General features: G+C 42.3%; 1 protein-coding gene and 1 long non-coding RNA gene across 2 annotated transcripts; one reads left to right on the forward strand and one right to left on the reverse strand.

Annotated features, from left to right (window-relative positions):
• Positions 1-17,754: 17,754 nt before the first annotated feature.
• Positions 17,755-63,672, forward strand: NDFIP1 (Nedd4 family interacting protein 1). Its single transcript, XM_032477017.1, has 8 exons — positions 17,755-18,045; positions 44,910-44,997; positions 47,354-47,484; positions 50,695-50,782; positions 51,725-51,849; positions 53,707-53,773; positions 56,635-56,740; positions 62,639-63,672. Exons 1-7 carry the CDS (start codon positions 17,983-17,985, stop codon positions 56,736-56,738), a joined length of 666 nt encoding a protein of 221 aa, XP_032332908.1. The 5' UTR covers positions 17,755-17,982; the 3' UTR covers positions 56,739-56,740; positions 62,639-63,672.
• A 283-nt stretch (positions 63,673-63,955) lies between these two features.
• LOC116662745 lies at positions 63,956-81,832 on the reverse strand. The gene is made up of 4 exons (XR_004318759.1): positions 81,798-81,832; positions 77,990-78,122; positions 72,262-72,399; positions 63,956-66,919 (listed from the first exon to the last, which is right to left on the reverse strand). It is a non-coding gene; the product is annotated as an uncharacterized LOC116662745 (long non-coding RNA).
• Positions 81,833-144,179: the final 62,347 nt, after the last annotated feature.

The raw sequence follows: 144,179 nt of genomic DNA on the forward strand, positions 1-144,179 counted from the left end.
CTGTCAAAGTGGCATGGAGCCAATCTGACCTATATACATCTGTGTTGGCTACAACTTGAGGAGAAGTATGTATGTATTGAAAAAGGAGTATACCTTATGGTACCCAGACGCAGCAGATTGAGGAGAAAGCAGACACACTTTGGAGAGATGCATTTATTACCATTAGGAGGCTGAACTGACGTACAGCTGAGCAACCGGTATCCTGACATTTATCTGTATTCCTGATGCTTTAAGGGCTCTATCTGAAACCAGTCTAATGACCTTCCTACCAAGGCTGAACAATTTGCTGATAGGGCTGCAGGGTGCTGTGGGCCTTTGTGTATGTGTGTGTGTGTGTGTGGCTTTCATTTCATTTCTGGAATAAAGGAAGTGCAAAAACATTAACTCTGAATCCATCAAAGAAAGAACTCTGTAATTGCAGTCTGGCAGCAAATGCGCTTGTGCTGTGTGCACTCTGAAAGCCACCGATGATTAATCCCGCACATTTACCCTGAGCCCAAGAGCAGACATGCAGTCATGACAACCGCACCAGGCGAGAGAAGGTTGTGTTTGAGCACTACAGCTTTGGGCCTGCTGTGATGTACACGGGTAGCAGCATCCACCAGCTCTCAGCCCAGAAATCCCGACCTGCACATCCACTGTGACAGCCACCAGCCACCAATGGCTATCGAGCACTTGCAACATGGCTAGTTTGAATTGAGGTGTGCTGACAGTGTAAAACGGGCACTGGGTTTTGGAGACTTGATATGTAAAAAAGAATGTAAAACATTTTTGTATTGTGTATGTTAAAGTAATCACATTTGGGACATGTTGGGTTAAATAAAATATATTATCGAAATTAATCTCATCTTTTTTTTTTTCTTACTTCTTGAATGGATCTGCTAGAAAACTGGAAATGGCATATGTGGTTTACATTTGTGTCCTCCTTTATATTTTTATTGATCAAAGCTGCTGTGCAGGTGACGCAGATGCCTCCTGGGTTTGCCCCCTGGCTCACAGTGATTCTTCTTTTTCGGGTGACTGCCTTTGTCTTGATCTCAGGGTTGAGCGGCCTCCCAGTAGCCATGGTACTCTTCTTTGACCTGAGGATGGATGCTTGACTCTAGGCTGTCAGAGAGCATCCCTGGGAAGTTGGATTAGGAACAGGTAGTTACGTGGTTACCATGTAACGTGGGTGGCCGTGGTTTTCTGCTCCCTGGTCAGAAAAGCAGTTGGAGCTCATCTTCCAAAAGAAGATAAGAATGAAGAGCATGTGTAGGTTTAGAGAGGTGGGGGAGGCCCAGGAGTCCTGCTGGTGTTTGAGTCTGGTTACGATGCAGATTTGGCCCAGTGAGATTCTCATCCATGGGTTCTGTCATCCTGCATCCTTATCATAAATATCAGATTTTTTTTCTGACTACCAAAGGAGTCTGAATAAGTCATCCTTCAAATCTACTTTTATTGCCTCAGGTCTAAACAGAAATAAATTTTCCATAAAGTTCATGGAAGTAAGCTTAGGGCCACTCACTTGCAAAGTCCCCTTCCAAAGCCCTATTTTATGTTTTTACTTTTGTATTTTTTTTCTTAAACAGGGACCCCCAAATTGTCTGCTGCAGACAGTATAAAATGTGGATTTGCCCTGCGTGTGCATTCCTCTCTGTGGTTGCAAATGCAAACCTGGGGTGATTCTGGGAAGACTCTTCCTCCGTAACACCAGACTCACAACTACCTTAGAGCTTTGACAAGCCTCCCTCTACCTGTTTTTCCCCCAGACCTTGACAGAGTGGGCTCCTTCTTACGAATCATGTTTTACTTTCAATGTTGCCACCTGCAAGAGGCCTTCCCTGTATACCCTCCCCGAGGAGCACTTGTATCTCTATCACACCAGCCTGTTTTATTTTCATGACAGTTTCTTGTTTGTTTATTTGCTTAGTGTTCCTCTCCTCCTACTCCTTCTGAAATGAAAGTACCATAAGGGCAGGAATACTGTCTGTCTTCTTCACTCCTGAATTCCCAAGCATCTAGAACAGTGCCTGGCACATTGTAGGCATGCAGTAGACATTTGTTAGGATTGTATTTATTTACTAAATATTTATAAATTGCGTCTTGTGTGCAGGGGTCATTCTAAGAACTTTACAAATGAATGAATAAATAAAGTTCCTATTAGGAACTATTAGGAAATCATGTTCTATGACAGATACTCAATCCTTAATCCCCTCTTACTGGGAAGAAAATTGGAACTCATCAACAAATATTTATTAAGTGATGCCAGTGTTTCAGACCCCTGGGCTAAGTACTTGACAAACATTATCTTATTGGACTCTTCTCAGGAACCCTATAAGGTGTGAGCTCGCTTGGGACTACAGTTGGTTGCATGTAACTGAATCCTGACAACTGTGGCTTAACCCACTAAAGGTTTATTTTTCTCATGTTAGCATGAAATCTAGAGTATGTAGTCCAGGATTTGGACAGCATCTCCATGAAGTCATCAGGGACCTGGTTTCTTCTGCTCTGTCATTCTTAGTGTGTGGCTCTTTTATAGTGGCAAAGATGGCTACTGCTCCTCTAAATGTCATGTTCTTGCTTCAGGCGGGAATAGGGGGAAGAGTTAAGGGCAAAGAATATATACCAGCTGCGTCTCTCCCTTTTGGTCAGGTATACGCCAATTTTCTTGGAAGCCCCTTGTGATGTCTAAGAAATAGATCAGAGTACTGCTTATATCTCATTGGTCAAACTGGGTCACATGGCTATCCCTAACTGCATGGAAGTCTGGGAGGTGAGTATTTTCAATTGGGCACATTGCTGCCCTGTATAAAATCCAAGTTCTGTTGGTAAAGAGAAAGAAAGTAGAGATGGCATAGGGAATTAGCTATGTTTACATGACTAGGATCTATTATTGTGTCCAGGGCCCTAAAGAGTGACAAACAAAGTCACAGGTACCCTCAGGATTCTGTGTGTTCCGGGTAACTGGAAACACCGAATGCACTGACGGTTGTGCAGGGTTTTAGATGATTGGATAGGGAAGAAGCTTTTTATTTTATAGATGGAGGAAACAAGGCTGTAAGTGATGAAGTGTTTTGCTCAAGATATAGTGTCTAGAAAAGACTGAGAGGGGGAAGAATTTATAGAACTGAGATTTAAACCCAGGACTATCTGATTCCAATGCCCGGTATCTTAAAAATTGGCCTTCCTGGGACTTAAATATAGTTAAATTGTGATTTTTCTGGAATCAAAAAAGCCATCTTTTCCAGTTAGCTTTTCACAGTAATAACATATACTACTGATTAAGCATTTACTGTATGTGATTTTTATATGCATTATCTCATTTTGAAAATGGCTTTACGCTTTTCATATACATCATGCCTAATCATTATTTTTTTTTTTTAATGTTAAATCCCATAGACAAAGAAGCCCTAGCAGTATGGAAAAAAATGAAGGGGAAAAAAAATCTCCCCGAAATCCCACCCCCCAGGGAAAACCAAGGTTAATAAACTAGTAAACATCTTCCCAAACATCTCTCTTTGCAGATTCACACAGTGGAGACATGTTTACATATCTAAGTGGGAGCAGATACACATACAAGAACCGTATGTTCTTCTGTAGACATAAATTGTCCCAGCTGATCATTCCAACAGCTCTGTGGGGTAGCTATTACTATTTCCATTTCATAGGCTTAGAATGATTCTGTGACGTGCCCCAGGACACATAGTTAACAAGTGATAAAGTGAAGCTAGTTTCAATTTTACCTGAACCTGTCACCTCAAATCCCCAGCAGAATTAGAACTGACAAAGCAAGTGTCTCTTTCCCTGAAGAATTAAAAAGATAGTCAGACAGACAGACAGACAGTCCTACTATCAAGGCATTTTGGAGATAAGAAGGCACGGCTGGCTCAGTGGACTGAGCAGCAGTAGTGAATAACCCATTGTGAATGAAATAAAGCATTTTCAGCGCCATAAGGCTTCTGAGACATTGTTAATCTGAAGTCTATGTGAAGCAGGGCTGCACTGATGTCACCCAGAGCAAGACAACCTGGCCTTGTCCCATGACTGAATTTTCTAAGACTGTCAACGTTACCGCTTGTGATGTGTGCAAGTGATATTCACTCTGGTGCATTACAAATGGCTTTTTTTCATGCCACTCCCCAGCCCCCAGCTCTGCGGATGCTTTGCTTTGTAGTTGCATTTGCCAAATGTTGTGGACCAAGCTGAATAATCTTTAGAGCTATAGGAGTTTGAGTGAATTAATGAGCTAGGGGTCCCTCCTCTCTTATTGACGAATAGCATATCAGCTACCAAGGAGCCCACTGAAGTCTTTAAAAGATGTTTTGGCATTAATAGGGTACAGATTATATGACAGAATATCCGTATGTTGGAAAACCATGTGCTGGTAAAATGAATGAGGTGAATCAGGAAAGAATGCCATGATGTATTATTTAGTAAGAAGGAAAAAAGCAAGGTACAGAATATAATGTAGAGCATGATCTCTCTCCCTTTTTCGGCAAATTTTAAAAGATGTGTGTGTGTGTGTGTGTGTGTGTTTGTGTGTGTGTGTGTGTGTGTGTCCACATAGGCCTCTTCTTGAAGGACTCATAAAAAATGATTAACAAATAGTAGTTGTTACCATTAGGAAGGGCAGGAACAGAAGTTATCACTTATTTTATACTTTATTTTATAGTTTTATACTTTTATATTATTTTATACTGTAAGGTTTGAAATTTCAAACCTTATGCGTGTATTACTATTCTAACGTTATAATAATTATCTGATATCAACAGGAGTGATCTGGGCAATGAAAACAGGGGCCGTTATATGTTTTCCTCTCTGTACTTCTCCATATTTAAAACATATTCAAGTTTGTTTTTGTTTTTTTTTTTTTTGAGGCGGGGGCAGTTAATTAGGTTTATTTATTTATGTGTTTAATGGAGGTACTGGGGTTTGAACCCAGGACCTTGTGCGTGCTATACCCACCCCTTTCTCAAACTTATTTTTAAAAGATGTTTTCAGAGAGATTTCCTTCCTCCTTAAAAAGAACAAGGGACCCTCTCACCTTATAGACTTTTGGTGATGGGAAAATTTGTGAAACAGCACAAGGGAACACGATCTGGGCAGCAGTGTAACTGAATTCAGTTTGGAGGACAGATTTATTTTTTCTTTTCCAATTTTATTGTAATAACAAGCAGGACTGCCAAACAGTGTCCATTAAGTTCAGTGGTTGTGGCTGCCTGGGGTGCTGTGGAGAAGAACCCAGAGGCCACTTGCGGGCTTGGCTGTGACGGGTGAGCCATGGCTGCCCTGGGGGTGAGGGTGGGGGTATGGCGGGCAAGCTTCATGTGGGTGGGTGTCGCCAAGGCACACGTTCTCCCCCAAGTTAGTTTCAGCTTCTTCCTAACTCCCAACATGCCAGCCAATCACAGTGTGCTCCCCACAAGGTGCCAACATCCCAGAGGGGGAAACCGGGTTTAATGGAAACACGAGAGAACACGAAAACTGATGATGCAAGAAATTAGCAGTGAACACTGGGAGACATAAGTCACAGCTCTCTTTGTTCTGGGACAAGGGGGAAATCACCATTATTTCATCCGAATAGGCACTAAAGCCAGAGCAAAACTGAGTAACAACTAATCAAAAGGGCCACCACCTTTTCAGAAGCTGGCCCTGCCACCCCTCACCCTTAGTGAGCTTCTGTGGCCAAGAAAGAGACAGAACTAGGGCTCTGTGCAGGCTGAAACCAACAACGATTTCATCTCTAGGGTCTCCAGGTCTTTGTGAGGCACCAGGGTAGCCCCCTCTGAGGAGGTGACACCTGAACTGATTGCCAGGTAATACAAAGAAGCCAGCCACTGGCACGTACCTCCTGCTGCTTCGAGCCTGGGCACCATGGGATTTTTCAGGCACTTCCAGATAGATGTCACCTCTGGCCTGGGGCATCTGCCAGGGTGTAACCAACAAGGGTCAAAGAGGCTTTTTCCCAAAAGGGGCTTTCTGGGCTTCCCCGCAGCTTGTCTTCAGCGTGTCTGGCCGAGTACATGGCTTCTGGTCCACAAAGGTGCTTCTTGCACATTGTCTGCTGCCAGCATTGACTAATCGGACTTGGTGCTGCTTAAAATAGCAGCATTGAACAGTCTGTTTATTCTGTTTCTCCCAGAGCTGCAAGTAGCCGACACCGAGGGGTCAGGGAGCTGTGGGAGGAGGGCTGGGGGCTTACAATGCTAGGTCTGTTCCCCTCCATGGCCACCTTTGGGATTTGGTCAAGTCGATTTGATTCAGTATTTCAATCCTTTTTCCTTTGCTTTTGTTTTTATTTTTGTTTCTCAGTACAAACTGCCAAGTATAAAGAAATGGCTCTCCTTTCAAAGTTGGCAGGTGAAGGATATGATCAAACAGGAACATTTGGTTTTCTGCTGTGGATGCCCTCTCTCCTCCCTAAAATGCTGAAGACAGTCTTCTGACTACTCTACCTTAGATAAACCATGATTTGTCCCTTAGAATTGGGTGAAACTGGGGTCTTATAAACAACAGAGTGGGGGTAGGTGAGTGGGGTCAGAGGCTAGAAATCTGATTCTAGACACACTTGCCCGCATTCTATTATTTAACAAATGCAGTATACTTATGGTGCTCCTACCACAAAGATGCCGGTCTCGTTTTGAAGACCTTCGAGTCTCCTAGGGGAGTTGGGTCTGTTAAAACACTATCTGCCTTTGTTTGGCTTCTTTGATTTCTTTTATTGAACCTTGACTGTGGCAATCGTGTTAAGGGCAGGATTAATGGGCAAAACCTATTAAGGGTTTAAGCTAGTTTAAAATTTGAACCTCTGGGACATAAATGAATGAGTGAAGTTACCTGCATCCTATTCTTGCAAAGAAAAAAGCTTAAAAAGTTAGCATTGGTGAGTTTGTACACTGTGCTTCAGGACCACCCTCATTTTTATCACTGGCTTCTTTTTTTTTTTTTTTTTTTGATGGTTTATAAATATTTGTTAGATTTGAAAGTTGTTTGCTCATCTATCCTATGAGCATCCATTCAGCTGCCTCTCAACTGGGAAGCTGCATGACTGCTGATCCTGTCATAAATGCCCTGGAAATCTTAGGGTTACAGAAGGTCTGCCTTTGCTTAAAACTCCTTTTTGCATGCCTCGTAGCAACCCATCTCTTCCCACCTTTATACAAAAGGTCTCCAAAATCTGCACCCCAAGCAAGCCATCCATAGATAAAAACATATACCTGGTAGTAAAAATGTTGGTCTGGACACGTCAAAAACTCAAGTCCACCCCTTCAGCTTCCAGCTAATTCTGCTTAGGGCCTGTCTGCCGTGAATCCTCACTGGGTTCCTTTGAGCACCCACCTAGCCATGTCCTTCACCAGGCTGCAGGTTTCTTAAGTAATTAATTTCCTAATTTACTCTACTTAGCGGTGGTTCAAATTAGCATAGACTGAGAGGATTAGCCTAAGGCCTCCACAAATGAAATTACATTTTCCTTTAAAGAAACAAGGCTAGGGGGAGGGTACAGCTCGGTGGTAGAGCATGTGCTTAGCATGCACGAGGTCCTGGGTTCAACCTCCGGTACCTCTGTTAAAATAAATATAGTAAATAAATAAAAGAAGCAAGGCTGTGAACAAATAAACTTTTTAATCCTTGGAAAAGATGGCTCACAGGATTGGTATTGCAGAGAAGTACATGACTTTATACAAAAGATAATGTTCCTTTTATCTTTTGGTGAGAAGGGATAAATTGGGAATTCAAATTTTGCACCAGTTGGGGATGATGGAAATGTTAGCTTTCTTGATTGTGGTGGTGATTTCCCTGGAGTATACATCCACCAAAATTCATCAGATTGTACATCTGAAATATGTGTAGTTTACAGGAATCATATCACAATAAAGATGTTAAAAAAATAATGCTCTATTTAAAGGAAATGTATTGTTCACACAAAAATATATACATGGTTGTTCATGGCAACATTATTCGTAATAGCCAAAAAGTGGAAATGACCAAAATGTCCATAACTGATGAATGGATAAACCAAGTGTGGTAGAGCCGTACCATGGAATATTCAGCAACAAGAAATGAAATGTGGGTACACACGCTATAATATGGATGAACTTTGAAAACATTATGCTAAGTGAAAGGAGCTTGACACATATTGTATGATTCCATTTATAATGAAATATCCAGAATAGACAAATCCATAGAGACAGAAAATAGATAATGGTTACATAGGACTGGAGATTTGGGGGGAATGGGGAGTAACTGCTAATGGATACAGGCTTTCTTTTTGGGGTGATGAAAATGTTCTAAAATTGTTCCACACTGCAAGTATCCTGAAGGCCACTGAATTGTGCATATTAAATTGATGAATTATATGAGAGTTGTATGCCAATAAAGGTGTTCTATAAAAAAAAAGACATGCATACATTTAAGCTTTTGAAAAATTGAGTCATTTCAGGGATGGTTGGGGCAGCTTGCTATCTGTCTCTTGAAGAATCCTATCTCCTTAGTTTATCTGATTTGTATGCTGAGGATTTTGTGAATTAAATTTTCTACAATGCAGGACTCACGATAAATGAACAGATAAGTGAAAAAGAATCAGGGATCCGGAAATAAGCACATGTATTTAAGGTGATATTGTGTATAAAGGAGACTCTTTAAATGATTATTCAGCAAATGGTATGAGATGAAGCTAGTTATTAAAAAAAAACTCCCAAAAACCTGAATTCCTACCATACTCTTTGTCCCCAAGTAAATTGAACTGGATCAAATATGTCTTTTTTGTAAAAAAAAGAAAGCCATAAAACTACTTGAAGAAAATATAGGCGAGTGTTTTAATGATCTGCAGGGTGAGAAAGATCTTCCTAAATTAAAGCAAGAAGTTAAAAAAAAAAAAAAAGACACAGCCATATATTTGACTAAATTTTTTTAATGCAAAAAACTTCAATACAGTAAATATCCTTCCTCTCTCCTCTTCTCTACTCATTCTACTCAAATTTGATCATTTTTTCAGGGTGGAGCTAAAATTGCCCTCCCCTGTGGCATCTTTCCCAACCACTCCAACACATATGACCATTTCTTCCTTTCTTGAACTTCTGCTGGACTTAGTCAAAAATACAGGGATGGAAAGAGGAGGTGGATGGATTGCATTTTACCCACCAATCCCAGACAACTGGCAGTGGTGACTCAGAGCACTGTGTTGAGAAGGATGCTGAGCTGCGTTGACCTCAGTGGGAGGGTTGTGATGGATTACTGCTGTCTGTCCGAGGCCTGGGGGAGGTAGCACGAGTTATATGCATTTCCTCTGCCTTTGGGCATCCCTTTATAAGTACCTAAAGCCCAGGAACCACTCTTGCACTTCTTGTTCTTAATGATATGTTTGTGTTGCTACTGTCGTTACTGCTTTTATATTCCCCCAGAATCTCTCGTGGAGCTATGTACAAGAGTGCCCAATAAATACTGAAATGGTTCTATAAAAAATACTCTAAAAACAGAACGATGGCATTCTGAAACTAGTGCTTTCCAGGAGCAGAATGGTTCCCAAACACAGAAAATAGCCCCGAAGTGACCTCTAGTTTACGGTGTGGGGCCAGGTGGGTGGCAGGGACTGGGTGCCCTGGAAACAGGCACATCTTTACTTTTCTTATTTAAACAAAACCTGTTTACCTTCAAACTATACTCACTGTGTGTGGGCTTTGTTCGTGGGTAGAAAATGGAGGGGTTTGTTGAAACAGAGAAAGCTGGCCACGGAGTTAGAATTAACAATCTATTTACTGAATGAATGAACACAGGAATAAAATAAAAGAACTGAAAACAGCTCTAACAAGATGAGGTGTTCCATGGAGCTCAAGCATCACATGCCCCTGGCAAGAAGCTAGCAGTCGTGTCTTTATATTAAAACCAGCTCCAGGTTAACACAGCGGCTGAGACTCAGTTTGGAGGTCCACTCACAGCTGAACAAGGCTCTCTCCCAGTCTCCTCAATTCTGTCTGCAAGTTGAAACTCATGCCTACTCATTCCAGCACACTGCACCCCAGCCTGTGGACTCCTTTCAGCAGTGGTGCTCATTTCATCTCAGCTCACCCACGGAAAGCCCAGGCCAGGAAAACTCCCTGGGTCTCTGTGGTTGGAAGATCTGTGTCTGCAGAGGTATCGCTGGAGAAGTCATCCCTCGCACTTGCTGCAGTTTTGAAATGCGGGGAACACGTGCACAGAGGTGTGTGATAGTTCCTGGTATTTGCAGTTTACAAAGTCCTTTTACATACCCGGTCCCATTTAGTTGATCTTCAGGAAATAAAAGACTAAGCCAGATACCACATCTTTTTCCTTGAAATCTATCTGCTTTGGAAGAGCAATTTTTGCCAAAATTCATACGAAAGGTTTTTTTGTTTGTTTGTTTTTGTTTTTGTTTTTTTTTCCTGCTGGCAAGAGACACTTTTCTCCCTACCCTGATAAGGGAGTCTAGACTCCAGGTGGGAGGAAGGCTTATCTTTAGGCTGCTGGCTAGGTTAGTAAGGAAGGACTACACCCCAGGCAGTGATGTCTGTGTTTTGGAAGGGAGAAGGGAGTGATGTTTTTAGGCTGCAAGCCTCTTCTGGGAGAGTTGAGGACAGATCTATTTTTGGAAGCGTTCTCTGCCACCCACGAAGAGCTCAAAAGGTAACTAAGCACCTGGCGGGTTTCCTGTGGGGAAAGTTGTTAAGGGCTGGAGGGCTTCTGCGTGTTCTGAGTCATGAAGTTTGACTTCGTCATCACTGATGCAGAGAGGACACAATATGCCCCCACCCCCACCCCCACCCCGCCCCCGGCCTTGTTTTGAATCATATTTGGTTGTGTGATGACAGTACACTAGGGGACGGCATGAATTCTCAAGTCATAAAAGACTGGGCCACAGATTCACAGAGAACAGGAGGCCAGGGTGATGTGTTAACCCAAAATTGCAGATGGCGTACTTCAAGGATGGAAGGAAACTTGTGTTAGGTATCAGCTCTGCCACTTCCTGGCTGTGAGATCATGGGCTTGGGACTTAACCTCTCTGAGCTCACTTACCTCATCTGTAAAGCGAAGGATCAAATCAAATTATTTCTAAAGTCCTTTTAGCCCCAATTTTCTATGACACATACACACAGACGAGATACTTAACTTTCATGTCACTTGTTCCCTCATCCATAGAACAGAGATAGAAATAGACTCTGTCTCATGTATCTACTGTGAGTGGTAAAAAAAAAAAAAAGATAATAAATGTAAATTACTTGGCACAGCCCCCAGCATAAAGTAAGTGCTCAGTGTGTGTGAGTTATTAAAGCACTGTTCTTGGGGCCAGTGCCATCAGAGGCACCTTTGTTGGGGCAGTGGACAATGAAAGGTGTGCCTTCAAACTTTTTATGGTGACAAACATCAGTGGGATTTTAAGCTGGTATTCTGGATGATGTGTAGATGAGGATACTGACCATCCTTGCTTACAGAGTGACAAAGGCTTAACAGGTAAAGGGAAAACAAGGCAAGAGGATGTTCAGTGTTTCAACAACGCAGCTTCCATTCAGCCCACCACCACGTGAGTACCCAGTTACACAATTTAAAATCAAAATCTGGGGTTTTGCATCCTATTTTGTCACAACCAACTCTGGAAAGGCCAGTGTTCCCAGGATGCTTTCTCACCTAGTATCGCCGCCCTGTTACAGCACTGCTGACTCAAGGGAAGGAACTGGCACCCGGGAGGGGGAGGGGCTTGTCTTTGCTCCATCTATGGGCTTTAGTTACTGAAGATGTGGTGATGAGGGTGAGACCTGTGAGAGAGGAGTTCCTGAATGATTTGGCCAGGATGTCAGCACTGCTTAAAAACTAAGATATTATTTCCAGGTATGGAATCTCATTGAGAACTAGAGATTCTTTCTTATACTTTGCCTGAGGCCTGCTCTGAGTCATCTGGGAACGGTTCCCTGAAGACCTATAGGAGCCAGCATGCATGCCCACAAGCTGCTGCTGAGTTTAAGCCAACATCAGCGTCTTCCACTGGGGGGGCCCCTGAGGGTCGCTTCTCTTTTGTGTCATAATTAGCACAAATTGTTTCTCCCCTGACACACCACGGCAGTGCAAGCTCCGAGCTTTACTATTTCCCACATGTAATTGTGTTCCTTATGATTCTCCCTAAACACAGTAAGAAAACTACCCACCTGGGAAATGTGAGAAACCCTTTTCTTACCCTTCTAATCAGCCTGAGGGTTGGAGATGTAAGCATTTTTCCCTAATCACCTTGTTCTTTTTTTCAGGGAACTAGTTAATGCAGTTGGCTGGTACATAGTGTCCAATGATGAGGGTCAGTCATTCGATTTCCTTGTGGACGCTTTGCTGTTCTTTGCCGCCCACAATGCCCCTAAATAAATTATGAGCCATTTTTTTAAGGGAGCAATCACTCAAAGGTATTACGGGGTCACCTCCTATGGTCACACAGATCATATATTGCCCAGATGCGGGGGGGGGGTGTCATGTGTCATGGCTGTTCCTGGAGTGGGGCAATGTGTAATTTGCACAATCAAATATGGCAGTAAATGGACCAGCTGTAGCATCACTCCTGACAACAAGGATTCCCAAAACTTAAAGCATATATTCTGTTTAGGAGAGAGGGGTCAATTTAGCATCTTTATAATTAAATATTGCCGAAGACTCTTGGAAGAAATTTCTCCATTGGTTTTGGTATCTTCTCTTGTTTTACTTAGCTCAGGTTCACTATCAGTTGTATAACCAAACAGGTCTTTACTTTAATTGGATGCCAAATTTATGATGCACTTGAAATATGTGTAACTTCATTTTTGTGTTAACCTCATTCCTAATGTTATTTCAATCCTACAAGGGCCTGCTATGTGTCAGGCTCTGTTCGCACAGAGACGATAGTGAACAAGAAGACAAAGTCTATTTCATGTTCGTTGCTACTCTTGTTTTGCTTTTTCTTTCTCATCTACTTTAAGCTGTGATTTCTTGCTATACTGTAACCACTTTAATCCTTTTTGGATGAAGACAGTGTATAGGATAAGTAAATACTGTAAACATATGCATCTAAAAGTAAAGCACTATAATACATGAAGCAAAACTGACATAACTGAAGAGAGAAATAGACAGTTCAACAATAATAATTGGAGACTTCAACAATACACTTTCAATAATGGCTAGAACAACTAGGCAGAAGATCAACAAGGAAACAGAAGATCTGAGTCACACCATAAGCCAACTAGACCTAATAGACACCTACAGAACACTCCACCGAACAACAGCAGAATATACATTCTTTTCAAGTAGACATGGAGCATTCTCCAGGATAGACCATATGCTGGACCATAAAGCAAACTCAATAAATTTAAAAGGATTGCAATAATACAGAGTATGTTCTCCAACTACAATGGAATGAAATTAGCAATCAATTGAAAGAAATTGGGAATATGAATGCATATGAGGAAGTTAAACCACACCCTGCTCAGTAACCAATGGGTCCAAAAACTCATATAGGAAATTAGAAAATCCTTAGAGATTTATGAAAATAAAGCCATAACACAAAACCTTTAGATATGTTAACTAAAACAAGTAAGTAACCACCCTTAGCATTTCTCAATTTCATTTTGGGGAATAAGTGAGAAATTATTCTTTCATAGTTTCAGCTTCTAGGCAGAAAGCCACAATGTAGCACATATTTGATTGTGCTAAATTAATATGTGCTGAATTGAAGAATCAGCTGTATTCTGGTGGCGAGAAGGCAAACCAAGGAGTCAAGAACCTCATGCTGGATTCCTACTTGACTAATCCTTTTCCTCTGACATACTTTTTCACACAAGCCATTTATATTTTAAGAGCTTTTATAAATTCCCATCCTCTTCACTCTTTTCCTTCCCTCCCCATTAGGCAGGCCTTCTTCGTTATTCTGTGGTTTAAACTTCCTACTCAGGCTCTTAGCATATAAACTTTTTTTGTTCCTCTGTGAAACTAGGGATTGGCAAACTACTGCCTGGGGGCCAAATCCAGCCCACCACCTGTTTTTGTACGATCTGCGTTAAGAATCGTTTTAAATTTTTTAAAGAGATGAAAAACATTAAAAGAATATTATTTCATAATGTGAAAATGACAAGAAATTCAAATTTTAGTGTCCATAAATAATTGGAACACAGCTGTGCCAGTTTGTCTGGTATTGTCCATGGCTGTGTTCATGATACAGTGACAAAGTGGAGTATCTATGACAGAAAGCTTGTGGCCCACAAAGCCGCAAATATTTGCTGTCTATCCCCTTATATAAGAGTTTGTGGACCCCTCTTCTAAGCTTTGATACAAGCATATTCATGACTTGCTATATGCCTTCCTCTCTTCCCATCGTGACAGAGCTTTTTTCTCATTCAAAACCCTTCCTCCTCTATCCTCACCTGATTATCACACCTGGCCACAGAATTCTCTTCACCACCTCTTGGTATTATTTAATATAACCCAACGCAATTATAATTAACTTACAATTTTTATATTTAAAAGTATGTCCGGAATCTGTGTTTATTATCTTCTTCATTTCAGTGTGAAGTCTCCATATTTCTTCTGTGTCCTCTATTTCCCTCCACACAAAGTTGTCAGACGGATCTAAGTTTGCATGTTGGTTCCACCACTCACTAGCGGAGCAAGTGATATACATTTCCTGAATCTCTTCATCTGCAGAATGGTTTTGTTATGAAGATTAAGGAGATGATGTATGAGAGTCCAAGACCTGGGAGGTGCTCTAAAAACAGTAGTAATTATCAGTGGATAATTTCTTTATTTGCCATAGGAAGACATAACCTTTGCCCTTAATGAAAGTCCCAGTAATGTAAGGGGAATTTAAGAAATAGTAAGTCAGTAGAAACGGAAATGCGTGGTTCAGCTGGAGCCCTGTAAAGGTTAGCTAGAGACATTCAAGGCCTGAAATGAGATATCAGACCAATGAGGCTTTGTTTAAAATTTAACCAACCCTTCTTGGTTACTTATTGAGCTCAGTACTGCCTAGGACAGGCCTTGGGTGATGTGAAAGACAGAAGACCACACCTATCCTGGAGGAGACTTTTGTCTAAATTGGGGGAAGGGATGGGGAAGCAGATATGAGCTATGCTCTTACTTGTCCATAATCTTTCTCTTCTCAGGATGGATGATTCAGAGTCAGCAATTCTCATAAAAAGTATTGCACATGGAAAGTATTACTGCTGTTCTGTGGGGAAATAAGCTTCTAAGTGTAGCAATCTGAAATTAATAACTTTCTCTGTGGAAACTCTCTTGACAACATCTCAAGATGAAGCCAAAGAGTGCAATTTTTATAGGCTTGGATTATCTTCTCTGTCTGCTTGGCTTGCAGCAGGCATGGATCTGTGAGCCAGAAATTCAGAGGTTTCCCCTTCACTGTACAATTTGCTTGCCATCCGGACACCTTTTGCCACAGTGACTCAGTTTCTCACTTCCCCAGTTTACCCAGCCATTGAATCAACACAAACTATTTCGATTTACTTACTTAAGGCTTTGGGAGAACTCAAAGGGAAAAAAAAAAAAGAACAAATCTTTACTATTAACACAAAACATTCTTATTCAGGACATCAGAAAAGGAATAGGAAAGGGAGATTAGAAGCTGGAGATTAACTTTTTTTTTTCTTTTGAGAGAAAATATTCCTATGAGAAAGCCCTGTATTTATATTATGATTAATATGTACGTCCACATGCAGGGAGTAGCTATTGAGGGAGAAAGCAATTTAGGAAAGAAGTAGATGGGAAGGACAGCAGCTTCTTTTCCACAAAAGCCACAAAAGTGCTGCAGACACGCATGAAGGCAGCAGCTGTTGCTCCAAGAACCGTATGTTTCAGCACAGACGTCTTCTTTTTTTATGCTTTCTTACCCGTAAATTTAGATAATCTGGGCAAAGAAGTCTGGATTTCTACTTTCCATTGAAGAGATTTTCTTAACATTTGAAATTAGACTTTTTTTCCCCTTTATATAAGACCACACGGGAGGATAATATGTTTGGAGTGACTCACTGTACCTTATTACATGTAAAGGTTGTTTTTTTGGATTATAAAGAACAACTGCAGGACCGACTAAGGAGCAGACCACTTAGAAACGCTCAGATGGACACGTGGCTGGATTTGTTCACTCTCCTACAGGGGAAATACATGAGGCCAGTGCTTGGCAATAGGGAAAGACATGTTGGAGTTTGGATACTGGTAGAGAACTCGAAGTGAGGAAGAGAAACATACAGAATTCTTGTTGATTACAATTGGCTCCTATATACAGAAACCTCAGGGTAAGTTCAAAACACAGCTAAGCTTTAAAAGATATAGTGAACTAAACTTGAAATTTAGAAGATAAAACAATCATCGTATTAATGCCAACTCTAGACTACCAACTTGGAATGGCAATCAAGAAATGGGAACGGCGACAAGCTTCAGAGATCAAGGTTTTTGGGGTTTTTTTGTTTTTTTTTTCTCTGTGTTGGACATGTGGGTAAAAGCAATTTCAGATGGCAGGGTATGACAGAAAGAAACAGCAGACCTCAAAAGCCTGATACAGTGCAGATAGCTAGACTGTGCTAGATGCAATGGGAGATATCAAAATATTTAAAAGACAATTACTCTCATCTTCACAAAGTGGATAATTTAGTTGCATGATAATGGTTAAGAAAGCCAGCTTGATGAGTTTACATTCCAGCTTTCCCCCTTAAAGCTCTGTGTTCTCGGGTAAGATATTTCATCTCTTCAGGCATAACTCCCTCTTCTGTGAAACATCAATAATTGTATCTCCTATATGGCTCTTAATGCTGCCTCTCTTTCCTTCTTCCACAAGGCAAGCTCTCACTTCCCTCACCCTCTTTGCATACATGTTCCTGTCACCTGGAAAGCTCTTAGCATGGCTATGTCTTTGAAATTTCGCCTTTCATGTCACCTCCTCAGAGAGCTTTGGTTCATAAAATACCGTGTCTGTATCCACGGATGAGGTTGTTAAAACTATAAAAGGACTGCATGAAAATGACGGTTCTAGTATTATCAGCCACTCTAAATAGGCGTTGAGTTCAAGGGGTTCACTAGGAATATAAGGTCAGCAAACTTTTTCTCTAAAGGGTCAGAGAACAAGTAATTCAGGGTTTGCACACCATACTAAACAAATAGGAGCTGCTATGTTCCAATAAAACTTAAGTTTTGGACACAGAAATTTTAATATCACATACTTTCTATGGTCACTGGCCCAGCTTTGGCCTCTGCCATGTAGTGGACAGACCCTTGATGTAGGAGGATGGCAGACATGAAGGGCATGGATAAGAACCAAGATTCTGCAGCCAGATACCAGGGATCCGATGGCTGCTGTGTAAGACTGTCAACCTCCCTGGGCGCCAACGACCGCTAAGATGGGGCTGCGGCCCCTGTGTCAGGGGTGTGTGATGTGGCTTAGAAGAGAACAGGCAGGGGAAGGTCGGGGTTCGGAACCAGGCGCCCTTCACAAGCATCGCCAGCTCCGCGGTGGCCTGAGAGCCATCAGCTTTGGGAAGAATCAATCCTGGAGGCGAGGAGGCGAGGAGGCGAGGAGGCGAGGAGGCGAGGAGGCGAGGAGGCGAGGAGGCGAGGAGGCGAGGCGGGGAGGCGGGGAGGCGGGGAGGCGGGGAGGCGGGGAGGCGGGGAGGCGGGGAGGCGGGGAGGCGGGGAGGCGGGGAGAAGGGGCGGACCCCACCCCGGGCGGCGGCACCGCGGGGCCAGGCGGGGCGGGCCGGGCGGCGCGAGTCGGGGGCGGGGCGGCGGCGCAGCGTCGTCGTCGTCGTCGTCGTCCCCGCCTCCTCCCTAGGGGCCGCGTCGGAGGCTCGGCAGCGGCTGCGCTCACAGCCCGAGGAGAGCGGCTGGCCCGGCGGCGGCGGCGGCGGCGGCGGCGGCCACTGAGACCCACCCGAGGCGCGTCCCCGCCAGCCTCCCGGCGCCCCCAGGCCTCAGCGCCCGCGCCCCTTCAGCTCGCTCGCTCACTCGCCCTTCTTCTCTGCGACCGGCTGCGCCATGGCGTTGGCGTTGGCTGCGCTGGCGGCGGTCGAGCCGGCCTCCGGCAGCCGGTACCAGCAGGTGAGCAGCGCCTGGTGTCTCCCCGGACCCTGGAACCGGTCCCTGCCGTCCCCTCCCGCCGCTTCAGGCCTCCTCTGCGGCCCCGCCTGTGGCCAACTCGGCGCCGCGGCTTGGCAGGCCGCGCTGGGCCTGGGCGGGCCGGCCGGGCCCCGGGCTCGGATTCGAGGCGGCCGCGACCCGGGGCGGGTCTGGCGCGGTGGAAAAACCTCCGCCCCGGAGCGTTTCGCACTTCCCACGGCGGGCGGGTCCCGGGGTCAGAACCCACGACCCTCCCGAGGCGTCGACCTGGGGGCCTTCAGGTTTTCTTTTACCACCGTGGGTTTGATGTCACTGGAAAGAAAAAAAAAAAAAGGATGAAATGGAAAAGGAAACTATGTGGAGAGGAAAGATTAAAATCGCTGCGACTGCTGCCGACAGCTCTCCGCAGCGAGATGCGATTACTCAGGGTTTCAGAGCCTAGTCTGCTTGTCGAAACCCATCCCCCTCGCCTCCGTTTTAAGACAAAAGTCAAAATGCGACAAGGGACAAGCCCGCAGTTTGCAGTAGATTTTTAAAAGGCGGCATTTAACTGGTGATGCCACTAAAATGTCGAGCTACGTTGAAGACTGCAGGGCGTGTGCCTGAGTGTGTGTTTTTAAATCTTGGAAATGACGTTTAAAGATACTGAATATTGTAGCTGCGGAGGCAGTGTGTGGGGATCATTGGATTATTATCTCCGGTATGATTTTTAAATTGAGGTCCTAGGAAGAAGAGCTGCTTGTTTTACTCGCCTCTGTCTGTAGCCGGGTTTCCCTCGGAAATTAAGAAAAACATTCTGCAGGATTTTTAGAGGTATTTCATCTTACACATCATAATTGTGGGAATTGAGCCAGTTGATTGGAACCGCAAATAACGGCTTGCGTTTTTGTTTCAAATGCTTTCAGTATAATTTGCGTACGAATGGCAATCGTGCTTTTATGAAATTAAATGGCCTATCATAGATGATCCACAGTTTCATATTTTAGACGTAAGGACAATCAATACGATTAAAGCATCTAGATTAACCCTGGTGGGGCCAGTTACTAGGTTGTTTTGCCGTCGTCAGCCCTGTGTTGTAATTTCCGCCCTCCTACAGCCCGACTCCCGATATGACTGGTTAAGAATTTAGCTTACTGGTTTCATAAGCACGCCCAAATTGTGGCAATGCAGTCTAGTCCTTAGATCTTTCACAGCCTGGGGTCTGGCACGTTCTTTTTTGTATGACCTTGGCTAAGGCTCATGATTCCTGCCTGCTTTAGTAAAATACAAGTGACAGGTATCAATTATCTGTCATCAAGGTGTTCGCAAATCACATGTACCCCATAGTGTAATTTAATTCATTCTTTTCATCCTGCCTTGGATAAGGCAAACAAGCAGAACGCTATGGCTTTTCTTTGTGCTGCCATCTTCTTGAGCTCTTAGGTAATGCTGATACACTGCTAGAATACAAAAAAATTTGTGGAGTATCACGATTGCGTATTTCTCAGTGTCGTGTTTAATAGCTTTAAATATGCAGAATTGAGGTATGTTAGGGACAGACCATCTTTTTTTTTAAATCATTATTTTGAAGAAACCTTCAAAAGAATGAAAAAAAGAACTGATCTTACTAGAAAAATTGCAAAATATGAAAGCCAAACCCCACAACAAAAACCTATCACGGATAGATAGCCTAAGTTAATATTTTGGTGTGTATCCTTGTGGACTTATAGCTATGTAAATACACAGAAGTATAGGTCAGTATACATGTGTACAGATAAAGAAAGCTAATATTGATTGAGCATTTACTATGTGCCAGTCATGGTACTAAGTGCTTTATATCCATTATTTCACTTAATCCTCACAAAACCCCTTTGAGGCAGGATTGGTACTGTATAGATGACCGAAGTCAAGACTGCCAAGAGGCTCAGTAACTTGCTCAAGGTCACAGCTTCTAAGTAGTGATTACAAGGATAAAATACACATGTACCTCCTTAAAAACACAGGCTTATGGTCCAAATATAGGCATATACATTAGCAGATATATCCATGTGCATATGTATTCTCTTATGCATCCATGCATACATACACAGGTACATCTTCGTACACATGCCCCTGATTATACCTGCACACACTTTGTGCATAAATGCACAGGTATGTTTATATACTCACATGTTCTCAAACACATGTGCATCCACTAATTTGCATTATGTGTATTGTGCACATATATGTACAAAGGCACACACTATAACTACATAATAAGATGGGTTCGTATTTTAATGTCTGCATAGTGGGCATTTGTATGGCTGAACCAGAATTTAATCAGTTGCCTATTGTTGGTCTCTAAGGGTGTTTATAATTTTTTTCAGTCACTGAAGTTTCTTTTACATACATCTTCAACTATTTCTTTAGTATAAAGTTCGAGGTGTGGAAATGCTTGGTGAGAGGATATACATATTTAAAAGGCTTTTGAATTATGGAATGTTGGTGAATTGTCCAGGCAACTTGATCGGAGCATGATACTCTCGTTGTCACAAAGGGCCCTTTTGACTTCTATTTGATCTGGTTAATCAAACTGAGCTGGTCATCTAACAAGGTAAGTGTAATGGAAAACTGTATGATTCATTCATAAATGCAAACAATGCTTTTGCCTTTATGGTCTTTTGATTGATAGAGCAATATGTGCAATACAACTTGAATTTTTAGCGTCATGACAGACTACACAGGTAGGCTGGGCTCATAGGTTCCCTGTGGCTTTATTTATTTTTTCTCTTTTTGCATTTTGAAGCTGAGATTGTGTGTCCAAACATTCTGAAGCACTGTTTAGAAAGGTCTAGGTAGATCCAATCTTGAGAAACCTGTTGTGTGTTGCTTTCTTTGAGGAACATTTATTCCTGTTCATCCATTCTAAGCCCTCTTTGCCTCACTACGGTAGATCTTTGGCTATATCATTAATTTTGCCAAATACTTCTTGAAATGTTTTGAGATATTTGGATTTAAATCCAGTGAAAGTAGGCAACTATAATATTTGCCATAGAGGCTTAAAAACAGACTGCAGAATGTTTTGCTTTAGATTTGACTCATTGTCTGCTAAAGAAGTTGCCTGTTTGTGGACATCACTAATAAGTTCATACTGTAGTCTGATGACGTTGTAGAGCAACTTTGGGAAAAGGAGGTTTTGATAGATGAGGGAAAGAGTTTCATCTCAAGCAGGCCAAACCATTTTCATGTTAGATGACGTCGCAATCCTGGAAGAAGGAGCAAATGGTGCCTGTGTGTTTTATTTTTTTAGTTTCAAAAGACATTTTAATTATATCATGGAATGCCCCTTAGAATGTTATATCAAGATTTAAAGGTTTTGCTGTATTTGTGGCCTATATGGCCAATGATCAAAGAAAATTTTTATAATACTGAGAAAATGGGTAGAATGATTTCTTAGAAAAAATTTTTAGTTGTGGTAAAATATACATGAAGTTCACCTTTAGTAATTTTTTTGTGTGTATGTGGAAATACTGGGGATAGAACCCAGGACCTTGTGCATGCTAAACATGCACTCTCCCACTGAGCTATACCCTAACCCCAATTTTAACTATTTTTAAGTGTAAAGTTAGTTCAGTGGTGTTAAGTACAGTCACACTGTTGGGCAGCTTTCACCACCACTCATTTCTAGAAACTCCATACTCATTAAACAGTAATCTCTATTTCCCCTTTCCCAAGCCCCTGACAGCGATCATTCTACTTTCTGTGAATCTGATTACTGTAAGTGCCTCGTATAAGTACATTCATATAGTATTTGTTCTTTCTGACTGGCTTATTTCACTTAGCATGATGTCCTTAAGGTTCATCCATGTTGTGGCATGTGTCAGAATTTCCTTCCATTTAAGGCTGAATAATATTCCGTTGTATGTGTATACCACATTTTGTATATCCACTTTTAGCCATTGTGAATAATCCTGCTATGAACATGGATGAACAAGTATCAAATAAGTCCCAGCTTTCAGTTCTTTTGGATATATACCCAGAAGTGGAATTGTTGGTTCATATGGTAATGCTATTTTAATTTTTTTGAGGAACTGCCATACTGTTTTCCATAGTGATGCACCATTTTACATTCCTACCAGCAGGGCACAAGGATTCCAATTTTTTCACATGCTCATCAACACTTGTTATTTTCTGTTTGTGTATGTGTGTGTTTTTGATAAAGCCATCTTAATGGGTGTGAAGTGGCATCTCACTATGGTTTTGGTTTGCATTTCGCTAGTGATCAGTGATATTAGCATCTTTTTGTGTGTTTGTTGAACAACTATATACCATTGGAGAAATGTTTATTTAAGTCCTTTGCCAATTTTTTGAGTTGGGTTGTTTGCTTTTTTTTGTTAAATTGTAGGAGTAGTTTCTTTTTCTTTTAAATTGAAGTATAGTATAGTTGATTTACAATATTGTGTTAGTTTCAGGTGTACAGCATAGTGTTTCAGTATTTTTGCAAATTAGACTCCATTATAGGATATTACAAGATAATGAGTATAATTTCCTGTATGTGTATACCCTTGTTGCCTTTTATATATAGTAGTTTGTATCTGCTAATCCTGTACCCCTAGTTTGTCCCTCCCTCCTTTGCTCTCCACTTTGGTAACTACAAGTTTGTTTTTTCTATTTGTGAGTCTGTTTTGTATATGTCTTCATTTATATTATTTTAGATTCTACATATAAGTGATATCATACTGTATCTTTGACTTGTTTTACTAAGCATAATATTCTCTAGGTCCATCCAGTTTGCTATAAATGGCAATATTTCATTCTTTATGGCCAAGTAATACTCCATCACATATATGTATACTGCTTTGATCAGTAATCCAGTCATCTGTTGATGGGACTTGGGTTGCTTCTAGGAGTAATATCTTAATATTTATTTACATTTTCAACTTTTTCTATGAAAATTTCAAACGTATACAAAAGTATACTGTAATAAACCTTATGCACGCATCACTCAGCTTCAACAATTATCAACAAATGGCTAATCTTTTTCATTTGTACTCCCTACCATTATTTTGGAGTAAACCCTAGAAATTATATCATTTCATCCATAAATATTTTTGTGTATAATTCTAAAAGATATAATAGTATGATATTTTAAGCAGATACTATCCCATGAGGAATATATAATGAGAGCACATTTGTAATTTGTTATGAACCAGGATTTGTGAGTGTCAAAAGGGGCAAATCTGCAACTGTCCATTGTATTTGACTTACTCTTGGTGAGGTGCTCTAGGAAATCCTGGCGTTATCCAAACTGATGCCACCCACTTTTTTGCCTGCACATAAATTCAAATTACTTTATCTTTGACACCAATTATATTACTCTATATTAAACTAGATTATAAAATAAATCCTACCATGAGAGTGATTTTGTACTTTTGTTAATAAAAGAAAGGAAGACTTGAAGAACTTATTTATTTGTTCTTAGGGCTTTAAAATAATTACTTTGATTTCTTAATGACTTATTCTTACATATCTTTGAACAAGTACCACTGTTTAGTGGAACCATATTCTTGTAGTAGTGGATGATGCCCCTTTAGATAAAGCACCTTTTAACTCTTTAATTAGAGGTTAATGCTGAGAAGCAGCTTGATGATCTTCTCTTTATTCTCACGTCATTTTGCCAACATGCCAGGCGATTGGTAATACCATGTATTGAATCTGTTGAACTTTACACACTCCAGTTGTAATTGCTTCTTGAGGCAGTTTAGATAGAAGTACAGTGTGTGTTGTTGCCTTCACCAAGTGTAGTAATAAAGCGAGTGTTAACCAGACATCACTTAGCACATCCTGCTGTTACAATTAAGCTGACTCATTTTTTCTGAATAACAGAATTTTATTGTAATTCTAAATACTAGATCTAAATACTGATCAATCTCAAGATGTTTCTAGTGAAATAATTTTCTTACTGATTAAAGCAGTTTCTTTCACATGTATTACATATTTATTCCCTACTGGCAATTTAGTATAATCTTTGACAGTGTTTCTTTTAAATTCATATATTGCAATAATGTCAGTAGTTAATCAGAGGCTTGAATGTGATTTGATGGCCTTTTCTGGAGATTGGATAGTTTATGAATAGAAATACAAAGTTTAGGAAATGGTTTCTGTTTAATAACATTTTTATTTTACTTGTCATTCAGTGCTTAAATGTGGCATTTAAATATTAAGCGTTTTGTGTTATAAAATAGTACACATATACATTCTTCATACATTGGAGACAGACAGTAACTTTGTAAAGGAAAACTTGATTTCCCTTCCCTTCCAGTCTCTCCTCAAAGATATAACTGCTTCTTAAATTTGGTGTGCATTCTTCGGGCTTCTTTCTTTTCCTTAAAAAAAAAAAAGAATGTTAAAAATTTAAAAAGTAAACTTAACTTTCTGTAGCATTTTTAGATTTTCAGGAACATTGATGATAGTAGTTTCTGTATACCCCAGACACAGTTTCCCTTTTAACATCTTACATTAGTATGGTACATTTGTGACTATTAATGAACTAATATTAATATGTTGTTATTAACTAAAGTCTATACTTTATTTAGATTTTCAGTTTTTATCTGTGTCCTTTTTCTGTTCCACCATCCTGTACAGGTTACCACATTACACTTGGTCATCACGTCTCCTTAGACTCCTCTGGGCTGTGACAGTTTCTCAGGTTTTCTTTGTTTTTGATGACCTCGTCAGTATGAGGAATATTGGTCAGGTATTTGTAGAATGTTTCTTAATTGGGATTTGTCAGATGCTTTTCCCATGATTAGACTGGGGTGGTGGGGTTTGGGGAGGAAGACCACAGAGGTAAGGTGCTGTTTTTGTCACATCATACCACGAACGCATACTATCAGCACGGCTTATCACTGTTGATATTGACCTTGATCATCTGGCTGAAGTAGTGTTTGTCAGACCTCTCTATTGTAAAATGACTCTTCCCACCCCTCCACCCCCCTTTCTGTACTGTGCTCTTCGAAAGGAAGTCACTGTGGTCACTAAGCACAATCCATACTTAAGGATTGGAGAGTTAAGCTCCACCACTACATTGAGAGCAGAGTATCTATGTAAATTATTTGGAATTTTTCTGCATGGGACATTTGTCTCTTCTCCATTAATTTATTTATTCAGTGATACTAGTGTGGACTCATTTATTTTGTTTTTTGGGTTATAAGCTAATACTGCTTTATTTTGTTGCTCAAATTGTTCAGCTTTGGTTGTTGGGATCTCTTTCAATTGGCACTTATATCCCTTTGACAGAACTCCATCTTTGTGGTTTTTTAAAGCCCTTTGGCACCAGTCTCACCATGTGTATTTTTTGTGCCATCCTAGAATCAGCTGTTTCTCCAAGGAGCCCTGGTTCCTTTTATTGGAGAATGATATTAGAAACCAAGATCTGTGCTTGTTGCTGTTAGTGTGTTAGGGCTTCTGGGCCTTCCAGGCTGACAGAGTAAAGCGATGTATATGTGTATGCATGTCCATAAGCATTTCTGTATGTAACCATCTGTATCTATATTAAACTAACTGACTCTGCATGGATCACTCCAGCCTCCTGCTCTCTCTTATCTTTAAACTTCTACTCCAACAGTGAGAAACCTGGCTTCTCCCACCTGCCGTCCATTTACTTAATTTAACTTCAGTTTTAATATACATGTCTAGCTGTATCAGAATCGTTAACTCACACCCTTGTGGGAAACAGTTTTACCAACTAGACGACAGGGCATACGTACAGTTTCTTTTACCTTGGTCCTGCAGACTTGACTCATTCCCAGGGTTACTTAGGTTAGCACCTTTTCTTCTCACCTTCTTCAGTGAGGTTGTTTGATAAATTTATAATACAGTTAGATTGTTTCATCACATTCTGCATACCATCCTGAGAACCACTAACCACCTAAGTGTTTTTTTTTTAATTTCACATGCATTAAAGTTCACTCTGTGCTATAAAGTTCCTTAGGTCTTGACAAATGCCTTTTTCTGTTTTTGTTTTTTAAACAGTACTTTTAAAGAAAAGTGGTAAGAGTTATTTCTCTTATTTTCCAAATTTTCTACTAATGATCATGTTTTGCTTTTTTTTTGAAAAAAAATTCCTTAAAATTTTTTTTGTTTGTGAATAATTTCAAACTTACAGAAAGTTGCAAGAATAGCATAAAATAATGCCCATGTCTTATCCATTGCCCTGATGCATCCTAAACAGAAAGGTTTGATTAACAGTGAATATAATCCTATAAAAATTGAAAGCACTACAGATAAAACCCAAGTCCCCTGAACCACCACAATTCTTTCTCAGTTGAATTCAGTGCTTATTTTGCTGTTTACTTTGTTACTAGATTTTAAAAATTTGTTTTGTCCTTGTTAAATTTAGGTGAAAATTCTGCAGACTGGGTAATCAGTGATACAGTGTTCTTAGTATTTTGAAGTTTTCATTTTAGGAGCTTTATGGTATTGTATCCAGATTTTTCACGTATCTGTGTTAAAAAGCAGTTTTTGAAGCTTGTGACATACACTGCAGTATTGGGAAGGCTCACCTTGGGCCCTGTCTAAGTAGAGACTTATTCAGGAGAGCAAAAAAGGACTGTATCAACACATCTAATCAGTAATATACTGTGTAGCTTCTGCCATGAAGTAAGTAGGTGTCGTATGACTGTGGGCAAGAACTTTAATTTCCTTCTAGCCTTATTTTCTTTTGTATAATGAAGTAGTTTAGTAGTTAGATTATTTTGACTCCTTCACGCTTATGATTGATTGTTTTTGTGCTCAGAAGCTGGTGGCTTTGACCCAAAGGGATAGCATTTTATTGATGATTTAGCAAATATCTTTCATGATGAATAATTATTTTTTAAAGTGGTGTCAGTAAATAAAGATGGATGATTTTATGTCCAGTAGATTTTTTTTAAATTATGCATGGTTTAAAAATATAGAGAAATCTTAATAGTATGTTTTAAAAGAATGAGTCACTGATGAGTAGAGTATTGTTCCATAATTTTGCAGTAGTTAAAACATTCTGTTTGTAAATCTTTTCCTTCTGGTCAACTTCAAACAACCATTGTATATCATGACAAAAAATTAATGATGCTATTAGAAAGCAGGAAACTTAATTGATAGTTAAAATTTTTCTCAAATAAACTTTTAAAAAGCAATTTTAGGTTCACAATAAAATTAAGTCTTTTAAAAGCAAGAAAATATTTTAAAGTTTTCATAGCTTTTTTAAAGAAACTGACTCGATTTCTGGTATTATTACTCACTTTTAGTAGTTTCACTTTCAGAATTCTGGAAAATCTGCTTGTGTTATCATAGAAACAGCATAAGAAGTATGGCTTGAGGGCTGTCTGCAGCCTTCAAGGTCTTATACATGATTACTGTTTGATAGGAGATTCTTTTCAACACTTTTGTCCTTGTGAAGTTGAATTGCATTTTCAGATACAGTATTTTAGAGGGTACCTACTTAAAATCACTTCTCAGTCATGCAGGTGAGGGTGGACAGCATTAATGCTCTTAAAACACATTGGTCCAGTTTCATCTTAGGTGAGAGAGTTAATGGAGGTGATCACAGTTAAGTGATGTTATGATCTTTACAGCCATCTTGTCACCATTCAGCTGTGGCCAAAATGACTAGCTGAGTCAAGGGGGAGAAAAGGCAATTTATGCTGGGGGTGAAAGGTAATCAATCATGGGTTTATTACATTAGCATCTGCCATTGTTTGGGAGGTTAGAACATTTTTTATTTTTTGTGGATCATGTTTAATGTAGTCCAAGTGCCATTTTAAGTTTAAGACTTCACATTTTATTGAAAGTATTTAAGGGAGAATCTTAATTGTGTTTGAAAGGATCTTGTACCTAGTTAATGCTGTAGTTAATTCTGAGAAGTGAACTTTTTTCCTCTGTGAAAAATACAGACGGACTTTCAAATGCTACAGTGATATTATGAAAGAATATTTAATGTTGAAGGAAGAGTCTACCATGGAGTGAGTGCAAAAAGTTGTAAGATTATTTGTATTCCCCCAGAAGGCTAGAAGGACATCTGGAAGATGATATTGTGGTTTTATTTTCTTCTTTATATTTCTGCCAGATTTTCTCCTTGTGAACTTAGGAATTTTGTAATCAAGAAAAAAAGTATTTTTTTAGAAGTCCCATTGTGCTGTTTATTATTATAAAAATGTTACTTTTATGCTTGTCTTAGAGTATGTATAGAGTTAAAAGTGTCAAGCTACCATTCATCAAAGACTTCATCCTATGAGCCATTTGTAATTTAATTAATAAGGCATTTCTGAAGTTCCGACCTGCATGTTTAAACATTAAGGAATGAAAACGAATGTACCACAGGCCTTCCTAATTAAAAGTTTACTGAGCGCCTGTAGATTGCTGCTTTGTCTGTTCTCTCTCCTTCCTATCTTCCCTTCCTTTTTTTCTTCTTTCCCTTACATTTAATACCCAGCACAATTTAACACATACAGTAAGTATTCACTAAATACCTGTTTAGTGACTTCAGTCCTTTTAGAATGTATTATGATATAATGTTAATTAGATTAAGTCAGAGAACAAGATAGTGGATAAAAGGCATCATTTTGAGATGGACGAGATCACCCGGTTGCAGAGACTTCTAGGAAGCTACTGAGAAGATACTAGAGCCTGGCCTTGAAGGAAGGGTAAGATACAGATGCGAGAGGCCAGGACTTGGGAGTGGGTGGAGGTCGACTCTAATGATTTGTTGTTTGCCATGGCAAGCTTGTTTCAGTTCCTAGAATATGTCACTCTCTCTGGCCAGGAGGCCTCCTCTCACCCTGTTGCCTCTACCCGGAATGCTCTCTTCTTTCTAGCCTCCACCTCAGTTTAGGTAGTCTGTCCTAAGGGGAATTTGAGTACCTCCCCTCTCCCGCAGTTAGGTTAGTTTCCCCTGAACATGAGAGTCCCCTTTTGTGACACGTTTTGTAATCACATTTTAATCTTTGTTTCTTTTTATTTAGTTTTTATATCTTACATATATAGGTTAGGGTCAAATCTTACAGGCTTATTACCAAAAACAGGAGTCTCCTGCTTACTTGCCTGCTCCTTAGCTCTTTAAGCTGTTTCTTTCTACTGTTTTGCTGTTATCCTTATAGGTTAAAAAAAACACATTTATCATGTGCGACTTCTTGATTTTTCAGTTTTCAGTATTTAAAAAATTGACTCACCACTGTGGGATATAAGGATTTAGCTTTCTTTTAGCATCCTCCTACAACTGCATATACTCCACTTCCTGACCCTCCATTTTTCTAATATAGTTATATCTATAATGTAGTTAGATCACTGTTTAGTGTTTACAATAATTGAGAATAATAAAGGCTGTTCACAGCTGATGTATGTTGTTTGCTGTGGTTACTTTTCCTTGCCTGGTAGTACCTAATTTTTTCTAAAGTTAACAGATTTTTTTGTTTGTTTGTTTGGCTTATTTTCTATATACATATTGTAAGTTGCTTATAGTATAAATCCATCCTCAGACTCTAACCTATTAATCTTAATAGTTTTTTGATACATTCAAACACACATCAGGTATTTTATTGATTTCATTGTTGAGTTAGGAAGTGGGTACGTGCATCTTTCCTTCCTGGCTTTTGACCTGCTCTAGAAGGCTGCTCTCAAGGCCTCCTGTTTAGTTGTCATCCTGGGGAATTTCCTTTTTAATTGAAGACCCTTCCCTTGAGTCACATCTTTTTTTTTTTCTTTCTTGGATTATTGTCTCACTTCCATGGAGTACACCCTCCAGTATCTTTCTGAGAAAGAATGCACAGGGGTTAAACTTTTTTTTTTTTGAGGCTTTGAACATCTAAGACCTTTTTTTTTTCAAATCTTCACTCTTACTTAGACAGTTCTGGGTTGGAAACATTTCCCTTCAGAATTTTGAATTCTTATGCTCCATTGCCTCCTGGGTTCCACTACTAGGAAGACTGAAGTCAGTTGTGACGTCTAATTCTTTAGATGTTGTCTACTTTCTCTGTCTCTCTGGAGGCCTTTAGGAGCTGCTTTTTGTCCCCAGTGTTGTTAAATTTCACTATGTTACACCTTGGTGTGGATCTATTTCCATTCTTTGTGCCAGGCACTCAGTGGGCCCTTTCAGTCTAGAAGCTGAAGTCCATCAGTTCTGGGAAATTTTAAAAAGTATTTGTTTGATTTTTGTTTTTCTGTGCTTTAATTTTTTTTTTCCTTCTCCTTTTGGATCTTGGATCTTTTGTACTGATTCTTAAAAATTTTTTAACCTCCTCTTATATTTTTCATCTCTTTTTCCTCTACTTTCCATGAGATTTTCTCAATTTTATATTCCAACTCTGATGAAATTTTAATATCTGTTATTTTTAGTTTTCAAAAGCTCTTCAGTTGTCCCCTCCTTTTTACAAAAATAGCACACTGTCCTTGTTTTGTGGTTCTAATTTTTTTCTCTTGTTTCTCTGAGAATATTGAAAGTTTTTTCTTTTCTTTTTAAAGTTTATGCCTTCCTGCATAGTTGTTTTCTCCATGTTGCGTTTTTTCTCTTTGCTTTGCTCTTTTATGACCTTTAAGTCAGAAGCTAGAAGCTTTCGTTAGCTATGTGGCGATCTTTATCTGCTTGGTTGAGAGTACGTGATCAGTATGCAAGCTCAGTATGCTTGATGGAGCTTCCTGCCAAGGCTTCTTGCCTCGTAAACCGACTAGGCTGTTTCTCCAAGTGACAGTGTCTTTAGGTCTTTCTTCTTGGACTGGTCAGTTTCCCCAGAGACTAGGCCTGGCAGCTAGAATTCTGGGAGCTGATTGGCAGAGGAAGACTGGGCAATCTCAAGGGTTAGTACGTACATCTCTCATTTAATCAGTCTTTTCTAATATGCTGCTCTTTCTCCTAAACTCTGGTGTCTCCAGCCCAGACCTCTCTGCTTCACTCTCTCCAGAGAGTAAACCTCCAGGCTCCTAATGGGGATCCTGGGAGCTGTGTGTGTTTACCTGGGTCTCCAACCTCTCTTTCTGCTTTTAAATCTTACTTTCACTCCTACTTCCACTGGTAACCTGCAACCACAAATTCTTGAGCGTTTGGAGGGTGTAGTGCAAGACAAGTTGCTTTTCTGTGTTCTGCTTTAGCATTCTGTCTTCTTGGGTCTGCTGTGTAAGTTGTCACCTGTCATCCTGCTTCTAGCTTTCAGGATTTTCTTGCTGCTTCCTCTCTTGTTACTTGCTTTTTGATCTGGGTTCGATTTTTTTTTTTTTTGCCTCAAAATTAACAAAACTTTAATTAAGGAAATTAGTAATTTGGCATTAACAGATACACACTAATTAGTAAACAAGGACCTACTGTATAGCGCAGGGAACTATATTCAGTTATCTTGTGATAACTTATTAGAGAAGAATCTGAAAAAGAATATATATATGTATAACTAAACCCCTTTGCTGTACACCTGAAACATTGTAAATCAACTATACTTTAGTTAAAGAAAATACTTACAAACAAAAAAATTAACAAAACTTTACTAGTATTTACATTTAGAAGGGTTTTGGAAGGGATAAGAAGCAAGTGTGTGTGTTTAATCTTTAGCTGGAACATTGTAATTGTAATTACTTCTTTTAATTATCTTTTCTTTGCTGAGCTTTAGACTTTCAGAGAGGTCAAAAACACCAGTCACATTCAGACCCCACACCAGTCATGGCCTGACATGTTCTTTGAATAGTGTTAAGTAAATATAGCAATTGCACACTTACATAATGGTACATTCTGTGATGAGGTGAAGGGGAAGATATGAAGTGCTTAATGCTTCTCCCCTTGGCTCTGGTTCTTACAGAAGGGGACCTCATGACCAGGCCTAAGTTAAGGCAGACTCTTGAATATATTACTGTTTCCCATCCATAATCTCTGCCTTAGTATACTCTACCCCAGGCATCATCATCATCATCGTCGTCATCTAATAATTATAAGCAAGCATAGCCGAGAGAGCTCTGGTAGCTCATGGGACTAGCAGAGCCAAGCAGGCTGCAGTCAGCATGAGTCTGGATTCTTGGCATGTCTATATATTTGACTTTGCTGTCTTTTTAATGTAGAATATCCCCCCCCCCCCTTTTTTGGGTATGCCGTTTGGTTGTTTTTAGAAGGGAAAAACTTTTTAGGAATTACAGTGTGATTAAATGCCAGTTTTCCAGGGGGAGGGTGTATCTCAGTGGTAGGGTATGTGCTTAGTGTGCACAAGGTCCCGGGTTCAATCCCCAGTACTTCCAAACACACAAAAAAAACCCTAATTATCTCTCCCCCCAAAAAATTGTCCTTCACAGGTACCACAAACATTTATTGAATACCTGTTTGTACCCAATACACTGTGCTATGTTATATGTTAAATACTAAATGTTAAACGTTTATTTGTAAAGAGATGAAAGTTGGAGAGGTCTGTTTCTCCTTTGTGTTTCTTACACTTTTGTTACATTTCTTTTTAAAATTGGCAACTGTGGAACCATAGTGTTGATAGGTGTATTGCATAGGTACCTTATGAAGCATGAAGATAAATCAAACACCTGTGAGTATACAACCTGTATCATAGCAGTCTTTTCTGAATCCTTTTCCCCACCATACCCCTTTGCTTTTTAGACCAGTCAGTAAGAGAGAGCTGCTTTTTCCTTCGTCGTTTTGTAAAGCGCTGTTTCTCCTCGGTTCTCCACATGTTGTATGTGCTTCTTGTGCTAAGTACTGATGGGGAGGCCACCTGCTGTTGGTCACTCATGCAGCCGTCATTACTGTCTCTTCTACAGATAGAGCAGTCATCTACCTGTGGCTCCATGCCTTGAGTTACGTTTATTTGGTGATTTGTAAAGTAACACAAATACTTTAAGTAAATATAAACTAGTGAGTTAAGATGGCATTAAGGCTAGCTGCCATTTCTTCAGGTAGGTTTCTGTTAAATCTACACCTCCAGGTCTGCTTTAGTCAACATGTGCTAATGAGGTATCCATAATGTGCCACTCACTGTTAAAGTGTTGGGGTGACTATAGCAGTAAACCATGCAAAGGTCCCAGTCTACAGAGGGCTCATAGTCTGCATTGTTAACCAAGCCAGGGCTCGTGTGCCTGTGGTGCAGAAAGCCAAACTCTTGACAGCAGGTGTTTGCAGCACAGTAAGGGTTTATTTGCAGGGTGCCAAGCAAGGAGAACGGGCAGCTTATGCTCAAAAGACCCAAACTTCCCATGGCTTTCAGGTGAGGGTTTTTAAAGACAAGTTTAAGGGGAGAGGGTCAAAGGATACGTGATTAGCTCCTGGACCTCCTTCTGATTGATTGGTGGTAAGGTAACAGTGATGTTTCAGGGATCTCAGCCTTCTGGTTCCAACCAGTCTGGGGTCTATGTGCTTGCAGTCAGCATGTGGTCACCATCCTCTACTGGGTGGGGGTGTTAGTTTATGCAGAACAACTCAAAGATATACATTAGATTATCTGTATTCTTTCAGGAGGAACTAGGAGTCCTGTGTCCTCTGTTGTCCTAATCATTAACTGCTTGAGCCGGCTCTTTGGGAATACCTAGGAGACTAAAGCCTTTTTTTACCCCTGCAAACAAGAAACAAGGCGGGGAGGAGGGTATAGCTCAAGTGGTAGAGTGCATGCTTAGCATGTACAAGGTCCTGGGTTCAATCCCCAGTACCTCCTCCAAAAATAAATAAATAAGTAAACCTAACTGTCTCCCTCTTCAAAAAATAAAAGTCAAATGTATTTAAAAAAAAAAAACCAGTGGAGATGGAGGGGCAGCCCCATAGGGTCCTGACTGGTTTAATTCCCCCATTTTCTTTGATACCCCTTAATCCTGAGGGAAATTGGGGCAGGACAGGAAACGGATAAAGTTTTGGATAGAGTGGTTAATCATAAACTCAACAGGGAAACTCAGTTTTAGGGGGACTCGGTTTCACAGATTCTGTGCCAGTCTCCTTTTCTCCCCTTGTGAAATTGTTAATGTAATAGTGGTTTACATACAGAAACATGCACAAGTCATAAATGCGTACATAGCTCTGTGAATTTTCACAAGATGAACATGCACATTAACTAGTATGCTGATCAAGAAGCAGCATTACCAGCACTCCAAAAGCTCACTTTAAGTGCCCTTCCAGCTGTGCCCCTGCCCAGGGTAACCACTCAACTGGCAGGTTAGATTTGCCTGATTTTGGTCTCTATATAAGTACAGTCGTACAATAAATGCTCTTGTGCCTGGTTTCTTTTGCTCAAGCATTATGAGACTGACACATGCTGTTGTGCAGTTGTTACAGTTTATTCATTCACATGGCTGTATAGTATTCCACTGTGTGAAGTTACCATAATTTAGTTACCCATTTTGCTGTTGATAGGCATTTGGGTAGTTTCCAATTTTATGAATACTGTTGCTTTGAACATCTTGGTATGTCTTTTGGTGAATATATGTGTTTCTGTTGGGTTATATAACTAGAGTAGAGTTGGGACATAGAGTTTGTATAAATTCATCTTTATTGGATATTGCTAAACAGTTTTCTAAAGTGGTTCTACAAATTTACATTCCCAGATTGAGAGTTCTGGTTGTTGTATACCTTCAGCAACATTTGCTATTTTCTGCTGTTTATTTTAACCATTATCTGTGGTTTTAATTTGCATTTCTGTGATGATTAACAAAATAGAGTGCCTTTTTATAAGTTTATCAGCCATTTAGATACCTTCTTTTGTGAATTGTCTTTTCAAGACTTTTGCCCATTTTTCAGTTTGATAGCTTCTTTCTCCTTACTGAGTTTTAGAAGTTCTTTATATATTCTGGATATGAGCCCTTTGTTCAAAAAATACTATCTTCTCCTGTTCTGGATTGTCTTTTCATTTTCTCAATAGTGTCTTTTGAATGAATAAAAGTTCTTAATTTGGGAAGTGAATATGGGTGAACATCTCCATGTCCTTGTGCACAAAAAAGGTAATGATAAAGGAGGAAATTGATGGTTCACTTTTGATGACCAGTAAGACAAATATGTACTACTTCTGCAGGAAACTGCTGATAAAAATATGCCATCCCTTGTGATAACCCAAACACTAAGCTGGCCAGAGGGTGGAAAATATTAACATGAAAAACAAGCTGAGCCCAGAAGAAACCAGTTACTGTATCTAAGAAAGAACTTCCTTTGGTATTTTATTATAATGGTACTTGGAATAGTGCTTCTATCAATAGATTTAATGGAAGAGTTATTTTGTCCACGTTGACAAATGTTGATCTTAACTTTCATCAAATTAACTTTTTAATATTCCAAATTATCAGCCTGAATACTATTATTATGGCTTAAATAACAGCCAGTCTTTCTAGTAAATTAATGAAAAAATGAAAGTGCTCTTTTAGGAACATTAAGGAAAAAATAGTCAAAAATTGGTGTGATCCTGGTATATGATAGTGTCTGGTAAAATTTAACTGAATGAACTAATTCACACTTCCGATTATCCACGTGGAAGGCTCTTGTGGGTTATGGTGGAAGAAAAGGCAAAGAGAATAGAAGTATGACTCACAGCATATTTACATCTAACTCTACATCTGTAGATTATAAATTTACATTAATGGCATTTACATTTTAAGTACTCTTTCTGCAGTACAGTTGTTTTTCGGGAAAGTTGCACAAATCAAGCTAATTTAAATATTTGCTAGATAGGCATGTGGTTTAATGATAACTTTGCATTGGACTGACTTGAAAGAGTTGACTGCTTTTGTAATTATAATATGACATTATATAATTGTTTTACCAGTTAGGATTTTAGGAGGGACATATATATGTATGTATGCTATATCTGTATCATAAATATGTATATCTAAATATAAATATATATCTATATATATGCACAAACATGTCTATATGTGTGTATTAATGTGTGTATATGTATATAAACATCTTAATGGAGGCTAGAGGTATTCTGTATGCCAAGTCCAGAATCCTTTAAGTTCTATTGTAAAGACTATACATAGGTACAAGTAATTTTTAAGAATTGTTTTTGAAATCTAAAAGAATCCTTGAATAGATGCTAGTTGTAGTCTGTGTTCTGTTGGGATGTATAATATTTTTTTTCTTAAACATTGCTTAATATGTCATTTAAAATGGTGAATAGTTAGGAGTTAATTTTTGCTTCCGTGATGATATTTTAGAGCATTAACATATCTTAGAACACAACCCATAGGGTTTTAAAAACACAAACAGTATTTACCATTCATAGGGATTAGATTTTATGTAATTATTTTAAAATGAATCTGGTCTTGCTACTATTTTCAATTTGTTTATTTACTCTGTATACAATAGGTGAACTACCCTGTCAAAAGCAAGGGGAATAAGCCAGGTGCTTAGTCTCCAATTCAGCCTGTCTTTGCAAGACTTTTAATTCCTTCCCAAGTAGGTTCTGGATCACTGAACTAAGACTTGAGTTTTCTTATGGAACCAAGAAGTGAAGAAGAGGTAAGACTCAGGACATGGACTGGTTAGTAAATAGTTGGATGCTACTTCTTAAAAGATACTATGTTCAAGGGTAGAGAGACTTACTCTTATCTATTTGATAACATTGTGTAATTGTCCCTTGTTTCCCCAGTCTTTAGTAAAATCATGAAGCATGGCAAGGGATGGGAGGCTCCTGCCATTAACCTGGAAGGCTCTTGGCTATAGATTTTGCTGAAGTTGGTGCCAGGAAACACTGGGCACCATTTATTTGACATTGTGTTGGTGAAACCATCAGATGTGAAAATACTTGTATGTAAGATGTGGATCCCAGGACTTGGCAGGTTGATGACAGTTTTCTGGTGCTACCCCAAAATCTCACAATGCCACTGTCATAGCCATAGTTGGCAAGTTCAGTGGCTCCATGGATAAGGAGTGATTTTTCCCAGTGCCTTGGCTTCTTAGGAAAGTTGAGGTTGGAGATGAGTGGCTACTATCTTGCCTTCCTCTTTTCTCTCTGAATGGTATAACTTCACTTGTTTCTTGGAGCTCAGGTGAAGAAAACAAGAAAAGCCGTCAAATTGGTGATCATAGTTTGAAGCATTTGCTCTCATTTCTGAGGGCTGACATAAATATGGAGTTAAAATATTTTCTCTCTTTGCAAACCAAATTGTATTCATTGGTTGTATGTATGTATGTTAACAGTGATAACCACAAAAATCTTTAAATAGAAAGCTTTATAAACTGATGGCCTTTCTAAGAGGATTTACTGCAATATTCTTTTCCTGTTATTGCCATTGTCTTTTTAAAGCATTATTCTAATTACTTTGCTTTTCCTTTGCTTTGGTGAATTTTGATTTTTAAATTGTGTTTTCATTTTGTTACTAAGAGGATTTGCATTTGTCTTCTCCCTCTGCCAATGAGAGGTGTTGTTAGGGATAGTCTAAATCTGGTGATTTGTTTTTAAAGTTATCTTTTGGTAAACTCTTGAAGTAGAAAAAAATAATACTGTTTATTCTCAGCTTTTAAAATAGGTTGTTAGTCAAACTACTTTCTCATTTCTTTTTTCTTTTTAATGGAGGTCCTGGAGGTGGAACCCAGGACCTCATGCATGTTAAACATGTGCTCTACCACTGAGCTATTACCCCCCACCCCAATCTTTTCATTTCTTTATTGTAATATTTATCTGTTTAGGAAAGGAGAATATTAAGGAATTTTTTTTGAACAATGATTAGTTTGCAATTCAGTGTGTTATTTTTCTTTATTGTTTCTATCCATTCACAGATTTGTGTTCCATGTTAAGCTCTGGAGATGTTGGTGGGATAAGACCCATCACCTCCCATTAAGGGGCACAGACATTGATAGCAAGAAAATAATGATTTGGAGTAGTCAGTTTTCAGTGTTGTTTTAAGTGAAATGCGTATTATATAGGTTTGCAGTTTGAAAATTAGAAAATACTCTTACTTTTTTTTGAGATGTAATCCACATACCATAAAATTCATCCTTTAAAAGTATACAATTAAGTGATTTTTACTATGTTCACAAGGTTTTGCAGCCATTACCACTGTCTATTCCAGAATATTTGAATCACCCAAAAAAGAAACATTGACACATTAGCAATCAGTCGCTCTGCCCTTCTTCCCTTTTCCAGCACCTGGCAGCCACCAGTCTACTTGCTGTCTCTATAGGACTTGCCTTTTCTGGAGATTTTATATATATGGAATCATACAATATGTGGTGTTTTGTGACTGGCTTCTTTTGCTTAGTGTAATGTTTTCAAGTTTCACCTATGTTGTAACATGTATCAGTATGTCATCTTTTTTTTTTTTTGATAGCATGGTTTATTTCTAACCATCCTTTTGTATGGATATAGCATTATTTTGTTTATCCATTCATCAGTTGATAAAGAATTTGACTGTTACAAATAATGCTGTGAGCATTCATATACAAGTCTTTTTTTTTTTTTTTTAAGTTTATTTGCTCTTTAAACTGCATGGATTTAAATACACTCTATTTGATGTTGGTACAGAGTGGAAACTTCCTCTTACCACCCCCTTCCCCGCCCCCTTAAAATAAGATGCTTAGTGTCTGGGAAGGGGTTAAGAAGTCAGGTTGAGAATGCAGAGGAGGGAATGAAACAACCTTTGAAGACATCCCTGTCAAGGGAAAGTTGACTTCTCCCTAATCCTGAAAATACAGCCACGCAGCCACAGGAAAATCCAGTGGCATGCTATCTGCCATTCTCGGCACTTGGCTGGTCTTCGCCTGTCCCTAAGCAATTAGAGCTGAGCATACACATTTTCCCTTTCTCCATGACCCACAGCTAAGGTTAGAGCACGCTAGCAGGCTGCAGACACCTACTCAGGTGACTGTCTGGTATCTAGAGACCTATGTACAAGTCTTTCTGTGAAAATATGTTTTTAGTTCTCTTGGGATTATATCTCGGATTGGAATTGCTGGATCCTTTTATAACTCTGTGTTTAACTTTTTTTGAGTAACAGCCAAGCTGTTTTCCACAATGGCTACACCACTTTACATTACCACCCAGCCATGTATGAGGGTTCTAATTTCTTCACAATATTATTCAGCAATATTTGATTCTCCCACCTTTTTTTTCTTTTTTCTTTTTCTTTCTTTTTTTTTTTTTTGCCATGTTCGTGGGTGTGATGTGGTATCTTGTGGTTTTGATTTGCATTTCTTAATGACTAATGGTATTGAACGTCCCATGTGTACTGGCCATTTGTATAGCTTTTTTGGAGAAATGTCTGTTAAAATTAGATCTTTTTTTTTTTATTGTTGAATTTCTCTTTGTCAATTATTTACCTTATTCAGTTGTCATCCCCTAATTAATAGCAATTTAATAGAGAACTGTTCTTGAATGTAAAGAATTTGGTGGTATTGGAATAATACAATTTACAGTCAGTATACTGTATACAGTTAAAAATCTACAGTCTGTACTCATAGATACAAAAACAAACTGGTTTTTGCCAGAGGGGAGGGGAATTGGGGTGTAGGTGAAGTAGGTGAAGGGGATTAAGGAGTACAAAGTTCCATTTATAAAATAAGTAAGTCACGGGGATGTGATATACAGCATAGGGAATACAGTCAGTACCATTGTAACAACTTTGTGTGGTGACAGATGGTAACTAGATGTCAAGGTGATCATTTGGAAGTGTCTGTGAGTGTTGAATTACCACAATGTATACCTGAAACTGACATGATATTCAATGTCAATTATACTTCATTAAAAAAAAACTACAGCCTTCATACAATAGAAAATGTATAGTCCTCACAAACAACAGAGTGACATTTATAGTCGTCTGAACAACAGAGTAAAATAGCATACCCAGTTGTTTACCTAAAGAAATGTGCTTGTTTACTTTCTGGTAATTACACTGTCTCATTTGGTGGGATTTAAAGAGAATGCAGAAGTAGTGGGTTGGTAATAAGAGGTTTAAAAATTGCATTTTAGAGTGAGGATATAGTACAGCTCAGTAGTAGAGTGTGTGTTTAGCATGCACAAGGTCCTGAGTTCAATCCCCAGTACCTCCATTAAAAAAAAATTAAATAAATAAACTTAACTGCCTCCCCACAAAACAAAAGCTTAAAAAAAGAATTAAAAAATAAAAATTGCATTTCAAGATAGAAGTTTTAGAAATTAACTCTAAAATTAGAAGTGGTAAATAGCATTTAAAGCTAGAGTTTAGGTATTGATCTAGGATTTTCTGAGATTAATTGTTCATAACTTAAAGAAGGGATTTAAAACTTAGAAGAATTTTCTTGCTGTTTAATTAGGACTCAACCAAGAAAAATACAATGAGTGGTACAAATACTTGTAACTTTATGGGTTTATTAGATAGTTTAGCATTATATTCCATATACTTGTTATGTTTGTGTGAGTTATAAGGTATATGTGTATATATATATATTTTTTTTAAAGGACATGTGTTTTATATTATATTTCTGTAGGATAAGCCAATATGTAATCGGCTTAATCATGTATTTTGACATATTTGACTGAGATACTTATATATGGTATTTCAAAAGAAAAATAATTTATACAAACACAATTTCTATAACTCACCCCAAATTTATGCTGTATTGACTATTCTAAAGGCAATTTTGACTTATTATTTAGGTCTTTCTGAGGCTTAATATTCTTTATCATTCAATAAACATTTCTGAAGAACAACTATATTCTAGGGACTCTGCTAGGCATTCAGTAAATACACAAAAATGTCCCACTTTGGAGAATTCACCGAAGTACATAAACAAATTATCATAATCCAATTAGATAATTATCATATTAGAAATATCTGTCAAATGCTGTAGAAATTTTTTTCTACTCTGCTGCAGCCTCAATTGAAATGTTGTGTCTGCATTAATTTTTTTTAACATTTTTTATTGAGTTATAATCATTTTACAATGCTGTGTCAAATTCCAGTGTAGAGCACACTTTTTCAGTTATACATGAACATATATATATTCGTTGTCACATTTTCTTCTCTGTGAGCTACCATAAGATCTTGTGTATATTTCCCTGTGCTATACAGTATAATCCCGTCCATCTATTCTACATTTTGAAATCCCAGTATGTCCCCTCCCACCCCCCGCCCCCTTGGCAACCACAAGTTTGTATTCTATGTCTATGAGTTTGTTTCTGTTTTGTATTTATGTTTTTTTGTTGTTGTTGTTGTTTTAGATTCCACATATGAGTGGTCTCATATGGTATTTTATAAGGTATATTTTGATACCTCTTCTCATATATAAGGATTTATGGGTTTTTGGCTTATTTTTCTCTTTGTTGTTTAGTAGAGGTTTTTTTGTTTGTTTGTTTTTGTTTTTTGTTATTCTCTCATTCTTAGTAAATAGAGTCCAAGAATGGCTTTTATGTGCCTCTAGGTACTGCCATCCGGTGCAGTTGTAAATACTGACCCTGACTTAGGCCTGATCCTAGCCCGTCTCTTCTATTGCTTAAAAAAAGCCTCATTTCTAAATTGAAGACCATCTTTAGAACTACTTAGGGGAGAGTAGTGAAGAAGCCTTCTTACTGGGGTGAGAGCTCAAGTAAGAATTTAAACCTGTAGGGTACAAATGTCTTTAAACTTGTTAAATTCAGTTTGCTTCTATTAGAACTGGAGCTATGTATGATTTTTATATGGGGGATTCTTTAAACTGTGGTTTAGCTAAAATGTCATGTATTTATTTCTAATAGCAACAGTACGATAGGATACAGAGGAAGGTAGTAAGAAGGAAAAATATCCTTTACTTTAGATGTGTTATGTTTCGCAGGCTAAATCTAGACGACAAAACATTAATAGCATCTATTTGTAGACAAATATTAAAAGAAAAAAAATTGAGGTTGATCAAGGCTAAGAAGTACCAGATCAGATTGTAATACATATAAAGTGGGAACATGGAAGAATTTTAAGGTTCTTCTGGGGAGCCATGACTCATGAGTCTGCTCAGAGTATAAGGAGGAACACGGGTAATCAGGATAATGGGAGTGAGAGCACTCTCTGGGGTGTGGTGAAGAGAAAGACAATCTGAATTTTCAGATGAGTGAATTATTCCTATGTCAGCCATGAAGACATAGTTTTGTACTAAACTCAGTACTTTATATGGCATGTATAGGTAATTGTATAATTTTTTTGGAAAAACCACTTTTAAATCTTATTTGGAGATAAATAAAATTGATCAGAATTTTTTTTTTTTTTTAAGAAGTTATGTGACAGAAAAGAATCCAGGGGCCCAAAGGTATTTGTTGTCTGTAACAAAGACATATTCAAAGGACCTTCCCCTGCCAACCCAATAGCATGGTCCAGGGGGAGAACAGAAAGTCCCACCACTCCTGAAACTTGTCTCTCAGTATCCCCTACAACCAAAAATCTGTAACAGGTAGGTTGGACTCAGGCTTCCACTGACCCAGTTGCTAGAAGAGACTGGGCATCTTTCCAACACTAGCCCCAAAGTGACAATGACACTTAATCTCTTAGAGAGCCTTGAGAGGGAGGCTGAAGATCCCTGAGCTCCAAGATGTGGCAGAGAGGGCTGCACAGGAAAGGTTCCCAAGGACAGAAAAGGAGAATCTTAAAAATACATTTCGGAACCAGCTAACCAATTTCATAGCCTCATAGTCAAGGCCCACTCTGGTTCTGGTGCACTTCTCTCTGCCTTGTTAATTAGTGCCTGACTTGTTTGGCCTGCCAAAGCCAAATTAATCATGATAGGTGCTCTACTTAGGGATTCTGTTGTGTAACAAGTTATTATTCACGCAGAAGGTGGTCACTAAATACTTTTTGAAGGTGATTTCTCTTTTCCTCCTACATTATAGTACTTTATTTTAAACACCTCTCTTGATGGGGCCTAAACTTATCACCAGGATTATGAAAAACAAGTCAGAGTTGGGAAGCCAGTACAGTGAGGTCCTGAGATCATCTCAGTGTGTGGTGCCTCCATAATCATAGTGGATATTTTTTGCTATTCTTGTTTTTTCAGTTAGAAATAAGTGGCAAATTTTAATGGAACAAAAAAACTTTACTTGTAACTGTTTCTTTTTTCCTCATCAAAGAGAAAATGGGGGTTTCTGAGATGGTTGGAATTTCTTTGATCTGTTATCTGTTGTTCTGGTATGGGATGATCAAATTTCACATTTCCAGGTTTCTAGGAGACAGACAACCTATGCTGTAGATACAGGCATTATAACTCCTTTATTCTTCATTTCTTAGAATTCTGTATTTCTTAGAATTCTCATGATTACTTTCTAAAACCTAAATTATGCAGAGGTAACATGATTAGTTGACCAAGCTCAGGAAATAGAAAAAGGGGTCAAAAATATCAAGCTAGGTTTAAATAAAGAACATGACTGGCTCCAGTAAATTAAGGCAGCATTCTTGAAAAGTCTGTATGTGCGTCTTGGTTCTCTTTCGCTGCTTTTTGCAACATTCCCGAGGCACAAGAGTTGTTAGGTGGGAGGAGGCTGAGAATGCCCCTGTCTAGAGAGCTGCAGATAATGTTGAAAATATTCCAGGCGAACCTGGCCCCAGGAACCCTATTTAAATTATTTACTGTTTTGGTTTCCCAGGAACATTTGGCTTTACTGTAGCTGTTTTGCCCATATGCTTTCCTTTGAAAGGAAAATTCATCTTATGTTACAGTACAGTTATTTTGGGAGTGCCTAAAGTTTAACATTAGATTACTAGGGTTCAAAAAAATGTGCCTAGATGGTAGATGTTGATGAAGACTTGGCAGAAGAATTCATTGGACATTGATTAGCAGTGTTAATCAGAACAGTTTTGTTGGCTTCTGATTTTGAATAGTATAGGGATTCGAGACTGAGATGGTTCAAATTTGATTTCTACTTCATGCTATGACAGGTCAGGCTCTGTTTTTCTGTCTCAATTCAAGATAAAGTTCTTTCTAGCAGTTGGGTTAGAGGTATTTTACAGTTGGCTCTATATATCATTGCTGGTGTACAGCTAGGACCGTGACCTCCAGGTCAGTTACACTAATAAATACTCTGTTAGTACTTTACAGATCGACTCCCATTCTTAGCCAGTTTGTCTTTTAAAGCTGTAGTCAGTCTGTTGTCACACTGGAAAATTAAATCAAATGTCTTTCTTCTATAAAGATGAGTTGGGTAGACTGTCTAGACTGGTGATGGCAGGAAGACACTTTCAGTGTGAGTTATCTAAGGTAACTAGAGCTGTAGATGGTCCAGTGAGAAAGTTGCCAAGATAGGGAAGAGGAAGATGTATTGACAGAGGTTATATGTAGAATTAGGTAGAATTTTATGTTTTTATAAATATTTCAGTTACTTAAGATATAATTTTATGCACAAATTGAATATAATGGTAAACCTTGGTTTTGCTGTGATTTGTCTGTGTCTTAACAGATTGTTATTATTAGATTATTTTTCCAATTGAAAAATTATACAAGTGGTAAATGTTCATTACAAAAAATTAGAACATATGTATAAGAAACAGAAAAAATCCCCTCCGATTGCATCTCCTGAGATAAACAGTGTAAAGTGTAGATAACTATCATTACAGATCTTTCCACCACATGTTCGTCTTCCGAAACCAAAGTATGTGATTCATAGGATTTGTTAAATTTAGCTTTTTTCATGCAGCAGTACAGCATAACTGTTCAAGTCATCGCATTTTCTTTATTTTCATTTTTGTGATTGCTTAGTAGTCCTTTGTGATGTGAACTGTAATTTATTTAATAAGTCTGCTATGATTGGTATTTAGATTGCTCTTAATTTTTTGCTGCAATAACATTTATATCTTCCTTTTTTGCCTCTGTCAGATTATTTCCCTAGGATAAATTCCTGGGAGTAGAATACTTTGTAAAGGATTTGCACATTTTAAGGCTTTTGAAACATATTTCCAAGTAGCCATCCCCGTTTTCAGGTTCTCCTTTGTCAAATTGGCTTTATGCTTGCATTAAAATATAAACATTTTTTTAGCTGCAGAATGAAGAGGAGTCTGGAGAGCCGCAGCAGGCTGCGGGGGATGCTCCTCCACCTTACAGCAGCATCTCTGCAGAGAGTGCAGGTAGGTGACAGCATGAGGGGCTGCTGAGCTCTTGAGATGCATTGGCCAGAAGCTTTTGTCTAGTGTGGCTATGTTGGTGTTTGCTTCAGCTTTCCTTGAGAAGTCTTTGACATTATTTTTGGTTTGTAGCCTGAAGTGAAAAAAATTCATGTTACTGTTCTGAAAAACAGATAAAACCCTGTTCCAATGTGGCTTTTTTATGGAACTCCATTGCTTTCCAAGAGACTCTTAATATAAAGGAAGTAAGAGTTCAGGAACCATATGGTCACCTGATTCGGGTTTTTTGCGGGGGAGGTACTTTTACTCATTAGCGGTTTTGCTCTTTGATTCTAGTACCTATGACCTAGAATATAGTATGTTAGATTCCTTCTATGCTAATAAATTCTTCATTAAAAAACCTAGAAGTCTCCCAACTCTTTCATTCTGTTCCTCATAGTTTAAACCCTCCTTAATTAACCTTTTGTCTTCCCACTTTATGCCAGATTATCTTTTTAATTTTTACATACGTATGTGGAAGGTATGGGGGAGAAGAAAGAAAATTGCAGTAGTTTAGGACTTTGGGTAATTAGATCTTTGTGATAACCAGTCTGCTTTAATTGCTGAAAATTGACCAGTTTTGATGGAACTTCTTCCATACTCTAAAACAGAACTGTGGTAGAGTGGCAAGTATGTGCCTGATGGTTAGAAATAGAATGGTGCACGCATGTTGGTAGGGGGGAAAAGGTGCAAATCACTATTTTGTATACTCACTTTACCTGTTTTAATTTGTGGTATATAAATTTGAACAGTATAACAAATATATTGGATTTTTTTTTTGTTTTGAATGTACTAAATAAATTAGAAAAGATTGTCATTAAACTATTCATGGAAACTTAAAATTGTATGAGGTGTCTGTATTGATGGATACCATTTTTAAAAAGAATCCTTTTAAATAGAGAAATGAAAATGTTCTTGATTTCCCTCAATTTAAGGTAGTAGATATCAGTTTTATTCATGTATTCAGAGTTACTATGGCTGTGGGCTAATTCAGATTGTACCCTTCAATTTGTAATATGACTTAATAGTATGATTTGATTAAAAGTAAAAAGAAAATTTAAAGGCAATTATATATATTCAGTGTTCTGTATTATACATGGATGCATATATATGTATACATATGTATGTATGTAAAGTAGCTATTTTGACAGAGAAAAATAAGTTTCTTGAATTCAATTAAGTGGCAGCTTTAGTTTCCATAATATATTTTCCTAATTTTCTTCTAAAAGCTTTGATATTTTATTTTTCTGATTTAGATAGATCTGCATTCCATCTGGAATTTTTTCTATATAGTGTGAGGTAGTGGTCAAGATTGTTTTTACATATAGATACTCATTTGATCCCATACCATCCATTGAAAAGACCATTAACTATGGTATTTGCTCTAGATTTTTCATAGAGATGTGTGTTAAGATTAAGGAATAATAGTATTTTTATTCCTAATTTGCTAAATGTTTTTGTTATTAGTAGGTATTGAATTTTATCGAATGTTTTTTCTGTCCATGTGAAGACAGTAGAATTTTTCTCCTTCTTTCTGTTAATGAAGTGAATTCTGTTGATTGATAATTTCAATAATATACTACAGTAAAATTGGAAATTAATTACAATTAACAAAAGAGGAGAAAAGAAAAATGTTAATATTGATCAACTATAGGAATTTTTCAAAATTCCTAAGCTTTTAAAAAAATTGTGTAGAAAATTAATCCATTTGTAAGTAGATCTTTTCTAATAATGCATATTGAATCTTTTGTAATAGACGTTAATGAGAATGAAGATGCAACATTAAAAAGGAGTGCAAGATTTAACACAAATAAATAATGGATCTGTAACTGAATTAGTTACATTAGGCATGTCATAGAAAACAGTACATGTAAAAATAATGTGAAAGAGTCAAAGTGCCAAAATCTGTGAGAAATGAATTTTAAATTTTTTTAAAGTTTATTTTCATGTTTATAAATGGGAGGAAACCATGGTACAGATTTATACAGACAGGTCAAGTATTTTTAGCTTAAATTTTTCCTTTATGCCATTATTAATATTAAATGCTTTTTGTGAACACACCACATAACAGCCAGAAAAAGTGTTCAAAAGCACTTGGAAGGGAGGGCAAAGTGAGCCTGGAATTTAAATAATTGAAAAGAGGATAAATTTAAAAATTGTTCCCAGTCTTATACTCATCTTTAAACATCATTTGATTCAGTTATTCTGTCTGTACTGTTAGAGAAATGGCTGGTTTTTATTTGCCAGAGTTTGCAGAAATCTTCTTTTCCTTCATTTCAGCTAATCATCAGATAATTGTGATTTCCTTTTTATTCTGCAGCATATTTTGACTACAAAGATGAGTCTGGGTTTCCAAAGCCTCCCTCTTACAATGTGGCTACCACACTGCCCAGTTATGATGAAGCCGAGAGAACCAAAACTGAAGCTACTATCCCTTTGGTTCCTGGAAGAGTAAGTCCAGCTTACCATGTTACAGGGTGCTGGTTTATGAGAATTAAGTCCTTTTCATTATCTCCTTTTTGATATATTACTTTGATAAAATTGATTAGTAAAAGTATAGCTAATTTTAAAAAGCAAGTACATTTTCTTTTGGAATAATAAACTCTTTTCCTCAAAATGATGAGGTAAAAGGTATAGATGAGCAGAAAAATCACTAGTCAAGCCAGCTCATCTTTCCTCTACCTCTACTACCACAACTTTCTCAAGTCTTCTGGCATGGCTGAAATGTCTTGGAACAGGAGCTGATTTAGGAAATACACCAACTTCGTCTTGATTCTGCACACTTAATATTTTGGTGTAAGGTAGATAACCACTGTGGAGTCTATGAAGAGCAAAAGTGGAACTTCATAGAATTAACTCAGAAGGGCTCTAACAATCATCTAGATGAACCCCATGCCACCAGCAGTCCAGATCATGCCATCTGTGTAGGCCAAGTGAATTCAGTGAATTCCCATCTGGTCTGATGTTGATTCATGGGAGTGGTGGTGGGGTGTGATGAAAGCCAGTGGAGAGTTTTGGACACTCTTGGTTCATGATGTCAGACCTGTAAGTAATACAGTTGTGGGTTTCATAAATACTCATCCAGGTTGACGTTATGGAGGGAAGGCCTTAGGCCAGATATTGGAATAATGGGAAGCAGGATCCAGTACCCAGGAATGTGGAGCAATCAGGGTTCCAAACTCTAGTCCTGGCAGGAAATGAGTGAAATATAATAACAGGAACAGAAGCTTAGTCTGGGCAGTGCAGTGACACAAGCCCCAGAAGTTCAGGCCTTAGGATAGTGGACTGTTTGCAGATCCCATCTACTGTGAGGGGTAAAACTCCTAAACCACTACTTGGCAGAAGTAACAGTTTATAAGTCCAGTCTAGGCTGATTGTATATGGTGACATGCATTCACTTCTTGGAGGTGCTAGGGAGAAACTAAGAACCCTCATGCAGCTCATTGTCTGAAGACAAAACAGTCTTAATATAATTGCCATGTATTGGAAGCAAACAACATGCTTGATACTGTGCTTGGTGCTTATATGTATTTTATATATTGTTTCCGTTCCTCGCAATAACCTTGCAAGGTAGAGATTATATTATCTCCATTTTACAGATACAAAAATTGGGGCCCAGAGAGATTAAGTAATTTGCCCAAAGTCATACAGCTAATAAGTAACATGGGCGAGTCAAACCCAGATATTCTAGACTCTGAATTCCTTATATATGTTCTGTAGACCTGTTGGATTATAGTAACTCTTTCATGGAAATAGACCAGATTAGCTCTAATTAATCACAGATCTCTTTAGAATACTTTTATAAGTGTACATATTTAAGAACTTCTTAAAGGCTTCTGTTATTCAGGAAACATATATCAAAAACATTTTTATATGATGTGCTATGTATTTTGCAGTGGATAGGTAGAAGACTTTGTATAAGGCAATGCTTCTGCCATACAAGAGGTAAAAGTCCAGCTGGGGAAAAGGCCACAAGTACCCATGGTCTAAGCAGCAGCACAAGAACAGTAAGCGTTAAGAACTGTGACTTTAACCTTGTGGTCATGGGGAATTGGGCCCCCAGATTTTGATGGATAAGTACATTCCAGAGGAAAAAGCTTAGAAAGCAGATGGTGAATTCAGCCAGGTGCAGGGCAGGTACTGTGGATATAGTAATTGGTTTTGCTTGATCAAGAGTTTGTAACCAAGGTGGGAGGGTATAGCTCAGTGGTAGAGCGCACGCTTGGCATGCATGAGGTCCTGGGTTCAATCCCCAGTACATTATTTAAAATAAATAAGGAAATAAACCTAATTACCTCCCTCTGCCCTGCCCCAAAAAAGAGTTTGTAACCAGAACTGTATGTAAGTTGTAGAATCTTCTGAATCTAGGCTGAGGCGTTCAGACGTACATATAGGTCATGCAGAATCCTTCACAGTTTTTAAGCAGGGGTATAATAAAACAACAAGTACGGTGTTTTTGAAACATTGACCTGGCAGCAATTTGTAGGAGGAATCCCGGTAGTAGAGATACCAAGGACAGAAAGAACAGAAGGCATTTGCAGTATTACTGGACATTACTTCCATTTATTTTTGTAGTATATCTTTGAGTAGTTATGCAAAAAACAGAATCACTTTATAATTTGGCAAAGCCATTTATCCTGCTGATATGAATTCAGAATACTAGGTATTTCATATTTCCGAAAATAGAAAACAAACACATTCTTGTAAAAATTTCACACAGTAGAGGACATGTGTTCAGTTGGATGGAAGTAACACTGACACTTCACTTTCTCTAGTTCCCATTCCCCAGGGGAACCAGGTAACAACTTGTTATGGATTTCCCAGTCCCTTTTCTGTGTAGGGCAAGTTTTAGTTGTCCATAAAGTTTTGTTTTTTATTTTTCATTTGAGAAACCCTCATTGGATTGTGTACAAGTCAACCACTTTTACTTTTAAGCATAGAATCATTTATTTTTCAGTATCTCAGCACATCCTACAATTAATTGAAAAGATAAACTACATGTTGGTGTCAGTGTTGGTCAGGATCATGTTCCTTCTAGACTTGTAACACTGTGTTTTCAACTTAGGATGAAAAGGATCCTATCTGCCAATAAGATTGGAAGTGAGGTTTTTCAGACCTGTCTACCAATGTAAACAGATAGTTGTGGAGTTAAGCAGTATGCACCCCTGTCAGACCCTTCATGTATGGTGACGCTGTCTTCTCCCACGGCCCCCAAGTCAGTCTCAGAACGCACTTGAGCCTGTCAGTGGTATCTCCTTAATAGGCCCTGAATTACTGATATTCTAGAATTTAAGCCAAAGGTATAGGAACATTTTCTCCTTTTTCCTTAGATACATATAAAAAAGAAAGAGTGAACAGTTCTTTGTGAACTTTATAATTTTTGAAGTGTTTTGTTAAAGAACTTGGGTTATAAAATGAAAAGTGCTTTCATGCAGAAAACTATGGGAACAGAAGATTTGTTTTTTCTCTAATTATTATCTTTTACTTATAAGACAAAACGATAACTTTAACACGTACTGAGACTTGCTTACAGTTTTGAATTGAGCCAAAGCAGTACATTTTCTCCTCGGTACTCACTTTTGTCCCTTTCTCTTTTCTTGATATCTTTCTTTGCCTTGAAATAATTCGTTGTGAATTCACCTTATTTTTCTTTTCATTTAGGATGAGGATTTTGTGGGTCGGGATGATTTTGATGATCCTGACCAGATGAGGATAGGAAACGATGGGATTTTCATGTTAACTTTTTTCAGTAAGTATATACACACAGCAGAGCTGCTTCCCACAAACAGGAGCGCTTTGCATTATGGGTGAATCTGACTGAATTAAAAGGACTAGTTGAACTAATATGTTAATACACTATATTTATTTGATGCCTTTTTCTGATCTCTGAACTGAGATGTTCAGAGCTTAGTACACTTTTATCTTAATATCCTTTTTCTTTGTCTTCTGTTTCTGTTAATATCTATGGAAAATATAATTAAAGCAGTTATGAGGATGCTACATTTTTCCATGAGCTAAGCTTCGTCTTTTGGATCTGCAGGGCCCCTTAGCATTCCTCCTACTTGTTCCTGACCTGTAGGCTAGGAATCAAATGCCTTTGTCTGATGAATTTTGTTTTGCAAGCTGTTTTCTAACACATCAAAGTCAATCCAGTTTTTTCCCCCTTGAAGTTATTTTGCATTTATCTTTCCATATGCTGGACTTGGAAGTGAGCAACCGTTTCTTTTATTTGCTGTATAAAAAAGATAAGAAGGAAATGCAGAGCTTTTAGAGGTGACATGTTACATAAGCTGTTAAAATTCATAGAAGCGGGTGGGTGAATGACCTGAATCATATTATTTGGGGGCACTGATTTAATGTTAAATAATGTTTATTTGATGTATGAAGATGTAACATGCAGTAGAGGGCACAAGTTGTAAGCATGCAGTTTGGTGATACTAACTCATTTTTGAAAGTGACTACTGGTAGATGTAGTGGTACAACACCTGATATTCAGAGACTGTGTTTTTTTGTTTGCTTTTGGAGGAAAACTGAGGGTGGATGTTTTGGGGAAGTGGGATAAGGGTTGTGGAGCGTGGGCTAGGCTCTTACATCCCTGGGAAAGCCACTGAAGCAAAAGCAAGTGCAGGGCACTCTTGCTCCTTGGGCAGCAGTACACGTCTGACATCTTTTGTTCTCTCTGCTCTTGCAGTGGCATTCCTCTTTAACTGGATTGGGTTTTTCCTGTCTTTTTGCCTGACCACTTCAGCCGCAGGAAGGTATGGGGCCATTTCAGGATTTGGTCTCTCTCTGATCAAGTGGATCCTGATTGTCAGGGTAAGTTGTACACTAGCAAAGATAGAGTCTGTAGAGAAGGAAGAAGTAGAACAATTTTTAATGTTCTATTTTTTTTCATTTGCTTTTTGGGAATTATCTCAGCATTTAAAATGATTTTTTGGTTTGTCTTTGTTCTGGTTTCATGAAATTGAACCTAAATCAGCTGCAGCTGGTACATGCACACAAGTTTTGTAGTCACATCTAATGAATGTTGGTGGTCTGAGGGCATCTATTATGCAGGTTGTTCACCAGCTGCTTTCTCTGTTTTAAATGTTTATAATATGATAATACATGTATTCTGAAATTAGTTGTTTTTGTAATAAAAGGAAGGTTATCACCTCTCTGGTAGCTAATCAAAAGCACATGTTCTTTTTATTAATGCTACTGAAATTTTAGTCTCTCTTTTCTCCTTCCCTGTCTTCTTTTCTCCCTCCTTCCTCTCTTCCTTCCAGGACTGGTTATCAGTAGCATCATTGGTTATGCCAGAATGCTTGGAGAGCCAAAACTGTTTAACAAGCCCTACTTTGTTAGGGGCCCAGTGCTTTGCGAGTTACCAGTTAGTTAGAATCGCGTGAAGTAAGTTAATGTTGTAGATGATCTAGTCTCTTAAGGTGTCCTCTGATTTCAGTTAAGTTTACTGCTATTGTTAACTTTATAGATAAAACCAATATATGTATCATAAACTGGCATTATTAGCTAATTAATGGATGTTCACTGACCACAGGAGTTTTTTTTAAATTCTTTATTTTAAAGCAGTTGTTAACATTGTTAGGATTCCAAGTTCCTTTGAGAATCTGTTAAAAGTTACAGGCTTTTCTCCAAGACAGCTAGTGTACACTCACCTAAAACATGGACTTCAGGTTACGGCCTCAAGCCCTAAGGAGGTTCTTCATTCCTTGTTTTATTAATAAATACTGTATTTTAATGTCCAAACTGTGTTAAAGCCTCCAATAGAAAACAAAATAAAATTAGTTACCAGTCTTTATTTTTACTAAATTTTAAAGTGAAATTTTTAGCTGAATTGAATGAATCAGCTTATATCGGTTAGGATGGCTTTGTGAGCAAACCTGGTTCAAAATGGCTTAGGAAACAATGGGGAAGTGTTATTTCCAGTGAAAATACATTCTGACCTGGAGGTTAGTTAAGTGTTTCAGTGACATCATCAGGGACAGCTCACATTTCTGCTCTGCATGTTGGTGTGGCTGTTCCTCCCTCAGGGCTAAGATGGTGATGGCAGTTATAGGCATCACATCGGAAGCAATAGCGTTCAGCAGCAGAAGAGCTATTTCTTCTCCTCTTTTTCTTTTTAAAAGCAAGGAACCCTTCTCAGGAACCCTCAGTTCCCATTGGCTAGAGTAACATCACGTGCTAGTCCCAGGCAAAGCAGTGCAGTGATCATGATGTAAGTGAGAAAGCATCCAAGGTCAGGGCGTGGCTGGAGGAGTAGGAACAAAATCAGGGTTCATTAGAAAGAAGCCAAATAGTTGTTTTGAGTACTGGGCAAGCAAAATAAAAGTATCAAGACATATTTCTAGATGAGAGAAAAACGTGGAGGGAAAAAAGATTTTGAAAAAGAAAACAAGTTTAAGTGCCTTCAAAACAAGGAGTATATAAAGCCTGAAAGCTGTCGTATTTCAAGATTGCTTTTTCATGAAAGGAAATATATTGCATACATCATACTCACTTCAAATCAGTACTATGTAAAATACTTTACCTAACATTTTAGAAATTTTTGTAAGCTCTAAATGAACAGCATTAGTATACAAAATAAAATCTTTAGTGTTTTGTAAATTCTTAAGTTAAAATGTGAAATTGTGTCTGTTGAGCTGCCCTAAAATATTTTGCTTTGTTTTTCAGTTTTCCACCTATTTCCCTGGATATTTTGATGGTCAGTACTGGCTCTGGTGGGTGTTCCTGGTTTTAGGTAAGTGCTTTTAATAAAGACAAGAGAAAAGATTATGTTAAACTGTAGAAGTAAAATTACTTTCAGTAAACCCTCATCTCACCTCCTACATAGTAATATATCCATCGGCAGTAATAAATACTATTTTTAAAATATTTCAAAGATTAGGCTGCTGTCACAATCAGAGTAACATGCATGTTCATAAAACATCTCAGTGGTGGTAGATTTTTCCTAACACACTTATCTACACTCTCACCTTCCCCATGTGACCAGGGGGATGATGCACTGTTAAGATGACTTTATAGTCTGTAGATTTTTTTTTCCTCTTGTGAGCTGTTGCCATAAAGGGTTCACAAACCCATCCCCAGATTGCTTACAGATATATTGTAACCAGTTGAACTACTCCTGAATGTATGTGGCCTATCTTCAGCTGAATCTGTCAGTAGAAAACAGAAAATGTATAGCCTTGCTAGATGTAACTTCTGGAAGAACCGCCATTGGGTTTCCAGAATTCTTTAGTTCACTACTGGTGAGAATAAGAAGTATTTTGTAATGGGAGGAAGGAATTTTTTTTATTTTAATATACTATCCACTTCAGATTGTTGGTCTTAAGATTATCCTTTTTACTCTAAATTTTTAATTTTTATTTAAAGTTTTTTTTCTAAGGCATCTTAAGGCAAAGAAATGAACATTGTGGTGAATACTATTAGCTTCTTCATTCTTTGTAGGGAAAAATGTGTATGATACAATAACAGACCACCATCACTGCTGTTATTTCTCTAAAACAATAGGGCTATCCTGTAGCAGTTAAAGGTGGTATAATTGCTTCACTCTGCTACTATGACATCATTTTCTCCTATCCTAACATTTCTCCTACTTCAGGCCTTTTTGTTGTCTCCTTGATTAAGATCCTTGGTGCCAGGGCTGCTGTTGGGTCTGGCCAACACAGTGTAACACCTATGCCCAGCAGTTGCTTAATATGTTCAGGACCTATCTGCTTTGCCTAGGGTAACAGAGCCATGCATTACTGACCTTAAATTTTATTTAGAAAATACAAGCCATTCATGACGCCACACCCCACCTCCTTAGTAGCACCATCTACTCTCCTATCAGTCATTGGCCTTCCAAGGAAAGAGAAATAGTGCTTTTTACCTCCTCCCTTGATTATTGAGAAGCCTAATAATAAAAAAAACCTACAGGAGAGTTACTTTAGAAGAATAGTTCCTTGGCTTGCTTATTTTCTAAACTGTATCTTTAAGAGAAAGTCTGACTCCTCATCTTCCCCCAAGCCTAAAATCCAAGTGAATTCTGAATGGACCAAAGAAGAGTCATTAAGCATAATTTTAGGTTGATTGTTGACTGCATAGATACTTAACAGAAATATAATGGACTGGTTTCCCTTCATGTATTAAAGTTTCATATGAGATGAATATGTAACACTTCGTAATTGATTATTCTTGCTATCTTACTGCTTACTGGTAAGCAAAAAATGGTGAGACTTTGGATGTACCTTAGTGCATTTGGATTCAGTGTTTGGGTCATTTTTTAAGAGAACCTTTTTTTTTTTTTTTTTTTTTTGAGTTTTTCCTACAAAGACCGTGTTTACATAAAGCTCTCAAGCTGGCAGCTCATGAGCTCCATCTAGCCTGTAGTTGCGGTTTGTATGTTTCACAGCTATTTTCAGAAGTCTTTTTTTTAATTAGTTGTCATTGTATAAAAATCAGTAATTTTTATATAAAATGTCTGAAGTTTTAAGCTTTTCTTAAAAATTGGATTAGCTAGCAAAACTGACCTAAGTTCCCACGTGGCACCCATCCTTTGACTGGAGTGAGGTTGTAGCTGTACCATCCACAAAAGTTACGTGCTCTTATGGCTTGTATCACTAGGATCCCTTCACTCAGCATTTGAGGGGGTGACCCCTGCTCTTTAAATCACTTGTTGATTTTGGTGCCAAACAGAATGCTGTACGCCATGCTCAGCCCTGATAACTTCGTTCCTGCCAAAAATCATTTCTGTCTGAGTACAAAGAGTTTTCCACGACTTGAGTATATTTTTAAATGTATCCAAAAGAAAGTGGTTGCCTGGAGCTGGGGAGATGAGAGGAGGGAGCAGGAAATGGGGAGGGACTGCTTAATGGGTAGACATATTTTTAGGGACGATAAAAAAGTTCTAAAATTAGATTATAGTTTTAATTATACGGAATGCCAGTGAATTGTATACATTAAACGGGTCAACTTTATGGTATGTAAATTATATCTCCATAAAGGGGTTAAATGTCTAAGACTGAGGGACCATCTCTTCAGGAGGAGGGCCAGGAATATGTGAGCTACCCTTGGAGGGGGCTCCTCAGCTTGCTTCCCTGCTGACGCTGAAATTAAGAATAGAGTATAGACTATGAGAATTGTTGTAAAGGGGAGCCTGACATCTAGTGGACAACATTATGTACTGTCGTCAGAAAAAAAAGCCTGTGACAGGAAAGGATGAAATTTTTATTTGAGAAAAACACAGTTTATAACCTCTCTGTGTTTAGAGTGAATTACCTTGGAATACTTTTTGGAGCTCAGAAGGTAGGTTTTGATAATGTTTCTCAGTGATGCTTCCAAATGTAAACGTTTGGCCACATCTTAGTTTTTGTTTCTGTTTTAAACCAATTAGATTCTGACTGTGCAAAAGAGGCTTTTATTTGGCTCTTGAGATTATGTGTTCTCATTGAGAAATGGGAAATTTGGTGTGGAAATCCTTTGGAAATTTTAGAGGAAACTGTGTTTTGATACCTTTTAGCAGAAAAATGATGAAGTATTGCTATCAGGAGGGATATTTCTGGGGAGCAGACTTAGTATGGAAATTATAAATTCATTCTTGACTTTTCTTTTTTAAATTAGGCTTTCTCCTGTTTCTCAGAGGATTTATCAATTATGCGAAAGTTCGGAAGATGCCAGATACCTTCTCAAATCTCCCCAGGACCAGAGTTCTCTTTATTTATTAAAGGTATTAAAGAAAAAAACTTTATTCTAGTGCCAGTGTAATCATGTGTTGTTACGTTGCAGATTATTCGTCAGGTTTAGAGTAGAGAATACACCTTGTGGTGGGGAATGAAGAGAAGGTACGGAAGCTACTTGGTAGTTTCTAGTTTAGTGAGGGGTGTTTCTGTGGAAAAAAGCTATGGAAAAAGGCGCATTAGAAAAACTGCCATAGGAGAAAACATGCTCTCATGTTCTGACAATGCCCAAGAGGCGTGACTTGGGACTCAGGTCCCTAAATCTTTGAGCTGTGAATCCTGAAGCCACTGCTGCGGTTGTACCAGTTCCAGAGGAAGAATTGAGAAGGAGCCCTTGAGGCCTAATCACACAGCTCAGTTATATAGGGTCCCTAAGCCCCAGAGCTGGGAGAGACCAGCAGTACTTCAGGAACCCCTTTTGCCTGGCTATTTATTGACCAGCCCACAAAGGCTTCCATGTCTTAGAATTAGTCAGGGAGTCTTCCTGCTGCCTTTCTTCAGGCGCACAGCCTCATGTTACCACTCTGGTGGGAAGGTCAAACCCAAGGAGGGGAAAGGGAGAAAAGGGTCTTTTCTCCTGCCTAGAACAGGAGGACTAAGCCTGCCAAGGCTCTTCTTTGATTGACATGTGGTTTTCCCCAGAGGCTGACTCCATCTCATATCAGTAGCTGCAAAAAGGAAGAGATAGGGAATCTTGGGAAAGAGAGGCCTCTGGTAGCAAGATCTAATGGGCTTTCTTGGAATTGACTCTGTTCCTTAAGACTGTTGAGGATAGGTGGGTCCTGGAGCACACCTAGGGGCCAGGCTGGTTGACTGCCTCAGACAAGGTTCTGTAAAGTTGTAGCCCTTGAGATAAACCTTAATTGACAGAAAGTATAAATGAGAGTGGAAAATGTAGGGTAGGGAAGAATTTGAGAATCACTGGAGGCAAAGTGTTGAGGAGAAATAGAGACAGGAAAATATGGAGCTGGCTCAAGGGACTAGCAGTTTGATTGTAGCATTAAGAAGTGTGGAAGGTGAAGGCTGGAAGGCCAGGCTGAGACAGTGGTGAGCGCTGAGCCCGTCTGCCGTGGAGCCGCAGAACTGAGAGCAGCCCTTTAAACGCAGGGATGTGTCGGCTCAACACAAGGCTAGCCCCGTGGGTGTCAGTTTGCTCTGTATTTGCTGTTGGGTTATCACAGTTTATCTAGATAATTAGATGCGAAGAGGTCTCAATTTTGAAGATTTGTGGTGGTCTTAGGACGCAGAGTAGAGTTCTCAGTTTTGAAGATTCATTGTGGTCTCGGGATACACGCTTCTAGAGAAGAAAGTATCTCCCATGTTTAATTTGGCAGGTGGTGAGACAGCATTGAAAGTTTTTAAGCAGCAGAATATTATGTGAGAACTTCCTAAATGAAATAAATTTTTTTTCAAGTATGGTGTTACAGTAATAACTAACATTTGTCAACTTTTCCATATATCAGGTACCGCGTTAAGCACTTTACATGTATAATTAAATGTACCTACATAAGTAACAGAAGGTTACAGTGACTGATAAGCCCAGATACACGTGTGATAGAGTACGTTCATAAAGCATTTCTTATAAAAGTTAAAGTTTACAAAGAACTTAGGCTTCTTTTGGTGAAAGTCAGTTTCTTCAAAGGAGTATGTACTTTTATTTGAGAGAAAATTTTAGTGTCGCTTGTGTTTATGACTTTGTTTTCAAAGAAAGGGCATTTCTGGGGGGAGGGGAATGTTTTATTGCATATTTAAAATGTGATGAGTGGTATGCTCTGATTCTGAATTCAGTTACACAGTCTGGGTACAGATGGATGTTGACACCACTGGCCTATGCCCTTATGCCTGTAGTGTCTTTGTTTGTGTCTAGGACGTCTTAATTTAAGAGGCTTGTCAGATGTTTTATGTGGTTTTATGCAATTACCATTGTCTTCTTTTTTCTTTGCTCTACATGCCTGATTATAATTTATAGTTACTTCCAAGCTTTTTAAAGTCTTACCGCCTGTAGATTTAAAAGGCAATTCTTGAGGTCACCACAGTTCTCCTTATGATGAGTGCTTGAAATAAACTACAGATGTCCACCAATCCACTGGTGACCGAAATATCCTGAGGGGACAGATTCTCCTTCTTCCCCCTTTCTTTTTCTTCAAATAACAGATTCTGTAGGTCTAGTCTGATGGTGGCTTTGAACTTCTAAGTGGACTGAGACCACACCTCTTTCTGTTCTCTTCCTTCTTCAGTTAGAAGGAGATTCAGGTTTTATTAGGGGCGCAAACATTATTCACCTTGCTTCTAAAACATGACAGGTTGACATGACAATGAAGGTTGAGAGAGAGACTGAACTCAGCTTTCCTGTATGGTTAGGGACTTCATTGAGGGTTTTTCGGTTTATAAAATTTGTTGTTATTGTTTTGGTTTGATCTTCTAAAATTTCTGAAATGTTTTATGGGTATATCCTAAATGTAAAACAAAGCACGTTTAGGATTACGATTTGCAGCAGGCTTCCCTTAGTGAGTAGTAATGCTGTTGGAGCTGTGAGGGGGGTGACAGGTCTGCTGCTCTCGAAGCTTCGTAGTGCTTCAGGGGTTGTCAGAGACTTAGGGGCGCGTGGGCGCCCTCCGCTGGAGGGCGTAGTAGAGTTTCTTTGCTTTCCTGTCTGTCTTTGCTATTCTAGTTGATTTGGAGTTGTTCCTGGCATGCCCAGAGGATTCAGAGCTCTAAATTAAGGGTTTGGGGACTTGGAGCAGCATTTAGAATTGTAATGACTTCCTTACTAATTTTCAGTATCCCCAGAGGGGACCTGAAAAGCCCTCGTATCCTGTGGGACTGAATTTCCTTTGTCCGTTGACAGGGGTGAAAACTGTCCATTCAGATCCGAAAGTAGAATATTTTCTTTCTGTACTTCAGAGGAAATTTAGTTTAATTTAGTTTGCAGATGTCCTAGAAAACCATCATGTAAGGTATGCAGATTTTCTTTTCTTTCATTGAGACTTCATACTTTCTTTAATGGAGATCCCACTAGTTAAAAGTTAGCTGTGGGCTTATTTTTTGCTGGAAAGACACAGGTAGGGAATTTCTAAAAGTACTTTGCCGCAGAGAAAAATAATTCAATCCCCATGCTAAGATCTGGCATTGCCCCCAATATAGTATATGAACACACACACACACACACACACACACCTTGAAATGACCTCAAAAGGCCTCTTTCTAAAGCCAAAGTAGATGTTACAAAAGCTGAACACTAAACTCATGTACTGCTGCCATAGGGGCAGCTCTCAGGTTCCCGTTAGAGCTCATTTAGGCTTATAAAGGAAATCTGGTTTCCTCCCTCGTGGCAAGAAGAGCCAGAAGGAAGTGCTACTAGCGTTGGGCACAGTGGCAGCAGGAAGCGAGTGACTGCCTGTGAGGAGGCAGAAAACACAAAATGTTCCTTCTGCGTTGTTAACAAGAAACAGATACCTTTTAGAAACATCTTTATCTGAAATGGTCAAGAAATGTAAAGTGTTATACTTTTTTAAATTTACCAGTTAACTAGAAAATAAATTTTTTATGGGGTACCACTTCCTCTGATGCCTCCAGCTAATTGAGGAGTTGGCTGTCGTAGTGTACGGTTACTTACAGTCACACAGGTAACTGTTTTCTAACTCTGCTCCAGAAGCACTTGTATATGTGAAGCATAACATTTTAAATTTGTTCTTTTAACCACATCTGAGATAGGAGGAAAGAAAGTTTGTAATCCTTGGTGGCATTGATGAGATAGGGCCCTTTGTAATTGTGATCACTGTGACCGGTGAGCTGTACCTGTCAGGCATCACATATCTTAACTCTTTCCCATATGATGATAAATGCTTTCCTTTTTTCCTTTCTGTAATCTTCTCCTTCCTCCTTAATACCTCTCTTACTTTATTAAAGGAAATTCCTCTCAAGTTAGTTTGATTTGTTGGACTGTATTGTAAAGTAGCAAGACAGTAGAAAATGTTTCCAGTGGAATTTTTACTTAAAAAAAAATGAGTATCCAAGAAGAAATTGTTGTCTTCCTCTTGAAATTAAATGATCTGTAGGCTGTTGGATTCCTTTCATTTCCGAAGTGATCTAATCTGAAGTTCAGTAATGATATCCACTGTCCCTAAAACCTGTCTCTTCTCCAGTTTGCACTCTGTCATTGTTTTTGTAACAGCTTGTAAGTCAAGTTGATCTGAACAGGCCTCTGAGTCTTAGAGAGCAGTGAGTGCCAGTCTTTGTCATTTGGAGTTTGTATGGTGATTGAGATCACCCAGTAGTAACCTGTCTAGGTCCTCTTCATGGATTTTCAATGTTTGTTGGGTGGCTCTGCCTTTGAGGGATCTGTTAAAGCTAGTTTACCTGTGTGGAAGCAGCGTGAACTAAGGAAAGTGGCCAGGTAGTTATCTGGATTGTATCTCATGTTCTTGCAAAACTAGCGTTTTGACCTAGTAGTAATTATTACATCAGTTTTCATCTATTAATGGAAACTGATAAAACTGAATTTACTCAGGTTTGTAATGAGTCTAGATAGCCTTATTGCAAAAATCTCTATTTGACATCTGTCTGCCAATTTTCTTTTTGCTTCTACTTGGCCTTCAGGGTTCCTTATATCCTAGTGTCATTGTTCCTGCACATTCTCAAGTGTCTAAAGGACCATTGCTCTTATGTCAGTGTCACTGGTTTACTTCAAAAGACCAACTGAATTTGGGGAAAATATTAACAGTTCAAAAAGAGTATGTTGATTTCCTCCAATGTTGTAGCTTCTCTGCATCTTGTCAGCCTTTTAAAGATTTATACAGTAGTCTAATCAGAAAAGGGCTGCTTGTGGCCTTTGGAGTGATTTGGAAAGATGGAAAAGTGAGCTGAGGGCCTATGTATGAGCCCATCCAGCTGTCACTTGGTGCAGGGTTGTTGTTGTTTTTGGGGGGCTGGTAATTAGGTTTATTTATTTATTCTTAGAGGAGGTACTGGGGATTGAACCCAGGACCTCATGCATGCTAAGCACGTGCTCTAGTGCTTGAGCTATTCCCTCCCTCTCCACAACGTAGTTTCTAAATAAATATTTGTTAAGTTGTTGATGTGTCTCTTTAGACTATTTGTTAGCATTAATATAGGGAGTTACTTGTATTTTTTTCCTGTTATTTCCATCAGAACCAAACCAATTTGTATGCCAATACAGAAATGCCTCAAAGTATTAGATGAAGACTGCATTTAACAAAGTATATGGACATCGTTTTGAGAGCATTTATTTTAGTCATATATGTTCCTTTTTTAAACTTAGTTGGGGCTATGTATGTCTTTTTTCCCTCAGAGATACATATCCCAAAATATAGTCACTTTTTTCCTAATTGATCAGGAAAAGTACTTGTGGTACCTGTGAGTTTACAGTCATTTTCTTACTTTGCCCTGCTCCAAGTATAGCATGTTACCATTGGCATCCTTATTGAAAATCCTCCTTGTGTGAGATCTGGCAGAATTGGCAGCGTAAACATCTTTCGATGTAGTAGGAAAATTATCTGTGCATTTGGATTCTACTGTCTCTTTGTCTCCAAGTTTCAGTCATTGCTGTTGAGGTTAAGTGTAGGATGAAGGAAGTGTTACTTGCTTTCTGTTCTTTTGTTAGGAGATTTAGAGAGAGAGACCCTTCACCTCGTGGGTGTTAGAGAAAGCATTTAGGTTCTTTCTAGTTCTAAAGTCCTTGATAACTTTAAGAACCAAAAATGAAATGTTTATTGAATACTATGATGTCAGTGTATAGTAATCTTAAAGCTATGTTAAAATGTACTTCTTGTCTCCAAACATCCTGCCTTCTTTTGTGACTACATCCTTCTTTTAGCCAAAATAACAACCTAACCAGAGTTTCAATATTCAATATCCTTCTCTGGCAGATGTTTTCTGGCAGAGGCCTTCCTGCATTTATGAATTCTCTCTCAAGAAGCAAGAGAACACCTGCAGGAAGTGAATCAAGATGCAGAACACAGAGGAATAATTACCTGCTTTAAAAAAAATAATGTACTGTCGAAAAAGATCATTTCTCTCTATTTGTTCCTAGGTGTAAAATTTTAATAGTTAATGCAAAATTCTGTAATCATTGAATCATTAGTGGTTAATGTTTGAAAAAGCTCTCGCAATCAAGTCTGTGATGTATTAATAATGCCTTATCGTTTGTAGTCATTTTAAATAGCATGAGCCTTGTCCCTGTAGTCAGTAGGGGGCAATCTTGCTTTATTCATCCTCCATCTCAAAAATGAATTTGGAGTTAAATATTTTAGTGTAAGATATGTATAATGCTGGCCATTTAAAAGGGGTTTTCTCAAAAGTTAAAACTTTTGTTATGACTGCATTTCTGCACATAATCCATTTTGCTGTTAAAATTAATCTAGAAATTTATTTAATCGTACTGTGAACACCTGGAAGCAAAATCATAGTGCAAAATACATTTAAGGTGTGGTCAAGAATATATTCTTAATTGGTAAATAATAAGCATTAATTTTTCATAGTCTGTATTCTAATTTTGAAGTACCTTACTCTGTGTTGTGTACCTAAGGGATTGTAAAGGTGTTGTCACTGTATAAAATAGAAAGGACAAGGACAAATGCAGCCTAATTACTAAAATGCAATTCTTGACACTTTCTGTATGATTATAGACCCTACCCCTTTTTTTCTTTTTCTTTTGTCTCCTGATGATTAGAACAGGGGCTGGGAGTAGGGAGGGGATTAGGTACTAGGAGCAAAGAAAGAATTAGCTTGGAACTTTTGAGATGATCCCTAACATACTGTATTCCTTGCTTTTACAACGTGTTAGCAGAGACCAATGTGTTATAAATGTAGAGTGATGTGCTTTCTGCCAAGTGGTAATTCTCCTTGGTTTGCTGTGTTAAAACTGTAAATAAAACATTAATAAACGTCTCTTGTGTAGCAACTTTTGCTGTGGATGAGTGTTTAATTTCTTAGTTTGCCCTTGTTAATTGCTAAGGCAATTTTTTTCTAATCTTCATTCATACAGGTTCATACAGAATCATTCAGTGAACACAAAAAAATCGATCGTGGGCCAGTTTTTTCTTCTTTTTCGGCACAGAAAGTTTCTTTCTTACTATCATACTCAGTATACTCCAAAGAATGTATATGAAAAGTAGTTATTCAAAAGATACGGACTAAAATATGGAGGAATTGTAGAGATCTTAAGCCATTCTGGAATTCCTAATTATGCTTCATTTTTTTAGACATAATCTTAGATAACTTATTTCTAATGTTTTTTACATGTTCCCTCTCTTTGCCCTTTTTCTCAGTTGAACGCAGCAACAGGTTTAAATCCTTTGAGCACCCAGTTGATGCTAAAGATTTCCCATCCCTCCTGATGTCTATTCTTGTATCAGTTGTGTTAAATTTAGAGACCAGTATTTCGTGTAATACCAGCCATTTAATTCTTTTCTGTCTTTGACTTCTTCAAAATACAAAGAAAAAAAATGTAGCAAGTTGGTCAAATCACTACACAAACCAGCACTAACATGATATAATAGCAGCAAATGTTTGTTTATGTGCTGCATGTGAATATCCAGGATCAGCGTGGGAAGGCCATTTAGGGGAGTCAGTATATAGTGCACAGAAGTGTACGTTACTTGAAAGCCAAACAGGAAAACCGAGTGTCTCCTGGATGGACATTTCAAATGATCATTCTTGCTCGAAATTTACTGATTACTATGAATAATAGTATAGTATGTTCTTGTTCAAAAGTTATATTTTACCATAGATAAGAGTGTGTGGGGGGGTGGGTTATGAAAGTCTGAGAAGTTTTTATATTTTGAATTAGATTATACCAGTAGTAGAGTTTGGAAGAGTTTATAGCCTATCAGGTTGTAAGTTTCTAAATGAATATCTCTCTTAACCATCTGAATAAATTTGGACATGGGCAACAGAGAGAACTATTTATCTTACAGGACAAAGTAGAGGGGACCTAAATCACATTACCTAAAACACTGTAGTTTTGCTTTGTGTTTATTCTGTACAGGTCCTTGTGCCTTATTTGCCTTTGAAGATTCAAGGACTGGAATTCTCATTTCTACATATGTGGTGGTCCTTAAGACTTAGACACATGTAAACCTACAGTTTGATATGCTTTACAAGTAATTGGGAAGATGATTTCTCTTTTTTAAATGTTCTAAAAGTCTTTTCAGATTCATAAAGATGGCACCGTATGTTACCTAGAGTCCTTTACTATTACGGTGGAGATGTTTGTACTGCACTGTTACTTTCCATCTTTCTCTATCATTCTTTTCGGTCTCCCTTTGGTAGGTTCATTATTAAGAATAACCTTTTCAGATAAATGGTGAATGTTTAAATTATTTGAAAGCGGATACTGAGGAACCACCGTTATTTGTGTGAGGTTATGGAATAAACTGGCTTGACCTGGCTAAGGGACAGCTAGGGCTCATTCATGACTACAGAGGTCCCTCATGTCTCTTACTTGTTGTTACCATTTGGTATTACACAAACTAAATTGTCTGACTTAAGCTGCGTCTCCCTATGAGTCATTAGTAGCCCAGATGAAATTTGGCCTTCATTATATTCTTATACTATGTTTAAAGGAAGAAGTAACTACTGAAAGGGAGTTTCAGGGCCATTAGAAGTGGTAATTCAACTTAAGTGGTTACCTGAGGTAGCAAGGTTCTGGGTGAGAATCGGCAAAAATAAACCCCACAAGTGGAGTGCTGGCCTCCGCTTTGAGTCCAGCCCTACCACCTCGTCTGACCTCTTCTCCTTGAGGGGTTGCCGTAGTTGATACTGAAAAATCACTTGGTCCTGATGCTAGTAAACACCAATTATCAAATTTTAACTTAAAACATGCCAGGCATAGATACAGAACTATACATTTATGTAAAATGAAGGGAATATTCTATGAAAAAGTAATGTGGCCCCTACTACCTGACCGAATCTGGTTCTTAGTGAAACACTGATGATGAATACAGAAAAATCATGTAAGATGTAGCTTAATAATTTCCAGGTTCTGCTGATGTTTTTTAGCTATTTAAATTTTCACCTTTTCACGCTTTCTGAAGATGACTTGCCGGGTGATGAGAGGCGTAACAGAATGCAAATATGTTTCCGTTGATGGTTTGTCTGTTTTTTAAAAATCTCGTTTTGTATGTCTTTAAGCCTAAATAGCATTTAGAGTCTGTGAGGTTGGTAAGGTGGATTGAGTGAGAGCATGTGCTAAACTACCAACACTGAAGTAAGGTACTCAGAGGTTTAAGTCACCCTTTGTCTATTCCATGTACTTTGGTGTGACACCTGGTTGCACTCATTTAGGGCACCCACAAGGAGCGCTCTTTGACAGGGAGCCTCTGAGTTCTGGTTCTCTGTCGGTGCTGCTGCTGACGTGGAGGACATCTCAAAGAAACACACCAGGAATTCTTGAAGGGGAGAGTGAGTTCAGGTTGAGAGTAAAAGGTTTTCAGGAGGAAAAGAGGGGTACGGAAACCGATTGTATCATTCGAAAAAGAGGCTCTTTTATAACCCAGTTCATTGCATCACCTACAACTTGACCGCCTGTCGAAAGACCGGCTCTTTGGACAACCTGTGGATGGAGAGCTGTCCGCCTGAAGACAGCTTCCCTGTCTAGAAATTTGAAATAATCCAGTCTCCACTGCATGGCATTGTCTCTCTCGCCCTCCAGTTCCTCTCAGAATTTGTCACTTGTAGAATAGATGTATAACTCCAAGTTGTATTTTAATACCCATTTTTGCTTAAAAGTCTGGTGTTTCCTTTAGCATGGCTTTCTGATTTTGAGCGTTTTCATTCAGTTGGCAAATTAGGAAGATGTAAACTTAAATGCAAACCTGTTAAACCCGAATATGGAATATATGAAACAGACTTCTTGTGTTTATGCAGGATTTCATCTGGGTCAGAAACTGAGATGTAGTTGTATGCAACAGACAGCTCCAACCCTGCTTTGTATGTTGTTCATCCTGCTCTAAAAGTGATTAATCATTTGTGTGAGAAATGAGATGTTTCACAAACTTTTCCCCATCCATACGTGATTGCAGGTTGATAGACACCCAGACTGAGGAAAGTGGTTTACTTTAAATCTTAGATGAGTGCTGGAGCGCTGAGAAGACAGTATTCATTGTTATTCATTAGTTGTCTGGAAGGTTCACCAGAGGGTCAAAAACCTTAAAAGAACAAGAAACAAAAAAACTCAAATGGAGAAGGAGAAGTTAATTTCTTGACACAAACCATTATCAGCTAAATTATAGAACTAAGAAAGTGCTGCCTTCTGACTCTGAAACTCAGCTCAACTCTTTTCTGAAATTCAGAGCTGCACTGATTTTTCACCTTGCTAGTGAGGGTTTGCATTCACATCCCCTACTGAGAGCTGCTTCCCCCATTTAAGCCCATTTAAGTTACTTCCTGAGCCAAGTAGAGAGGACTGGAGCAACCTATTATCATAACTCGGCTAGAGTTACACTTGATGAAACATCCTTCTTTTCATTTGCACGACAGTCAGAAATGCCTAAAATGTTCCCTTAAGTGAGGTTTTAGAAAGAATTTTGCCATCTGCTTCCTGCTTCCACATCTTTATTTTGACAGAACCATTTCTCCGGCTGTGTTTGGCAGTCGCTGGGTTTAGATGTCATTCTGGTCATTTTAGTATGTTGTTTTTTCCTCTGATTATCAACATTGAGGGTTTTTATATTCATGACTTATTTCCAGTATACATTTTAACTGGGATTGCAGATAAATTACTGAGCGAGCCATTGGATGGACGAATATTTTTTTACCACCCCTGTTACTACTAGCATCATTTGGTACCGTATAATTCTAAGAAGTGGGCACTGCTGGGCTAAAGAAGTCAAATTAGTCCATTTTCTTTCTAGGTTTGGCTCAGTGACTCTCAAACCCTAAATCTGTGTACCCACGGTCATGTGTGTGAGAAAAGCCCCCTTTTGGGTAGTTTTATATGTTTTCCCTGGGGCTGTATGTGTGAAATGGGGTTTAATCTGTATGCAGTTCTCCCAACTATTTTTGGCCTTAAGCCCTTCTGTGATTTAGCAGTTGCCTGGATTTAGGTATTGAAACTAATATTTTTCTGATACCCATCTTGTAGAATTATAAATGGTCAGACTTGGTTCCTGCAGAAGTTCTACAGAGTTTCCAAATGAGGATAACGGGTAAGTAAGTACTCCTCTCAAACGTTCATTTTCCACAGAAGACAACCGAATAGAAGAGACCTGCAGAGCGTGTATACCTATGCTTAAACTTACAGTTAATTTTTCACTAGCGTATTTTCATGGCATTGATTGTTGGGTAAAATTAAGATTAATTTTGTCTTCATGTAGGTCTTCTCAAAGTTCATGGCTACAATATTTTCTTCTTTTTATAGCAGGACTATGGGAAGGCATGTGTCTGCAGAGCAATGGTGAACAGCCATAGGGAACATAATTTCTAAATACTTGGCTGGCTATGAGTGATTGTGGACTGTTCCTTAGAGGTCTTTAAAAATAAGGTAGATCCTCTGTTTGGAATGGTTTAAGGGTAAAGGAAAAAGAATGCATTAGCAGGCTCCTTAAAGTCGCCAAGAGCTCTTGAGGTTTGTATGTGGCCCATGTCGGTGACAGATGGAACAGTAAGTTTGACAGATGTCACGTCTGCAGTTCCCAGGCTGTGCTCCCTTTAATGTATGTGGTGACCTTCCGCAAGCACTGTCCTAAATAGTCTGCAAGAGGAAAGGGAGTGTGTCTAAAAGTCTGGTAAACCTAACTTGGGTGGCTTACTACCTCCTGCTACTTTTTTTTTTTTTTAAGATCCAGTCATCAGAAGAGTTGCACTTTGTCAGAATTTCCAAAATGAGGAATCAGAAAAGCACCCTCTAGTTTCTGAAGTCATTTTCAATGTTTGTATATTCTGAAGGAATTTTGTTTAGGTGGCATTCCCTAATGTTACCTTTAAGAATCCTTTCCCTAAGGGACCATGGGAGAAAGAAGGAAGATTAGGTAGGGAAGGAGGCCCCAGAGGAAATGAAGTCTGATTTGTTAAGAGGACAGGGGAAGAGTGTAGCAAATCGGTTCCTTTTGTTCTTTGCTTCTGCTTTAATCCTTTAGACTCACAGGATAAGATTGCCTGGTAATTGCTCAGAGCCCCCTATAAAAGAGGATTGGCCTAAACTGAAGAATAAATTTGAAGAGTGGCTAAGGCTTTTTTAAAAAAAATTCCTCCTTTATTTGGATCACTTTTCTTTCCATATGATTATGTCTCCAAGAAGTGGTTGGATACCTTCTTGAGAGGTTTTCTTAAAAAAAAAAAAAAAAAAGGAAAGAAAGAAAGAAAAAAGAAACAACTGTCTGAAATTCCAAAGACTCTTCCCCCTCCACTGTAGCATTTATGTAAGAGTGTGATGAATTAAATTCACTAGACTGTAGTTTAAACTTAAGAAAAATAAGAAGACTAATGTGTTTTATGGTGGTGTTTTTATACAAGTGGCTGGTTGGTAGAAGTATATTGACCATTTTAAAGTGCAATTTGATTTTTCAAGGGGAGACATTTAAATTCTCTAAGTACAGACACTGTACTTAGGACAAATTATTGTGTTTGGTCCTTGGTGCCAATCTCAATCAAGTCCTCATTAGGTGCTTATTTTCAAATAGTACCTGATTCATCTAAAAACAGTATGCTAAAAATTGTCACTAAAACATATCAAGTTTTAATAGCAAGCCATGGATACTTTCACTGCCTTTTATTTATTGTCGGATGTATTTTATTAGAAGGAAAGGTAAATAAGTGTGTTTTGCAGGAAATATGTAGCACAAGTCAACTCCAGGAGCAGTTATTATTTCTTAACTAGACGGTCGAGCATTTACACACTTAGTTTATTAGTGACCTTCCCATAAAACTTGTAGGAACACAGGGCAAAACAGAGGTCATAAGTGTACCCAGGCTGGCCCTCTAGAGTGCAGCTTTGGTGACATCAGACACCTGAAGGGAGGCCAAGACACCTCCCCTACATCTTCATGTCCCAAGTGGCCTTGGCTTCACCTCCATCTACAGTGTTTTTATTTCCCTTGGAAAGAATTACAGATGAAATTCAGACAGGCACCTGTGTGTCAGAAGTGATGAAGTTCTACCTCTGAAAAAGAGAGTTTCTATATATTATAAATACTTATGATCTGGATTTCTACTTTTTATTTGTTGTAAACCACTTGACTGAGATACGGCTGGCATACAAAAAGCTGTACATACTTAATGTGTACAACTTGATGAGCTCAGAGATTAGTGTACATCTGTGAAATCATCTCCACAATCTGTGCCGTAAACATCTCCATCACCCCCAAAAGTTTCTTCTTGCCTCTTTTTTACTATTTTTTTTTTTTTGATGATAAGAACACATAAGACCTACCCTTTTAACAAATTTTTAAGTACACAGTATTGTTAACTGCAGGCACTGCACTGTATGGTGATTGCTAGGACTCACTAATCTTGCTAATGGAAATGCTGTGGCTTCTTTTTTTTGGAGAGGTTTTTTTTTTTTTTGGGTGGAAGGTAATTAGGTTTATTTATTTAGTTTTTTAATGGAGGTACTAGAGATTGAACCCAGGACCTTGTGCACGCTAAGCATGCACTCTACCACTGAGCTATACCCTCCGCCCTGCTCTGGCTTCTTAGCTATAGATGTTTCAGGCCTTCATTTGATAAATACTAATCTGTGATAGCTGATTATGATATGTATGACCTTGTGCTGGCTATAATGTATGTAGGATTTGTACAGAGGAGCCACTGGGCACAAGGACATTCTGGCAAGAGAGAGGGCAGGACATAAGACAAAGAGATTTCCTGTCCAAGAAATCATAACACACCATCATTTTCTCTGCCTAATTGGCGTCAAAGGTGAGACTTTTTTTTCTGCACTTTTCAAGTTGTGATGACCTGCCCCTAATGTAGAGTTCACCACAAGGGCACTAAAGATCTTCCTAAAACCAAGTACTCTCCAAGGAAAGAGAGATTCCTGCCACCTGAGGAAGCCAACCCCAAAGAGCCTAGGAGGATGGACGGGAAAGCATCTCAGGGCACTTGTGAGGCTGGAACCTGGAAAACCACTGCGAGGGGAGATGCGAGCATGAGTCCACTGGTGGGGCTGGACCTGTGGCTCCCCACGTGCCAGCTGTGTAGTCGCGGGCCATTGGCTTGCCCCACCCAAACTTCAGTTTCCTAATCTGTGTTCCAGAATATTTTCTCACAGGGCTGTTTTTAGTTCTAAGTGGGATAATGTAGGTAAAGGGCCCAGCACTCAGAAGACAGCTCTTTGCAGGTCTCCAACCAGCTACAGCACTGGATCCCAGGGCAGGACATTAAAAGGCCAAAGCTATAATTCAAACCTGGACATTTATTTCCTTATGAGGACCATGTAGCTTTCATAAATTCTGCCTTTCTTCATTCCTTCTTTCCTAAAGGCTGTCATTAGCCCATCCCTGATAAATCAGACGACTCTAAATCCCTGCTGCCCAGATGAGAATATGACTTGCTCTTACTTTTCTGGGAATTCCATCACGTGTTTCTGTAGGACCTCACACATACCCATGTTCATGTGATCCCCACGGGTTGCTATCAAAGGGATTATTGCACGTTCTTTACCAGCAAGTAACCAAAGCCTCCCTCCCCCGGCAAATAATTTTTCAACACTCAGTCACATCAAAACACTCTATAAATCCAATAAACTCTGATTCTCATTTCCCTTCCTGAGTTCTGTCGGCTGAAATTCTGGCCTCCTTTTTTCTTGGGCCATTTGTATTGTATGAGGAGATTTGCCGTATGCTCAATTCGTGTGGATTTAGGTCTTCAAAGCGTCCTTTGAACTTCTTATCCTTCGCCTTGTTTCTTTCTGCACTTGCCTTAAATTCTTTGCTACTTTCCCGGCTCTTCATCATGGCCCCGTTTACCTGCCTCTCTGCACCTCCCTCTCACAAGGTTTCCAGTACTTCTTAGATCACTCTGCTGCTTTTGGCCTTTTCCTGTCCCACGTCCCTACACATCTTTCTCTCCCACCGTAGAGAGGGCCATTTCCTCCGAGGCCCCCTTTCTCTTTCCTTTCAACTAGTTTTTTGGGGTTTTTTTTTCCTTTTTTTGAATTAAAGTATAGTCAGTTAAAATGTGTCCATCTCTGGTGCACAGCACAATGTCCCAGTCATACATACATATCTTCGTTTTCATATTCTTTTTCATTAAAGGTTATTACAAGACACTGAATATAGTTCTCTGTGCTATACGCCCTTTCCTTTCTCTGCATCCTGGTTGGGCCTCGTCAATCCAAGTTACTCTCTGCCCTCTTTACCTTCCCACCCAACCAGATCACACACTTTACCTTCCTTCCTGAAGCGCTCCCGTTAGAATCCGCGAGTGCCCCAAGGTCGATGATCCCAGCAAATCCAAGCCCGCCCAGTACACCTGCCTGTTTCCTCCTTTCATCTGGGACCTGGGGAGCTCTGCACAGACGAGGCCTCTGCTACAGTGTCCCCGGGCTCACCTCTGCTCCATGCGCTTCTATGTTAGTTCGGTTTGGTCATTAGACAGACGACAGGGGAGTGTCCTCTGCTCATTGCTCCTTCTCTCTCTCCGTGGACACACATGACTTCTGCATGAATCTCTGGAGGCTTTGGTCTCTCTGGAAAAGCGCCCAACAGTCAGTTAGCCCCCATCTTCACAATCTGCTCCATGTTCCTGAACCAGCTTCCAAGAGATAGTAGAATTCTGCGTTTTTAATTGAAACTTGATATTCTAAAAATATCCTTAACCATTAAAAACTATAGTAAAATATCTTTATTGAAATGTATATGCAACCTATGTGATTATATGTGCTCTTGTTTACAGACTGAAGTGGAGCAAAGATGAACACAACATATAAATGCATTTATTCAATAAAAGCAGTATTTTATCTGCTTCGTAGATGGGAGTCTCAAGATTTTGTTTACAAAAAGTGTTTCACAGCTGAAAAGAAGGTTTGAAAACCACTGCCCCAAATCATCTCTTACTGTGGCTGAAACTATTAAATCATTGTACATTTTTTTCCCCCGTGAACTTACAGGGGCTTCAAAAATACCATGATTTTGTAATCATAATAACAATAATAATAATAAACAACAAATCTAAAAGTCACCTCTAATCCCACTACCCCCAAAAATCAACTGTTGGGACTTTTTACCCTTGTTTTTGTGAATTTATCATTTTTACATAATGTAGTACTAATCACTTGTATAGTCTGATGAGATGCGGTTTCTCATTCAGCCATTTTGCTTACGTTAGACATTAAATTCTTTTTTTTTTTTTTACAGTCTTTTTGCTACAATGGAGATTATCTTGCCTTTTCTTATTTTTCAACTAGTTCTGATGAATCCTAAATGATAGTGTTTTTAAAGCCAGCTTTTAATACCTCTCCTTTCCACGGTTCCATCCCTAAGGAGAATGACTAGGCTGTTGTGGCAATTATAACAAAGGCTTCCTATGATCTTAGTCTGTCACTGATAGGGTGACCAAAATGTCTCTGTTCATCTGAAATTCACATCAAATTCCTTGACCCCATGGATTCAGCCTGCAGTAAAGTTGTGTTGCAGACACCTGCCATAGACAGATAGTAATGGGTACCAGTTACCCATCGTTTACCATGTGCTAAGCCCCCTGCTGCATTCTTTATACACATTACCTCATTTAATCATCATCCCAAACTTTTGAGGAGGGTAGTACTATCATTCTCGTTTTATATTTTTAAAAAGGGAGGCTCGCGAGGTTAACTGACTTGCTCCGTAGAGCTCTTGGTGGTGAGGCCACTTAAGAGCTCCAAACTAACTTGGTTTGTGCTGTCAGAGCACAAAGTCTTCCCAAAGCTGCAACACCTGTGCTTTGAGCGCACCTGCTCTGTTCCCTCTTTTTGCTTTTATTCTCCTGCCCCTATGAACACTTCCTCTTCTCCCTTCTCCCAGGCTCCCAGCTTCCAACTCTCCTTCCTGGGAGCGGGAACAGGGGGATTCTGGCCTGGAGGCACAGAGCAGCCACTGTAACACAGCCTTTGACCTTGGCCTCAGGCTTTCCAGCTTGTACCACAGGTTGTTTTTCTTACCACCACCTCTCCCAAGCCAGTGGGGCAAGCCTAGCTCATGACGTGGGTCTTTCTAGTTACTGCTCAGATGGAGCGATTCCTGTAGGCTCTTAAGGCTAGTGCTGGATAGAGACAGGACAAGACCCAAGTGGCCTTCACTCTCTCAAGTTACACAGAATGACATCTTGAGACAGTATGTCAATACTATTTTTTTCATTAAAATTTAAAAAAAAAATTTTAAATTGAAGTAGAATTGATTTACAATGTTGTGTTAGTTTCTGGTGTACAGCATAGTGATTCAGTCATATATATATTCCTTTTCAGATTCTTTTTCATTATAGGGTATTATAAGATATTGAATATAGATCCCTGTGCTATCTAGTAGGACCTTGTTATTTATCTGTTTTATGTATAGTAGCGTGTATCTGTTAATCCCAAACTCCTAATTTATCCCTCCCCCTCCTTTCCCCTTTGGTAACCATAGTTTGTTTTCTATCTCTGTGAGTCTGTTTCTGTTTTATAAATAAATTCATTTGTATCTTTTTTTTTTTTTTAGATTCCACATGTGAGTCATAGAAAAACAAATGTCAATACTAATTTCTTATTAGTGGCTTCTATTTACTTAGCACTTACTATGTCCAAGTACTGTTGTAGTGCTTTTCATGAATAATATCTTTTAATCCTACAATAATTCAACAGTAAAAGTGCTCTTATCCCCATTTTACGCTGAGGGAGATGGCTCAGAGGAGTCAAGTAACTTAGATAATGTCACACAGGAGACAGAGCAAGGATCCAAACCCAGGCACTCTTGACCACTAATCAGCACACCTCAACCTCTGCTGCTTTTTTTTTTTTTTTTTTTTTTGCAAAGATAATTCATGTTGATTATGGAAACATTTCAACTGATTTTGCAAAATTTGCCTGCTGACAATAATGCTAAATCTGAAATATATTTTTAACTTGTTAAAATGCCACTAATTCTAATGTGTACCACTCTGAACCTTTATGGGATGAACATGTAGTCTTTGAACTGCTGAAAATAATCCTGTTTTCACGTCAGAGAAGGGTGTTGGAAGCTGCCCAACTGATGTCATATATATTGAGCTGTTCATGAGAAATACTTCTTCACTGAGATTTGAGAACTAATTACTGAAAACAAAAGTTATATTCACAGGTCTACTATTATTAGTCTCATCCTTTTAAAGTGAACTTTATTTTTTTATACATGATATTTAGGTTAAGCTCTGTTGTGAACCTGAAAGGACACAATCCATTATATTTTATCATCCTTTAATAGACCTTTCCAAGAACTTTATAAGTACTCTAACCAGTGCTTCTCAAACTGTAACATGCATATGCATTGCCTGGGGATCTTGTTAAAATGCTGGTTCTGGTTTAGAAGGTCTGGGCTGGGGCTCAAGGGTCTGCATTTGTAACAAGCTCCCAGATGATGTCCAAACTACCCATCCAGAAGAATCATACCTGGAGGAGTGGGGCTCTTATCATCTTAATATTCAAGAAAGAAATTCCAATTCAAAACTCTTAATTTACAAACACTGTTTGCTATATAAACCAAAATTCAAATGGTTGTGAGAAACAACCCCCGTCTTCCAGCTCTATAGCAGTCTAACTTTCTTGGATTTCCTCTGGCCTTGACCTTGACTCCTTTTTTGGCTGACATTAGTGCCTATGGGTAAACTCACCAGCTTCCCCAACCCCCCTTGCTTCTTTGTGAGCTGAATCATTCATGCCTTACTTACTGGTGTGATGTGGGTGGGTCATGGCTTGAACTAGCCCATGTGTCCTGCTTGAAGACTCTGCAGTGAATTTTCTAGAAAACATTTTCTCAATCTCAATTGTTAAGAGGCTGCTGTGAGGCAGGGCAGGGGGCAGAGAGAAAGATTTGGAGCCCCAGGATTGAAGATCAGCCTGTTCCTCCCTGTGTGCATTTGTCTGATAAAGTGCAGGAAAAGTTTGCCTTTCTCCCACCCCTGCTCCGCCTACTCTGAGCCTGGTCCATGTGCAGAATGGACTCCGAATGGTAGTTGTGGATGCTCGGAGCACAAAGGGTTTCTTGTTTGCCCAGGGGTCTATCAGTGTTTAAATAGAACTGGCGGAAGCGCAGGCGCACCGTATCAGCAGCTTATCGGGGCCCATGGTTTTCCATGTACCTTTGCTAGTCTCTTGCGTTTACCCAGTTCCATTAGCACCGAGTTAAAAATTGCAAGGCCAGGCTGTACTGCACCGAGATAGGGCAGGGAGAACAAGCCACTTACTGAGTGTAGGGGGCTGTGTGGGTCCGTGAGCTCTTATTTGCCTTCTGCCCATGTTGAGAATTAAGCTGTGGTGGCCTGTGTATGAAGAGGCAGCCAGACAGAACCAAAGTCTAGTTTAGGAATGCATCCAGAAGATAGGATGATGCCGGGCATCCCTGGGGCACGAGTAGCGGAGAAGCCTCTTGTTAACCTAGCTCTCTGTCTTCGCTCACCAGGTCTGCCGCCAGCTCAGGAAGTGATTAGAGGAGTTGTCACCTACGAACACCTTAAAATCGTGTGCAGTTTTGGCCTTGGCAAGTGTGTCTGCATGCGTGTTTCTCTGGGAGCGGATCCATGACCCAAAGGGCTAAATATTCCTTTGCTATTTGGGTTGCATCTTCCTGGAAGGAAATCTTTACGACAGATAGATGGGGAGCCTGCTTTAGAAATGAGTCCTTTCCATTTCTAATCCTCCCTCCTACTTTCCAAGCACTTCCTCTAGGCTTTGTGCAATAGTCTTTATCAATATTACCTCATTTCATTCTCAGAACAATCTAATGAGATAGGAATTCTCATTTCTATTTTACAGACAAAGAGACTGAAGCTTAAAGAGTTGTAATTTGTCCAAGGTCACAGAGCTAAGTAAACAATAGCGCTCAGCACCTGAACCTAGGCTTTCTGATTCCATAGCTCTCTGTACTGTGGAAGGCTGTCTCTAGTGTTTTAATATACTTGTCTGAGCTTTTCATGCACATTTGTTAATTTGTCTAGTTGCCACCGAACTGTCCCAAACTTTGCTTATTGAAAACTGAGCTTCATGAGCTTTGTCCTATTTCTATCTCATCTATATTATTAAATTTCTACTTAAAATTTTTCTATTAAATGTTACTAAATTTGTTATTCCTTAGCCTCATCCTAACTAGCATTCATGAAGTAACCCTTGACATGCTAATTTCATTTTTCTCAAATTCACACTAAAATAAATATATTACCAATAAAATGAAAAAATGTTATGCCCACCTAACATCATTTAAGGTACATCAGGGTCTTGGTACTGCACTTTGAACAATCCTGCTGTAAGATGTGAAGGCCGAGTGTCTGTACTGCTGCAGTTGTGCCTGAACTATTAGCCTTTCTCACCCAGGCCCAACTCCTGGAGCATGGGCTGGGAGCCCCAGAGAGGTGGTTAGGTTGACTCTAGGGAAGAAACACTTCTGTGTCTTTTAGGACCTGTTTTCATTGCTCTAAGGAGGCAGCAGTACCAAGAAAAAGACTATGACTTCGCTTACCTTGAGGGTATTATAGTATTCCAGAGATGGGGGCAAGATTCTGTGCTCAATGCTGTGTGCTCCCACCGAAAGGGAATTGCTGGGACCCTGGGAGTGGTGGAAGAAACAGCCTCACTGGGGGGCAGAATTTGGGTGGTCAGGGGTCCCAGCTGACGAAAGAGGCCTCTAACGAAATCCCATTTGTTCCCATTTCCATTCTAACCAAATGTTCCTCCCCAAATTCCATCCCCTCTGGGCCATAAATTAATGGGAAATTTGGAGCCCTATTGTCTGAAATAGTGTGTGTATTTGACCTACAACACTGTGTCTTTAATATAAGCAGCTAAAGAATAATTCCGAATTTCCTGACTTCGCTGTTATGCCAAAAATGTAACCCTCAGTAACCAAGCATCCTCATTTTTTCCAATAAAGTTGCAATTGATGTGTTAAACTTTCTGGTCTTGGACCTTCAGCAACTTGGTCATTTGGCAATCCCTTCAACGGGCAACTAAGACAAAGAGGGGGGCTAGTGGGGTGGGGAGTCCACATTCCCGGAGTCTGTCTTTTTTTTCACTGGCCTAGAGAAATCAGAGTGCTTTTCAAGGACCAGCTGGTTCAGATCTCTCCAACTAGGCCCACCTGTAGCAGAATGGTGACGTCAGTCTGCCCCTCAGCTGATCTGGTACCTTGATCATTCCAGATAGTGGTCGCCTGCCAGTGGTGAGTTGGGCTGTTACTATCTTCAGTACCAAGATGTGGGGGAAAAAAAAATCTGCAAAAAAAGGAAGAAAGAAAAGTCTGCTTTTGGATTAGGCTGGACATTTAGTATCCTGACTCCTCATCCTTGAAGTTCAGCAGTAGCTGACTCAGGATTCTCCTCTGGGAGCTGCAGAAGTTCTGGTCTCGAAACAAAATTCGACCTCTCTGGGGTTGCGGTGCCTCTACTGTCTCTACCCACAAGCGCCACGGCCTTAACCAAGGATTCCCGGTGCGGGGCTTTTAAAACTGTCCCTCGTCGGCCTCCCTCGTCGGCCTCCCTCTCCGTATCCCATCTTCCACCGCTGCCCTCCTCCCCCCCAGGAGCCTGTGGCTGGAGTTTGCAGGAACACCAGGCTCTCGTGGAACCCTGCCAGTCTCGGGAGATTCCGAGGGAGATAAAAAGCACATCTTTGACCACTTCTTTACCAAACAGACCCGAATGTGTAATTAAAGGCCCTGGGACTCTGCTGGAAATAGGTTTAAACTTGAGGTAATCCCTTCTGGCACTTCCTCTTCCTAATAACCATCAACAAAAATCAAACAAATCCACCTGGCTCCAGCCAGTAAGTCTAACCAGCAAAGGTCACGGGAGGAGCGATAAGAGAAGAAAGCGGCCACAAACAGCGTTACTGGAAACACATGTCGGGACGTGTTAGCAAGTGACTCCTGCCAGCACCATCCTGGCCCCGAGATGGGCCGGCTCCGCTGTCGAGAAACTCATTCTCTGCCACTGGGAAGGAATGTGACACGCATGGGAGGGGAAGGCGACTTCGGGGAGCTCCGCCCAGCCTTCGTCTCTTCTCTCTGTAAGAGGTGACTCAGCCAGAGAGACTAGAGGTGAGGCATGTTCTTTTGAAGCTAATTTTTTCTTCTTTCCAAAACTACTGCATGGCTGTTACTGAATGTATTATTGAGAAACAAAACACAGGAGAAAATGATTTCCCCCAATCCTGCCATGTGGTGTCTGCCCCGCAAATACTTTGGTGCATCTTCCTTCAGGATGTTTTTGGTACTCGGATGCGTATCTAGGTGTGAAACATAGAAATGCAAATGCATGGGAAAGGTTTTTCAAAAACTTTCAACTCTGCGAACTATTTTGAGCTTGCTTTTTGTTTCAATCTATCGTGAGCATCTTTTTTCATTGTTTTGCATCGCATCCTTTTAAGAGTGAGTCGTATTTCATCACCTGACTATACCGTAATTTACCTTAATAATCTGTTATAGAATGTCAAGTTTGTGTCCCAGTTCCCGACCTGTCCTCCCTGCTCAAGCTATGTTGTGGAAACTTCCTGGGTATCTGGCTTTGGGCTGAAAGGGCAGGGCAGTCTGCTGGTTTGAGTCTGCCCAGGTGAGCTCAGCATCCCCTACCTCTGCTTTGGACAGGAGGAGACCTGGTGTCTCAGAGATAGTAGGACCCTCACTGTGGGGGGCCATGCCCGAGGCACCTTGAGAACCACGTGGAGCAACCCTGTGAGAGGGGGATAAGGCCAGCCAGACCCTCCTCACTGCCTGGAGACACTGGCTGCCAAAGCCAAGGTTAATCCAGGATAACGTGGCTGGTCGGGTGGGGGTTTGCTGAGGACCAAATGGAAAAGTCTGTGAGAGCTTGAAAGAACAGGAAGAGTCTTCCTTCCCTTTCTTTCCTAGGTGCCTATGCTCCTGTGGGCCCCGGGGTGGGTCTGTGCCAGACCGAGGGCTGTGACACTAAAATTGAGGGGGTCACTGGTGAACTCAGCACCCAGAGTTCTGCAGACCGCTTGCCTGTTTGTTCCCCACAACGTGTTTGCTATCTGTGACATTTGCAAAAGGGGATTGCAATTAGGTAAAACTGCCAAGTCAGGACAAGGTGAACAAAACGGGTGGTGAGTGCCCCTACTGTTGTGGGGCTGGTGCCTGTTAGCACCTCCGTTTTCCAGGAGAGGAACGTCAGGCGGAGGATTGTTGAGTTGCTTGCCTAAAGTTGTGGAGCTGGGATTCCAGCCCAGGTCTGACTCCAGAACCTGCCCCAAACCATCATGCCACATGGCCTCATTAGGAAGCACTTAGAAAAGCTTTCTAGCCAGGAAGGTTTATAGATATAACTTACTTATAGTTAACAGGACAAAATCAGGCTGTAAAAAACACCATTGCTCAGTGGTATTTAGACAGCTAGCTTTGCACAAAAAGCTGGGATTGGAGGCAGGGAGGGCGAGTCCTGGAAGCATCCTCCTCAGAATGGTTTTATGTGAATTTGTCACAACAGGAAGTAGGACTAATGGGGCTACACTGAGTGTTTGCATCTTGGGCTAGGGATGCAGCTTCAAATATTTACTGTTTTGAACTGAATTTGTTAGTTTGCTTATCTTTGAGTATGAATATGTAACCGCAGAGTGGGTCCATCTTAAATCTAACTGCATATTCCCATAAGTTGGCTTTAAAAACAAACGAGGACAGAATTCCAGGTTTGTGCTTTTCCAAACTTTTCTTTGAAATTTGGCCTGAGATGCTAATAATTTTGACCTCATGGGCCAAAATGAAAAAAGGCTTTGGAAGGGAAGAATGGACTTGGCAGTATGTGTTTGTTGTAGGATCTCCAGACTTTGTCAGTGAACAGCATACGGCGAGGAAAACTGTGGCATCATTACAGCCATGTGGGAGCCTGGAACCGGGTTTTTAGCGCCATTCCCGGGAAGGAGGGAAGAAAATGTGGTACCAAGGAGCGCGCCCTCACTTGAAATAAAATCCCAGCCCACAGAGGCACAGACTTTGCGGGAGGGAGATTTCCTGGGGAGGAGCTGCTCTTGCCAAGATTATAATTGGCCCACCCACCCCCTCCATCAGAAAGACAGTGGCACCAGGTCTGTGAGGGTTTTTTTTTTTTTTTTTTTTTGCCTACTTAGGGACACTTGGGGAAAACCCATGTCTTTGAGCCTGAGCGCCTAGAAACTGACCTGGTTTTGTGTCACACTGTCATCCTGCCAGAGCCCAGAGGACTTGCTGAGGGGCCAGGCCTGGCCCTGGAAATGGTCTTAGCAGCACTGCTGTGCACACAGAAAGGGCTTTCTCCTGATGGGGGTGGGGATTCTGCTCTTTCTGCCCGCTTGCCTGGGTCTCAGGGCTGGATTGGAGGCAGCGAATCTCATCTGCTTGGTGAGTCCCTGTCACCCATAGAGAAATTGGATGGCCTGGAAGCCAGGGGCTGGGGGACATAGGGACCAGCACGGGCAAAGGTGCCCACCTGCCTAAGGACAGAACAGTTAGGCAGGGCTCAGGGCTTGGAGGTGGCCTTTGGTGGAAGCAGATTCCAGCAGGGCACCTAGCATTTCCTGGCAACTGGGGAGGAAATCAAGGGAACACAGGCCACCTGGAGGTATTCTGAAATGATCGGGGTAGGGGAAGGCAGAGTGGGGAGTAGGACCCAACGTGAACAAATGAGGTGGGGGGTGGGGATGAACTCTGAACACCTGGTCACTTTTTCCTACTACGTTGGGTACTGCCCACACCCTCCCTGTGTCGGGCAGCACTGCGGGTGTGAAGTGTGTAAAGAGAGGACAAGATCCTGAGCGTGAGGAGTACGGCCGTAAACTGCAGCGGTAGACAACCCCCTAACTGCGGCGTCACCCGCACAGTAGCGAGAGGAACCGAGAGCAGAAGGTGGTGTTGCTGCCGGTGCCCTACAGCTGGTGTGTTACTCCCTCTGCTTACTCACGTTTCTCAGCGAGGTCTTCACAAGTGGATCGCAAGAGCCTTTAGGCCAGACACCAGTCTTCTGCCTCTCATGGCTGCGCGAGCCTCACCCTTTTGAGAGTAAGTGAAGGTCACTGCTTGTGAACTGGCCAACCAGCCTTGAACCCTGTGGCGGGAGGCGGGGTGGGGCTGATGTGTTTGGAGACTGCACAGCCCCACAGACTCTTTAGGGAAGGAGGCAGAAAAGCTTCCGGGTAGCTCACTTCAGGCTCTGCTTTCTGAAATGCCAGTTTAAAATCTATTGCACATCAGCTGTTCTGCTTTGGGCGAGTTACTTAACCTCTTTGAGGCTATTTCCCTGGCTGTGAGCGTGGACCACCATGCTGACCTCACGGGATCTGAAGGGCTGCTTTAGCTTTGTGCCTGGCTGTGGAGAGCACTCAGGACTGGGCTCGGCTTCTCAGGGCTCAGCTCTGAGTCTCTTTATCTTTTTTTTTTTTTTCAATTGATGTAGGGTTGACAATATTGTGTTAATTCTGGTGTGCAGTGATTCAGTTACACATGTATATATTCCTTTTCATATTCTTTTTCATCATATGCTATTACAAGATATTGAATACAGTCCCCTGTGCTATACAGTAGAAACTTGTTGTTTATCTGTTTTATATATAGTAGTGAGTATCTGAAAATCCCAAACTCCTAATTTATCTGTTCCCTCCCCTCCCTGCCACCTCTTGGTAACTGTAAGTTTGTTTGCTATGTCTTGTGAGTCTGTTTCTGTTTTGTAAATAAGTTCATTTGTGTCATATTTTTCAGATTCCACATATAAGTGATATCATATGGTATTTTTCTTTGTCTTTCTGGCTTATTTCACTTAGTATGACGATCTCCAGGTCCATTATGTTGCCACAAATGGCATTATTTCATTCTTTTTCGTGGCTGAGTAGTATTCCATTATCTATCTATCTATCTATCTATCTATCTATCTATCTATCTATCTATCTATCTATCTATCTATCTATCTGTCTATCTATATCACCATATGTGTATCATATCTTTTTTATCCAGTCATGTATCTTCTTGAACTAGAGTTCCCTCCAGATATGTGCCCAGGAATGGAATTGCTGGATCATAGGGTAAGTCTATCTGTAGTTTTTTTAAGGCATCTCCATACTGTTTTCCATAATGGCTGCACCAAACTACATTCCCACCAACAGTATAGGAGGACTCCTTTTTCTCCACACCCTCTCCAGCTTTTATGTTTGTGGACTTTTTAATGATGGCCATTCTGATTGGTGTGAGATGATACCCTATTGTAGTTTTGATTTTCATTTCTTTGATAATTCGTGATATTAAGCATTTTTTTTTTTCATGTGCCTATTGGCCATTTGTATGTCTTCATTGCAGAAATGTTTGTTTAGGTCTTCTGCCCATTTTTTTGATTGGGTTGTTTGTTATTCAGGTATATGAGCTGTTTGTATATCCTGGAAATTAAGCCCTTGTCAGTTGCATCATTTGCAAATATTTTCTTCCATTCCATAAGCTGTCTTTTTGTTTTGTTTATAGTTTCCTTTGCTATGCAAAAACTTCTGAGTTTAATTAGGTCCCATTAAAAAAATTTTTTTTTTGCTTTATTTCTATTGCCTGCGTAGACTGCCCTAGGAGAACTTTACTAAGATTTGTGTCAGAGAATGTTTTGCCTATGTTTTCTTCTAGGAGGTTTATAGTGTCTTGTCTTATGTTTAGGTCTTTAAGCCATTTTGAGTTTCTGAGTCTCTTTATCTTGTTTCATCAGGCACTGGCTCTTTCTAGAACTGACTTTCTGCATTCTGCTCTGAGACAGACTCTGTGGAGGTCCAAAAAGAAATTAGTCCTAGAGGCTTACTTTTTTAAAAATTGAAGTAGAGTCAGTTTACAATGTTGTGTCAATTTCTGGTGTACAGCATAATGTTTCAGACATACATATACTACATATGTTCCTTTTCATATTCTTTTTCATTATAGGTTACTACCAGATATCAAATATAGTTTTCTGTGCCATACAGAATAAACTTGTTGTTTATCTACCTAGAGGTTTACTTTTAAGGAAAAAAGGAGGGTTTAAAAAAATGCTTTGACCTCCTATTGGTTTTTTGAAAGACTTAGGGTCTGGCTAGGAGTAGAGAAAAGACCAGTGTTACACAGGGTTGTGTAACCATCACCACCCTCCGTCATCATCCCATACTGTAACCCTGTACCCAACAAACAATAACTCACAATTCCCCCATCCCCACAGCCTCTGGTAACCACTATTCTACTTTCTGTCTTTATGAAGTTAGCTATCATAGTCACTTTATATAGGTTTGTTAATATTTGGTCATCTCTGCTATATCTTTTTTCACTGGTATATTTTAAAGTATATTAGAAACATGACATTTCCCTAAATATTTCCCTATATATCCATAGGAAGTAGGAATATATTCCTGAGTAACCTTAAGATCGTATATCAAAGTTAGAAATAAAATTTGCATTAATTCCTTAACGTCATATCATACCAAATCCATATTCAAATTGTCCTAAGAATATCTCTTACAGCTGGTTTATTTAAATCAGGACCACATACTGCATCTGGTTCTTATGCCTTTAAGATGCTTTGATTCTAGAACTTTCCTCCGCACCTCTCCCCACTCTCATGACATTGGCTTGTTGAAGCAACCAGGCAGATTCCCTGTAGAGCCCCACCTTCTGGGTTGGTGTGATTGTTGATTTTGGTGATGTTAACTCCTTCTCCATCGTCTGCTTTTCCCATAAACTGAAGTTAGACTGAGAACCTGATTAGACTCAGGTGTGGCCAAACTGCGTGTTTTTTTTTTTTTTTTTTCCTCTCTTTAACAGAGGCACTGGGGATTGAACCGAGGACCTTGTGCATGCCAAGCATGCACTCTACCTCTGAGCTATAACCCCCACCCCACTGCGTGCTTCTTATTGCCTGGAATTAGGGTGTATCCTGTCTGGTGGCCCTACTGTGGGTCCCTCTGTGCCTGGGACAGAGGTTGATTGTGGGTAAGGGGCTCTTGCCTGATCCCACAGTGTCAGTAAGTTTTCATTTTCCACCCTGCTACCAGCAAACAATGGTCCCATGTTGAATACTATCCAGTTCCCCTAAACCAGTGCATCCATTCATAATCCCTGCCTGACTCAATTATGCCACCGTTACAAAAAGTGATTTTTCTAATTTTTTTGTTCCTTCTACATTTATTCCCTAGAATTTGTAAAGAAGAGCTCCCCCTCCTTGCATGGGACTATCTGATTACCCTGAAATAAAGTACCTCCTAAAAAGACGGGATAAATGCTAAATTCTGTCCTTTTCATTACCAATTTTCAGAGTAAGGAGTTGGGGGCATGTTTGGCCTTTAAGGGGCTGAAGATTGAGTGTAATGAAGGGTTAGGGTTTTCTCTTCCTTCGTTTTCTCCACTTTCACTTGTGATCCTCAACTCTTGGAAAATAGGCTAGAGCACCATGGGGGACCGGCTGCCCGTCCTCATTGGTGGAGCCTTCTACTTGGAATTTTCTCATTCCAGGCTAGTTCCTTGGGTGGAGTGTGGGTAGGGAAAGTGTCATTTCTGGATCCTGTGTTTGTTCCATTTTTAGAATGAGTTGGGAGGGCCTTTGGAAGGGATATAGTGTCAGTTATTTCTCGAGGGTTCAGTCTTCCTGGCTCTCTGCTTGTGGGATGTCATGGATTTTCATCATCCTCTTCCTGAACGGTCATATGTTTCCAGTCTTTATTTTGCCCTTCGTATGATTAGCTGATGACTAAATGGGTATCAATCCATCATTCACCTCATATTTATGGAGTGTGGTCTGTGGGCTTCATCCTTGGGCTGTGTCCAGAGGAGGTACCCCTTAAGGAGCTCACTGTCTTGTTTGGGAGGAAAGACATATACATGTAGGAGGTGGAGTCAAAAACAGTGCTAGCCCAAACAGAATTGTAAAAGTAAGCTCCAGTGGACTGTCTGGACTGATAGCGATCATCTATTGAACACTTACTCTATACTAGGCACTTATCTTTAAAACCCCTGGAAGGTAGGTAGACATTATCATCCTATATTTCGATGAGGAAACCGGAGCTCAGAGGGATTACATAGTTTTTCCAAGGCCGCACAGCTCTTAAATCCAGGAGCTCAGCTGTGTCTCAAAGCCCAGGCACCATTCACTGCGTCATGGTATTCTGTTACCAGATATTAAAAGACATAGGAATTTAGAGAAAGTAGGAGACTAACTACAGTTATTATCCACAAAATATTTGTTACTTTGGAAATTAAAATGTTTCCCATTTAGGGGAGGGTATAGCTCAAGTGGTAGAGGGCATGCTTGACATGCACAAATTCCCAGATTCAATCCCCAGCACCTCCACCAAGTAGGAATAAATTATTAACAACTCCCCCCACAAAAAAGAAAAAAAAAACTTTAAAAAAATAAATTGTTCCCATTTACATGTGATTGTCAAAATCATAGTGTGCTAGCAATGTATTAAATATATTATGGCAGTAAAGCAAACATTCATAGGAAAAAAAATACATCCATAATCTCACCACCATAGTAAGTGCTTCCAGTCTTTGCCTGTGGGCATTGGTCTTCCTCCGTGGTGTTCATCATTGTGCATGTATTATTCCATATTTTTTGGTTTGACTTTATATACATTATAAAGATTTTTATGAAGTTTTGTTTTTAAATTTTAAAGACTGGATAATATTTCATTGATGGAATAGAGAAGAATTTACTTAACCGGTAAATTCTTCCTTTTGGGTTTCATGTAGACGGTTTTTAATTCTTGTTATCTGAAAAAGCACGAGGGAGGTCTCTGTGCAATTTTCTTTTTATCCCCTTGTGACGTATCTCCTCAGCAAATTTCCAGGTGTTAGTTACCTGGTTCAAAGATCTAAACTTTTTTTTTTTTTTTGTACTTGACATATTTTGCTGAATCGCTCTTTGGAAGGACCCCAAACCATTCCACGCTACCAGCAGGGATGAGGGGCTGTTTCTTCCCCAGCAGGGCCAGCACTGGGGAGGCTCTTGGCTTGCATTTTATTCTCTGCTGATTTAAAAGGTAATACATAGTCCTTAGAACTTTTATGTATATAAATACATTAAATACACTAAATACTTGCCCACCATTTGTTTACTATTTTGTATTTCTTCTATATGAGTTGTCTATTCCTAAACTTAACTCATCATTTCTTGGGGCCTTTGTAATAGTTTTATGTCCTGTATGAGATATTTACATGTGGGAGTCCAGTCCGGACAGGAAGCAGAGTCGCATTCAGCTGGTGAGTTTGCAGAGTGTAGTAAAGGGACAGTTTCTGACCGTGTTTGGGGAACCAACAAGAAGAGAGCATCAGTTTGCCCAGCCACTGTGACACCTCAAGAAGCAAAGGGGGAGGGCGGGTGCAGCACAGTGGTAGAGCGTGTGCTTGGCATGCATGAGGTCTTGGGTTCAGCCACTGGTACCTCCACTAAAAAAAAAAAAATGCAAAGGGGAGCAGGTATCAGGCCCTGATAAGGGTGGTATACTGGAGGGGGTCCCAGCTGGTGATGACTCCTTCTACCCTTCTCTCCAGCTGGTACCCTGATCTCAGACCCCTGACCCTCTACACCTGCATTTCCCAAATTGTGAACTGACTTTAGGAGGTCCATGGATAAAGATTTTTTTGAAGTTTAATAGTCATATTAAAATATACACATATTCAATGCTTCTATCTTATTTATGTAATAACACATTTATAAAATCTATTATTTCACAGATGTTTATTTTTGGTATAAGGCTAACTGTATATTTAACTTTAAAAGTGAACTTGGTTTGGTGGACTGTATGGAATAAAAGAGTACAGGGCTACATGGGCATGGCACAGGGGACGGAAGTGTGGGGAAACGGGCTCCCCTACAGGGACACACCCATGTGATTCTTTGATCTACGATTTCACACACACACACACACACACACACACACACACACACACACACACACACGCCTGAGATAACTATCCTGGGAGGTCAAGGACTCTTGGTTACTCGTGGTCACTTTTCCCTGTTGTCCCAGTATTGCAGAGAGGATTCAGGAATGCACCAGAAGTTTGCTAAGGCCCCATCCCAGGTCTTCCCTCACCTAACTAGTAGGGGAGCCAGACAGGGCGCCCTGTGTCTGCTGGGGCTCGTCAAGTATTGGCCCAAGCGCTTGTGGGCTCCCCTGAGTCCCCACAGTCCTAAGACTGAACCCTGGGCTGAAATGTGCTCCCACAGCAGAGCCAGAGGGAAGGAGGTAAGTGGAGCCAGGAGCCTGGCCCACATTTGCTCTGGGGGACCTAAGTCTCACCCCCTTACTCAGGCTCCCACCCCCCCCGGGGCATGTAGGTGTACCTCAGAGGACAATACCCACAGGGGCTTTACCTGGTCATCAGTGGCTAGTCCCCTCCCCTTACCCACCTGGGAGACTTGGTTAAAGGCCCTGCCTCCCCCCTCGTCCCACCCCCTCCAGCCCCACACAGCGGTGTCACTGACAGACGCGAGTCCGTCAGTACAGCGGGCTCCTTAGTGTGATGTGTCCTTGTCTTTGGGAGCGTCTGCTGCACTCAGAGAATGTGCCTGACATGCCCCTCTGCGTAGAGCTTTTACAGGAGAAACCGGATGACTTTAGGCAAAGGACAGATTAACATTATGATTTATTATGGATCTTATTATGTTACTCAGAGAAGTGGTTTGGCAATATCTTTCTGAGAAGTGGCTATTTCTTGTGGAATAGTTTCAACAGTGATTCTGGGTTTGGAGCTAGGCAAACTTGAACTCCAGGGAAGTGCTCCCTGTCTTCAACCCTGTAGGTGGAAGGACCCGATGTCCTTGGTTTGCCTAGGGGCAGGCCCAGTTTATGCCTCTTTGTCTTCTGTCATTTAAAAAGTATCTTGGTTTAGACAATAGATTGTGACCACCTGAACTGTAGAACCAGCCCTTACGGGTGTCTCAGTGGGAAGATTCCACACCACCCCTTCTCTCTGCTCAGAAGTTTCTGATAAAACATAGGAAAAGATAAGAGAGACAGAAGAGCTGGGACTTTTGGAGGAACGGCCTCTTGTTCTGACAGGGAGAAAGCCCTTGGGCTTGAAGACAAGCCCGGGAGGTAACTTGTTCTCCTGGCTTCCTTGGGATAAAAATATTGTGGTCATGGAGAGCCCCAGGGAGGAGGCCAGGGAGCGGCCCACGGGAGCAGCAGGACCGCTGCTGTGGCCCCTTCTGCAGGGGCAGGGTCGCCAGCACCCAGAGCCCAAATGGCCTTGATGCATCTGAGCCCGACCAGCCCTGGCCTGTCCCAGCACCTGCTGCGGGAGGGAGAGGAGGCCTCTGCCTGTTTTTCCTGGGCCTGGACCCCTGCTGGGGCTCTAGGGTGGGAGGTGTCAGCCTAATTCTGGTCTTCTCCTGGCCCCCACCCCTCGCCCCATTGGTCAGCCACTTCCCAGGGAGCAGACAGGGGACCAGAATGGGCCTGTCTCTGGGTTGAAGGAGTTACTTCTCTATTTGTTACTTGGGGAAGGATGTGTGTGGTTTTACTTAATTATAGGACATGCATTGTGTTCCTGCTGTGGGGCAGACAGGTGCCTGTGCTTGCTTGGTGCTGGAGGTACAGAGGCCCTGGCTCCAGACGAGCCCTTTGAATGCCTTGGGTCTGTGGCGCGATGCTCAGGGCACAGAGAAGGGAGCGATTGCTCTGCCTGGGCTGGGCCAGGGGTCGGGGGGTGGTGTGGGGGCCGGGCAAGGAGGCTCCAGAAATGAACATCATATGAGAACAGCCTCGGAGGATGAGATGGACTCTCATGGTGGGCAAGTTGGGAAGGGCTCTCCAGGCCAAGGAAAATGCTTGAACCAAAGTGTTGGAGGAGTGACACAGCTGGGTGGGATTGGCGGGGGAGGGAGGTTCTCACAGACCGGCTGTGCAGCCTCAGGCAAGTTTCTTCACTTCTCTCAGCCATAGTTGATTTATCTGTATAATGTGGATAATATAACCTACTTTCCTTCATGTGAGAATGAAAGGAGACATTGGTGTCTGGCATATAAATGCTTGCAAAATGGAAATTATTGGCCCTGTTTTGACTGCTAATCATAAAGGTGGATTGTTCTTTTCTAAAACACATGGCTTGTGTCACTGGAGTGAGGGCAGTGCTGCCCTCCCAAAGCAGGTCTGGCCTCGTGATTTCATTTAGGAAGATGCTATCCGGTAGGAGACGTTAGTGGAGGAAAACTCACCCTGCTGGCTTCGCTCCGGGCTCTGCTGTCCTCTTCCTCTGACAGTTGCATTGGGTCAGCAGCGTGGCTCTCGGCATCAGTAGATGCATTTATTAATTACTTTTTATTCTGCAAATACTTACTGTGATCCTACTGTGTGTCAGGTCCTAGATCCAATGTCTTAGTAAGAGTATGTGGTTAATGGTGACAGGGAGGCACCAAACCTGATTTTATAAAATTAGAGATGTGTTTGGAGGCCATAATTTAACTGCTTTTTGTTACCTAGTACCTGGAAACAAAGTGGGGTGGGCTGGAGGGGGATTTCTTTCTGTGTGTGTCTTTGATTGGAGTGTGAGTGCCTCAAGAGTGGCCGCCATGGGGACAGAGCACATTTGTCCTTTGGGTTGTCACAGATACTTATTGAGCACCTACTATATGCCTGGCATTGTTCTATGCACGAGCTGTTTAAATGGCCTTTGAGATATGAAGAGTTCTTTCAGGACCATGATGATGACCTCTCCATGATCATTTTTGCTTTGGAAAAAACCCAGCCCCCTTTTCCATGCCTGTTTTTTCTCACATGGTCTTGTCAAGAGAACACCCACAGACCTGTATTGTTGTGCATGCTTGAATCAGATGCCGCTCCGGGCAGTGATGGCAGGGTGCACTGTGGAGGGGGCAGTGCAGAGGGGCCTTAGCTCCTGTTTTACTCTCTGTGGGGGTGGGGGTTTCCCTGAAGGACAGCCCATGGACTCTCCCCTCCAGGATGTCACACTTCACCCTCCGTGGGGTTGATGATCCTCCTCTGTTAGTGGAAGGACCACCTGCTTCCTCTCTCCTCACCCCACACACACTTTGAAATCGGTCTCAATAGGAGGGATTCTATCCCCTGTGTTTCACTGGAGCAAATGGCTGCCTAGACACGTTAAGGAGACCAAGAGTAATCATAAAACTAATTTAAACAACAGGGTCCTACTGTATGGCACAGGGAACTATATTCAATATCTTGTAGTAACCGATAATGGGAAAGTATTATGAAAATATGTATGGATGTGTGTATAACTGAGTCACTATGCTGTACACCAGCGACTACCACAATATTGTAAATCAACTCTACTTCAAGAAAAAAATGAATAAATAAATAAACAGAAGGGAAAAAAATCTACTTTAATAGTATCAGCTGCCATCATGTTTGTGTACTTAAAATGCTCCAGGCAAACAAGTGCTTTTCATATGTTATTTTATTTAATCCTCCCAACAACCCTGTCAAATTCGTTCTGTCATCCCCATTTCACAGGCAAGGGAAACTGAGACCAAAAGATCCGAGTAAGTTACTAGTCCATGGTTACACAGATGTAAATAGAAGACCTGGGAGTTGAACCCATTTCTCTCAGACTTGGGGTGCCTTCACCCACACGCACTGTCCTGCTGGAGGGGTTCACTCACTTCTCTCCTGACCCTTCCCTTCCCCTCCCTCACCTCCTTCTCTTTCTTAATGATTCTTAGTTAACAAGCCAGGCTCAGAAAACCCTGATGATAACTGAATCACTTTGCTGTACAGTTGAAACATTGTAAATCAACCACACTCCAATAAAAAATTAAAAAAAAAAAGAAAGAAGGGAAACTTGATGTATAGCTCAGTGGTAGAGTGTGTGCTTAGTATGCCCCAGGTCCTGGGTTCAGTCCCCAGCACCTTCATTAAAAATAAATTAAATAAATAAATAAACAAACCTAATCCTCCCCCCATCCCGAAGAAACAAATAACAACAACAACAACAAAAAATAAAACCCTGATGAGCTTTCTCTACAGTGGAGCCATTGATAGTAAGGCACTCACGCTGGGGCTACAGGGGTTAAAACTCTGGCCTGGTGCTGCAGGAATGAAGGCCTTGGCCTTGGCTATTAGTCCTCCTTTCTAATTAAAAATCGCCACCACTGGCTTTCCTCCCGTGCTAACTAGAAGAGTGTGTGTGTGTTTGTGTGCAGAGCGCTTCATCTCCGTTTCCTGTTTCATATTTAATTCGACATTTTTTCCAGTTTGTGGATGTGGAACACGTGTAAGCTGGGGACATGGTCTGTTAGCAATCATTCCCGCATTTGGGGGCTGGCTCGCTCCCACTGAGCCCAACCAGAGGCTTGTGGATCCTAATCTTCCTGCCTCATATAAGTTCCTTTGTCCTGAGCATCCTGGTTTCTGGAGGGACTGCCCCTGGAGTTTGGCCTTGCACATTGCTTTCTGGAAAAGTCTGGGATGGTTCTTGTGTAGGGGGTCGGGTTAGATCGGGCTGGAACTCCAACTGGTAGATAAAGCTAGAGGAGGCTCTGGGAAAGACAGCCCCCATCGATGGTTGGTTGGGTCGGGGTGAAACGCAGCTCCAGATCTTTGTTTTTGGTCCAAGCTGGATGAGAGTCATGGTGAATATTAAGTGTTCCCCTTCTGACCTTTCTCTGAGGTCTGGGGTCCCAAACCAACCTGGATTGTACTCTCAGGTGTGGCTGCCCCTGCTCAGCAGCATGGCCTTGGGGACCCCGTCATGGAGTGTGGGGTTGAGGCCCCAGGAGGGGACAGTGGCACTGGGGACTGGGGAAGCTTTGCCTTCTCACTGGCTCCCCCTCAACCAAGCAGTGGCTCTGATGAGGCAGATGGCAGTCCTTTGGGGCCTTACATGTGCTAGGGACCCCCCCTCAACGTCATGGGTGAGAGTTGGGATTCAGAGGTTCTGTCGAGCTTGCCTGAATGCCCTGGTCTCCCCAGTGGTAACAGCTCTCATCCTGCTAACTTGAGCTTCTCCAGTGGCCTGGGTGTTTTGGGGCCCTGACATTGTTGTTGTTGTTGTTGTTGTTGTTGTTGTTGTTGTTGTTGTAATTAGCCTCTGCTCACTAAGGATTATCTCCTGTAGAGAATGGAGTCAAAGCAGTCGTAGAACTGGAAGCTTACCAGTCAGTCTGACCTGGAAAGGACAGAAGCTGGGGTCCTTGGAGACTTAGAATGTGCCTGGGGGCAGAGAGGGAGGTCTGGGGACTCCTGACGTTGCATGGTTCTGTGTGGTGTGCACATGTGCATTTCCTAGGGAAAGGCCTTCATGAGCTTCCCAGGGTGTCTGGACTTCTCCAGAAAGTGAAGCATCACCGGTCTGATCACTCCCTCGCCTCACCAAAGGGTGCTGTAGGAAAGTCCCAGCGGAATATGACGGGGGTGGGGGGCACGGAGGGGGCAGTGGGGCCAGGGTGTGTGTAAGCACTTCTAGATCGCATACTTTCAAGTAATTTCTGGTGATAGCAGGGGACACTCTCAGAAGGGTGGATGAGGTAGACATATTTTGTATGTCTTTGCAGACAGGAGTGATCCATTTTTATTATTTGCTTTTAGCTTGAAGGATGTACAGTGAGGAGTCTCCAGGATACAGAATTATAACCAGCCCGGACTCCCTGACTTTGAATAATCCATTATGAAATATAGTTCCTTTAATCACAATATTCTTATCTTCTGTTTGTTTCTGAGCTGAACAGAAATGCACTAAGCTACACCCCAGCTGTAGAGTTTCTAGACCAAAGGCTACTGTTTTCTTCCTGCAGGAACCCTGGGGTGTTTGGGGGTTAAAAGGCCTGGACCAGCCATGTGTGTTTAAAAAACAAGGCTGATTCCGCAGCCAGCGGCTCCAGCCTGACTCCATCCTGCTGTTAATGGAGGACAGAGGACCACTTATAGCTTCCTCTTCACCCCATAACAAATAACCTGGTGCTCCCCCAGGCCTTCCTGCACCCCCACCCCCACTGCCTTCCCGGTGGTGGCAGCAGCAGGCCTGTTCCAGTCTGGTTTCTCGGCAGGCCCTGCTCCTCTTTGTGATAAGGCCCTACTAACTGTGTTAGCCGGGGGTGGGCGGGTTCGCCTTGCCTCTGTCTTGTTGTTTGGCTGGTCCAGAGCCTCCTGGGCAGGGTGTACACGTCCCTTGTCGTGCAAACAAAGCTTGGTCCAGCTTTGAGCAGGTCCCTCCTCTGGGGAGGCCTCCCTGACTGCTCTCACCCAAGTGGGTTACCTCTTTGTTGTATTCATTAAACAAATGTTAGGCACCCTTGAAAAAAATTATTTATCGCAGCCTCTTTGTACACAGTTTAGCTCATCATTTTCATCATCATTATCATAATTCCCATTTATTGGAATTCACTGTGTCCTCAGTTTGGTACTGAGCATCTTGCATGAAATGTTTTAGTGACTCAGTGCAAGAGTCCCATGAAGTTGGCACCATTAGTATCCCATTTTTACAGATGTGGAAATTGAGGCATTTCTGCACTCCCTTTTCTTAGCTTTTAATGCAGCCCTCTGTGGTCACATGATGTGTTTATTTGGTTACTTGTTTCATATCTGGCTTCTGTATTACATCATGAGCTCCAGGATGGAAGGGATTTCCCTTCTGAGGTGCTGGGGACCCGGCATGAGTAGTGCCCAGCACTTGGAAGGTACTCAGTAAATGCGTGTTTGATGGTTGAATAAGACACAGCAGGCTGTCACTTGTCCACGGCCTCACAGCTCATCAGCAGTGAAGCTGGAATTTAAACCTGGGTCCACGTGTGCAGAAACTTCAGCCAGCAGTGCCTCTCAGATGTCTGAGTTCCTTTCCCCAACCGGACCTTCAGCTCCATCAGGTAAGGCCTAGGTCTTCCCTGAAAGGGCACCCAGGCTTTGGAGTGGGACCCGCCTGGGTTCCAAACTCAGTTGGGTAACATTTGGAAAGCTACCTGACCGTTCTGAACCCGAGGGTCCACATATCTGAAATAGGAAAACTAAAACTCACCTGCCCAGCTTGTTGTGGGAATTAGAAATAATACATGGGGTTCCTGGTTTATTGTAGGTGCTCAGTGAGATGACAGCCAGCTTGAAACTGGCCTTATCCTACGTTTTCAGAAAGTCAGTGGTCTGGGCTGAAAAGGCTTAACAACCTATTTGTCTTTCTTTCTTTCTTTCTTTCTTTCTTTTTTTTTTTTTACTTTTTTTTATTGAGTTATAGTCATTTTACAATGTTGTGTCAAATTCCAGTGTAGAGCACAATTTTTCAGTTATACTTGAACATACATATATTCATTGTCACATTCTCTTTTGCTGTGAGCCACCACGAGATCCTGTATGTATTTCCCCATGCTACACAGTACAGTCTTGTTTATCCATTCTACATTTTGAAATCCCAGTCCCTTCCCACCCCCCGTCCCCCTGGCAACCACAAGTTTGTATTCTATGTCTATGAGTCTGTTTCTGTTTTGTATTTATGTTTTTTTTTTGATTCCGCGTATGAGCGATCTCATATGGTATTTTTCTTTCTCTTTCTGACTTACTTCACTTAGAATGACATTCTCCAGTAACATCCATGTTGCTGCAAATGGCGTTAGTTGTCGGTTTTTATGGCTGAATAGTATTCCATTGTATAAATATACCACAGCTTCTTTATCCAGTCATCTGTTCGTGGACATTTAGGCTGTCTCCGTGTCTTGGCTATTGTATATAGTGCTGCTATGAACATTGGGGTGCATGTATCTTTTCGAATTGAAGTTCCCTCTGGATATATGCCCAGGAGTGGGATTGCTGGATCATAGGGTAAGTCTACTCCTAGTCTTTTGAGGAATCTCCATACTGTTTTCCACAGTGGCTGCACCAAACTGCATTCCTACCAGCAGTGCAGGAGGGTTACCTTTTCTCCACAGCCTCTCCAGCATTTGTCATTTGTGGACTTTTGAATGATGGCCATTCTGACTGGTGTGAGGTGATACCTCATTGTAGTTTTGATTTGCATTTCTCTGATTATTAGTGATATTGAGCATTTTTTCATGTGCCTATTGATCATTTGTATGTCTTCCTTGGAGAATTGCTAGTTTAGGTCTTCTGCCCATTTTTGGATTGGGTTGTTTGTTTTTTTCTTATTAAGTCATATGAGCTGCTTATATATTCTGGAGATCAAGCCTTTGTCGGTTTCATTTGCAAAAATTTTCTCCCATTCCGTAGGTTGTCATTTTGTTTTACTTATGGTTCCCTTTGCTGTGCAGAAGCTTGTAAGTTTAATTAGGTCCCATTTGTTAATTCTTGCTTTTATTTCTATTGCTTGGGTAGACTGCCCTAGGAGAGCATTTTTGAGATGTATGTCAGATAATGTTTTGCCTATATTTTCTTCTGGGAGGTTTATTGTATCTTGTCTTATGTTTAAGTCTTTGATCCATTTTGAGTTTATTTTTGTGTATGGTGTAAGGAAGTGTTCTAGCTTCATTGATTTACATGCTGCTGTCCAGTTTTCCCAACACCATTTGCTGAAGAGACTGTCTTTATTCCATTGTATATCTTGCCTCCTTTGTTGAAGATTAGTTGACCAAAAGTTTGTGGGTTCATTTCTGGGCTCTCTATTCTGTTCCATTGGTCCATATGTCTGTTTTTGTACCAATACCATGCTGTCTTGATGACTGTAGCTCTGTAGTATTGTCTGAAGTCTGGGAGAGTTATTCCTCCAGCCTCTTTCTTTTTCTTCAGTAATGCTTTGGCAATTCTAGGTCTTTTATGGTTCCATATAAATTTTATTATGATTTGTTCTAGTTCTGTGAAATATGTCCTGGGTAATTTGATAGAAATTGCATTAAATCTGTAGATTGACTTGGGCAGTATGACCATTTTAACAATATTGATTCTTTCAATGCAGGAGCATGGGATATCCTTTCCATTTTTTTAAGTCTTCTTTAATTTCCTTCATCAGTGTTTTATAGTTTTCTGTGTATAAGTCTTTCACCTCCTTGGTTAGATTTAGTCCTAGGTATTTTATTACTTTGGGTGTATTTGTCATCTTTTATTAGATGGTAACACTAATGCATGAGCCCATGCTCATTGCAAAAACAAACAAACAAACAATGCAGAAATCAAAAAGTAGGAGTTTTTGTGTCCTTCTTTGACCTCCAAACCCATGTTTCTCCCCAGAAATAACTACTATTAATGGTTTGGTGTATATGCATTTACCTAAATAATAATATTTTACATAAAATTATACTAGGCATATTGTTCTAAAATTGGGTTTTTTCATCAGTCTATCTTGGGGTCTTTCCCTGTCACTATGTTCAGACTGATTTCAATCTTCTCAGTGGCTATGCAGCATTCCTGGTATGGCTGGACCATTGCTTATGTAACCATTCTCCTATTGATAACCCTTTAAATTGTTCCCAATTTTTCTTTATTTCGTATAAGATGGCAATGAATATTGTTTCTCTTAGCTATTGCTGAGGAACAAAGCCCTTAAAACTTAGCGGCTTAAAATGACGACTTTTTATTTCCTAGAGTTTCTATGGATTGCCTGAGTGGTTCTTCTGCCTCACATGGTGTTGGCGAAGGTGGAATGTCTGCAGTGTTCTCACTCATGTGGCTGGCAGTTGGTGCTGGCTGGTGGCCTGGGGCTGAGCTGGGCTGTCACCAGGGACACCTTGTTTCTCCTCTGTCTCCACACATGACTTTAGTTTCTCACAGCACAGGGCTGGGTTCCAGAAGGTCACTTCTGTCCTATTCTGTTGATCAAATCCAGGCTAGGCAAGCCCAGATTCAAGGGGGCAGAGACAAGCTCTACCTCTTTTTTCTTTTCTTTTTTTTTTTTTTTTAATTTTTATTGAAGTGTAGTTGATTTACAATTTGTGTTAGTTTCTGGTATAGCATAGTGATTCAGTTTTACATATATATCCTTTTTCATATTTGTTTTCATTATAGCTTATTACAGGTTATTGAATGTATTTCCCTGTGCTATATAGTAGGACCTTGTTTATCTAGTCTGTATATAATACTTTCTATCTGCTAATCCCAAACTCCCAATTTATCCCTTCCTCCCCCTTTCCCCTTTGGTAACCATAAATTTGTTTTCTATGTCTGTGAGTCTCTTTCTGTTTTGTAAATAAGTTCATTTGTGTCATTTTTTTAGATGCCACATATTAGTGACATCACGTGATATTTGTATTTGTCTGACTTATTTCACTTAGTATGATGATCTCCAAGTCCATCTGTGTTGCTGCAAATGGCATTATTTTATTCTTTTTTATGGCAGACTAGTATTCCATTGTATAAATATACCACAACTTCTTTATCCAGTCATCTGTTGATGGACATTTAGGTTGCTTCCATGTCATTTTACTATTCCATTGTAAAATAGTGCTGCTGTGAACATTGAGGTGCATGTGTCTTTTTGAATTAGAGTTTTCTCTGGATAAATACCCAGGGACAAGCTCTACCTCTTGATGTGGAAGCAACATCTGTGCCTGTGCAGGAGGGGAGAAATTGTTGGGATCATTTTTGGAGACTGGCTACACATTTATATAAAAATATACCTCTGGCACCATCAAGGAAACAGGGTGATGGTTTGGGGGGCTGAGGGGGACAGATACCGCATATGAGGACTATCATTCAGGGCCTCATCAAACAGTTCTGCTGCCTGTGGCCTGCCTTTGAGAGAGAGGGTTTCATGGGGTCAGTGAGAAAATTATTAACCCTGTATTATCTTCAGGCTCATTACTTACCTATATTGGTTTTCAGAGGGCTCTGTAATTCCTAATAAAAGAATGTTCTGCACTTCACTGGAATTTTGAGACCAGCTCCGAACACTGAGCCTAGCCGTTGGGCCGAAAAAGCCTGTTTGGTAATGAGGAGCGAGTAGGCTACAGGTATAGCCAGATCAGAGGAATAAAACCTCCATTAAATTCCCTTCTGTTACCATGCTTTTTAGGCTTTTCCCCTCTAGTATTTCCACTTTCCCACAAAAGGAAGATACGGAGATGTAGGCAGTGATGCCTTTGATGGAATAGTCCAGGGTTTAATTCAAAGATACTCACTGGTCAAGGTTGGTGCCACTGTTTTTCCAACTTTGGATACAAGCCTTGTCACCTAGACTTTGCACCCTAGCATGTCAGACAGGACCATTTTGCTTATAAGAGACAGAAAAGCTAACACACACTCTGGCTTAAGCAGAAAAAAATTTTAAAGATATTTATTGGATTACATACTAAGATATATATGGGCAGAGATGGAATGGATTGGAGTTAGTGCTCAAAGATGGCACTCGTCAGCCCTGGACTCTCTCAGATATCCTCTCCTCTCCTTAGATTCCTTGTGAGGCACGAGGGCGGTGTCCTGTGACCCTCATCCTCCAGGTTCAGTCCAGTGGACAGCACACCTGTCTCTGGCTCTGTCCCCAGCAGGGCCCCTGTGGTCCATTGACTCTGGCTCCCCCAGGGCTATTTTCCCATCCCTGGTGCAGGCTCTGAGGCCCAGAGAAACTGGCACAATGATTGACTCAGGCTGGGCGATCTGTTCCCCACTGAGGCCTGTATTTTGAAACCTCACCTTGAGCCTGGAGAAAGGGTGGACCCCAAACCAACCCTGGCAGCTGTTTCCTGAAAGCAGAAGAAAGGACATGGGGATGTCCGGGACACACGTCCTTGTCCCTGGTTCCTCCATGGTGCACATCACAAGGTCATTCATCTAGGATAGAAAACCCACTGTGGGAGGGATTTGGGGGTGCAACAGCTCAGGTAAAGCCAGTTCATTTCAACTGCAGGTAGCCCAAGAATAATTATAAATGATCCCAAAGCCTGCGTTTAGTCCCTGGTTATGGTCAATTTTTCTGCCTTCACAGACTAGATAGGACAAGGCCAGATGTGAACCCCCTTCCCTGGCCCCTCTTGGCATAAGGGAGGGTGGCTGAGTAGCCAAAAAAGGTCAAGAATGGAGGGAGGGCAGGGGCTGGTAGAGTGCCCCCTTTGACAATCCAACTACAGGATTAGTATGTGTAAAACTGATGATCTTTATTGCAAACTGTCTGTGCAGGTTTAGGTCAAGGTTATATATTTTCTTAAACCACAAACCTAAACAGTGTGGAGAAATGAAATGTCCTTCTTGGCCAGGCTGGGCGCACAACCCTAGGATGTGTTAACAGTTCCCAATGGGGTTATTAGCCTCCTGTTAATCCCTTTATGGTTTACTCTTTTGGTTTTGTTTTTTAGAGAAAAGTCAGGTTCAGTCTTTATTGTGGAGGAAAGGAATCCTTCTGCTTCTCTTGCTTTGTTACTGTTAGTTGTCTACCAGGCAATAGCATGCAAATAGGATAAACCCTAAAAGGTACTTTCAGATGCTCTGTGGGATAAGTCTATCGCAGGGACCCTCTGGCCCAGTCCCCCGCTCACCAGCCCAGAGCCAGTCCTGGGACCAATTTCCATTGCATCCTTCCTGAGACAGTTCACACACTGTTTCTTCTTCAGAGAAAAACACGCACACGTTATTGAATGACAACTTGTTCTTACATTCTTTAGAATAAAACAACTAGAATTTTCCACAGCAGTGACTTCAAAGCCCCTGCCCGAGTTGAGACCATAGAGCTAGAGAAATAAATCAGGCCTCATGTCCAGCCAGCTCCCTGTGGACGGCTGAATGCTCAGTGCCTCCAATGGTTTTTACACATCTGCATGTTCTCTTCCCAGTGCTCCCCATTCAGTGAGCCCCATTTGAATGGCATCCTAGCTCTGACCAAAAATGGTTTTGCTCAGCAGTATTGGGCAAGCCCTCCGCTGGTCTCATCTGCCGTCTGGGCTCCAAATGCCCCACAGTTTCCACAAGTGAAGCCCATCCTCAAAGTTGAAGACGCGTCACCACCAAGGCAGTATCAAAGCCGCCAGCTTGGAACCTGAAGGTCTTTCTCAAAGAAGAGGCAAAAAAACATGGCAAACAGGGCAAGACTCCACCGGGGAAGCCTTACTGTCGCCATTCCTGTGTCCCAGGAATGGGGCCCTGGGGATAGAGTGATGAACGACAGCCCACCCTGTTCCCGGCGTTGCTACGCTGGGTCCCGGGGGAGGGGCTCGCGCGCGGCTGTGACATTACAGAGCTTCTCGCGGGGTTCGGTCCCTTGGAGATGCCTGTGAACCACATTCATTTTAGACGTAAAAGTGCTGCTGTTTGTTAAAAAAAACCAAGAGAAACAAACAAACAGAACCTCTGTAGTCCTGTGCCTTACAATGCAGCAGACAGGTGTAGAAGTAATAAGTGATAATCTTGACTTACTGCGGAGCAGAAATAACTGCTGGGCACAGGGGTCAGGCCCTGTTCCGAGCGCTGCTAAGCTTTACCTCATCGAGGCTTCAAAAGAGCCCAGTGAGGCAGAGCTGAGCGTCACAGTCATCTGACCGGTCAGCACTTGCCTCAGCGAGCGTTTCACACCCCAGGTCCTTCTGATCCCCGTGCCACGCACGCACCCCTAACCTCCTTCCCCCGCCTGCGTTCCCCTCCCCCACCTTAGCCCCTGTGCAAAAGCCCTGCCCACTTGGCACAGTGATGCCGCCGTCACATCCTTTGGCAGTTTGTTGAGACGGAAATATTTTTTAACTGAGAAACTATTTCTAGAAGAAATCTTTGATTCCTGGTAGACAGGTTCTTACTACTGAGCCCAACTGGTATTCCATCTAGAAGAGGTAACATCATTATTTAATAAAAAGAAACACTTCCGTTAATTTGCAGTAGGGCCATAAATTTTGTTTACACCACTCTCAGATGTGCAGAGAAACTATAGATTCTTTTTTTCTTTTTGATAGTAAAATATATTTTATTTTTAAAAAATTTATGGAAGTATATTGATTTTCAATATTATATTAGTTTCAGGTTTATAACATAATGATTCAATGTTTTTATAGATTATACTCCATTTAAAAATATTACAAAGTAATGAGAGAAAGTATACTTTCTTTGTTTAGGACTGTAACTGGTAGAAGCCCCCACATTACCCCACCTGCTGGGTGGCAGAGAAAAAGGCCAGTGCAGCCCAGTGCAGCATGTGACGGAGTCTAATCTTTTAAACAGTCTCTTGAGGTTTCATTTAGCCTTTTCTCCCTGGTCTGAGAGGGCATGTGGGGAGGGTCTTGGGAGAATTCACAGTCAGGGGTGAGGGTTCCCTCTGTCCTTGTGTTTGCCTTGGGTGTGAGCTGGCTACTGTCACGGAGGACTGTTTGGGCCCAGTCTTGTCCCTGAGTCACCTTGGTGTCTGCTGTACATCTGAGTCCACTCCTCTTCAGCTCAGGTAACAGCCGGGAGGGCACCCTTGCTGACTTGTTTCTCCCTCAGTAGATCCCCGTGTGTTTCTGCCTGGCCCTCCGTCTGGCCTCTGGGCAGGAGTTTCGCCCTTGGCCTCTGTCCCTTTGCTCAGTGCGTGCCCCAGCGCAGGAACTGGGGAAGCTCTGACGGTACCAGACCCTCTCCTCCTGGCCATACTGCTTGGCCTGCTGTTCTGTATTGGTGGCCCTTCCAGAGGCCACATCAGAGGCAGGGCAAGAACCTCCCCTGCTCACCATGTCTCCCTCACCTGACCTAGCCCCCAGCTCCTCTCTGAGAGAAAACTGGGACCTACACACCTACCTGTCTACCTCTTGATTCTTCTGCTTGCTGTCCTCACCCCACAATCCTTTGGCCAAGAAGGGGTGGGCTTCTCTTTCCCTTCCTCTACCTTCTGTTTGTTTTCCCAACTCCCATCTCGTGGCTAAGTCTTCATGGCCCACAGCAGCAAGAGATGCCGCTGGACACCAGCAGTTTTCTCCAGAGAAATGGTCACTGCTAACTTCTTCAACTTTTTCCTTTTATTGTCCTTAAAGTGGATGTTTGTCAAGGATTATGAAGTCATTTTTGACAATCTCCTTTTACATCTCTCACTGGTGGGTTAGTGCCCCAGTTAGCATGATTTTGTTCTCTGTCATGGAACCTCAGAGAACACCAAGACATCAAAGTCATGTCTAACGTCTGGCATCTCAGACCTTGCGGTCTCCTGAAAGTACATCTGTATGCTCCATTCTCAGCCTTGCAGCCACGCTGTAGGGTGGATAGGTAACCTGAAGCTTAAAGAGCTTAAGTTACTGAATAGATCACAATGAGCTAAGCTAAGAAAAGGTCATGGTAGACATTGTCAAATTTGAGATCATTTTTCCAGTTTCAGATTTTTTTTTTCTTCCACAGATTTACCACATATTTGTTTAATGTTGTGGTTTGTCAAGTTTGACTTTCACTTTGGATAAATAGGCTTATGTTGCTTTAAAAAGATTTTTTAAATTTAATTTTTCAAGTATTTCTCCATTCATCTTTTCTGAGATGCAGAGGCCACCTTCATAGAAGAGAGCATATTTTCAGAACCAAAATGTTCCTGGGTTCAAGGCTGGAACTAAGTTGGTCAGTATTTTATGGTGCCTGATGTGGGGACTCCTGAATTCAACCCCACCTGTACAAGTTGGCTGGTATCGCCACTTCCTGCAATGTGTCCTTAGAGCTAATTATTATTAAAGAAGGAGCAACGGCAGGAGGTGTCTGTTCCAGGTCAAAGAGGCTTGGGAAACAGGTTAAACAGACTGAACCAGGCTTCTTAACCACTGGACTTCTCACCGCTTTCACCGCACACACCATTGTATTAATTCCAGGAGAGACCATCATAGATATGAGTATTGCCCAAACTTATTTTTTAAAATTGAAGTATAGTTGCTGTACAATGTTATATAAATTATAGGTGTACAATATAGTGAGTACAATTTTTAAAGGTTATACTCCATTTATAGTTACTATAAAATGTTGGCTGTATTCCCCGTGTTCTACAATATATACTTATAGCTTATTTAATACCTACTATTTTGTACCTCTTAATCCCCTCCCCTATATTTCCCCTTCCCTCTTCTCTCTCCCCTCTGGTAACTACTAGTTTGTTCTCTATATCTGTGAGTCAGCTTCTTTTTGTTATATTCACTAGTTTGTTGTGTTTTTTAGATTCCACGTATAAGTGATGTCATACAGTGTTTGTCTTTCTCTGCCTGACTTATTTTTTTTAGCATAATGCCCTCCAAGTCCATCCATGTGGCTGCAAACGGGAAAATTTATTCTTTTTATGGCTGAGTAGTATTCCATTGTATATATAGACCGCATCTTCTTTACCCATTCATCTGTAGATGGACATTTAGGTTGCTTCCTTATCTTGGCAATTGTAAATAATGCTGCTGTGAACGTTGGGGTGTATGTACCTTCCTGTATTAATATTTTGGGGGTTTTTTTGGATATATACCCAGGAGTGGAATTGCTGGGTCATGTAGTAGTTCTATTTTTAGTTTTTTGAGAAACCTCCATACTGTTTTCCACAGTGGCTGCACCAATTTACATTCCCACCAATGGCATACAAAAGTTCCCTTTTCTCCACATCCTTGCCAACATTTGTTGTTCGTGTTCTTTTTAATGATAGCCATTCTGACAGGTGTGAGGTGAACTCTCACTGTGATTTTGATTTGTGTTTCCCTGATGATTAGTGATGTTGAGCATCTTTTCATATGCCTGTTGGCCATCTGCATTTCCTCTTTGGAAAAATATCTATTTAGTCCGTCTGCCCACTTTTTGATTGTTTTTTTGTTTGTTTGTTTTTTTGATATTGAGCTGTATGAGCTGTTTACATATGTTGGATATTAATCCCTTGTCCATCATATCATTTGCAAATATTTTCTCCCATTCAGTAGGTTGTCTTTTTGTCAAACTTATTTTTTGTTGAGCATTTCATGGGACTCATGTTGCATGGAACCCTCTCTGAAAAGTGTTGACCTGGACTGAACCATGTAGAGGAAAACAGGGAACTCATATTACCTTAGCATTTCCTTCTGAGCAAAATCTGTGGTCCCCGAGTCAAAGAGGGAGCCTACAGGACAGAACAGTTTCCATGTCAGTGCAGAGCCCAGGGTCACAACGCTTTACTGCTCTGGCCAACAATCCAGCACCAGCTTCCTTCTGCCTCTGACAGAAGCTAGTCACTCCTGAGGAAAGTGTTGGGGTTAAGCTGCTTGGCTTGGAGGTGGGAGAGGGTCTGTTCAGTCACAATAAGTAAATATCCTTCAACCTTCCCCTCACCCACCCCTACATCAAACACTGCAGCTCTCCTCCAACCAAAGCAACACTCCAAAAGGAAGAGGTGAGGGGAAATAAACAGGAATTTCAAGAATTTGCACGACCCTTCCTTTTCTGTCCATATTACTTTAGACTGCAACTGTGATCCTAGTCAGCTAAGGTTTGAATGACAAGTGGAATTAGTTGTAACAAGATTCCGCCCCTGTTTTGTTGTCACGTAGCCACTTCAGCCAAGGTCTTAGAGATGATAGAATTAACTAGAGCGGATGAGTATCAGCAAAATTAGCAATTTGGGTTGATTCCCCAAGCTTGTGGCCAATAGCAGTTGGATGGCTCGGTGAACTTTTAAGGGCTTCAGGAAGGAGCTAGGCCCCATCTCTCAGCTGCACTGGAACTGTAGGTTGGGCTGGCTTTTCCAGGGAATAAAGACAGCCTGAATGCATGGGGTGAGGGTGGAGGGGTCAGGCTGGAAGGGCTCTGAAAGACTCTATAGATGAGAACAAAATCTTGCCCACCTGGGAAAGATCTCTTGGGCTACATAGCACCCCTTAACAGATTTATATGTCTGAGGTATGAAGCCAGCTCTTGGAGAAGCAATGCTGTAAAAACAAAGCCGCAGAGGGTATAAATTTGCTGACTGCACAAGTCATAAATCAGTGGTGAGGGGACCCAGAGCCCTGAAGAGGCCCAGTGTCGGCAAAATCAGAGGACAGCCCAGCTCATGGGACTTCTGTTGCGCCTGTCATGTCCACTGCAAAATAACCAAAGATTTCCCCTTCCCCTCCCTGTCCCCCACCAGCCTCTGCTTTGGGAACTGAGATGCTGCTGACAGAGCCTGATAGTGTTGTGGGAGGGGAGGGAGTTCCACTTCTGAAGGCCACCAGTGCTTCTTGGAGCTCCTGCCACATGACCCTGGCTGTCTTGAATCATTTTCTTACTGTTTCATATCTTAGTTCTCTTCGGAGATTGTTGGCTTGAAGATAAAGGTTGTGTCTTGTCTGCTTTTATATACTTCCCAGCAGCTACTCAATCCTTTACATTTACTAGATGAATAGGTGACACTCTGCGGGTGTGTCTGACCTGCCCATTAATCCCCTAGTCCCTAAAAACGGCCCCCTTCCCTCATCAAGAATGGGTCCAGGAGCCAAGCACGTTCTGTGTAACCCTGCTCTCCTGACTATAAGAAGTAGATTGCTGATAGATGCTGGTCCACTCAGATGATTTCCCCCGGGAATCGGGGTCTGGGAATCAGACACTAGTTGGTTTCCTCTAGCCCTTTGAACAGGGCATGTAAAACAAGAGCCATGGATCATTGTTGCTGTCTTCTGTGTGGAGAACAGAGGGAGGAGGTCTGCCAAGAGAGGAGAATGGAGCAGATGTGCAGAGAACAGCATTGACAAGTGACTGTGTGGCCAGAGGGTCAAAGAGAGAGGAAGGGTGCCCACCCTGGCTCCTAGTGGCTCTGCACGTCCTGGTTCCTGCCCCTCACGAGGCCTGGCTGCTCCTCCTGCCTTTGGGTTCTCAGAGATCCCCCTGAATCTGTATCAAGTCATCTTTTTTTGCTTACGCTTGTTTGAGTGGGTTTCTGCTTCTTGCAACCAGAGAGCCTTGACTAAGCAATATGAAAAATAAGTGATCCTTGGTTGAATTTCCAAGTTATTTCATGAGCATATCTTGTTGGCTTTGCTTTTAGAATATGTCTAGAAGATGACCATTTCTCAGCATCCCCACTGCTTCAGAGTCTCCATAATCTCACTGGGATTTGGCAGAAGCCTCTCCACTGTCTCCCTTTCACTCACGCCTCCCTACAGTCTGTTCTTCACCTAGGAGCCGGGGGGCAGAGGGCAGAGGGTCCTTCCCTTCCCTTCCCTCCTTTCCCTTTCTTCTTGTGTTTTCCCATCTTTCATGAATAGATTGGTTCTAAAGCTGTTAGGTGGGACAAAGCAAGGTAGGTGTGTAGTGCACCTGGGGAGAGCTGCTGTGGTGCCGGAGGAGGTCAGAGCCTGAATGGGGTGAGGAGGGAGTCTATGTAGAAAGACTGCCTGGCTTGAGGAGTCAGAACCCAAAGGGATGATAAGGTGTCTAAAGAGGAGGCATATCAGGGCCTTGAAAGGTGAACAAGGTGTCCAAGTGGTGCAGAGAGCAGCCTCATGCAGAAAGGTGGGAAGACAGACCTGGGTGGGAGAAGAGGGTGCCCACGGGAAGGCATATACCTGCATCATAGGTATGTCCTATTATGGGGTTTCAGAGTCCGGATAGAGTGAAGAAGGTATCTGTGTAGAGGAGGGGGCCTGACGTGAAGAGTCAGAGTCCAAGCAGAGTGAGGAACGTGTCCCTGTGGGTGGGGGTTGTCCCAGCATAGGAGTCATAGGGTGAGAAGGGCATCCAGGGGAAAGGTTGGGGGCGGCAGATTGGTGACATCAGGGAGAGGGATCAAATAAGCAGATATATTAGGACTAATGAGAGCCAGGTTTCTCACTGTCAGAGAAGGGAGTTACAATTAGGGAGAGGGATAAAACTTAAATGAACCTTATAATGTTGAATTTGGACTGGAGATATCTATCAGAACTCATAGCTTTAAGTACATAGATAAGTAGATAGGTAGGTAGATTGATTGATTGACTGACTGATTGTGACAGATACATGTAAATGTCCACTATCTCTGACCCCACTGAGGGCCCAGGCATAGTGACACCTCAAGAGCAATGAACACACCTAGCACTCAGATCTTGGCTTCTAAATATATTTTCCAATAGCAGGAACTAGGGCTCCTTGGAGAAACGGCTGATTCCTGGATTAGGGCATGAAAGGTACAAGAAGAGCCTGGAGCATCTTGTTATGGCAGAAAGCAAGCACGTGCTCAAAAAATGAAGGAGAAATGTCAAATGGACACAGAAGCCAGCTCGAAGGGGCCTCTACTGGCCTAATCTGGGACAATTTGAACATCAAAATAAATAATGATAGGGATGAATTATAACCCACTGATTGAATTAGGAGACCATTACTCCATACTAATATAAATTATCAATGAATATTTACATAGTTTAAAATATTCTCTCCACAAGATATTTTAACTTCAAACAGGAAAAGGGTCACTTTACAGTGAAGTCTGGCAAACATCACATTAATCAAATGATCAAATAGAGCATCACCAGCCATGGGACAAATTGAAATCATGCGCCCCTGATAGGCAATCAGTCAGCCTTACTTCTCTGTGTTCCTGCCAGAGACGCATAACCAGAATCTAATCATAAGGACCACACTGAAAGACATACTCTGAAGTATCTGACCAGCCATCTTCAAAAGTGTCTAGGTCGTGAAGGCTGCGGACCTGTTTCACATTGAAGGAGGCTGATGAGACGTGTCGTGTGTGTGATGCTGAACTGTCTTTGGGCCACCGGGGTCCAGCTGATCTAGGCTCTGTTGGTCTTGGCTCCAGGCTGCAGGTTGGGTCCAGGTCTGCACCACGAGTCTCTCATCCTCCTTGGATTGTCAGGTCCCCAAGGCACATTCTTTTCATAGCCGAAAAGCAAGTCATGCTCAAACGTATCTCAAGTGTCTGCTCACTTCACATCTAAAATGTCTCATTGACCAGTGCGAGTTCCAAGGCCCAGAGTCAAGGGTGGGAAGTCACATTCTGCCCTCTCCATGAAATGGTAGCAGAGGTCTAGGTGTGTGCTTCTGCTGCTGTAGGCTAGAGTCTTTCACAGATAAAAAATTTTAAGTTTTGATGAAGTCCAGTTTAATCAATTGTTTTCTTTTATGGATTGTGATTTTGGTGTCATGTCTAAGAACTTTTCACCTGACTCTAGTTCATGAAAATTTTCTCCCGTTTCCTTCTAAAAGTTTTGTATTTTACATTTAGATTGATGGTCCATTTTGAACTAATTATTATGTAAGTTATGGGATTTAGCTGAGTTTCATTCTTTTTCCTTATGAATGCCTTTCACCGTTATTCCAAGACCATTTGTTGAATGCTCTCATTAATTGATTACTTTTTTCCACACAACCATCTTTTTTACTCCTTATATAGTAAGACGAAAAGTAGGGACCACATCTTATGTCACTTGGCACCTCCCTCTGAACTTAGTATTTGTTCATTTAACAAATATGAATTGAATACTCATTATGTGTTCATTATTAGGAAGTGAAGACTCATTAATTGAATGCTCACTAGAATTATGCTCGGTGCTTAGAACACATCTGTTCTTGCAGAGCTCACAGCCTAGTGAGGACAAAGATGATGCACAAAAAGCAGCCAGTTAACATTGTGATGAAGTGCTCAGAAGGGAAAGGAAAGCTTACAGAGGTAAAGACCAGTGGGGGGAGAGGACCACGGAAGTGGTTAGGGAGGTGCATTCACAAGAAGGTTGACCCTAAGCTAAGCCCTTCCAGTCTTAAGATCTGTAATATCTTTGTGACTGTGATCAAGAGGGACAAGAAGCCCTAACTCTTTTTCTGTCCAGCCATCCATCCATCCATCTTCACACCCTCCAAATCTTAGCTGAAAAGGTACCTGAAAATAATTTTATCACTTTGTATTATAAAATGAATGCACACAACTGTATCTCCTGACACACAAAAATATCCTCAACATATTGTTTAGTGAAAAAAGACAGTTTTGGAAAATCAGGTAACATTGCCCCCTGCCCCCCCATACCACCCCTTAGGCACCAGGGTTCCCCAAACTGCTGATTTCTTCCCCTTCGTCAGAAATTAGTAACGGGCAGTGAAAGGACTCCAGCTATCAGAGGGTTCCAAGTCATCTCCTTCAGTTACCGACCCTCTGAGCTATGTCCTGGACCCCCACCCCCGCTCCACTGTTTCCCATTTTCAAGGCCACCTGGGGCGACAGAAGGTGTTCCCAGTCACAGGGCTGGATGCTGAGACTTGGAAGACTTCGGGGCCTGGTGGACAGGGAGAGGATTCCCACCGCTGCCCCGCACCCGGCAGAGCCTGGCAGGAGCCCAGTCCAGGGGGAGGACGCGGGGGCATCCCCAGCATCGGCCTTCTCAGTCCGTTGTCTGCAGCCCAGCGTGGTTTTGTGGTTCCTCTTGGATTTTGGATGTTCGTAAAACAAGCTGCCAGCTGCCTGCCTGCCACGTGGGTGAGGCTCTGTGGGAAGAGCGCCTTGCACAGCCGGCCTGTTAGCCTCTTGGTTGGCTACCCAGAGCGCTTCCCCGAACTAGCACCTTGGAGCCTGCTGGCAAATGAGGAGGAGACAGGCGGGTTTACACAGCCGCGTCTGTTCGAGGTCCTGACGGTGCCTCTAAGGCTTCCATTCTCCTGTCCCCTCTTGGCCGTACCTCTCTCCGGGCCTGCCTTTTGGCATCCAGATCTCAGAAGCCTGGCAGCACTTGGCACAGGCCTGGCACAGTGGGGCCAGCCTCCACCTTTCCAGGGCATTCTCAGCCTCTGGGTGTTTGGGAAGGCACAGAAGTCTGAGAAGTGAGGACTGAGCAGGTTCTTTCTCTCCCATGGGTGTTTTTGGCCACTTCTGGGCAGAGGCCAAAAGTTGTTGCTTTTCATATCAGGGGCAATCAGATCTTTGCTGAGGACCTGGCAGGGCCTCCCTTCCTTGGCGGGAGGCAGCAGTGGAGTCTAAGCACCTTGGTCCTGGCACTCAGGGAATGTGACCTGCCAGCTCTGGGGCTGGGGGGCAGGGGGATGCCCGTTCCAGCCCTACGGTCTCCGTATGAAACCTCATGGTTGCCTTGGTTACACAGGCTGACTCTTCACTGAGCCCAGTTACTTATTACCTCTCCCTAGGCTTGACCTGACTTGAGCAGGCAGCCTCGCTTCCTGGCATTTGATCTCCCCACCCAGGCTCACTCCTCTGGGGGAAGGTCCCCCAACATCTGTCCATAGACAGAGGGGCAAAGGCCACTGAGGCTTGGATAGGACTCTCTTCTTGCACTTGCCATTCGTTCCCCAACACCTTGCCATCTTGTCTGGCCCTGAAGGGAGGCCCTTCTCCTCCTCCTTGGAAACCAGAGGATCCCTGGTGCAGTGCAGCCTGCAGGCCGCCCACGGCACATGATCTGCCTGTTTCTTTTAGCCTCTCACTACAGAGGCTCTGATCCCAGAGGCCAGGATAAGCCTAACAGAATTGACCTCAGCACCAGCCTGCCCAAGTTCAAGCCTTGACACCATCACTTACTTGCTCTGTGACCTTGGAGAAGTCACATGAACTTGCTGAGGCCTAGTCTCCTATATCATGGGAACAATAAGCGACCACCTCAAAGGACTGTCACGGAGATTAGAGAAGATAATGTCCGTAAAATGCTTAGCACGGTGCCTGGTACATGTTAATTGCTTATTAAACAGTAGTGGTTGTTTCTGCCACTCTTTTCAAAATCCATCTGTCGTTAGGATTGTTCTTCCTGCTCAGTGACAGTGGCTGGTAGTAATTAACTTACTTAGCTGGTTAAGATCTGAATGACAACAACAGTAAATCCTTGTATAGTATTTTCATTGCTCTTAGCACTTGGTATCTATTTTATACTTCATCCTCCTCAGGCCTCTCTAGGATGCCTACCCTCATTATACCTATTTAAATGAGGAAAGTGAGGCACAAGGAGCTCCAGTGAATTGAGCTGGCTGAGGATCCACGGCTAGTGGATTCTGGCTCAGAATCTACAGACACTCTTGGTTTGCTTCCCCCAGAAAACACAGGGCAGTAGAAGACAGTGCCTTCTTCGCACATGGAGTGATGGTCAGGCTGGGCTCTTAGCGCGTTTCCCATCACCCCAGACAGGAAGCCACCTTCTCTGCTTAATGCCTGGTGTGTCTGCAGCATCTAACTGTTTGCGAAGCATCTCGCAATTTGCCGGGCATTTTTCACACAATGCACTGCAATTTATCTGCTCCTTTCCGACAGTCAGGTGGGACAGGCAGGAGACAGTATTGTTATTTCTGTTTTACTGAGGCTCAAAAAAGGTGAAGCAACTTGCCCAAGGTCACCCAGCTAGTATAAAATTACAGGTCTTCTGTTTCTAGTTGCCAATACTTTCTCCCATACTATCCTGCCTTTTGTTGATGCCAAGGGTAGGTTCCTATACTTGAAAGTCATAATATAATAACATCCTGGAACTAGAAGGTCCCTTAGACCCATGCAGTTTATCTTTGAATATGCTTGAACACCTCCTGTGATGGGGAACTCACTACCCATCTGATGGTGGCTTCTGATGGTATACAAGGAGGGGCTGGCCAAGGGCACAGGGCTGAGCCTCTCTGAAGAATGGCCCTGCAGCCCGGCCCACAGGGTCTCCTCTAAGTCCTGCCCCGGAGCCCTCTCAGTCCTTCCTCCCTAAAACCGCAGTCCCTCCCTCGGAAAGGAGCCCTCTCTGCACAGACTGGTTAAGGTTTATTAGCCCTTAAAATTCCTTTGAGATGAGTTGGTATTTATTTCCCTGCAAAGCTATGTAACCCTAAGAGGATACCGAGGCTGCCAGAGCTGTCTGTGGTTTGGATGGGGCTTGCAGTGGTTTCTTCTGGGAGCTGAGTATTATAATGAATGATCTCATACTACCATTTTCTTTGGAACTGAGTTGTGCTGGTCCCAGTGGTACCTGGAGCTACCTCCCAGGCCCCTGCTGTTTTCATTCAGGCTGGGACCTGCAGGTAGGGTGAAGGGGACAGGGAGAGCCAAAAATAGACCCTTGAGGCAAACTTGGCCCCTCAGCATCTTCACGGAGGCTAAGATCTGGGTCTTCAGCCAGGTGAGGCTTCGGGTGGCCCACAGTGATTGGGCTGTCGGGGAGGTGACAGGGAATGGACAGCCACCGTCTGTTCCCATCTGAGCTTCTATAAGGAGGCAGATTTGGGACTTGGAACAGGAAAGGGTCAGGGAGAGTCTGACTGCTGGGAGGTCACAGGCCAATCCCAAACTGTCAGAGCTGGGGCAGCCTTGTAATGGGAGCCTCCGGTTGCTGAATAAAAGGTACCATGTACTGAGCACTTACTTCGTACCAGACACCCAGCCATGCACTTTGCCTGCATTCACAGGGGGAGGCAACATAAGGAAATGGCTTGTAGGGTAGACTGCAGTGACCATGGTGGGTCTGCATCCTAGCTCTGCCACTTGCTGGCTGCGTGACACTGGGCACTGATGTAATGTCTGTCCTCATCTCTAAAAGCAGGGGTGATAACAGCTCTCCTTATGGGGTTGTTGGGAAGATTAAATGTGATAATTCGGCCAAAGCTCTTAGCCCAGTGTCTGGCACTAGCAAAGAACTTCAAAAACATCAGCAGTTATCATCAGCATCATCTAACTGAATCCTCATAACCACCCTTCGGGGTGGGGACTCTTGATCTCCTTTTGCAGGGGAAGAAATAAAGTTTACGGAGGTGATGTGCTCAGGGTCATGTAGTTAATGAGCCACAGGGCTGGGACAGGAAAGCTTGAAAGCTTCATTCCTAGTGTCCCCTTGGCCTGAAGTCAGTGGAGGTGGGGTTTGCTGCATCGAATCCTTCCTTGGGCATCTTGAAAGCTGCCACATGCAGAGATGGGGGAGGGTAGAGCTGGAAGCCCTGGCCATGGACATCTGGCCTGGGGAACAGATGGCTCTTGGAAAAGACTCTTGAGGAGCCCATTAGATTGTGAGCTCCGAGAGGGTCAGGGACCATGTTGGTCTTGTCCACCACGTCCTGGCTCTGAGTGCTGTGAGTACCATCATTTAACAAATGAGGCCTGGCTTTGCTTTTTGTTATCAGTAACCTCTTTGACCTCCGTGACGTGATGCATTCAGCAGCCACTGGACTGATAGACCCCACACCTCCGCCACCCTGGAGAACAAAATGCCTGGGAGGTATCTCTGTGCTGGGGACACAAGTTGGCAGTGGCAGTTAGAGCTGTGGAGCCAGAAAGAGACAAGAGGGAAGGCTTGATGGGAGCTTTCAAAGCCCCAGTCCAGTGCCTTGAATTTAATGGGTAAATATAAACTACGTACTAGGTGACTGCAGTGTACTTGGGGGCTGCAGATATAGCCTAAAGAGACAGAAGGGCCCAGCCTGCTGGGGAGGGATGGCCAAGAGTAATCTAATGAGTCATTGGTAATTATAAATTATGATAATTGTCATGAATTAAAAAAAAAAAACCCAAAACAAACAAACAAAAACCTCTGAGTATAGAGAGAGAGAATAACAGGGAGGTGGAATTCTTATTTTAGAGTAGTCAGGGCGAGCCTCACAGAGGAGGTGACACTTGAGCTCCTTGGAAAACATTGTATGACCTCAAATGGGCCTCAGTCTTTCTTCCCCATGGTCACAGGGGAATTTGAAGCTCTGAGGCCCGAAGCTGGCGCCAAAGCCTAAGTAAAGGCACACTAAGGCATTTCTGAAGGCTGTGCTGGGCCGGAATCTCATGAGAAAAGGTCCTGTCCCACCGAGGAGCTGGGAATCATTAACAGTGAAGGGGCTTAGGGAGCTTAATTAAAGAAAGGAGCAGATGGCTCTGGCCAATGGGGTTAGAGGCGCCATACATCCGTGTTTCCTGAGGGCATACATGAGACTTGTTTTCGAGAGTTTTTCCATGTTTATCCATTAGGTCTGGAATCTTCTTAAATGTTTTAAGTGTCTCTAGCAAGAAGGCAGCTTGGGGTTTTTGCTTTACTCCTTGGTAAAGTATTTTCAACCTCTAGCACTGTCTTCTGATCATCCTCGCCCCCATCCAGCGGGTCCCATGGGTTCTGCGTCCAAAATGTCTCTTGAATTCAAATCCATCCTCTTCCCTTTAAGTCCACCACCCCTCCCACCCCCTGCTGGGCCCTATTGCCCACGGGGCCATCTCCATGCCACTCGAGTTGCTTTTAAAGAGGTTGATTTTTTTTTTTTATTATTGCTTTCTTATTGTAACTTGGAACCAAATAATGAAAACCCCTTTCCATGGCCTGGGAAGCCCCATGATCTGATTCTTGTACCCTGTGCCCCCCTCACATCCCAGTGCTCTTCACCTGCATTCAGGGAATGCTCCTAGGCTGCTCCCTTCTCCCCAGGATTTTGTCTGATTGGATCAGGTCTGAGTGCCAAAGTCATGTCTCAGCTGAACGCAGGCATCAGGGACAGTGATGGACGCCTAGGCGTAGGTGCTCAGTAGCTGGAGGCAAGGTACTCTGTGAACATCAGTTTTCTCTAAACATGAGGCATCAAAAAGCTACCTTTCACAGTGGATGTTTACTAAATGTTTAAGTCTGTTTCCTACTTAGGCTGAAACAAGAGTATATCCCCTTGGTGTACTTTATCCTTTTTCCCATTCATTACCTTTTTTAAAGCTGTTGAAACTTGGCCTTTAGGCAGGATGAGTATTGTGATATCTTTATCAACCAGAAGTGGCTGCAGAGAGGTTAAAGGTCTGCTCAAGGTCACAGAGAGAATGACAGTGAAGCTGTGATGACAGCCGCACTTGACTTCCCGAGGGTGACGATGTGGAGGGGCCAGAGGAAGACAGTGAGGCTCAGTCAGCCGGCGTCTGGCGGGCGCAGGCAGGGGAAGAGCTTTGCTCTCCGGTCAGCCCCCGCCCCATCTGCCTGGCCCCGGGGAAAGGCTCAGAGTCCCACACCCTGGCAGCCCAGAGAGGGGGCTCTTGCACACAATTTTTCGCAACTCTCATCCTCTCTCCGATCTTCTCCTGGCCACTTCTCCTGCCAGAGCTTGGCTTCCTCAGCCTTCTCTTTCCAGTTTAAACCAGCCCAGGATAAGGCCCAGGCAGCACCCACCCAACTGGCAGTGTGGAGAGCTGGGCTGAGGGTGGGGTTTGGCGGTGCGTGGGGGTGGCCGTCACTGGGCAGCTTAAGCTCCTCCAAGCAGTTTTTCTACAGCCTCCACATTCCCAGCCAGGGGTGCCTTTCCTAAGAGGAGCCTAGTTCATTACCTAAATCCTCCAGATGAGGAGCCAGAGGAAGAAGGTCTTATGGTCTTTAACTTCTGACCTTGGAATGAGGACCCTGCCCAGCTGAGGAGCAGCAGTACCAACCATCCCCATGATGGAAGGGTGTTCAGCGGGAAGAAGAGATTTTGCTTTGGGGCTGTGGTGGTTCTAATGCTCTCCCTGCTGGTTGGATGGGTGCCTGCTTCTTGGGGCTGGGGTGGCTACGGTGAGACGGCAGTGGGGGAAGGTGGATGCAGGGAAGGGAGGCTTCTCAAAAACAGTCAAAAGGGTTGTTTAGGGTAGCTACGTGGGAGGGAGCTGTCTGAACCCCAGCTCCGCCATTTACCCGCTGTTTGACAGTGGAAGGAGTGGCTTAACTTCTCTGGACCTCGATTCTTTCACCTAGATAGAAGCAGGGCTAATACTTCCTTTATTAAGCAGATACCTTCTGGCTGCGTACAGTGTGCTTGACCTGGTGCAGTGAACAAGCCAGACAGGAGGCAGGATCTCTGCTTTCAAGGACGTTATGGCGAAGAGGGTGGCAGACAACAAACAAGAAATATTTCAACAATAAACACACAAGATAATTAGTGGTAATTCTAAGTGTCAGATCAGAAGCCAGAAGGGAGTGGTAACGATGGGGCAGAGCAGGCCTCCCTGAGGAGGTGATGTTTAACCTGAGGTCTGGAGGTGAGAAGTCAGTTCTACACAGAAAGGAAGGAAGAGCATTCCAGGCAGAGGGAACAGCAGGTGCAGAGACCTTGAGGTGGCAACGATCTTGGTATATTTCAGGAACAGGCAGTGATTACAAATGTACAGTGTAGTGAGTAAGTGGGAGAGTACTCTGAGTGGAGGTGGGAGAGGCAGGCAGGGGACGGATCTTGTGGGGCTTTCAGGCCATGATAAATTGTTGGGAACCTTGAGGAAGTTTTAAGTTAAGCAGGGGAATGATATGGTTGGAAATGTATTTGAAAAGCTGACTCCCTTGTTTGAGGGGGTTAAAAGACATGAAAGCAACAATCAAATTGATTAACACGTATTAAATGCACAACAAATGTTAGGGCTACAATGTAGAGACATTGCAGGAGACAGGCAGCTCCCTGTTTGGGAGTGGGGTGGCTCCTAAGGGGTTAATCAAACCTGTCTCGGGAAAAGCTATCTCATTCCACTATATAATGGTAAGGGATGCAATTCGGGCTGTTTATTTTTTAGAGATTCGGCACTCCTATTAAGCAATCACCCTGTTTATGTCACTACTAATTGAAGTAAATTGCTTTCTGCAATCAAATCGGGAAGTTCCCCCTTACGATCATGAAGGGACTTGGACTCCAGTTCCTGATTTCCAGTATTTAGTCTGCCTTGAGTCTTACCCTTTAATTAATTGCATACATTCCACTGATTTCCTTAAACGTGCAGTTGGCTTGCTGTTGGGTCCGCAATGCGTTGATTTTGAAATTGCCTTCTGGGATAGGAAGTGTTTCCTCTGCTCCTCCCCCGCCTTCCCCCAGCCCGAGCTGCCTTTGGGCTGGTGGGGCTGGTGGGGCTGGTGGGGGGTGGGCTTCCGGCAGATGTGAGGGGTGGAGGTGAGCCGCAGGTGTGACTGCTACCGGTCCAGCAGTGGAAGACTTCTGCAGTGCATTAGAACCAAAGCCTCAGGTAAATCAGGCTGGAGGCTGTCCGGGGCTGGGGTCGGGGCACAGGTTTCTGCTCATCAGTCTGCTCTTGTCAGCGGTGCAGGTGGAAAGTAAGAGGGAGATGGGCAGAGAGTAAGCACCCCAGTGAACCCTGATTCTCCTGGAGAAGACAGTGAGTGGGGCAGTGGCTGGGACCTGGGGCATGAAGGAGGATGGGCGGGAAGGAGCTGGAGGGGTCTCCTAAGGAGGGGGGGAGCAGTTAATTCCAAAGCCTGTGGCCCAGCCCCATGGAGGGACACCCCAGAGCCTGTTCTTAGTCTCAGTGGTCAAGGGCAGAGGGTGGGGAGAATGATTCAGTGCTGGAGAGAGCTGTCAGGTGCCTTGCAAGTCTTCCTCCCAACTTTTGCTGGATAATGGAGAAAGTAGGCAGAAAGTGTCCCCCATCATATTCCCTCCATGCCAGCGGAAAATAGGGGACTGAACCTCCCCAGGGTTCAGTCCAAGGGGAGGTATTGTGGATGCTTTACCTGAGGTGTGAAGAGTATCTGTTTATGGATCAGTCTCGTGCCCTTGCAGAAGGCAGCCTTCAAAGTCCAGCTTAATGGCCACTGCCTCCAGGAAGCCCTGCCCCATGCACTCAGCAGGACCCTCCCTCTTGAACCGCATGGTACCATGTGCCTCTGGGACGGCTCTGCCCTCTTCTGTCCTGTAATGGGCCCTGTATTCAAGTTTCTGAGACTCTGCTAGGGCTGGGAAAAAGACTCAAATCAGACACAATCCCTGCCTCCAAGGAAGAATTAGTCAAAGAATTAGGACCTAATTATACCAGCTAGCATACGCAGCCTTTCCCGAGCACGCACTTCAAGCCAGGCACTGTGCTGAGTGCTTTGCATACATGGACTCATTCATTCATTGACTCAGACAAGGTAGGGACTCAGTGTACTGAGTTTTCAATAATAAAATCAGGGCTGAGCCACTTTGGAAAACTGTGTGGTAGTTTCTTAAAGCGTTAGACCTCAATTTCAGATACAACCCAGCAATTCCACTCCTAGGTATATGCCCAAGAGAGCTGAAACGGTGTCTACACAAAAACTTTCATAGTAGCACTGTTTTTAGTAGCTTCAAACCAGAAGTATCTATCATTTGATGAATAGATAAGAATATGTATATATTCCATACACTGGAATATTATTTGGCAATAAAAAGGAATGAAGTACTGATACATGCTACATTGTAGATAAACCTTAAAAACATTATGCTCAGTGAAAGAAGCCAGACACAAAAGGCCACATATTGTATGATTTCATTTATATGAAATGTTCAGAAAAGGCAAACTTATGGAGACAGAAAGTAGATTAATGGTCCCTCGGGGCTGAGGATTGAAATAAGGATTAACTCTAAAGGGGCACAAGGGATTTTATGAGGTCATAGCAATCTCCTAAAATTCAATTAGGGTTGCACAACTCAGTAAATTTACTAAAAATTATTAAATTGCACAATCATTAAATTGTGAATTTTATGATGTGTAAAGTCTACTTCACTAAAATCGTTTTTAAAAAATCGAGGCTCGGTAAGATCACATAACCTGTCTGAAGTGACTGATTGTTAAACCGTGAAGCCGGAATTCAAACCCAGGCAGCTGGGTTACAGAGACCACATTCTTAAGCATTAGACAATGTTGCTTCCCTGAGATAGCGTTTATCTGGGCCTTGCAGGGGGAAGCCCCCAAGGGCCTGGGAGAAGGCAGGCATTCTTGGGATGTTTCTGGAGAAGGTGGTAACACTTGGGTTGGGTCCTGAGGTCTTGTGTACAAGTTCACCTTCTCTGCCAGGAAGCCTTCTGGGCTCCCATCTGTGACCCTCACTTCCTCTTAAGAACTGGATCTCATTGAGTAAACAGAAGAGGGGACGTTCGCACAAAGAGGAGGAGGAGGAGACTAGCCATCTCTGCTTGAGGAAGTCCATACTGGGGACTGATGCGGCCACTGGAGGGGTGCTTAGCTGGAGCTGGGAACAGGCCGAAGACTCAGGCTCTGGCCCTGCTGATGTCTGGGGCTGAGTCCCATGGGCAGGACCTGTCCTCTGCCCTCTACAGGCTGGCAAGAAGGAAAACCTTCAGGTGCCTTGGGAATTCTTTCTGGGGGCTCCTTCCAGAATCACATTTGAATTAGGGCTGGAATGCAGAGGGAAACACAGGCTTTCAGAAACATTTCCAAACCCTTTCTGGTCTGGCCCTCACTGACCTAGTCTTTGTGGTGTCCCAAGAGCAAGGTGGTTGGGAGCAGCCACCTGGTGCAGACACTCAGGGGCACATTGTCTGCAGGGAATGAAAAGTTAGGAATGCAACTGAAGCAGAGGCCTGCTCGCCATACACCAGCAGTTCTGAACAATGTCTGTGGTAAGATGTTCCTCCCGACGGGGCAGCCTGCTCCTCTGCCCTGCCCTGGTATGCTACTGCTGGGTCAGGCTGATTTAGTGGCAGATTACACAGACTCCTTACAAGCTGGCTTAAGCCAAAAAGCTCGTGTAGTGTAAGGCCCAGGTCTGTATGTTTGTGCTGTTTCACGAAGGAGCCTCAGGGATGCCTCTGCGACACACTTCTGGCCTTTCTCAGCTTTACTGAAGTGACACATCCTCAATGCCAGCAACTGGTCCAGAGACGGACCAGCCTGTCTTAGTTCTAATGTCAGATTCCTGGGGGGCAGAATCCAGTGGGACCAGGGTAAATCCTGATGAGGTCACCAATTCCTAACCCAGTGACCAAAGGAAGAGGTCCTGAAACCCAGGGCTTTTAGGGTCCATGGGGGATTATGTGCTGGCCAGACACTCCAGAGCATGTCTGCCATAATTATCTAGGTGTGATGTGAGAGCAGCTGGACAGTTCTTGTCTGGGGATCCCTATGAGTCTGTCTGTTTTTAAATATATGTTTCCTTGTGATACATCCTTTTTCACATTGTTACCTTAAGTGGATTTTTTATTTCTTGCAACAAGACCATCCTTAACCAAAAAACAAAACAAAGCAAAACAAAACATAATTTGATGGACAAAAGGGACCACTTAAGAGAGACAAACATCCTTGGTTGTGAACAGGGTCACGCTGCGGGTGGTGGGGTGCAGCTCACCTGTGAATGAGGCACAAGTCTATGTGTTTGTGCTTCACAGTGGGGAGCTGTCCTTTTCTTTGAAGTTGGCATATTTTACAACTGCTTAGAGAAAAAAAAAAGGCTCCTGGAAGTCAAGGTCATCTGTCCCTCCCCTGTCTTACCCTATTCTTTCCCATGGATTTTCCATCCTCCCAACCAGAGGACACTCAGTAGGGAATTCCTCAGTCTGGATTTTTCCAGTGGTCAGCAAATTCATCCTTAGCCCTTCCCTTACCCTTCCTCCTGGCTAGGGGACTGGCCTCTGATTGGCAGGTCAGAGTGTAGGCTCTGAGAGTCCCTTGGCATCACAGCCCTCCTGAGGTGATGCAACAGGAGGGACCAGCACCACCTGTAAAACATTCTTACCCCAAATATTTAACCTGAATCTAATCGAGCCTCTACTTTCAGTTTACAGAAATAAAAGGAATACAGAAACAAGTTAAGTAACACCACGAGGAAACAGACAAATCAAGAACATGGAGTATTCCATAGGGCAGCAGGCTGGGACCCTTCAGAAAGCCCATGTCATTGAATGAAAAACTTTGGGAGTACAGTTCTAGATTAAAAGAGGCTAAAAACACATAACAGTTGCATGCAGTGCATAAACTATTGCATTCTGGGTCAAATAAAGAAATACAAGACATTTTGGGGAGTATGAGAGAAATTTGACTCTTAAACTGGTTTGCTTGATATTAGGAAATTCGTGTTAATGTTCTTAGGTGTGATAGTAGTAGAGTGATTATGAAGAGAATGTCGATATTTTGGAAGATGCATGAGGGAATATTTGCAAGTTATTTTGTATTTTTTCTAAATAAAAATCTACATACGATATATACACACAGATAAAGCAAATAGGACAAAGTATTTACAATTGTTGCATCTGAGTGGTTGAGATAAGGATGTTCCCTGTTTTATTTTTTCAGCTCTTCTCTACATTTAAAAATGTTCTTTGTGAAAAGTGGGGAAATAGAAAGAAAAGAGTAAGAGTCAACTTGAATCCCTATTCCATTGAGTAAGTGTGGATCTTGAACCCAGTTACATAAATCCTTTTGAGGCCCAGTTTTCTTATCTGTCAAATGGGGATAATAGCCGTGTTCACCCCATGGGGCTGTTGTGAAGATGAAGAAAGATCATTTATGTAATGCCCTTACTGCAGTGCTTGGTGCGTAAGTGCTCAGTGAGTTGAAGTTATCCACAAACAGCAATGACACAGAGGAGCTCCAAGTGGCTTCTTTCTCTGTTAGCTTCATCCAGGGTCCGAGGCTGGCTTCTCAGTCAACCAGCAACTCCTTATTGAGGGCTGGGCTGGATGACTTCTGTTTGCCCCTCCAGAGCCAGTCCCTCCCTTCTCTACCTTGCTGTGTGACCTGAGGGATGGACTGGGGTGGACCACACCTTGAGCTCACTCCCCTCTGGTTTCTGGTTGGGTTCGTCCAATGGGAAGCATGGGCAGGAGGCTGGGGGGAGTGGGGAGAGTGAGCTGGGTTGCCTTGGGTGGCCTCTATCCCATCCTCCTGCCCCCTGTGTGGCTCACCCTGGGACACTGCAGTGTTCCTTGTTGCTTTCCTTCAAGTTCGTAAATTGAACCTTTGTTAAACTGCTCATCCATCCAGTTCGAGGGTCCCCCCTGTTTCCTACCAGAGCCCTGACTGATGTGCGGTCTTCTACACACTATCCATTTTGCCAGGCAGGCTCTGAGGGACGTCACTAAGTAAACAGACACCATCCCATTCCTTCGGCTGCTTATCGTGTCTTCACTTCCAGCCTGTCCCCGTGGGGATTTCTGACCTGACCCTGAATTCCCTATTCCAGTTAACTAGGGTACACGACAGGACAAGCCAGCATCCCTTCCCTGCCTCAACCTCCTCACACGCTCACAGAGAAACCTGACTTGGATCCTGGGGTCTCTTGGCCCACCCCATATCTTCAGATCAGCAAACAGAGATGTGTTGACTGTGCCCACTTCCTCTCAGCTCTGTGTGTCTAGAAGCCCAAGGACTCAGTGCAACCTCCTCAGGTGTCTGAGGCACACTGACAATAGGCAAACAAATGTGGTAGCCCTTAGCAGGAGGCTCTGTGCAGGGTGAGGTCCCATGAAGTCAAGTTCATGGTGAGAAGAACTCAGAAAGCACATCTGTCTAAGACAATAGGATTAGATCACGCTCTGCTCAGATGTTTCCTTGAGTCTTTCAATATCTGTATAAATGACCTGAAAGGAGACTAGGATTTAACATCTTTGGGGAAGGGGGTTTAGGAGTACAGGGCCTTGTTTCATACCTACTCTGAGAATGGTTTTCCCACCCCCACTGCAAACATGAAGAGGTAGACATCACTTGTAGGCAAGAATTATTTGCAATAATATGGTGACCAGTCTCCACCCTGGTCCTGTCCATACTGTTCAGTGAATGATTTTAAACTTCCTTGTGATCATCCTGTTGAGAAGGAAGGTCCTTAGGATGGGACCCGCCTTTTTGTCCCAACACCAAGGAGATAGCTGATGGGACTGAGTCATCTTCCTGTTTGGAGGCTGAGAAAGGGTCCTCTCTCTCACAGGGTGCTGTTTTCTCTCAAATAGCCCATGACATAATTAGAAACCTTCCTGAATTCTACTTCTCAAGGACCTCAGAAATCTGAACCATATGGAGGGTTTGTTTGCGCTTGGATCCCGTCCCCTGGCTTCATGCGTTGGCTGCAAGGTTACGATTATAGCTTCTCAGTATAAGCCTCACCCAGAGGCTCCTCCATGTTTGTGGTGAGCACATGGACAAATGGGAAATAAACAGCCCAGTGAATTTCTGGGTTGGGAGCTAGCTCACGATAAGATGTTGCAGAAAAGGGAGCAGTCAGGGCAATTGGAACTTTTGCAAGTACACAGTAAACTGGAGCAAAGATTCCTCGTCCAAGACAGCTCCCCCGTGGAGGACACCTGATGGCAACTGAGCATTTATTTATTACACGCCTGACACTGGGCGAAGCTCTTGGCATGTGTCTTCTCATTGGATCCTCCCGACAACCCCTATGATGACTGTTATCCTTAACAATACTGCTTATCTTCCTGCTGAAACCCCACTGTACAGATGAGAAAACTGAGATGTAGGAGACTAAGAAAAATTCTCCAAAGGTTATACAGTTTGCACATGGGTAGAAGCAGGCCTCAAACCTGGGTCTAGTTCATGTCAAGAATCCTACCCCTAACCCCGGTACCACACTGCCACACCTCTGGCCAGGTTGTTGAGGGGGCATTTTCTTGCCACATAGACTTGGCACACAGGTGAGAGCAGAAAATGAGGACATATGCTTCTTTTTTGTTTCTTTTGTGGGTTTTTTGGGGGCTGGGGGAGGTGGAGGTAACTACATTTATTTATGTTTATTTATTGGAGGTGCTGGAGATTGAACCCAGGACCTCGTGCATGCTGAGCACTCACTCTACCACTGAGTTGTACCCTCCCTCGAGACATAAGCTTCTTAAGGACAGGAATCTATTTGGTTCATTGCTACATCCCCGGACCAGGCCTGTGTCCTTTAAAAGCAGTGATGCCTACAATGGAAGAAACTGATTTTGATTAGCATTCTCCACCCCATGTGATCATGGCCCTGGGAATTCCAGTGGGGAGTCTACAGTCTGGGGAGATGTTTGGATTTCAACTCTGTGGGTCGAGGCTGCAAATCTGCAGAAGGAATGTTGCAGAGAACTCACAGGGCAAGCCAGGACTGGCAACAGGTGACAGGCACCAGGGCTGGGCCCCCTAGCCCTGAGCTTCCTGCAGACTGTCGGCATGGTGGGGGTAGGGGTGGAGAGAGGAAGAAGAAGAGGGAGTGTGGGAGGGAGGCAGGAGAAAACACAAGAACCAGTTGGAGGCTGGAATGCCCTGGTTACTGCTGCTCCAGCAGGTCAGACAGACTCCCAAGGCACCTCCTTCCTCCGCTCTTAGTCCCATTGTTGGGCAGTCTGAGTGAGAACAATAGGAATGGAATCCTCTTCCCCTCCCGCCTGGCAGGGCTGGGCCCACTTCCTCCTTGCCCCACCGAAAGGAATGCTTTCTTGTCCTGGCTGTGTGGTACCCGCAGGGAAGAGTGGCGCTGGGGGCTCCCCGGGGACAGAAGGCTTTTTGGCTGGAGCTGATGGCAGTTGGGGTTGGAGCAGGGAGGGAGTGGGTGTGGGGGATCCTTTTGGAGTTCCTCTTGAGTATTTCTGCTCTTTTTCCTGACTGATCATGGGGTCTCTGCTCTGCAGCAGACCACTCAGGTGGGTCTGTGAAGGGAGGGATGGAGCCAGACGTCCCCAGGGAAGCCCTTTGAGACAGGTTGCCTGTGCCTGGATGCATCCTGGGCTCTTGATTCCTGGCCTCCCAGTAGTCTAGAAGCTGCTGCATTTTGTGTGCCACGCCTCTCAGATGGCTCTTAGACAGATGAAATTTATCCCTCATCTCGGCCAATACTAGCAGCAGGAGGGTGGCCTGAGCGGAGAGACTGGGGTTTTCATTTCAGGTTTGGAAGATACAGAAGCTGCTCCTTTTCCTCTTTCCCTACATGTGATGGTCTCAAAGCAATTGTTTAACTTCTCCCTTTCTTGGGGAAGAGGACATCCATTCACCCACAGCCTATGGGTATGACCAGGAAGTTCTCAAATGTAGCCCTCTAGGACCAGACTCCGCCCTCTGGGACCTTTTCTCACTCCAGAACCCAAGACCCTTGGGGACTCTTCAGATCTCCTCCAGATTTTCATAAACTCTCCTCCCAATGACTTCTAAGGCTAGAAGGTGAAGGAAGACTCTCCTGTGACCCGGAGTACCACGGGTGCAGGAGTCTGAGGGCTGAGGACGAGGAAGGATGGCCAGGCCCTTGACGTGTCTGATGGGATGCCAGCTAATTCTTTCAACCAGTATATTGGCGTTGGGGACAGTAGGGTGAGGGTGGGGCGTCAGAGGGGCTTGTCTGCCTGAGCTGGGAGATCCAGTAGAAAACTGGGAAAGCACATGGGCTTGGAAGTCCTGGGTGGGCGTCTGGGTTCTAGTCCTGCCACTCCACTATGGGACCAGGGGAAGGAGGCATGCTAGTGACACGGTGAGGAGGGCTGGCAGGTACTGAGCTCTTCAGGGAACCAGGCATCATACTCAGTTCCCCTGGCTGCCAACCTTCTGAGGATCATTGGGGCAGAGGGCTGGGGGTGTCTCAGCGCACCGGAGGCAAACATACACGTAATCCCACTGCTGTCAACTGAGCTGCTGCCCCTAGGAAAGAGATCCCTCTTCAGAGAAGAAACCTCCCCACGTCTGCCAGCCTCTGGGGGAGACAGATCCGAGACTGCATGGAGTTGGGGAGGAATGGCGTCCGGCTTCAACTTGTACAGGCTTTCAGTGCATTCTCCAGCTCTTAGGGTCCACCTTCACCCCAACTTCTCCAGATGCTTGGTGCTGTCAGCGCTAAGTGCTTTGCAGGGATCTGCGTGCAAATCACGTGGCTGCTCAGCCTGCCTGGCTCTGGCTTGGGAGTCAGCTTCGTGGGGCCTGCCAAGTTTAGGGCCACTCATCCATCTGCTTGCCAGCTTTCTTGTTGCTGGGTTTTTGTTTGTTTTGCCTTTTTTTTTTTTTTTTTTTTTTGCTGCTCTCTTCTGCTTATGTTGTCCTTCTGGGTATGTTTTTTCAAAAAAAAAAAAATTCCCTTCATCTTATTTCAGTGGGCTTTGGAATATTAAGTACCTGTGTTCAACCTTCCATCTTTAACTGGATAGAATTTATACCGGTCAGGAGATTTATCCCTTTAACAAGTATTGAAAGCCTTCAGGCTTTGGAGTACCAGACAACATAAGTCGTGGCCCTTAAATGCATTTCAACTTGCAAATTAGTTTTGCACGTAAGTCAGTGTGTGTTTTCTCTCTTCTCTCACCTCCCAACACTTTTTCCTGCAAATCTGTTCCCTCTTTTTGGAGCCCAGAGCCTAGCTCAGTAACTGCCCTCCTGGGAGCTGGTGCCTGTGTGTCAGGTGACTGAATGACGTGTGACAAGACTAGTCCATATCCTGTGGAATCTTTTATCTGAGGAGAGACACTCAGCAAACAGACAAGGTTAATTTCCATAAGCCTATACTTTCCTTGTTAGTTAATTTTTATTAGATTTTTAAAATTGAAGTATAGTCAGTTTACGATGTGTCAATAAAGATATCAAAAAGTCTATAAAAGGTACACGTAGAGTGTAAAGAGAAATACTACAAGAAATTCCATCGTTCCCCCACTCCAGCTCAAACCCCACAACCTTACAAACCCTGAGTGCCCCTTCCCTCCCTGAAGTAATCACTATTTTGTGTTAGTCAGTCACTTGCTATTTTTTATAGCTTTCCTACCTGTGCCTCGAAACCTAAACAATGCATTGTTTCCTTTTGCCTATTTTTGAAATTTATATACTCGGAAGCATGTATTTGTAGTTTTCTCTGACTTGCTTCTTTCACGCAACATTTTTTGTGAGGTTCTTTCAAACTGACCCATGTAGCTGCAGTTTATTCATTTGGCTGTAATGTTTCCTTGTGAAATAACACCAGAATTTATTCATGTATTCTCCTGTTGATGGACATTAGGATGGTTTCCTTTTTCTACTCTTTTGAACAACAGAGCAGGGCTACAGAGAGGCAAGAGAGACCCTGTCTTAGTTTCCTTGGCTGCCATAATGAGTGACTACACATAGGTGGCTTCAAACAACCAAAATTGTGTTCTCTCACAGTTCTGGAGCCCAGGAGTATGTAATCATGGTGGCATCAGGGCTACACCCCCTGTAAAGGATCTAGAAGAGTCTTCCCTCGTCTCTTCTAGCTTCTGGTGGCTCCAAGTTTACGACTTCATGGCTCGTGGCAGCGCAACTCCAGTCTCTGCCTCCATCTTCATGTGACCATCCCTTTTCTCCTTGTGTCCCTCCTCTGTGTGTGTCTCTCTCTCTCTTTTTTTTTTTTTTTTTCATTTTTTAAAATTGAGTATAGTTGATTTAAGTGTTGTGTTAGTTTTGGGTGTACAGCAAAGTGATTCAGTTATACATATATATATATTCTTTTTCAGATTCTTTTCCACATATTACAAGATATTGAATATACTTCCCTGTGCAATACAGTAGGACCTTGTTGTTTATCTGTTTTATATATAGTAGTGTGTATATGTTAATCCCAAACTCCTAATTTATCCCTCTCCCCACCCCTTTCCCCTTTGGTAACCATAGTTCATTTTCCATGTAAGTCTATCTTTGGTTTGTAAACAAGTTAATTTGTATCTTTTTTTAGATTCCACATGTAAGTGATATCCTATGATACTTGTCTTTGTCTGACTTACTTCACGTAACACATCTGTGTGTTTTTTATAAGGACACTTGTCACTTGCCACCCAGATTATCTGGAGTGATCTCATCTCCTAATCCTTAATTACATCTTCAAAGACCCTTTTTCCAAATACGATCACATTTACAGGTTTCATGCCCCTTTTGGGGGGCCACAGTTCAACTCACTGCAGACGTAGAGAGTGCGATATTAGAGGCAATGACCTACAGCGACCCTCGGGGTGAACGCTACCTTACCTTTTGTGCCCCAGGAGCCCCTCTTCCTCCCTCAGTTCCTGACTCTGCTAAACAACCCTGCCGTGAACATCTGTGCATGTTGCCTGTAACCTGAACATCTGAGCAGGAGTTTGTCTAGGGCACAAAGCACAGGATTGCTGGGTGGTAGAGAGTGTGCATATTAATCTCTATTAGGTAAGGTCAAACTTTTTTCAAAGGGGTTGTACCAGTTGGCAGTTCCCGTAGCTCCACATCCTTTCCAAGCTCTGGGCTCACCGACTTCCTAATTATAGTCAGTCTGGTAGGTGTGAAGCAGTAGGTGTAGTAAGACTGGGTGTGAAAGAGCATCTCATCAAGGTTTCAATGTGTGTTTCTCCGATGACTAATGAGGTTGAGCATCTTTTCACGTGTTGGTGGGCCATTTGTGTTTCCTCTTCTGGTAGCTTGCTTAAGGATTTTGCTCACATTTATGATTTATTTTTGCTCCTTTTTTTTTAAATTTACAGGAGTACTTTATATATTCTCTTTATTAATTCTTTGTTAGTGAAGTGTGTTTCAAATATCTTTTCCCAGCAAGCTTTTGCACTCTTCTTTTAAAATGTGGTTGAATTTATCAGTGCTTTCCTTTATCATTTAGGCTTTCTGCTCTTGATTAAGAAATCCTTCCTATCCTTGAGCATATGAACATATTTATCTTTGTTGCCCTATAAAGATTTTTCACTGTTATATTTCATATTTAATTTCCTGAATGGATGGATTTTTGGGGGTTTTGGCTTTTGGTATATGGTGTGAGACAGGGATACAACTTCACCTACTTCTCTTTAATTCACCAATTGTCTTAGCACCGTAGTAAATAATCCAAGCTTTAATCACTATCTGAAATGTCCACTTGGTCATAAATCGAACTTCCACAAATACAGGTTTCTATTGTGTTCTGTTGGCCCTATTTTCTGTCCTTGTTCCAATGAACACTGTCTTTATTATCCATCTTTAACAGTAAGTTATGGTATCTGATTGGGTAGGCCCTACACCCCCACTTACTCTTTTTCAGAAGTTTCTTGGCTTTCTTGCACAGTTGCTTTACCATACACATTTTTTAAATTTTTTAAAATTTTTTTGAGGGGGAGGGCTTTATTTATTTATTTATTTTTCTAGTGGAGGTGCTGGGAATTGAACTGAGGCCTTTGTGCATGCTAGGCCTGCACTCTACCATTAAGCTATACCCTCCCACCTACCATACACATTTTTGAAGCAGCTTTTCAAATCCCTTGAAAATACCTGTTGGAATTTTTATAGGCACTACATTAAAAGTATAGATGAGTTTGGTTAGAATTGATATAATTATGATTTTAAATTTTCTTATCTAAGAACATTGTATTTCTCTCCGTCTATTTAGATCTTTCAAAATGTCATCTAAAGTTTAATCATTTTTCACAAAGAGCTTTTCTAAATTTTTTACATAACTTTTCTAGACTTATTCCTAGGTGCTTTAAATTATTTTGATGGCCTTTAGAAATGGGTATCTTTTTAAGAAAACAACATTATTTTAATTGATTGTGGCTGATATATAGGAATGCAGATGATTTTTTTTATGCAGTGATTTTGTAGACCTCTCTTATTAGTTCAAATACTGTATCTGAGTATTATTTGGGGGTGTCTTTTTTTAATTGAAGTATAGTTGATTTACAATGTTTTGTTAGTTTCTGGTATACAGCATAGTGATTCAGTTTTATATATATATATATGTATATATATACACATATTCTTTTTCACTTTCTTTTTCATTATAGGTTATTACAAGATATTAAATATAATTGTCTGTGCTATACAGTAGCGCCTTCTTGTTTTATCTATTTTATATATAGTAGTTAGTATCTGCTAATCCCAAACTCCTGATTTATCCCTTCCTCCTATTTGGGGGTTTCTCTGTAGCCAGTCATTTGTCTGCACAAAGGGACAGTTTTATTCTACTTATCCTTTGTTGAATGCCTGGAATCTTTAATGAAACATTGGTAGTCCTGCAGGTCCAGTAAGAAAACATTAAGTAACACTAAATTCAGAATGATCATTTGCCCATTTTATGTAAATGCACCTTAGTGTTTAAGAGGCCCAAATCCAAACATGTAGCAGAAAATGCAAAAGTCAGTTGGATAAGCAAATCTGAATGCTGGTTTGTTCATTTGCTTTTAATACTTTATTTATTTAGCATTGTATCATTTAATTACTTTATTTTGGTAGTGTGGAGGTGATTAGATTTGCTTACTTTTAGGGGAGGTACTGGGGATTGAATCCATGACTTTCCGCATGCTAAGCATGAGCTCTACCACTTGAGCTATACCCTCCCCATAAATGCTGGTTTGTGAGGCACATAGAATAGAATTCTGAGAATTATGAAACAGCCCATTGACATAGTTCCTGAGATTTTAGGGGCAGATTCCTCACTCGGGCTGGGAGGTCTCTGCTGCAGTCAGACCTGTGCTGACACTTGCTGACAGGATGACTGCTTTGTGACTTCCTCCCCCTTTATTCTAGGATGGTGGTTGATGGTCATGGGCCTTGGAATCAAACAGATCACTCTGTGTGGCCCTGAGCAAGTGGCTTAACCAATCTGAACCACAGTTTTCTCATTCGTCAAATGGTGATGATAAGTATCCCTCATAGGGTGTTAGGGAGGGTTAATTGGTTAATGAATGTAAACCGTGGAAGACAGCCTGGTACATGGTAGAGGCATCATCAGTTTTGGAAACCAAAATGGCTCCCAAACCCTGGTCAGGTCTTTGAGTCCCATGACTTCATAATTCTTCAGAGCAGGTCATAGATACTATTAGGACGGCAAGCTTGGGCTTTCAGAAATCCTTCAGTCCAGGGATTTCAAAAAACTGTTCATCAAGGAAATTTTCTTAAAAAAAAAAAAAGAAGAAGAAGAAGGGGAGGGGCTTATACTCCCATTAAAAAAATAGCTAAAATAGGTGCTAGTTCCACTGAAGTCAGGTATGAAGGATTCCCCCCATCCTTCCAGCCTCTCTTTGCCCAATCTCTGTCTGCCCTGCCTCCCTTGGCTCCCAGCCTCTCAGCCACCTCTGATATACCCCCTTACTCCACAGAGCAGCGATTCTGTTCACCATCTCTGCATCTGTCTGCTCAGGCTGCCATAACCAAATACCACAGGTGGGTGGCTTAAATGACAGAACTTTATTTTCTCACAGTTCTGGAGGCTGGAAGTCCAAGATCAAGGTTCCAGCAGGGTTGGTCTCTGGTGAGGCCTCTCCTTCTGGCTTGTAGACGGCTACCTTCTCTCAGTGTCCTTACATAGTCTTCTCTGTACTCACAGAGAAAGAGGAAGCTCTGGTGTCTCTTCCTCTTCTTATAAGGACACTAATTCTATTGGAGTGTAATGCCCCACCCTTATGACCTCATTTAAACTTTTATTGCCTTCTTATAAGCACTGTCTCCAAATACCTTGGGGGTTTAGGACTTTGATATATGCATTTTGGGGGAACACAGTTCAGCCCATATCACCCTCCCATTTTCCAGATAAAGAAACTGAGGCTCCTCTAAGGTAGGTGATTACTCCCAGCACACTTTGACGATTAGTTTCTGAGGTTAGACCAGAGATTCCGTGCAGTTCTGGGCACAAGCACAGATGCTCTGGTGGTCGAGTGAGGTCCAGAGCTTGACAGGGACCTCTTGGCCTCTGCTCAGAATCCAGCACTCCACCTGTGCCCTGAGATGGATGGGAAGCTCCAGGAGCACCTGTGGGAATCACTGCAGACACAGACATCAGCGTGGATTTGGGAAGTTTTCCCCAAAGGGCTTTGTGAGCTGGAGCAGAAGAGCTGAGCAGATCCCACGTGGTGACTATAGTCCGTGCAGGTGGGATTGGGGAACACTCACAGGGATTGGAGGGCACAGAAGTTCTGCTATTTTGAGGCAGGGGAGTCTCAAGGTAGTGACCTTTGAGTTGGCTGCAACAGATCACATTGATCAGGTTCTTGTCATGTGCCAGCTATGCTAAGTGCTTTGTAAAGCTACATCCTGGGACCCCCATGAACACCTGGTGAGACAGGAGCCCAAGTAAGCCCCCAGTGTGACACAGCTAGGAAGTGATGGAGCCCAGACAGACACGGGTTGGGGCTGATTGGCTCTACAGTCTGGGTCTTCGCAATCCCTCCCCTGAAGTTCCCTTCTTCTCTGAAACAGAAGAGAGCAGCCTCTGGGTGATGCTACTGGGCTGGCCAGGCCGCTTCCCACAACCTGGTCAGACCTGGGTGTTTCTCATCTCTGGGAGGAAAAATAGGGAAGGGAAACGTATGTTCTCCAAGCCCCGTCTAGGAGCCAAACAGATCAAACGGGGTCGGGGTGGGGGTAGGGGGCTGGAATGTCCCAGGCTGTCTTTTCCCAAGTTGAGGAGCGGAAGCCATGACAGCTAAGGGGATTTGTGGAAATTCCTCCCCGCATTGTTACCAAGCAAAGGAAGTGTTTGAGAGTTGAGCTCTCAGTTTCTGCCCTAGGGAGCCAGAGCCAGTTTCCGCTTCTGAAGCTTGTTTGTGGGAAACTCAAGGGGCTATTTCAGGTCCTTCATCTGGGGGGCTCCCAGTGACCCCCCCAATCCTTCCCTCCCAGAGGTGAAGGGGGCAGAGAGGGCAGAGGGTCCAGTGAGCCAGACAAAACAGCCCTGGAATCTGTTCCTTTTCTTTTTCCTTCCACTTTGGTGCGGATGGCTCAGAGCCGAGGCAAACGAACAGAAACATTTTTTCCAAGCCTGCTGGTATTTGTTTCTGGCACAATCAGCACAAGCAGATTAGAGAAATAGTTGCATTTTTCAGTCTGTGTTCGCCCTCTGGGGGACCTGATCATGCTCCATGTGTAGGTGTGTGGCCCTCCACGGTCACTGGTCCACTCTGACATCCCTGGCACAGCTGTCCACACCCTGCCAGCTGGTGGGTCAGCTCCCTGCCTCTGGGGAAGGTCGTAACTGTAACTGACTCACCAGGAAAGCTCTACATGCATCTGTATGTGCGTCTACATACAGAGACTTACCCATGTAGCTATGTGCATACGTAAGTGTGTCAGATGGCTGCCTGTCTCATCTCCACAGCTTTCCCAGGTTTCCTCTGGCTCCACACTCAGACGCAGGAGCACTGGGTGGGAGTTCTCAGCAGGACCCCGGAGGAAGGGGAGGCTAGTATGGGTTCCTTCTGGAAAGTCTTGCTGGGAGCCAGACATTGAGGGCTGTACCAGGCTGTTCCACGCAGGCCAGAAACACCCTTTCCCAGAAAATTACCTTTGAGGTGTGACAGAAACCTGGCAGCGGGAAGGAGGGGTATGTAGGCCCGCAAGGTCTTTCTCAATCCCCACACCGTCTCTGGTTGGAAAGTGAGGGTATGTCAGCTTGGCTGAACAAATTGAGTGGGAGTAACCAGCCTGTGAGAGAACTTTTACCAGAAGAACTGACTGAGCAGGAGGTGCTCACTTGCCTGCCTCCCTCCTTCCTGCCTCGCTTCTGTCCCTGCCTCCCTCCCCTTCTTCCCTCACTTTCCCCTCTTCCTCCCTCCCCTCCCCCTTCCTCCTCCCTCTCCCTCCCTCTTCCCTCCTCCTCTCCTCCTCTCTTCCCTCTTCCCTCCCTCCCTCCCTTTCCTCTTTCCTTTCTCTCTCCTTCTCGGGCCTCTTTCTTGCTCTTTATTCTACCCTGGAAATAGAGCACCAACCACCCTTCCCCTTTAGCTCTCAGTGTATCCGGCTCAGCGTAAACACTGAGGTTGGAGGATGTGACAGGCCACAGCCCGTGGACCAAGGCCTCCTAAGTATCTTTCCTGTTCAGAACTCCACTCTGGGTGAGCCGTCAGGATGGCCAGGATTGATCCTGTCATATCTCAGCCTCCAGCTCCTTCCTTCTCCAGCCGTGAGGAGACGGGCGACTGTGGGACCCAAGCTGCAGGCTAGGGATGAGAATGCCTAAGAGAAATGGAACTTGAGGTCATATGTCAAGCAACGTATTCTTTTGGAAGAATTATTTCAGAGTTAACAGAGGAGTGGTTCTTTTGTTGTTGTTGTTGTTTTAATGGTTTATATCCTTAGGCCTTCTGGGAAAGGGACAGTTTCCCAACGTGTAGAATATGAATTTTTCAGAGTCAACACTCCTAAGGCCCAAGTACACCTCAGGACTATGAAAACTTCATGTACAATGATATGTTGTTAGGGACTAAATCGTACTGAGCAGTTAGTTGTAAGAGGGCATTTTATGTTTTATTTTTATTTCCACACGCGGTTTATTTTTGCTCTGACGTTTTATTATAATTTCTTCCTACAGTAGGTGAAGTGCTTGGGAAGTTAATTTAAACCAGCCTGCCTTTCTGTGTGTTTTTTAATATTTGTTTAAGCTTTTATTGAGCTTGTCAGGCAAGTCAGTGTGCAAAAATGCAGCCGAAAACTCCGTTTTCCTTCTGCGGTGCCTGCCCATTAATACTAGGTGGTGACAACAAGATTCGCGCACACTTCAAATGGGGGATTATTCTGGGTTTTCAAGGAAATTTGAGCCACCTGTTTCAGAAAGCTCTTAGTGACTTAGTGGGATGAGGCAGGCTGTCTCCCCGCTCAGCTGTCACTCAGAGTTCCAGCTCCCTGGGCCCCCTCTGACCTGGCCAGGCTCTGCGGGGGCAATTTGCATCACCGGTCGGAGGCCTGGGCTCGAGAGTTGTCCTCCCAGCTTGTGGCTTGGCCTCAGCCCGGGCCAAAGAAGCAGCTGCCATCTCTCTGCCTGCGGGGAACCTTCCAGATCCACAGCAGGCTGGCTTCCCCTGGGTTTGGGCTGCCCAGTCTGGGGCTGTTTATCATGGACAGCAGAACAACATGGGATCACCTTGAGGAAGTGGGTTGTAAGAGCTGATTGTGTGGCCTACGTGTCTGGGAGCCACGCTACCCACAGAATTTGGCTAATGGAGAAATAGAAAGTCAACATTCTCCAGCGAGCTGGGAAGCAGCTGGGTATTTCTGGAGCCCAGGCCTCTCCAGTAGAACAGGCTGGTGGTGGTGAGAGGCAGAAAGGTGGTGGGGACAGGGACACAGGCTGATCTTGGCTAGGCTGGGGACAGTCTTTGAGAACCCCTGGTCTGATTCAGCCTAGTCATTTGAGCAGTGGGGAAACAGGCCTGGGCTGGGATCCGGAGGAAGGACCATGTACATCTGCATTCAGTTTATTTGTGGCAAAATCGGGACAAGTCCTGCCAGGCTAGGTTTCTTTCTGCTCCTTCTTTTCCTGCTGGTCCAGTTAAGACAAGGCGGTGATTTCTGAAATCCCACCAACTGACACAGTTGATCTGCCCATCACTCCCTCAGATGGGCTGGATCCTCCGCTGACCTGATAGCCATTTGCAAACTTCAGGTAGGATCCATTCCCTTTCTCCTAGGGGGCCTGTAGTTCATTCAGCTTTTGGCTTTTCAGTCAATGTCATGATTAAGAAAGCCAAAAGAATTCTCTTTGACTTGAAGGAAAGGCCAGGCCCCTCCCGAGGTGAGTTAGCTAAGTTCGGGCTCCTGCCTGTTCTCTTCTAAAGGAGGGCTCTGTGCCCACCGCCCCTGCTGAGTGGACAATTCCGCTCTGTGCGATGGTGCCTTCTGGTCACTGATGTAGTTCTGGGGTAGGCTCCTGACTGAGGGGAGGGGGCAGTCACAGCCCGGCTGGGAATCTCCAAAAATCACAGAAAAGATGATCTAGGCCAATCAGATTCCTCCCCTGGGAGTTCAGAATTGGGAAAAATGCAGAAGCTGGGGCTCTTAGCAGTGGAGACCAAAGCTGAAAGGCTCTTTGGGATTGCATGATGTGGATGGTGTATGGATAGCCCCGAATAGCCACGTGCAAGTTGAGGGAAGGCAAGGGAAGCTGAAGAAAGCAGCAGTGGAAAGAGACCAGAGAAGAAACGGAGAAGCAGAAATCCCACGAGAAAGATCTGTAGTTACAGTTGCAGTTCCCACTAGGCCTGCTTTCTCTGTGGCTTCTAACCCTAGCATCTAGCACATTCCCTGTTATGGCCTGACCATAAACATCCTTTATTCGAGCTAACCTGAGTGGGTCTCTATCCCTTACAATCCAAGGTGCTAGAGCAGGGATTGGCAACTTTTTCTATCAAAGGTCAATAGCAAATATTTTAGGCTTGCCACCTGGTCTCTGTTGAAACTGTTCCATTCTGCCTTCGTAGGGTGAAAGCAGCCATAGACAATGTGTAAATAAATGGGCATAGCTGAGTTCCAATAAAACTTTATTTTTAAACTGGTGACCAGTTTGCTGGCTGAGGTCTGTACTAGATGAAAATGTTAGTGTTGCATAGACCTGGGGTGGAAGGATCTAATTCTTTCGGAAGACTAAAGACTACTGCCCACCCCCTCCCCATCCCCTTGAGTTCAGGCCAGGTCTCATTTGAGTGTGGATTAAGGATGGGTGAAACAGCCTCTGATTTCCTCTGTACCCTCTTTTCTCATAGTGTTCTGCCACTTCCCCAAGCTGGTCAGCTACCCCCTGAATCATGGTAGAAGCCCCAAACTCAAAAGTTTATAGGAGCCAGGATTACCCAGTCGGCAGACCAAGCATGTGCACGAGGTATCTGCAAAGCAAGTGCGCTCCTTCAACTCAACTTCTGTGAACTTCGCCAAGTTTCACACAAAGGAAATCGAGAAGGAAACCTTGTCATTTCAACATATGTATTTGAGTACTGTAATATTCTGAGAAAGTGAATAAAATACTTAAAATACATTTTCATAATTACTCACATAGAACAGGATGAACAGTAGGGAGTGGTGGAGACTGTGGCAAACTGATCGAAAGAAATACTGCCCTGTCTAAAGTCAGTAAAGCCAGTACTCAGCTCTGGTTCCTTGTTCCCTTTGGGAATGCAACCCATCTAGTGTTGTTAATTTCCATTTCCTGGATATCTGAATTTTTACAAATGTAAAACTTCCTTTAAAAAAAAAAAAACTGTTGGCCACTAATTTAAATTTAGAGGAAAAAAAATGTTCTTTAAAAATAGTATCTTCAAATCATACTCACCCCATGGGGTTCTCAGAACCAATTTGCCCTTTCACCTGTACCCACGTTGGACTGAGCCCGCTTTGGCACATTCACCCTACACCTCAGAGAAGAAAAGCCCTGCATTTTTCTCTGGGCTCTTGAGAAGGAAACTGAATCCAGAAAGAATGGGAAGCTTGCTTATGATTTATTGAGTCAGGACCAGAACTGAGCTAAAAACCATGTAGACTCCAGGTTTCCACTTCAAACCTGCCCTCTGGCTCAGACCGAAGCAGGCCTTACAGGCATTTCTCTCCACTCACTCACACTTCCACGTCAGGGCTGTGTTCACGGCAGTATCCACCTGTGGTCGCTGCAGTTGGCAGGAGGAGCTCTGAGAAACCAGAAGAGTTGGATATAGTTAATAGGTCGGAATGAGAGCCGGGATCTCAGCCTGAGACGTGAACAGCTCTCGGCTTGCCCTCAAGCCTATGCTGGGAAATGAACCTTACCCTGGTCCTGGCACAGAGTTACTCCAGGATGCATCATGGGTTGTTTTTTTAAATTAAGGAATATGTTTTCATCCCCAGGGCACAGCAGGAAGAAATACGCTGTTTGCAAAACAAGTGTTCTAAGTAAGATATCAGGAAGAAAAGAGACTAAAATACAGGGACATATCTTCCAGAGGTGTGTGTGTGGACATTCTTTTTCTAGAGAATCTTGGGGATGCTCAGGGCAGTTAGGAGGGCAAGAGCTGGGTCCTTTGAGGATCCCTTCCAGAGAATATCAGCTCTGGATACAGATTGGAGCCAAGTCCAGATAGTTTGAATGTAGCTGCTCCTCTGAGAGTATGTCTCTGGCTATATTCCTGAGCCAAATGAAAATGGTTTTTGGATTATCCAGTATTTTGTTTTAATTCAGGCCTTATCTTCCTTCCATTAGTCCAAGCCAACCCGTTGTTAGCAGTATGGGTTCAGTAATTACAAGTTGTCAGTCTATTTTTCTATGGCCAGTGGGGTTAGGGGTGGTGCTGGAGTCTGACTGTCTAGGTTCTAATCCGAACTCTACCGTTATTAGCCATGTCACTTGGCAAATTATTTAATCTCCCTGTTTCCACCTGTAGAATGGGAATGATAATAGTTTCTATCTCATAAGGTTCTTGTGACATTAAAATGAGAAATGCATTCATTTAATTCTAAATATTTATTGAGCATCTGCTTTCAGATGCTGGAAATGTGGTAGAGAACTAGACAGGCAATGCTCCTGCGCTTGAGATGCTGACATTCTTACCTGCGCTCAGCAAATGCCAGGTGTTGTTATTGTTGTTGGTGTTTTATTGATGCTGTTGCCATTGATGTTCTTGCTACCCAACTCGTAGGGAAGGGGAGAAATACTCCAGACTGTGGCTTGTTTGTTTTCCAGAGTAAGTGTGGTCTGAAAGACCCATCCTTCACTGTACGATAACCGTTTCTCAAAGCCTGTTTGGTGTCAGAGACAAGCTCCCAGAGTAAATGGATGTTTAATATATGCCCACAAATTGTTGGGTTTTTAAAATTTTTTAAAATTTAATTTAGCTTAATTTTTAATCAAATTGTTTTTATTTTATAAAATGTTATTTTAATTTTTAATTGAATTACTTTTAATTTTTATTCTTATATTGAATTTTTTTTTACTTTTATTTTGTAATTGAAAGGACTCAACAAATTACTTGATGCATCTCCCTTCAAGAAGTTGAGCTGAATTCCTCCCCTTTTGTGGATTGTGTGGGTTGTACTTAGTAATTAGTTTCTAACAAATAGAATGTGGCTGAAATGATGGGGTGTGTGACATCTAAGGACAAACTGTAAAAGGCCCTGCAGCTTGCTCCTTGGTTTCTGTGGAATCAGCTGCTCTGGGGGAAGCCAGCTGCCATTTTGTGAGGACACTTAAGCCACCCTAGGGAGAGGCTCATATGGTGAGTTCTCCTTCTAAACACCAGCGAGGACCTGGGTTCTCCTGATAACAGCTATGTGAGGGAGCCGTCATGGAAGAACAGCCTCTACCCCGAGTCAAGCTGTCAGATGACTTGGAAGCCCCAGCCAGCATCTTGACTACAAACACCTGAGATCCTGAGTCAGAACCACACAGGGTCAGCTGCTTCCAGATTCTCGACCCACAGGAACAGCAAGAGAGTAAACATTTGTTGTTTAAACCACTATGTTTTGAGGTAATTTGTTATGTTACTAACAAGATGCCTTTACCTAGAACAGAGCTTGGAGGAAGGTTCTGTCCAGGTGAACATCTGTAGGGTGATTTATATCCCAGATATTTATTGAGCTCCTGCTTCTAGTGGATTCTGTCTTAAAAATCTCCAAATCTCAGTGGATTTCTTTCTTAATAGGAGGAGGAAACAAGAAGGTAGGGGAAGCTGGAAGACCTTGAGTGTAGCCATAGGTCTCATGATTTCTCTGGTGTGGAAATCACCCACTCAGGTTGAAATCAGAACATTACAGAATTGGTGCAGCACATAGCTTGATATTGACTGTTTATCCCTGAGAAGCCCTGCTTGTGCTGGAGCTTTAGAGGGAAGGTTTTTCAAAGATTCCATTTCCATGTCAGAAGACAGTGCCCCACGTAATCCAGCTTCGCGCTGATCCGTTTGCTTGGTGATAGTGCCCTCACAGCCAAAGGGCTCCTTCATAATGGGAGTAATTTGCCTCAGTAGTTGACAGGGAAATGCTTTTCCAGAGATGGAGGTGGAAGCTGCAAGAGCAGTGACTCAGCTCTCTTCTCCAACAGGGCAGCTCCACCAGCCTCGGGCTTCTCTGCGGTCTCCCCTCTTCACCTCTGCCATTTGCCACTGAACTGGACTACTCAGTATACGTCTCTTCCTGGAACATGAGACCCCACATTCCCTTCCTCCCTCTCTTACTCTCCACCTGTGCTGGTCAATTTTATGTGTCAACTTGACTGGGCCACAGGGTGCCCAGATACTGGCCAGTCATTACTCAGGGGGAGTCTGTGAGGGTGTTCTGGATGAGTTTAACATTTGAATCAGATTGTCTTCCCTAATGTCGGTGAGCCTCATTCAATCCACTGAGGACCTGAATAGAACAGAAAAAACTGGGTAAGAAGGAACTCACCAGACTAGACTGCATGAGCTGGGACATTGCTCTTTTCCAGCCTTAAGACTGACAGAACATTGGCTCTTCCTGGGTCTCAAGCCTGCCAGCTTTGGAACTGGAATTTACATCACCAGTTCCCCTCATTCTCAGGCCCTTGGACTCAGACAAGAACTTACACATGGGGTCTCTTGGTTCTTCCCGCCTGGTAACAGCAGATCTGGGGACTTCTCAGTTTCCATAATCGTGTGAGCCAATTCCTTATAGTAAATCTTTCTGTGTAAGTATATCCATCTTTTTGGTTCTGTTTCTCTGAGGAACTATGACTAATACACCACCCACCCAACACATCCACTTTTCTCCATCTCTGCTGTCCCCTCCCTACTCCAATCACCACCGTCTCTTACCTGCATAACCACCTTAATCTCCTCACTGATCTCTGTAGTGGGTTGAATGGTGGTCCCCCAAAGATATGAACAACCTCTAGCCCCTGACACCTGTGAATGTCTCCTTATTTGAAAAACAGGTCTTTGCAGATGTAATTAAGTTAAGGCTCTCAAGAGGAGATCATCCTGGATTAACTGGAGGGGCCCTAAATCCAACAACAAGTGCCCTTATAAGAAAAGGAGAAATGCAGACACACTGGGCAGAAGACCTGGAGAGAAGACCATGTGAAGATAGAGCAGAGATTGGTGTTACGTTCTCACAGCCAAGGAACACCTGGGGCCACAGAAGCTGAAAGAGACAAGAACTCTCCTGGAGCCTCCGAGGGAGTACTTGCCCTGTCGATGCCTTAATTTCAGACTTCCGTCCTCCAGAACTGGGAGAGAATGTTTCTGTTGTTTTAAGCCACCAGGTTTGTGGTAACTAACACACTGCCCTCCTTCCAGTCTGGATCCACTGCGATCCATTCACTAGCAGCAGCCAGAGTGTCCTTTGAGAAAGACAAATCCGATGATAACTTCTAATAAAAATACTACATTAAAAAAAAACCATTTTTAGAATAAAATACAACCCTGTTCCCTCCCATAGACTGCACAGCCCAGCTAGACCCAGCCCCTGCCACCTCTCAGCTCTGAGGGAAAACGTACAATCCCCACCCCCCACCCACCCCAACCAAACTCAGCATACTGGGGGCAACGGGCTGTCAGTCATTGTCTGAAGCACACGAAGCTCTCTCCTGCCTCAGGGTCTTTGCAGCTGCCCTTCCCTCTACCTGTGACACTCTTCCCCCAGATCTCCTGGGGCTGATCCTTTGCCATCCTTCAGGCCTCAGTTTAAATATTATCGTTGCAGAGGGGACCTCGGTGTCCCATAGAAAATGCTCCCTGTCTGTACCCCTGCAGCAGAATCCGGTGTGTGGTTTTTCTAACACCAGCTTCACTGTACTGCCCTCGAAGCCGCCAGTTCCCCGCTCCTCAGAGGTCTGTGTCTTAGCACGTGATTCTGAGCTTTAATCATTCACTTAATTCCAACTCTTCCTTTGGTTCTTCCACCCCAACCCCATCCTGCAGTTGTCACTTCTGTGAAACCTTGGAGTTTCTACCTTTCAGTTACGTGGTTAACAATTTTACATCATATTAACCATTATATTAAATTCCCTCTGATTGAGTAACTAGTGTGGTTTCTATTTCCTGGGTTGACTTTGACTGATTCAGCTTCCTTACCACATCTCTCCCTCTTGTGTATCCTCCAGAGAGCAAAGGTGTTTTTGAGTCAAATAGTTTGATCAGAGACGGGATAAGATAGAAACCTTCAAACTTTGTCAATAATTAAGGTAATAATAACTAATTTTGTTGTTAGTACCAGGTTCTGTGTGAAGTATTATTTTGTGTAGAAGATATTATCATTCACCCCATTTTACAGATGAACACACCAAGGCAAAGAGTGATTAACTACCTCACTCCAGGTCACACAGTTAGTGAATATCAGATGCGGTGTTTAACTCCAGGTGTCTTGGCTCCAGCATCCTCACACTTACCCCCTTTGCAGCATTCCTCCCCTGTGGTGGTATTGAGAGCTTGGGCCTTAAATCTAAGACAGGAGGCTTGATTCCTACTTGCTGGCTTGTATCCTTGAACAAACTGCCTAATCTCTTTGGACCTCAATCCCAACATGTGTAAAGCGGGTAAAAACAAATATCTACTCATAGGGCTTTTACCAGATTAAGTGAGACAATATATGAAAGCATCTAATATAGTGTGTGGCACGTCGCACTTACTCCGTAAATGTTAGCTCTTACAATTAACATCATCACTGTATCTTGCCTGTTCACTCCCTTTGGGTCAATTTTCCCCTCTTTTAACACGTGTATGCAGTGGTGTGCTGGTAAATGGTCAACAACTAGCTTCCTGAAATTGAATCGGAGCCCTAATTCATGGCTTACGCTGATTTCCGGGGTATTAATACTCCCAGCATAGTCAGTTTCAAGCTCCCAACATGATAGCAGTTGGCTTACACATTTCTTACAAGTGTGGGATTCTGCTCTTGAGACCTGGTATGGGAGGGTCCAGCCTACCACCCCACCTAGGTCCTGGTGAGAAATATGATATGCGAGCATTCTTTGTCTAACAAGAGCCTCAAAGGCATGCACCTTCCCACTGCTTAGGGTTCAGGAAGGTGAATCTGAACCGCTGAGAAACCCCTGCCTTTTGCTCTTGCATTCATGCGTTCCACAGATATCCCTGAGCTCCTGCTATTTTCTCTGTCTGGAAAAAGTTTTTACTCAAGAATGAAAGCCTGCAGCTGTTTCACTGCAGGGGCTTTGTCCTGGGCTGAGCTCCCGTTCCTGTCCGGGGAGCATCCTCTTCCCTCCTCAGCCGCCCTTCCTTCCTCTCCTCCCACCAGCATCTCCACCGGGAGCCTAAACTTCTACCTCCTACAGATTCCCCTTTCCCTGTGCTTCAAACCCTCTCATGCACTTGAGCTGTCCCTCGTAACTCCCCCAGTGCCCAGCTCAGTTCAGGGGACGTTTGTCTGATTAACTATTTGTTTACCCACGTGCCTCTCCGTCTTTGCAACCTCTCACTAACTGTACCCTTGGCGCCTCTCTCTCTGCCCGAGGTGCCGTGTTACCCACCAGACATCTGGGTCCGCTCCAGACCAGATGAAGACTTTGCGGGGTCAATGTCTTGTTGTGTAGTAATTTATAGAAAGTGGTGTGGAGCCAGATGAACTTGAGATCAAAACTTGGCTCCGTCATTTGCCAGCACCATGAACATGGGTGAGACAGGTTAACTAGTTAAAGCTTCATTCTTTCTCTCTTTCTCTCTTCTTTCTCTCTTCCTTCCTTTCTTCTTTCCTTTCCTCCTGCTCCCTTCATCCCTCCCTTTCCCTCTTTCTTTCTTTAATAAGAGTTGGTGGCTGTCTTTGTCCATTCAGATTACTAGAACAAAATCCCACAGACTGGGTGGCTTATAACCAACAGAAATTTGTTTCTTACAGTTCTGGAGGCTGGAAGTCTGAGATCTGGGTGCCAGCATGATCAGGTTCTGCTGAAGATCCTCTTCAGGATAAAGACTTCTCACTGTGTCCTCACACGGCAGAAGGGAACTAGAGAATTCTCAGGGGTCTCTTAAAAGGGACTAATCCCATTCATGAGAGCACCACCCTCATGACACAATCACCTCCTAGAGGCCCTACCTCCTCATATCATCACATTGGGCATTAGGATTTCAAGGTATGAATTTAGGGGGAGACAAACCTTCAAACCATAGTGGTAGCTATACCTTTATGTTTTGGCTAATTTTTAAAAATCAGAGTACCACCTGTACACAGTTTAGAGTCAAGTACTTCTACAAAACTTATTTATTTTATTTTATTTTTTCTTGAAGTATAGTCAATTTACAATATGTCAATTTCTGGTGTATAGCATAATGTTTCAGTCATACATATACATACACATGTTCCTTTTCATATTCTTTTTCATTATAGGCTACTCCAAGACACTAAATATAATTCCTTATGCTATACAGAAGAA

The sequence above is a fragment of the Camelus ferus genome, chromosome 3 (assembly GCF_009834535.1).
Source record: "Camelus ferus isolate YT-003-E chromosome 3, BCGSAC_Cfer_1.0, whole genome shotgun sequence".
In the NCBI taxonomy this organism is placed as follows: Eukaryota; Metazoa; Chordata; class Mammalia; order Artiodactyla; family Camelidae; genus Camelus; species Camelus ferus.

Coding starts and splice junctions, on each gene's coding strand:
- NDFIP1 (XM_032477017.1), top strand. CDS start 17,983: ATGGCGTTGGCGTTGGCTGCGCTGGCGGCGGTCGAGCCGGCCTCCGGC. Junction 51,850..53,706: donor AGTGGATCCTGATTGTCAGG/GTAAGTTGTACA, acceptor TTTGTTTTTCAG/TTTTCCACCTATTTCCCTGG. Junction 53,774..56,634: donor GTGGGTGTTCCTGGTTTTAG/GTAAGTGCTTTT, acceptor TTTTTAAATTAG/GCTTTCTCCTGTTTCTCAGA.